The sequence below is a fragment of the Mobula birostris genome, chromosome 4 (genome assembly GCF_030028105.1).
Source record: "Mobula birostris isolate sMobBir1 chromosome 4, sMobBir1.hap1, whole genome shotgun sequence".
NCBI classification, from domain to species: Eukaryota; Metazoa; Chordata; class Chondrichthyes; order Myliobatiformes; family Myliobatidae; genus Mobula; species Mobula birostris.
The window spans coordinates 41,012,329-41,156,507 of NC_092373.1; the positions used below are offsets into that span (position 1 = coordinate 41,012,329).

The 144,179-nt window shown below is 40.7% G+C and overlaps 1 protein-coding gene across 4 annotated transcripts; it reads right to left on the reverse strand.

Annotated features, from left to right (window-relative positions):
- Window positions 1–2,534: 2,534 nt before the first annotated feature.
- On the reverse strand, window positions 2,535–114,797 carry LOC140196291 (endothelin-converting enzyme 2-like). 4 transcript variants are annotated; one of them, XM_072255238.1, is made up of 20 exons: window positions 114,626–114,797; window positions 113,550–113,663; window positions 106,726–106,812; window positions 104,020–104,164; window positions 97,819–98,034; window positions 66,883–67,007; window positions 59,131–59,277; window positions 58,741–58,806; window positions 57,807–57,995; window positions 55,080–55,222; window positions 39,786–39,900; window positions 36,507–36,617; window positions 34,613–34,711; window positions 26,981–27,058; window positions 23,338–23,441; window positions 20,393–20,503; window positions 20,226–20,293; window positions 18,229–18,419; window positions 12,083–12,178; window positions 2,535–8,414 (listed from the first exon to the last, which is right to left on the reverse strand). In XM_072255238.1, the coding sequence occupies exons 1-20, from the start codon at window positions 114,626–114,628 to the stop codon at window positions 8,238–8,240; spliced, it is 2,385 nt and encodes a 794-aa protein (XP_072111339.1). In that variant the 5' UTR covers window positions 114,629–114,797; the 3' UTR covers window positions 2,535–8,237. The 4 variants fall into 4 exon arrangements, with proteins under 4 accessions (XP_072111339.1, XP_072111338.1, XP_072111341.1 ...); XM_072255237.1 differs by having other exon boundaries at window positions 114,518–114,797; XM_072255240.1 differs by lacking the exon at window positions 113,550–113,663 and having other exon boundaries at window positions 114,626–114,796.
- Window positions 114,798–144,179: the final 29,382 nt, after the last annotated feature.

The following is a 144,179-nucleotide window of genomic DNA, read 5'->3' on the forward strand; positions in this document are numbered from 1 at the left end:
AGGAGTTGGAGAGCATGTGAAGTGTCACAGCTGTACGTAGGAAGGGACTGAACCAAGGGGTATAAAATTGAATCAAGGTATGCAGACACAAGATCAATGGGGAAGGAGCAAGCAGAAGCAGTGAGCCAACTCAGATAGTCAGGTCTGTGGATCTTGAGTAAGAGGTAGAAACCAGCAGTACAGGGTAAGGGAACTATGAGTTTGGTGGTAGTGGATGGGAGATCTCCAGAGTTGACGAAGGTGGTGATGGTGCAGGAGATAGTGACCTGATGATCCAGGGTGGGATCCTTTGCAAGGGCTAAGAAAGAGAAGGCATCATGGGTTGGCGCCTGGCCTCGGCAAGGTAGAGATCAATCTGCCACACTACAACAGCACCCCCTTTGCTGTGGTAGACGTGGGTTCAATATAACATTTAAGAGAAGCTTGGATAGATACATGAGAGAGGTCTGGAGAGTTACAGTATGGTCTGGTGCATGTATATGGGACTAGACAGCAGACTAGATAGGACACAAGGCCTGTTTGTTTCCATGTTGTAGTGCCCTATGATTCCACAACTCGGTGACATTCTGAAAAGCAAAGGGAAGGGTGGATGGGAGGAAAATATTGTATACCCATTGGTGGAAATTGTGAAGAATGATCATTAAAATACAGGGAGCAACTCTACCCTTGTCTTGATGGACAGAGGACAACAAAAGAGGACTGAGAGGTTGCTGAGATGTCATCACAGCTTTGCTAACAATGCTGAAGGAGAGGACATGGAAAGATTTCAAGGTATCTGTTTGAAAAGGTTCCTGAGCAAATACGATGGAGACGGGGGCGGGAGAAAGGAGTAGACTCATTACAGGTCCTGATGAAGGGTCTTGGCCCAAAGTGTTGGCTGTTTATTCCTTTCCATCGATGCTGTCTGACTGGCTGAGCTCTTCTAGCATTTTTTACGTGTTGTTCTGGATTTCCAGCACCCGTAGAATCTCTTTGTGTGTCTGTGTAACTGACAAGAGACTGGGTGGGTTATTCAACAGATTATTCTCCACAATTTGCCTTATTCAGAGAGTTGAGCAATAGGGCACATCTTTTTGCTCTTCTCCTCTTTCAGCAGCTCATGGGGATGATTCCCTTCACAACTCCATGGTTCCCGGCAAGCACCCTCCTCATTTTCCCTTGCTACTGCAGATGACGCAACACACATCCTTTCATTTCTTCCCTTCACATCATCCGAGGTCCCAAACAATATTTCCAAGTGAAGCAGTGATTCACTTGCATTCGTTACACTGATTCACTAGTCTCCTCTACATTAGAGGAGAATGCAGATTAGGTAACTGCTTTGTGGATCACCTGTATTAGGTCCCCAAAGGATATGCCCAGCCTGGTTTGGCAGTCACATCTTCCTATTCCGCATTTCACAATTCCTATATAGTTTGCTCACTCTCCATTTGCTCCCATTCATTCATTGATCAGAACACCCTGTTTACAACGTATCCTCATGGTCACCCTGGTTTTACCCTTTCAGAGATATCCCCCCCTTCACCTCCATGCATCTTAAACCTTTTGTTTTCTCTCCTTCCCATTTCAGAAAAGTGTCTTCAATCTGGAATTTAACTGTTTCTCTGCTCACAGATGTGTCCTCACCTGCTGAATATTTCCAGCGTCTTGTGTTTCCATATTACTGTACTTTGTAATTGTTCAAATGTCCACCAGAGGGCTACAGCATCAAACATTCAAATGTATCAAGTTATGGACATACCATTCCTAATGGATTTTAAGCAGCAACAATATTTAGTCCATTAGTTAATATTAACTAATTTTACTGTAAAGTAAGATTCATTCCATTAACTTTTTCAAAACCGAATATTCAAGAAAATGTTTAACTATGCCAGAAAACAAAAATCAAAAATAAATTGCAAGTAACAGAAATCTGACATTTAAAAACAGAAAATGCAGGCAAAAAAAATCTCTGCAAAACAGGCATTATACTAAATTGCAGGAAATGGAATATTTGGGATAAGATCAGGTTGAGTTGTAAATATGGTAGTTAAGAGGGATTACACCTCTTTGTGATACCCAAGAAAACAAAATCATCCTCAGTGAGGCAAAATCAATCCCCAACTGCATGATTAACTCGTATGACCAGATTTTCCATTTCCCCCATCACTTTCTCTGTGTCAAAAAATTACTTCTTCATCTCTTTCCTAGTTCCAACAAAACATCTTCATTTTCAAACATTAACTGTGGTTCTCTTTCAATGGATGCGAACTGACTTACTAAATGTTTTCGGTACTTTTGATTCCATTGTGTCAGAGAATACTTCTAAATTTACTGTCACGAACAGTGGAAGAATATTTTGCCGCAGCAATAACATGTAACGGTAACATATAAAATTTGCTGTTTTGTTTAATGTTATTCATCTTTCTTAAACTCTCTGGAGAAGTACAATATGTCCACGCATCTTCTCCTTTAAGTAGCTTTTAAATGCAGCATTTTAATTTTCCAAGCAGTGTCTCTGGATGGCAAAAATTACTTTTCAATAATCAACACAGTTGTGATATTTAGAGTGCTTTATTAATGTTTACATAAATACTGCTTTAATGACACTCCACATTGTTTTTTTCCACAGAAGTTGAAGCAGTCAACATTTTCTCTTCAAGATAAGGCTTTTCTGACAATATGACATTTTCAAAAGAAACCGGTTGGATTCAAAGAGTAGTTGCCCAAAGAGGTAATGAATTAGTGATTTCAAATGTCTCAGCTATTAGTATAATAGTATCATATAAATATGACATTTTCTAGATCTTCAGCCTCTCCAGAGTTAAATACAAACACCACATTGCCTAAATCAGATACATCTTGATTATGTACTTGGAAAAAAAAAGTGAAAAACTTGGGTATTTGATGCTTACTAATCATGTCACAAACCCTCATAATACCATTCTAATTTTAAGATCAATCAAAAAATGCCTCTTGAAAAGTGTTCACTTTAAAAATTGCTGATCTATTAAATTATTCTGTATTTCTGCTTTGTTAGGTAGAAAAGCAGAATAAGTGAGAGATTACAAAATACTGATATACAGAGGGATCTGGGTGTCCTCATGTAGAAAACACAAGAAAACAGCATGCTGTACAGCAGGTAATCATTAAGGCAAGAATGCAGGCCTTTAATGCAAAAGGGATGGTGTGTAAAATCAGGAAAATCTTGCTACATCTATGCAGGGCTATGAGACCATACTTGGTGTAAAGCTGTGTACAGTTTTGGTATCCTTACTTTAGTTGGGATATACTTGAATTGGTGGTAGTTCAGAATGTTTTCTCAGTTGATTCCTGGAAGGAACAGGCTGGCTGAAGAATAATATTGAGCAGGTTGGGCCCACACTCTTTGGAGTTTAGAAGAATGAGAGCTGATTTTATTTAAACATAAGGTTATGAGGTTATTTAAGAAGGTGTATGCTGAGTGGATGCTTTCTTTCAATGGGTAATCTAGTTTTTAGAAATAAGGGTTATCCATTTTACTTGGGAATATTGAGGAACGTCTTAGAGAGCTGTGGAGACTAAATCATTGAATATATTAACAGACAAGATAGACTGACTTGATCTGTAGAAGCTCAGGGATAATGGGGAACAGGCAAAAAAGTGGAGCTGAAACCAGTATTAGATCAGCCACGTTCTTATGAATGGCAAAGTAGGCTTGTGGCTGAATAGCCTACTTCCACTCCTACTGCTTACATTCTTGGGTTCGGTATTTTTTAATTAGTCAATTACTTTGATATTAGTTGCTCAACTTCAGTCTTTCAACCATAGGATATTTCAAAAGCATCTCAAATGTATCTTAAAACTTGCTTACATGTCCAACAATCATGTTACGCTTTCAAGTAAGATTTGAAGTAAGATTTTGTTTCAAGCAGGGATCTCAAAAAGTGGATATTAAGAAGTGCAGTAGGATACTAGCATTTGAATGAAAATAGAAACATTTATATATACAACTACTGAATCAATCTGCTTTAGATCTAACCTATTTATTGCTTAAAATATTGATGAGTAAAAATAGTCATCTGTAACTATTTTGAATATTTGATTTTTCAGATTGTTAACAATAGGGAGAATAGAAAACTAAACTGAATACAATTTAAGGTGGAAAGTTTAGCCATTAGGGACAAAGTTAAGGCACAATTCCATGAGAATAGGTCACAGTCCATAGGACTTTGACTCAAATATATGTTTGGACAAATAGGACAAGAAAATGGAGGGAGAGACATGCAGAGGAAGAAGGTGGTTGTCACACTGAAAACCAGTCTCAGGTGATACATCTTGGATTGAAAGCTTAAATAGAAAAGACAGGGAGTGTTCAAAGCATCCACATAAACTATTTCTGAGATACCTTCATCCTTGATGGTCTCCTGCAAAAGCCAACTGGTTAAAAAAAAAACTTGAGTTTCCCAATGGTTTGAGAAAGAACTCCAAAAAAAGGAGAAAGAAGATCATCTTTATGATTTTGAAAAAGGTTGAAGGGGCAGGCAGGTGAGGACTTGGCTACATTGTGGTCCTGTTTGAGATCCACTTCAGACTGATACCACCTAATCTCTGTTCAACACCATATTGCTCCAAGGGAATTGCCAAATATCCAGTCCTGCACATAGATTGAATCTCCTTAGTAAAGTACAGGACTTTAGGCATGGATTGATTTGGTCCACCATTTGGATTTGAATTGGATCAACATTATGAGCCAAAACCACTGAAGACTTTGCAGTACCAAATTCAGAACTTGCTATTGCAACTCAGTCATAAAGCCCGCCAATAGCCCATTAGCCTTTCCTTCCTCCTCCAGATGCAGTGTTTAGTTACAAAATTTGATATACAGTAACTTGATTACTGGTTCACTGACTAGCGTACAGCTTTGGTAACTTCCCGTGTTGTGCGCTCAGCACAGCTTCACCCATTGTTTAAATCTTTTCAAATGTTTACCGGATTTGCTGATTTTTCTTGCATGATAAATTCATTTACTTTTTCTTGTTCATCAAAGATCCCTAATATCCAATGGCAGTGAATTGTTTACAAACAATTCATTACTATTGACCTATTGGTGAATTACTGAAAAAGGCTTGAAAAATGTCAAGACATAATTTAATGCAGACACAAGTTGCACTTTGGGTGGACAAACCAGGGCAGGACATACACAGTGGTTGGTTGGGCACTAAGGAGTGCAGTAGAGCATGAGATCCGGAAATACAGATCCATAGTTCCTTGAAAGTGGCGTCACAGGTAGATAAGGTCATACAGAGAGCTTTTGGCACATTGGTCTTTGTAAATCAAAGTATTGAGTACAGGAGTTGGGAGGGTATATTGTAGTTGTATAAGACATTGGTGAGGTGTAATTTGGAGTACTGTGTGCATTTCTGGTCACCTAACTACAGGAAAGATGTCAATTAGGTTGAAAGAAAATTTACAAAAATGTTGCCATGACTTGAGGACCTGAGTTATGGGGAAAAGTTGATAGGTTAGGACTTTATTTCCAGGATGATAGGAAAATGAGGGGAGATCTGATGGAGGCATATAAAATTAAGAGGGGTATAGATAGGGAAAATGCCAGCAGGCTTTATCCACTGAGATTGGGATAAGGGCAAAAGGTAAAATATTTAAGGGGAAAATGAGGGTGATTTTCTTCACTTAGAAGGTGGTGAGGGTGTGAAACAAGCTGCCTACGGAAGTGGTGGATACGGATTCAACTGCAACATTTAAGTTTGGATAAGTACACAGATGGGAGGTTATGGAGGGCTACTGTCCAGGTGCAGGTCAATGGGACTAGGCAGAATAAAAGTTTGGCATGGACTAGGTAAGGCCAAAGGGCCAGTTTCTGTACTGCAGTGCTCTATGATTCTAAATAACCTATGCCCGTGATTACAAAAAGGTAATTTCACAGTGTAGAATTGTTAGATATGTAAAACTGTTATCTACATTCATCTATACCTTCCCCTAAAGAAAAGCACTAACAAGGACATTTTATTGTGAGGGTGCATAAAATTACGTTATCTGTCCTTAGGGCAAAGGAGCCAGGGTTATACAAATTGTGTAATACAATGGAATTTTCTCATCATGACACATCAAAAACCAGAAGGTGAGTTTATATCTTTGTGGAAAGTTTCCAGGAAATGACATTTTCATATAACTAAGAATGGGACAAAATACCAAAAATCACACTGGAAAGTCTTTCCTGTACTATTTTATGGGTTATTTTAAACTGCCTGAGGTGTTGCTCTTTCCACTCTGCACTCTAAAGAGCAAGTGAGTGGGCTGGGGTGGGGACATAGAAGTGTAAGCAGGGATTCTCTTATAAAGGTAGGAGCCTCAGCGGAGTGGTCCTTCAATCTAAAGTTGAACAACATCTGTAGTCAGTATAAACAGGACATCACTCTTAAGAACTTAACGTTCTGATTTTCTGTTGCTCATTCTTGGCCCTCCATCATTCCTTTGACATAAACTGTCAATCACTTTGATGTTATACATCTTTGGTTCTTTAGAAATAAGTATTTAGCAGCAAAATTAACATAAAACATTCATGACATGATGACCAAAGATTAGGCAAGTCATACATGATGAACAATTACGATTTAAATCTCCACAGCCATGGCAGAAGAAAAAGGAGGAACATCAACCTTGTGTGTAAGGGGTAATATCATAGATTAAAGCACAATTCCAGCCAAAATTACTCACAACTCTCCATATTACCATGGTAAAACACATAAAGGCACTGGAATAAGAGTAAGTGCCAACCAACAAGTTATCAGTCCTCGTATAAACTTGAAAGTAGCTCTTACAAGTCACATCTAAGTAGTAATGCACACGATTGGGAATGAATTACAAAAGAACACTTCTTAAATAGCTATCTCCACCCACACCTATTACCACGGTATTCCTTTTCAATAACATCATGTGAACTATCCTAATGATGTCTATAGCAAAGTACTATTTACTTTCTTTGACCCTGCTAGGTCTTGAAAATAAGTTGACTTCTCCAGAAGTTCTAAAGCTTGTGATGAAGTGTTGCATTTAACACTGTAAGAGATAACTGGTGATGCCCATGCACATCGTAAGCTGCGATTGAAGAATAGGTTTACCTAGCAAGGCAAAGTAACAGTAAATATCTCATTGATCTGTAAACTTTTCCACTCCTCTCCTTTCTATAGTTATAGTTAAAATACCAAACACTGTCCATTGCCTTTCTACTCTTCAAAAATCCTTTTCCATAATTGTTAATTTAAACTGAAATTTGCAGGGATTCCTTAGACATTGTTATTTTGGTTGCATTCCCATTTTTAATATATTTTTCAAACAGCATTTAAAAACATGAGGTAATACCTTGCACAGATTGGGCTGACATTTTAGCTGTAACCGAGATTGCCATTTCTTTTTAGCTGTTAAGTCAGTAAAGTACAGTTCTGACTTTGGGCGCTAAATATGCCACAGCTTTACGTTTAAATACAGAATTTTCTTTTCTGCTTTCCCCCCCTCATAATCTGAAATTGAGCATTTGTACAAAGACTTGTGATCCACTACTACAGTTATGCAAATCAGTTGAATGCTTGCACTTTCTTGCTATATTAGCAAGGACAGGTAATGAGAAAAGTAGAATTCAAAACTTAATACTCTGTTAACGTACCAACAGATAAAATACAAACCGCCTGCACGATGCATTAGATGGTTATTCAGTTTCAGGCTGTAATATCAAATTCACAAGGAACAGGTACGATTCATTTTTATCATTCTGGTTTCTGAATGGCATTCCATGATTAGATTAAAACTTGAAAATATTTTAAAATCTATCCCCAAGTGTGCCAAATAAGCTAAAAGTTTCAGTTCAATTAAAAAAGCACAGCTTCAAGGTACCCTGTAATGATATGGACACTATCAATCTGCGTAGGAAATAAGCTTGTATCTACACCCCATACCCTGGATCATGTATTTTTTTTGTAAAATACATCAAATTATTCCAACTTCTTTCCTCAGAAAGCAGCTATAGACTGTTGTTCCATTTAAAAGCTTAGCCTTTGTATCCCATAGGCTAGTGATACACCAAACATGTACTATGTGTTTATAACATTAAGTAATTTTACATTTTAGTTATAAAAGTGCACAATATATTGTATGTCTTCGTTTATTATAATTTCTTCTCAGATCAGTGTTGCACTATACTATTGTTCCAATTTTTTTGTAAATATTATCCAGTGTAAAATTCCATTATTTTGCATTCACAACTACCACACCTCACACTGTTTTCCAGGATTCATTGGGGTTCCCGGGAGACAATTGAAATGTTCAGCAAAGTCTTTGGAATTTGATAATGCTCCAATAACCCGAATTTTTTCTGGGCTGTGTGGATCAGTAATAAGGCCTTCATGTGCACTCTCCGGTGTACGCACTGAACACCACACCTGTGAGATAATAAAATCATATCAATTACCATTAATTTCCTGTAAATGACCAAAATAGTATAAATTCTACCACGCTAAATAAAAGAACTAAATAGAAGATCATTTAAAATAACTAGCAATCCAATTTCATTAAACTGCTTATCACACTGGCAGCCAAATTTTAAAGCTACGGGATCATTGAAGAAGTAATCCTTTGAGCATGTGCTCTTATGCAACATCACCACTGAACAACGCACACAAAATGCTGGAGGAACTCAGCAGGCCAGGCAGCATCTATAGAAAAGAGTACAGTTGACATTCCGGGCCAAAACCCTTCAGCAGGAAGAGGCAACTGTACTCTTTTCCATAGACGCTGCCTGGCCTGCTCCAGCATTTTGTGTGTGTTGCTTGGATTTCCAGCATCTGCTGATTTTCTCATTTATGACCACCAATGATCCATGATTTGATTTCACATATTCCTCCTTGGCCCTTATCCTCTGATACCTCTGGTTGAGAAAAGTCTTAAGAATTTTCCCATAAACAGCAACTTTGTTTTACTCCAAGATTCACTTTCTTTTGTCCCATCTGCACCACTTAACTATTTTATACCTTTAGCAAATATTTGCCTGCATTGCAAAAAACAAAATTTTTGACTATTACCTCTATTCCATTTCAATAACCTGCAGATGAGGGCATTAAGGGCAATGCCTGAATTTACCGTCTATCCTTAAATACCCTTACAATGTGGCAAGGCAATTTCTGAAATGCCTGCAATGTTTCTATGAAATCACTTTCACAATGCAATTGAATAGGAAGTTCTGGTATTTAAATATATAGTACTGTGCAAAAATCTTAGGTACCCTGGATTTTTAATATAAATTTTGTTTTAGATATTTATTTTTTGTCCTCTGCATTAGTGTGTCAGTAGAAAAGAGCAAATTTTAGATTTCCAAACATTAATTTTCCAAAAAGTTAAATGTTAGAGAAACTTTAGTATTTCGTTAAATAACATATACAGTTTAAGATGTCACCAGTGAAGCAAAGCAATGATTTACTGGCAGCAAAAGCAATTATTAATTACTTTATTAATCACACTTTTTCTCACTGCCATCAATGGCCTGTAACTTTCCCTTGAGTCGAGCTTTCGAAATGCCTGTACAACCTGGAGTTTTTCTGGTGCAAACTGAAGTCTCGAAAGTGCAGTATGGTTGCAGTGTGGCACGAGTGGGACGAATCGAGGTGGTGGTAGAGCCCAGGTCCAACAAGGGAGAGGTTCCAGAGGATTGGAGGGTTGCAGATGTTGTTCCTTTATTTAAGAAAGGGAGTAGAGATAGCCCAGGAAATTATAGACCACTGAGTCTTACCTCAGTGTTTAGTAAGTTGATGGAGAAGATCCTGAGAGGCAGGATTTATGAACATTTGGAGAGGTATAATATGATTAGGAATAGTCAGCATGGCTTTGTCAAGGGCAGGTCGTGCCTTACGAGCCTGATTGAATCTTTTGAGGATGTGACTAAACACATTGATGAAGGAAGAGCAGTAGATGTAGTGTATGTGGATTTCAGCAAGGCATTTGATAAGGTACCCCATGCAAGGCTTATTGAGAAAGTAAGGAGGCATGGGACATTGCTTTGTGGATCCAGAACTGGCTTGCCCACAGAAGGCAAAGCATCTTCACTGTACAGAATTTCTCTTTTATGTATAAGAACATAAGAAATAGGAGCAGGAGTAGGCCATCAGGACCATTGAGCCTGCCCAGCCATTCAATAAGATCATGGCTGATCTGTTCATAAACTCAGCTCCATCCACCTGCCTTTTCCCCATAACCTTTAATTCCCTTACTATATAAAAACCTATCTAACTGTTTCTTAAATATATTTAGTGAGGAAGCCTCAACTGCTTCCCTGGGCAGAGAATTCCACAGATTCACCACTCTCTAGGAAACACATTTTCTCATCTCCACCCTAAATCTTCTCCCATAGAAACCATAGAACATTACAGCACAGAAACAGGCCTTTTGGCCCTTCTTAGCTGTACAGAACCATTTTTCTGCCTAGTCCCACTGACCTGCACCTGGACCATATCCCTCCATACACCTCTCATCCATGTACTTGTCCAAGTTTTTCTTAAATGTTAAAAGTGAGCCCACATTTACCACTTCATCTGGCAGCTCATTCCACACTCCCACCACTCTCTGTGTGAAGAATCCCCCCCTAATGTTCCCTTTAAACTATTCCCCCTTCACCCTTAACCCATGTCCTCTGGTTTTTTTCTCCCTAGCCTTAGTGGAAAAAGGCTGAATCTTGAGGCAATGTCCCCTAGTTCTAGTCTCACCTACCAATAGAAACAATTTTCCTACTTCTAACTTATCTATCCCTTTCAAAATTTTGTAAGTTTCTATAAGATCTCCTCTCATTCTTCTGAACTCCAGACAGTATAGTCCCAGGTGACTCAATCTCTCCTCATAGGTTAACCCCTTCATCCCTGGAATCAATCTGGTGAACCTCCTCTGCACTGCCTCCAAAGCCAGTATATTCTTCCTCAAGTATGGAGACCAGAACTGCACACAGCACTCCAGGTGTGGCCTCACCAGTACCCTGTATAGTTGCAGCATGACCTCCCTGTTCTTGAATTCAATCCCTCTAGCAATGAAGGCCAACATTCCGTTTACCTTCTTAATAACCTGTTGTACCTGCAAGCCAACTTCTTGCGATTCATGAACAAGCACTCCCAAATCCCTCTGCAAAACAGCATGCTGCAAACTTTCACCACTTAAATAATAATCCGCTCTTCTATTATTCCTTCCAAAGTGGATGATCTCACATTTACCAAAGTTGTATTCCATCTGCCAGACCTTGGCCCACTCACTTAACCTATCTGTAATCCCTCTGCAGACACTCCACATCCTCCGTACAATTTGCTTTTCCACTCAGTTTAGTGTCATCAGCAAATTTTGCTACACTACACTCAGTCTCCTCTTCCAAATCATCAACGTACATGGTAAACAGCTCCTGGCCCAGCACCGACCCCTGCTGCACCCCACTCACCACTGACAGCCAACCGGAGAAACACTCATTTATACCAACTCTCTGCCTTCTATTGGTTAACCAATCCACTATCCATGCCAATACACTTCCTCCAACTCCATGCATCCGTATCTTATTTATAAGTCTCTTGTGCGGCACCTTATCGAACGCCTTTTGGTGAAGACTCTTACTGAATATACTGAAGACTTTTGCTCAGTACTGTACAAGGGAACATATAGACAGGATTGCTATGTGTTTCCCAGGCACAACGTGTATGACATGGAGGGAAACCTTCAGATGGAGGTGGACACAGTGCTTGTTACTTTTGCCTTTCCATTCCAGGTTTAGAACATCCTACTTGAGTAGCTGAGGTGAGTAACTACAGTGGTGTTAACTTTGGCAATGCCTTTTAGTATCTCACTCCCACGTTACTCACAATAGTAAGTACTCTACAAACACCCTCCTTATCCCAATTCAGACAGCTGACAGAACAACTGCAAACATTATTTGAGGCCAATTTCCGAAGTGACCTCCATTTTCAAAAAATGTTTCAGAAGTTTATATTCAATGTTAACTTTGAAATCAGTCAACCAAAGTCCTTAAAAATAAAGAATAAAACCAGTAATTTTCGTCCAATCTATCTGAATTTTCAGTTTTTCTTACTTGTGCAAATCCTACAAAAAAGAGTTGGTGGTTGTTCAGCCCAAGAGCAGGCAACAGTTTCTCTTCGCCATTCCGTTTCACCCAAGCTTTGTAAGCCTGAAAATTGCATGAAACATGATTAAGGTTGCAGTAAAGTAGGTCAAAATTCACTAAACATATTAAGGTTAATGCCAACTCATCTTCAGGAAAATTTTATTCACCTGCCACTCTCCAGTTCAATTTCCCATTCCCTTTTCCCAAGATTCTTAAATATTTGTTGCATAAATGTTTTATCCACACCTCTAGACATTATTCCCACCAGTCTAGCTTCTAATCAGTTTATATGTTACTAAATCAAGAAAGGAGAGAGAGCAGACAGTGAAGTGTGCCCCGTGGCCATTCCTCTCAGCAACAATATACCCCTTTGGAGGGAATGTCCACAACAGGAACAGTCATGTCAGTGGCACTGTGGCTGGCTCTGAGCAGCAGAGGGCAACGTCACACAGATCAATAATTATAGGAAACTCAATAGTTCAGGGGAATAGACAGGAGATTCTATGGAAGCAGAAGAGCTGCCAGGATAGGGTGTTGTCTCCTGGGTGCCAGGGTTGATGATGCCTCAGACCGGCTGCAGAACATTTTTAAAGGGAAGGTATGCAGCCTGATGTCATGGTGCACATTCATACCAATAACATGGGGAGAAAGGGGGAAAGAGGTCATGCACGGTAAGAATGGGGAGCTAATGAAGAGCCTGAGAAGCAGGACCTTGGAGGTAGTAATTCCTGGTGCCAGTGCCAGTCAGGGTAAGATAGAACAGATGATTGTGGGATCAGGTGTGGATCGGGAGCGGTGACCTCGTTAAGACGTCGGTATCGGCACATCAATGGGAACCACCACCGGACTTGGGGACCACATGGAGGGGTGAATTCCAGGGGCTATTAAGCTGTCGTACAATGCCGGGTCTTTCACCGTTGACCAGATCTGCCTTTGGAGTTGCCAGCTTTTCTGTGTGGGTATGGACTGGTGGGCCAATTGTGGAAATGTGGTGCTCGATTCCATGTTTTATGACTGTAGTGGAGAATGTGGGCTTGGTGAGGTCTGGGAATTCACCCAGTGATCGAGTAAGCTCACATGCAGTGGTGCATGCTCTTGACAGAATCATTGTGACGAACTTACTGAGGGAGCAGGGTAACAACCCAAAATCCTTGAACATCCAAAAGCTGACAGTTCTTCAAATCAACCAGCAGTCCTTGGGCACACAGGAAATCTACACCGAGCAGAAGTCTAGCCACTTTAGCCAGTACAAGGTCCCATGTGCAACATCATCTGCTGAAGCAGAGCGTCACCCATCATGTCCCACAAGTCAGGATCCTGCTGCCGCTGGAGTGAGGGTTTGTCACTCTTTGCCTTCTCATCAATATGCAATGCCGGCTGCACACTCACTTGAGCACCTGTGTTACATAGGAAGCGTCGGCCTGAAAGGGTGTCCATAATGAACAGCAGACCCCCCTGGCAGCTGGAATCCATGGTGTTCACAGACATCTAACATCTAATGTCCCAATGCGCTGGCACTTTCGAAGTTGCAAGGCGGTCAGCACTTCCTAGCATTCGTACCAAAGCTAGCATGGTAAAAACACAGGCCCAGTGTTGTCTGTTTCACAGTATTAGTTAGTAGTGGTAACTTTGTGTGCTTATGTCAGAGGCCTTGATGACCTAGTTTACTGAGGCAGTGAAATGAGGAGTAATTATGCATTGTTGCTGGCTGAATGTAGACCATCAGCCATTTCACAAGCTCTCAATAGTCCTTCACGGGTGCATTAATGAGGGCAATGCGAACTTGAGCAGGCATTTCCTGCATGAAAAGTTCTTTAAATACAAAACAAGGAGTTTCAAAGCGACTGGGTTGGCTGACATGTTCAATAATGCTGGAATCTTCCTGGAGCATCAAGGTCATCAACATAGATTTTTGCAAATAAAACAATGTGAAGCACTTTTTGTTTATGAAAAATGGCAACATTTATTGTACCTCAAAAACTGAACACAAAGTGCAGTAACAGAACTTCGCATAATGCATCATCACATCAGACCAGCCTCTTAAAGTAAACCCCAACTCAATGTCAGTGGCTGTGAACTGTGTACATTTCCACTAATTACATTACCGTACAAGGTTAGATAAACTTGTTTTCTCTGGACGGCAGGAGCTGAGGGGAAACCTGATAGAAGTTTATAAAGTTATGAGAGGCATAAATAGACAGGAAATACCTTTTCCCTCTGATACTAGAGGGTATACATTTAAGGTGAGGGGGGTAAGTTCAAAGGTGATGTGTGGGGCAAGTTGCTTTTGTTTTGTTATACACAGACAGTAGTTGGTGCCTGGAATGCACTGCCAGGGGTCATCTTGGAAGCAAATATTACAGAGGTATTTGAGACTCTCTTAGATAGGCACCTGACAGGGCAGAGAATGGAGGAATTGTGTAGGCAGAAGGGGTTGGTTTAGTTAGGAATTTCATTTGGTTCAGTTCAAATCATGGGCCGGAGAAGCTGTTCCTGTGCTGTATTAAGGTCTATATTAATCTGGAGTCTGACTTCATAGACTGGCAGATGTTGATTTCTCCATTATCATCTTGCCCACTTTAGCTGTGTTGGCATCAGCTGGCCCAGTAGGCTGTATGACACTGATGTCCTTCTGTCTTTGAAACATTCAACTGCAACACTGACTCTGTCAATCAGATTCCCGATGAGCAGATAAAATTCTATGAATTCATTTTTTTTGGATTATGAGGACACTCAGTTCTCGTTTATTGTCATTTAGAAATGCATGCATTAAAAAATGATACAATGTTCCTCCAATATGATATCACAGAAACACCGGACAGACCAAGATGAAAACTAACTAAAACCACATAATTATAACATATAGTTACAACAGTGCAAAGCAATACCGTAATTTGATAAGAGCAGACCATGGGCACGGTAAAAAGAAAGTCTCAAAGTCCCGATAGCCCCAACATCTCACGCAGACGGTAGAAGGGAGAAACTCTCCCTGCCATGAGCCTCCAGCGCCGCAAACTTGCCGATGCAGCATCCTGGAAGCACCCGACCACAGTCCGACTTTGAGTCCGTCCGAAAACTTCGAGCCTCCGACACTGAGCACCATCTCTGCCCAGCGCTTCAACCCTACCCCAGCCGCCGAGCAACAAGCAAAGCTGAGGATTTGGGGCCTTCCCCTCCGGAGATTTCCGATCACACAGTAGCGGCAGCAATGAAACAGGCATTTCAGAAGTTTCACCAGATGTTCCTCCATGCTCTCACATCTGCCTCCATCAAATCAGAATAGTGCACGGCAGCCTACTTGACAAATAATAAATATTCATCACCGGAGAGGCAGCGCGTGCTGCGTCGCGCCATCTTCTCCTCCTCATAAGTCACCACCCTAAATACTTGCAATATTTCTGCTGATATATGGCCAGATACTGCCACCAATTACAATCCTTAATTACATTCTACCAGGATTTCAATACAAGGGCTGTAGATGTACACCTATGATACGTTCTGTTTTTATTACTTTTAAAAGGGGAGCTTCTATCCCTGTGTATTGCCCTTCATGGTTGCTAACCAAGCTATTAAAAATCTGACGGTTCTTCCCCCCGCCTCCACCCAAAGAAAGCAGTACTTCACTATTTTCTGCAGTGAATTCTTTCAGACAAATGTCTGATCTTCCCCTTCAGCCAATGAAGTCTTCTTTCAAAAATAGATGACTTAGGATGGTACTTTATGAAATGGTTTCTGAAACTGATTTAGGTACTGATAACACTGATTGGCTTAGAAGTTCACTATCATACAGCATTTTCCAGTGTTGCGCAACAGAATTTTATCAAGAACTCAGTCAAACACTTAGTGCAGCAGTCCACAGGAAATGGTTTCTGGATCCTCTGTGCAGATCACTGAAATACACTTGGAGGCTACTGAGAAGAACAGACATAAAATGGTATCAAAACATACTCTGACACCTTCTTCAAGATGGCACCAGTGAGCAACGCGACCATCAGCAACTCCTGCAGACAGTTCTCGAAACTACTGCTTTTACTTCTTTCAAATATGATCTCACTACTAAGCTGCGCGCAGTTAGAACCTGTGATTCACATTTTGGTGGCATGTTTTTGTGCTGATTGAGCGATCTTGGCGCTTTGCTGTCTCCAAGGGTGTTCAGTGAGGTTGGGCACGGCTTGAATGCCAGGCGCGAGCCCGTGATCAACTCCACTGCTTCTCTCCCACTGAAGTGTCGGGCAAGGCACTGCCTGCCTCGGTTGACCGGTCTTCCTCTTCCTCTCACTAACTGCTGTTGGATGAAGGTGCAGGAGTCTTGGGTTTCACGTTGCACGGATTGATCAGCGAGGCTGAAGACTCGTTTTGGGGGGCTTTGAGGTTCATGTTGCACATGATCCAAGATTCCATTTACTCTTTTCTTGGTTTTTTTGAGCAGATTCATCAGGGCAATCGATGCGGACTGGGGCGCTTCAGCAAAGAATGGTTCTGTGGCCTGCAGTCAGCTAATGGAGCAGCCCTAAACCGAACAAGACTGAACTCTTGGTCTGCTGTTTGATATTCTATGTGTTGCTCGCTCGATATTTGCCATTTGCACAATTTGCTCTTTTTTCACACGTTAGGTGTTTGATACTTTCTTGAACGGGTTCCATGGTGTTTCATTGTTTTGTGGCTGCCTGCAGGAGGACCAATCTCAGAGCTGTACTCTGTATACATACTTTGACAGTAAATGTACTTTGAATCCTTTTGAATATTGCTTGTACAGAATCCTTCTCCGTATCTTAAGTGTATGAACAGCAACGTTCTCTGCTATAGCCTTTAACTGAGGGACTGAAGCTATCTTCAGCACAAGTTAAAGGAAGTCTAGGGCTCAAACTTCATCATCTCCCAGTTCATCCCCTTTGAAATAGTTTTCTTAGTGTTTGCTCCCCTGCAGACTCTTCCATCCCCTGACCTGCCAACACCATCGGATGAGCTGATCGTATATTTGGCCAGCTCCTCAATTACCTCTCTAGGTGCCCCTTACGTCCAACCTCAATGCAATGCTCTCTCAGGGCATCTTGACCATTAGCCCTTTTTCCACTTGCACCCCTTCAGTTAAAATCCTATACACCCCTCTCCCAGCTGATCTTCCTCAAACCGATTTCTACTGTTGACCCAACTCCCTCAATCCAACATCAGTCTCACTTACTAATCCTCTCTCTCTCCTCACTTGATCCTATCTTTTTCCTCACAGTCTTGTCTACACCATATTCATGCTTCTCTCCCAAGCAGTCGGTTTTAATCCATTTTGCTATATAATCTATATACCACAGTCTACAGTTTGCACATCATTAAGAGTTTAGTCATCTTTACCTTAGTCCACCCACTCAAGATCCAATACAGTCTGTCCCCCCCACCCCCCACACCTCCCAGTTTCACACTGTTGGAAGAAAAGTCTTTGCTTGCACCAAGTTCAAAAGGAACAAGTTCCCCTAACAGCACCATCCGTATCAGCTCTGGCCCACTTTATTTGCCAGCTATCAACACAATTTCAAATACAGGTGTGCGCCTCTTAACGTCCATTCGGACAACGTCCGATCGCATAAACGTTCGTAGTCCTGATCGGAGAACATGATGTAGCGGACGTAACCAATCTTGTGTATCGCGTGTCTCGAGTGTAGTAGCGTTATCTCTCCGTTCAATTTTCTTTCGAAAATATTACCGTAAAGTGCATCATGGCTTCCAAACGCAGGTTATTCGACCTGAAACTCTTCCAGTGGAACACTATGAGGAAGTTGAGAACAGCCATGTGGATAATCCTGATCATCTTTGATAAATTGTGTGTGATATAGGCTAAGAAAGTGTTTACATAAAAGTTTAAAAAGTGAAAAAAGCTAAAAAGGTTAAAATGAAATAAAAATTATAGTGTATGTACGTATTATAGTGTACAGTATACAGTTTTAGTGTAAGTTCTTGGCTATTTAGTCAATACAGGTACACTACAGTACTCCATATAGGTCTGCTAAGTAATAGTGTTCGCGCAACGTCCAAATCACACAACATCCGATTTCACAGGATATATCGTGGACGTTAAGCGACGCACACCTGTATGCCTATATTTAAAGAAAAGATCAACTTACGTGATATGCAGCTTTGAGGCCTCCGCTGTCCGCAATATTTTCACCCAGTGTCTGCTTTCCTTTGATATGTTCTCCATTTACAGTGTACTGGTTGTACTCGTGGATCATACACTCAGTTTTATTCTTAAAAGTTTCAAGTGAAGAATTTTGCCACCATGGTCGTAAATTGCCATCCTTGTCATGTTCTCGACCTGCACAAGGTAATGTTACATAACGCTATATAGCCAATATAACACTGTGGCCCATAATTTCTCTTCATTTATGCAAGTGTAAGGGGTTTGTTCTTTTATGTTACTGCGTAGGCTAATTAAAATGGCTTCTTTGTTATGTTACAATTAAAACGGCTTCTTTGTTATGCTAACTGCTAAGAAAGTTTTCCTACTAGCAGCTTGTTTGGATTATGTTATTGATAAGAGAGTGAACGCACTAATTGGGATAGATGTTATTCTTTCTAGTGTGTCTGTAAGTTATCGTGATGCGCGGGTTTTTGGGCAGAAGGCATGATGGACAGCTGGAGGATGGACAAGGTGCTGTGAACCGGTTAACGGGGTCGTACCCCGAGCAGGAGTCCGAGGTCCAGGGTCTTCGGCGAGGAGAGGAGACGGAGACAGACTCATGTGGAGTGTCTGGTCGACCACCGTGGTTGGTCCCAGGCGTCGGGTCGAGGTGATCAGAGGGGATCGAATGGTGAAGGGAGGATTGTTACTAGAGCTCCAACTGTTTGTGCATGAAGAGATTGAACTTTGATAAGTGTGGCGCCTTTTATTTTCCTTTTATATTTTATCTCTATTAATTATATAGTTCCAGTAATATCTATAAACTGTAAATCATTTAATCGTATCTGGTGTATTGTCTGTTATTTGGGAGGGGTGGGGTACATCACACAGCATCCACACAAACTAATTACCCAGTTTGGCAGGGCTGAAGGCTGCTTCCGCTAGATGACAGTGAGTTGAGCAAGCCTGAGGCTTGCCAGGGGGGCTACACAAGTTAAAAAGACCGACAGAAAACTTGGCAGAATCTGATTGCCAAATTTAGCATCTTCTTTACAATGAGAATTTCTGTCAAAGGAAAACTTCTCCCCGCACACCTATGTGAAACATTACATTCAAAGGTAAAGTTGCTGGGTGTATGGGAGATTTCAGCTGCAGAATTAGACATTCTCCATTTATTGCAGAAGGTTGAGAAGACTTTTGAAACATGTAGATGCTGGCTTGCTGAGGGTCAGAGATTATCAGTTTAAACATTTTGGTAGAATTTACAAGAGGATTATTTATTAATGTGAAGGGCAATTACGACCTCGAATTCACTGCCTCCAAATGCATTGAAAATGAGAATTAATCGGAGCCTTCAAAGATAACTGGTTAGCTACTAGATGGGAAGAATTTGCTAATTTATGAGAAATGAGACTGACAAGATTCCAGGGACTTGATGAATAGCCTCCTTTCATCCCGTAACATTTCTATGGTTCTATGATACAGTATATGTAATTGAACTGAAGTTTGCTTTTAATAATAATAATAATTTCTAATAATAAGTCAGCTTTTGCTCTCCAAGGTTGCTGAGCACTTCCAGAATTTTCTGCTTTTGTTATATTTATAACTATATCCAGTGGTGTCACCATTACATCTCTTACTTCTCAAGGAATAAATACAAATCTCTTCTCAAGCCCAGTTGCAGGTGCACCCCACTATGGTAAATCATACCAGATAGGCCAACTGCAATTGGAATATAATTTCCAACTCAGCAGAAGCTGAGTAATGTTTGATTTTTATTCTGCAAACCTTCCACGAGCCTGGCCTGTCCCATTCCAATAAAGAAAGTAAATTGCTCCAAAACAATAGAGGTCCACTGAGTCAGAGTATCTATCTTAATACTTAAATAATCCCTGTCTTAGTTAGGATGAGCCCTGGTAAGAGATACAAGTTTAGGCCTGCAAAGTTTCAGTGACAGAATTGTGAAGTTGTAATTTTTTGGAATTTCAATCTTTTTTGTACCTTGGTCATCAAAGGCATGTGTTAATTCATGGCCCATTACCATTCCAATGCCACCAAAGTTCAGAGATCTGCAGTCAAATCAAAAAGAAACATCAGAAGTTCAATCTTGGTATAATGGAGATTTAATGAAGATGTCGGCTCACAAAAAAGTCGATGGAAGTACTTACTTTGGATTATTTCTGGCATAGAATGGTGCTTGCAGAATACCGGCAGGAAAGACGATCTCATTTTTTGTTGGCACGTAATATGCATTGACGGTAGGTGGTGTCATGCTCCATCTATACACAAAAGTACAGGATTAGTTGTTCCATCTGTTCGTAATCATGATTTTACAGCATGTAATTAGTCAAGTTTATTGTCATTTAACTATATACATGTATACCATCAAACCAGTTTCTCAGAACCAGGGTGTAAAACACTGTAGTATACATAACACACAATAACTTAGAAACATAGAAAACCTACAGCACAATACAGGCCCTGCTGCCCACAAAGTTGTGCCGAACATGTCCCGACCTTAGAAATTACTAGGCTTACCCATAGCCCTCTATTTTTCTAAGCTCCACGTACCTATCCAAAAGTCTCTTAAAAGACCCTATCGTATCTGCCTCCACCACCGTTGCTGGCAGCCTATTCCACGCACTCACCACTCTCTGCGTAAAAAACTTACCCCTGACATCTCCTCTGTACCTACTCCCCAGCACCTTAAACCTATGTCCTCTTGTGGCAACCATTTCAGCCCTGGGAAAAAGCCTCTGTCTATCCACACCATCAATGCCTCTCATCATCTTCTATCAGGTCACCTTTCATCCTCTGTCGCCCCAAGGAGAAAAGGTTGAGTTCACTTAACCTGTTTTCATAAGGCATGCTCCCCAGTCCAGGCAACATCCTTGTAAATCTCCTCTGCACCCTTTCTATGGTTTCCACATCCTTCCTGTAGTGAGGCAACCAGAACTGAGCACAGTATTGCAAGTGGGGTCTGACCAGGGTCCCATATAGCTGCAACATTACTTCTTGGCTCCTAAATTCAATTCCACGATTGAAGGCCAATACACCGTATGCCTTCTTAACCACAGAGTCAACCTGCGCAGCTGCTTTGAGTTCCTATGGACTCAGACCCCAAGATCCCTCTGATCCTCCACACTGCCAAGAGTCTTACAATACTATATTCTGCCATCATATTTGACCTACCAAAATGAACCACTTCACACTTATCTGGGTTGAACTCCATCTCTCTCTTCTCAACCCAGTTTTGCATCCTATCAATGTCCCGCTGTAACCCCTGACAGCTCTCCACACTATCCACAACACCTCCAACCTTCGTGTCATCAGCGAACTTACTAACCCATCCCTCCATTTCCGCATCCAAGTCATTTATAAAAATCACGTAGAGTAAGGGTCCCAGAACAGATCCCTGAGGCACACCACTGGTCACCGGCCTCCATGCAAAATATGACCCACTACAACCACTCTTTGCCTTCTGTGGGCAAGCCAATTCTAGATCCACAAAGCAATATCCCCTTGGATCCCATGCCTCCTTACTTTCTCAATAAGCCTTGCATGTAGTACCTTATCAAATGCCCTGCTGAAATCCATATACACTACATCTACTGCTCTTCCTTCATCAATATGTTTGGTCACATCCTCAAAAAATTCACTCAGGCTCATAAGGCACGACCTGCCATTGACAAAGTCATGCTGACTATTCCTAATCATATTATACCTCTCCAGATGTTCATAAATTCTGCCTCTCAGGATCTTCTCCAACAACTTACCAACCACTGAAGTAAGACTCACTGGTCTATAATTTCCTGGGCTATCTCTACTCCCTTTCTTGAATAAAGGAACAATATCCGCAACCCTCCAGTCCTCTAGAACCTCTCCCGTCCCCATTGATGATGCAAAGATCATTGCCAGATGCTCAGCCATCTCCTCCCTCACTTCCCACAGTAGCCTGGGGTACATCTCGTCCAGTCCCAGCTTATGAAAGTTAGAATCAAATCTACAGATGGATTATACATAATTAACCAAACTAAAGTGCATCAATTAAATATTGTAAGGTACAGAACAGATTAAATAGTGACACTTCAAATGCGATGCGGCAGGGAGTTCAGAAGCCGAATAGCCTGGGGGAAGAATCAGTTTCTCATCTTGACCGTTCTTGTTTTTATGCTTCAGAGTCTCCTCCTGATGGTAGAAAGTCAAAGAGGATGCTGGATGGATGAGTGGGATCCTTAATAATACTAAGGGCCCTGTATATGCAGCGCTGCTGATAAATGTCCCCGAAGGATGGTGGGGAGACCCTTATGATCCTCTCAATCATTCTCACAGTCCTTTGTAGGGACTTGCCATCTGATGCTTGGCTACTTACATACCAGGTGGAGATGCAGCTTGGCAGGGCACTCAATGGTGCTCCTATAAAATGTGTGTGAGGTGTGTGTGTGTGTAGGAGGGGAGAGGCCCACTTGCCTCATTACCAGAGACTTCCATGGGAAGACCTCATCTATAACTTGTTTCACATACCTCAGAAGTGCCACGATTCCAAGTTCATCAATGGTTTCAAATATTTTTAACATTTTAAGGTGTTTTATAATTACATTTATTTACTTTGTTAAAATATTTTTAAGCATTAAACAATAGATGCATTTTAGGTGCAGAAGGCTAGCTTGTTTTGGAAAAGGCAAATATGGGCATTATGAGTCTGGGCTGTGGCTCTGGTCTCGCATGATCTATCCCATCACCTGAACAGTTTGTTTAATTAAAACTGTGCAAGAAAATCATAAAGTATAGACCTCTACCTTCAATTTTTCCCCATTATATTACAATACAGTATTTTCCCACCGCTGCCTGCAAGGAGTTTGTACGTTCTCCCCATGACCGTGTCGGTTTCCTCTGGGTGCTTCCGATTCCCCCCCCCCCAGTCCAAAGACATACCATTTGGTAGGTTAACTGGTCATTCTAAGTTGTCCTGTGATTAAGCTAGGATTAAATCGGGGGGTTGCTGGGCAGCGCAGCTCAGAGGGCTGGAAGAGCCTATTCTGCTCTGTATCGCAAAAAATAAATAAACAAATAAACAAACAAACAAGGTGAGCAGAAACGTCAGAACACCTACTGGTCTCGGTTAGGTGTTTTCCGAAGCTGGTCTGCCATAATCCTGGCTGAAAAGTTGTAGAAATTCAGCATATTCTGAAAGAATGAATCTTCTGATACTTCGTACTGGTGTAACAATGGAAAGATAGAGATTATTGGAAGATGATCATTGTGTTTAAAAAATCATGTATATTTAAAAAGAACTGAACTTTAATGGTTATTTTCCAATTTGCTCTGACATACATGATCCTGCAAGAAACCTCTGCAGTAACTACTCCTTAGGTATACTGTGTGTTCCCATCCCATCAGCCTAAACTAGGAGAACAATGCAGTTTGCTCTGTTAAATAATTTGGTGACACTACTTTGCCCGATTGTTGGCAGTGGCAGATTCAGTCACTAACAGTGTATGATGTCCTCCCTAGACACTAGAATACTACAGCACAGTACAGGCCCTTCGGCCCTCAATGTTGTGCCAACCCATATATTCCTTTAAAAAAGTACTAAACCCACACTACCCCGTAACCCTCTATTTTTCTTTCATCCATGTGCCTGTCCAAGAGGCTCTTAAATACCCCTAATGTTTTGGCCTCCACCACCATCCTTGGCAAGTCATTCCAGGCACCCACAACCCCTCTGTATAAAAAACTTACCCCTGGTATGTCCCCTAAACTTCACTCCCTTAACTTTGTACATATGCCCTCTGGTGTTTGCTATTCATGCCCTGGGAAACAGGTACTGGCTATCCACCCTATCTATGCCTCTCATAATCTTTTAGACCTCTATCAAGTCCTCCCTCATCCTTCTACGCTCCAAAGAGAAAAGTCCCAGCTCTGCTAAGCTTGCCTCATAAGACTTGTTTTCCAATCCAGGCAACATCCTGGTAAATCTCCTCTGCACCCTCTCCATAGCTTCCACATCCTTCCTATAATGAGGTGACCAGAACTGAACACAATACTCTAAGTGTGGTCTCACCACAGATTTATAGAATTGCAACATGACCTCTCTACTCTTGAACTCAATCCTCCATTAATGAAGCCTAGCATCCCATAGACCTTCTTAGCTATCCTATCAACTTGTGCAGCGACCTTGAGGGATGTATAGATTTGAACCCCAAGGTCCCTCTGTTCATCCACACTCTTAAGTAACTGACCATTAACTCTGTACTCAGCCTTCTGGTTTGTCCTTCTAAAATGCATCACCTCACACTTATCTGGATTGAACTCCATCTGCCACTTTTCTGCCCAACTCTGCATCCTGTCTATATCCTCTTGTAACCTTCGGCAACCTACAGCTTCATCCACAACTCCTCCAATCTTCATGTCATCTGCAAACTTACTCACCCATCCTTCTGCCTCTTCATCCAGGTCATTTATAAAAATCACAAAGAGCAGGGGTCCCAGGACAGATCCTTGTGGCACTCCACTAGGCACTGACCTCCAGGCAGAATACTTTCCCTCCACTACTACCCTCTGCTTTCTTCCTGTAAGCCAAATTTTTATACAAACAGCCAAGGTTCCACTCATCCCATGCCTCATGACTTTCTGGATGAGTCTCTCGTGGGGAACCTTGTCAAATGCCTTGCTAAGATCCATGTAGAGCACATCTACCGCCCTACCCTCATTAATTTCTTCTGTTACCTCTTCAAAAAACCAGTTAGGCTCGTGAGGCACAACCTTCCCTTCACAAAGCCACATTGACTATCCTTGAGTAGACTGTACTTCTCCAAATGCTCGTAGATCCTATCCTTAAGAATCCTTTCCAATAGTTTGCAGACCACCAACGTAAGACTCACCGGTCTACAGTTCCCAGGATTCTCCCTATTACCTTTTTTAAACAAGTGAACTACATTTGCCATTCTCCAATCCTCCGGCACCTCCCCTGCAGCCAAAGAGAATTCAAAGATCATAGCTACTGCTCCAGCGATCTCTTCTCTCACTTCCCACAGCAACCTGGGGTATATCATGTCCGGTCCTGGGGACTTATCAATCTTGATGTTTTTAAGAAGATCCAACACTTCTTCTTCCTTGACCTCCACATTGTCCAGCACACAGGCCTGTTCTATTTCAACCTCACCCTGATCAAGGTCCTTTTCACTTGTGAATACTAAAGCCAAGTATTCATTTAGGACCTCCCCAACCTCCTCTGCCTCCAGGCACATGTTGCCTTCTTTATCCTTTAGCGGCCCCACCTTCACTCTTGTCATCCTTCTGTTCTTCACATACCCATAGAACGCCTTGGGGTTCTCCTTAATCCTACATGCCAAGGCCTTCTCATATCCCCTTCAAGCTCTCCTAAATCCTTTCTTAAGCTCCTTCCTGGCTACCCTATATTTCTCACGATCCCCTCCTGCTTCCTGCTTCTTATATCTAATATATGCTTCCCTCTTCCTCTTGACGAGTTGCCTCATGTGTTTCGTCAGCCACGGTTCCCTTTTCCTACCATTTTTTCCTTGTCTCAGTGGGACAAACCTATCCTGAACCCAGCACAAGTGGTCCCTGAACTTCCTCCACATTACTTCTGTGCTTTCACCCTTGAACATCTGTTTCCAATTTACTCTCGCTAGTTCCTGCCTCATCCCTTCATAGTTAGCCCTTCCCCAGTTAAGCACTTTCCCATTTTGTCTGTTTTGATTCTTTTCCATAGCTATGCTGATGCGAAGGGAGTTGTGGTCACTCTCACCAAAATGCTCCCCCACCAAGAGGTCTGCCACCTGACCAGGTTCATTACCCAGAACTCGATCCAGTATGGCCTCTCCTCTCGATGGCTGGTCCACATACTCTGTCAAGAATCCTTCTTGAACACACCTGACAAATTCAGGCCCATCTATCCCCTTTGCAGTCAGGAGGTGCCAGTCAATATGAAGGAAGTTGAAATCACCCATAACTACAACCCTGTATTTCCTGCACCATTCTAAAATCTGCCTGCTTATCTGCTCCTTGGTGTCCCAAGGGCTACTTGGGGGCCTACAGACTACTCCCAGCACAGTGACTGATCCCTTCCTATTTCTGACTTCCACCCACACCGACTCAGTGGACACTCCCTCTGCAGTGTCCTCCCTTTCTATAGCCGTGATACTATCCCTGACCAGTAATGCTACTCCCCCCCCCACTCTTTTTTATAAGACGGATATCTGTCTCCCTCGGCATTCCAATCAAAGGTGTCATTCTCAAAGAGTGGTTTGAAAAAAAACTCTGATACCAAGGAGAAAGCCATCAAAGTTTAAAATTTGTGCTAATAATTAGCAGCAACACTCATCACTGTCCCCAAAATCAGTCCAGTTATTCTAACTGCACGTGTGTCTAGATCTGGGGTTCCCAACCTTTTCTTTACACTGTGAACCAATACCATTAAGCAAGGAGTCCATGGACCTCAGTTTAGGAACCCCTGCTCTAGATGAAGTATATTATTTAGATGCAGATCCTACACTTGAAACCTTACAAAGGATGTTAAGTCACAACATGAATTTCAACTGTTTTACTCGCCTCAAATGCACATTAGACCTTAGGCTTTCTGGGTCAATAATGCAGAACATGGCTCTTGAAATGCTTAAGTCCTGTATATCAGATTCACTGACTCTTTACTTTTCAGTAACTTTCAGGTTTTAGGTATGAACAGTATGAACTTTTAGGCATGAACAGTAACCATTTAGGTTTTATTTACTTACGCCATCATAAACTTCATCCAGTTCCTTACTATCCAAGATGAAGTCTGGAAAACCAATCATGTCATAAATGGCATCAGCCTACCAGAAAAGGGGAATAAATGCAACATGCATCAGAAGAGAGATTTATATATTATGAAGTAACCATTTAAAAGAAGTTAATCATTGTTCTAAAAGATGAATCTCCATTTGCTGGAACCCCATGGGAACTACAATAAGCAATTAATTCCATTTAATTCTACTTCCCATTCCGACATGTCGGAGCAAGGATTGCTCTACTGCCACAATGAGGTCGCTCTCAGGTTAAAGGAGCAACATGTCATATTCCATTTGGGTAGCCTCCAAACTGATGGCATGAGCATTGAACATTGAGTTCTCTAACTTCCGGTAATTTCTCACCCCTCCCCCTTCTCTCCTTTACCATTCCCCATTCTGGCTTCCCCCTTACCCCTTCTTTTCTGCTCACCCGCTCCCTCTGGTGATCCTCCTTCTTCTCTTTCTCCCATGGTCCACTCTCCTCTCCTATCAGATTTCTTCTTTTTCAGAACTTCAACTTTCCCATCTATCACCTCCCAGCTTCTCATCTTATTCCCCCTTCCTCTCCAGTCCTGATGAAGAGCCTTGGCCTGAAACACCAACTGTTTATAGAACACAGAGAAACCTACAGCACAATACAGGCCCTTCGGCCCACAATGCTGTGCCGAATATGTACTTACTTTAGAAATTACCTAGGGTTACCCAGAGCCCTCTATTTTTCTAAGATCCATGTACCTACCCAGGAGTCTCTTATCCAACCCCTCCACCCTCGTCGGCAGCCCATTCCAGGCATTCACCATTCTCTGCGTAAAAAACTTAACTCTGCCATCTCCTCTGTACCTACTTCCAAGCACCTTAAAACTGTGCCCTCTCATGTTAGCCATTTCAGCCCTGGGAAAAAGGAAGTTTATTCCTCCCCATAGATGCTGCCTGACCTTCCGAGTTCCACCAGCATTTTGTGTTTGTTGCTCTGGATGTGCAGCATCTGCAGAATCTCTTGTGTTCACAATTATTTCCACGATGCCAGTAGGCTGAGTGAGTTACTATAATCCATGGTATTATTACAAGGGGTTAACCACTGAGTATACAAGATGCACACAAGCCATCCTAATTCCTTTGACCAACTAAACAACTGAAGTCCAAAACAAGCATAAATGCTAGACTGGCAGATATTAAAGGACAAATTGCAGCCTGCCGAGCTCTACCTCCAGTAAGTGATGCACATGCAACCAACCCCATAAAGCAGGGCTGTTCTCTCCCCACCCCTGAGCACATTTACAAGGTGTGCTGTTGCAGGAAAGTAACGTCCATCATCAAGGACCCTCACCGCCCAGGTCATGCTGTCTTCTCGTTGCTGCCATCAGGAAGGAGGTACAGGTGCCTCTTGTCCCATGTTACCAGGTTCAGGAACAATTATTACCCCTCAACCATCAGGCTTTTGTGAGAGAGAGGATAAGTACACTCACCCCAACACTGAACTGATTCCATAACCTACGGACTCACACTGAAGGTCTCTACAACTTGTGTTCTCGATATTTATTGCTTATTTATTTATTCTTCATCAGAGGATCACATGTGGAGAGGGTTAGCCACTTTAAATTCCTGTGTTATTTCAGAGGATCTGTCCTGGGCCCAACATGCAGGTGCAATTATGAAAAAAAGCACAGCAGCACCCCTACTTCCTTAGGAATTTGTGAAGATTGTACATGACATCTAAAACTTTGATAAATTTTTATAGATGTGTGGTGAAGTGTTTATTGACTGTTTGCATCACGGCCTGGTATGGAAACACCAATGCCCTTGTATAGAAAAGCCTTCTAAAAGTAGTGAATATGGCCCAGTCCATTATGGGTAAAGCCCTCCCCATCATTGAGCACATCTGCACAAAATGCAGTCGCAGGAAAGCAGCATCGATCATCAAGCACCCACACCACCGAGGCCATGTTCTCCTCTCACTGCTGCCATCAGGAAGGTGGTACAGGAGCCTCAGAACTCATACCACCAGGTTCAGGAAGAGTTATTACCCCTCAACCATCAGGCTTTTGAACCAGAGGGGATAATTTCACTTGCTCCATCACTGAACTGTTCCCACAAAGACTGGACTCACTTTCAAGGACTCTTCATCTCATGTTCTTTTATTGCTTATTTATTTATTATTATTGTTTTTCATTTGCAGTCTGTTGTCTTTTGCACATTGTCCAATCCTGTTGGGTATGATCTTTCAATGATTCTATTGTGTTTCTTGGATTTACTGCGAATATCCACAAGAAAACGAATCTCAATATATGGTGACAAATATGTACTTTGAAAATAAATTTACTTTGAACACTGACGTCACTGCTATAGGGTAATGCAGCACAAAAGCAAGCCATTAAGTGATGGAAAAAAGGAAAATTTTGAAATAAACTAACATTTTTTAAAAAATATAGGCTAGCACATTTTTGCCTTTTTTTGTTTCTCATAAATAAAATTTAAACCCAGTGTTCAATTACTCATGGCTGGAGATGAACACAAAACGAGTTTGTTCATTCTCTTCTCCTCTTTCAGCCCCAATTTAGGAATTGTTTATACTAGCTGAAAAGAGACAGAAAATGCAGATTGCTCACCATTGCAAGATGCTTGGATTGGTTTCTGATGCCCTATTTTCGTGCTACTTGGCCACTTTAGCTTGTCTTACATGTTGCATAGCAACCAAGATCATTAAGTGAAGTATTGCAGGGAAAAAAAAGTATCTTGAACAAATACAAAAAAAAAAACAAGGAATAAAAGGGAAAACAACCATCATCTCTGTTATTTGTTTCCATTGCTGAAAAAGATAGTTAGAAACCTGGGAGATTACCAAATTGAATATAATAATGAATGCTTCCTGATTAATCTGACTCTCCCCTCTATTTGCTCGCCATCAAGCTATGCTGATTTGTTTATATGTGCTAGCAGAGACCTGCTCAAATAGAAAGCTAATTTACAGCGAGGTTTTGGTCTCATTATCCTCAAACATTACTATCAAAGAGTCAAAGTGCAAGATTCCACTTTCACGCTAGAGAAAGCAATTGATTTCAAGATACAAGTTTCAAATTTATTTCTCATGTATATATCAAACCATATTGTGAAATAGATCATTTGTATTAACAACCAACATACCCGAGAGTATGCAGTGGGCAGCCCGCAAGTGTCAGCACACTTGCACTGGCATAGCAAAACCATGACTTTTTAAGATGATGAGCAACTGAACAAAATGAAGAAAATAAGAAAATATGCTGTTCAATGAGAACACTTCCTCCCTAGCTGAATCACAAGACAATTTACAATGACCAATTAACCGACTGACATCTTTGGGATATGGGAGAAAGCACACATGCTCATGAGAGAGATGTCCAAATGGGATCAGAATTGAACTCTGAATTCTGATGCCCCGAGCTCCAATCATGTCATGCTAACCACTATGCTACTGTGCAACTTGCCATTCCAATATTTTTAATTACAATTAAAGATATATACAGATCAGAATTTCCAGGAAGAAATACCTCTTCTTGAAATATTTTGCAGAAATCACATTTGTTTAGCTACTTAACATTTGTGGTCCTGGCAACTATAAGCTTTGCAAATTAACAGCATCAATTATTCACAGCTTGTTACTTACTGGAACAGCTGAAGATTCATTATGAGGTCCAGGTTTTGTTAACTAACACACACACACAGAGTTATGAGGGACACCCAGCTGCAGTTCTTTGAAACTAGAAGGTGAGGTTCAATAGGTACATTTAATGTCCAAGAAATGTATACAATATACATCCTGAAATTAGTTTTTATGACCCTGGATGATCTAGCAGTCAGGACGAACGTACTGGTAGCTATTTAAGGAGGAACAGGATACTGAAATCAATGAAGCATCAGAATGTGTGTGTCTTCTTTGAAGAGCTCAAGAAGGGGAAAGCATATTCCAAACTTTAAGTTCGCCCTTCACTAACACTGAGGATACTTCACATGTCATGCATTCACATGTTCTGCACATTGAAAGAGAGGTCGCCCTTTCCACTTAGGAAGTTTAGGGGTTATCTAAAGAGCACACTGAGTTGCTGATGTCTTAACTGCCTCCTGAATTTGAGAAACCCAACAAGAGCATAAAACTGAATGACCCTATAATCCATTGTTGGCTTTTCCATTTCCAAATTGGATAAGTTATTCAAACGTCTGCAGATGCATCAACCACAACAATGTTCTCAAGCAGTACACAATTGCCCTTAGGCTGCCTAAAATGGTATACACTTAATGTCAGAGTTCAATTGTGGCCTTCATTCCTCATGCAGTACGAGCAGAACCTACCCTATTTACCTATTTGGTGCTGCCTGCCCAACAAAGATTTTCAGAAGGACATTATAATCTGTTAAGTTCCTTTTTTGAGAGTGTGGGGCAAGGCTGAAATCTTGAAAACTATGTCCCTACTATATCCTGCCTCTCTCCTCTTCTTTCTGTAACCTGTCCCTGGAGCTCCACATTCTGCAGTGGTGTTTAAGAGAATACCTTTAGGATTATAGCACCTGGTAAAATGGATGAGGAATATAATTCCCATAAGGGTCCAAAGCTCATTAATTTTTGGTCTTGTGCAACAGTTTTTTTTTGCCCAATATCTCCTTATTTCCATGTATCTGATTCATCTTAAGTCTAAGAGAAATTAGATCTAGTACATCTTAGACATAACATTTATTTTATTATACTGCAAGAACACTGTATAAGATATTCTCCTACCATTGTCACACAAACACATTCAGTTAAAGAACCTCCACAGAGATCACAAGGAAGTTCAGATGATGAATTAGACTTGGGTGCATTATTGACATACATTGTTGTAGCACCAGTACAGGGCAAGACATTAAAAATTACAGATATAAATAAATAGTGCAAAAGATGAATAACAAGGTAGGGTTCATGGGCTGTTCAGAAATCTAATGGCAGAAGGGAAGAAGCTGTTCCTGAAATTTTGAATGTGGGTCCTTCAGCTCTTGTACTTCCTCCCTGATGGTAGTAATAAGAAGAGGGCATATCTGGATGGTGAGGGTCATTAGTGATGGATACCACCTCTTGTTGGATGTCATTCCCATAGCATCTGGCAACCCTTAAGCTCAGCACTGATACGAACAGGGCCTCGGTTCTAATTCTCCTAGATCTAAGTGCTGCCTTCGACACAATTGACAACATTCTCTGAGATCACCTTGAGAACTGAGTTGGCCTCTCTGGTAGTGTGTTTAATTGATTTTGCTCATATACTGTATCTTAGAGAGAATATTTTAGCCTGTCTTGGAGACCATTTTTCTAAGAGATACGATGTACCATTTGGTGCTGCTCAGGGTTCCCTACTTTTCTCCTGACACATGCCCCCCTGAGGAGACATCATTAGAAACTATAAACTTGATTTCCACAGTTATGTAGATCACACACAATTGTACATCTCCATTGAGCGTGATGATGATACCAGCCTATCTAATAAGCAAATTGGTGAGCAATAATTTCCTAAAAATAAATGAAAATAAACTAAAATACTTCTAGTTGGTCCCAAAGCCAAAAGAGATAAACTTCTTGATATATTTGGGAACCCGGCTCCCCTTATAAAATCAGAAGTAACATGCCTCTCTGTTATTCTTGATTCCGATTCAAATTTTAAATTCTACATAAAGAAAGAGCAGCATTTCTATACTTTAGAAATATTGCAAAGGTCTGTTCGCTTCTGTCATGTATTGATGCTGAAAAACTATTTCATGCCTTTATATCGAATAGACTAGATTAGTGCAATGCACTTTTTACTGGCCTTCCAAAGCAATCTATTGATCAACTCATTTAGATGGATGAAAGAGCATTATCACTCCTGTCCTAACAATACTGCATTGGCTTGCTGTATCTTTCAGAATTGATTTTAAAGTTCTCTTGCTTGCTTTTAAAGCTCTCAATGGAGTACTTCACAGAACCACTTTTGTTTTATAGTTCTGCTCAAGCTCTCAAGCCTTCTTCCATCTCTCTCCTAAATTTAAACAATCTCCCTCAAAAGATTATTGGCAGGTCTGCTTTTTTTGAACTACACTCCTAAACTGTGGAACTCAGTACCTAAGACTATAAAGGATGCAGACTCAAATGACACTTTCAAACGCCAGCTCAAACTGTTTATTTAACCTTGCTTCTAACGAACATCTTTTTGTCTTTTATTTTCATGTTTGCACTTTATCCCATTGTAAAGCATTTTGAACTACATCATCTGTATGAAAAGTGTCCAATAATTAAGTTATTATTATTATTATTATTGTAGGGTTCTGAATCGTCAGTCTTGAACACCACAGATCTAGCCCTCAGCAGACTGTGAATTTCCTGGTTCATCCAGGGCTTCTGGTTTGGGAAAATTGTGTATGTTTTCAAAGCATATTCATGGCGTCGGCCATGGCATATCTGAAGATAAATCCTGAATGTGCATGAATACCTGGCCCTGGTGGAGGACTTGTCAAATGGTGCGAGCTGAATCATCTGTAGCTCAAAGGAGATGGTGATAAGCCTTTAGGAAGTCTAAGCCTGCACTGCCTCCTGTTACTATTGATGGCGAGGACCTACAAGTAGCTGGGAGTGCACCTGAATGATAGACTTGAGTGGAGCACCAACGCAGAGGCTGCGTACATGAAGGGCCAGAGTCGCCTTTACTTCCTGAGTAGACTGAGGTCCTCTGGAGTATGCAGGCCTCTCCTTCACATGTTCTACCAGTCTGTTGTCGCCAGTACAATCTTCTATGTGGTGGTGTGCTGGGGCAATGGCATCAACATGGGTGATGCCAAAAGGTTCAGTAAACTGATTAGAAAGGCTGGCTCTGTTATAGGAGTTGAACTGGACACACTGGAGGATGTGGTAGAACAAAGGACCCCATGGAAAATCCTGGCATTCCTGGACAAAGTTTCTCACCCTCTGCATGCCACCTTGGCTGAACAGAGCAGCACTTTTAGTAATAGACTAAGCCAACTGTGCTGCCCCAAAGAGCGCTATACGAGGTCATTCTTACCTCGGTAATTAGGCTTTATAACGAGTCAACCTATAACTGGGGAAGTGACGACCCCCTCCTGTTAGACTGCTTGAAGTAACTTCTTTTTCTTTCTTCCTTCTCTTCTATTATGTGTTTATTTGTGTATCTGTGCACTTGTAATGCTACTGTGACACTGTAATTTCCTTTGGGGCCAATATAGTGTCATCTATTTCTGATCGCGTCCAACATTTTAAAATGGAGCACTCGGACAAAAAAATAAAGAGGGTAATAATACTATACCAATTTTTAAGCTAATAATTTGGGTTTTAGCAACTCTGCTCCACAGAAATGCAAGTAAGAAAAGCTTTAGAGGGAATGTACTTAACTCTGGGCATCATCAGCATGTGGTGCACAGATCCATACACCAAACACTAGTACAAGACCGCAAGAGCAGCTGAACTGTAAAGTTCAATGAGAAAATAACTAAACACCCCCCCCCCCACTTAGATAAAGTTCACGGTGCATTAAAGATTTCTCTGATCTTCAATTACAGTGTTCTGGTCCAATATCAAGAACTTGGAAACATAAACAGCTTAAGATAAATAAACCTTTTCCTCAGCGGCTTGGCGGGTCTCGTCATCCATCCACGTCAGTTTTTCCAGGCCGTCCTTGAACGCCGCTCGTATTTCATTGATCATTTTCTCGGCCTAGGAAGCAAATTCATCTAAGTTATTGAACAAGGTAAACTGCTCCCCTAGTTTAATGCAGTTAACACATAAATTTAAAAAAAAACAGTAGGGCTGTGTGGCTTGAAAGGCCAAAAGGGCTTACCCTGTGCTGTGTCAATAAAATAAGAACAATTTAAAAACCGGAATTAATGTGTAAATAGTGCAGTCATTTGGTTTATTTTAGGAGAGATAACAGAATGTTATTTTTTACTTTAAGTAGAATTGAATTTAAAAGTAGAAAGAGAGTATGGTTCAGTTACATAGAACAGCGGTGAGGCCACATTTGGAATACTATGAACAGTGCTAGTCTCTTTATTGAAGGAACGTATTAACTTATTGGAAACAATTCCGATAAAGTTTACTAGACTAAACCAAGAATGTATAGGCTGACTCATGAGAAAAGGTTGGACATGCCAGGCTTGTACCCAATGGAATTTAGAAGAGTGAGAGGGGATTTGGTTGAAACACAATATCCTGAGGAGCCTTGACAGGATTAAGATGGTGAGAATATTCTCCTGTTGTTGCAGATTCCAGAGCTAGTGCTCAGTGTTTAAAAATAAGAGATCTTTAAGAAAGAAATCAGGCAAAATATTTTTTTCCAATGTCATGAGACTACCTTGAAGGGTTGAGGATGTACAGTATTTAAATATTTTTAAAACAAAGGTAAATACATTCTTAGTAAGTAAAGTTTACCAGGAGTTGATGGAAATGTGCACTGTATATGAGATTACAATCGAAACAGCCATATTCTTACTGAATGGTGGTACAGGCTCACTGGCTAAGTGGTCTACTCCTATTCTCAATTTGTATGTTTGTATGACCACATTTGCATTCAGTTTCCAGTTACTATATGAATTTAATCCAAATTCATAAATTGTGGTTTGCCTACTTCAATCCTAGTAATTCTCCAATTCAATTCAAGATAAGTGCAAGACCTATAACTAAATATTGCATCAAAATGAAATTATGCACAAGAACATACGAAGGACCATTCACCTCATAATTGCTGGAGAATCTCAGCCTATCGATGCAGAACATAAGAAATAGGAGCAGGAGCAGGCTATATGGCCCATCGAGCCTCTTCCGCCATTCAATAAGATTATGGTTGATCTGGCCATGAGCTCATCTCTACCTACCTGCCTTTTCCCCATAAACCTTAATTCCTGACTGCAAAAATCTATCCAACCTTGCCTTAGATATATTTACTGAGGTAGCCTCCACTGCTTCACTGGGCAGAGAATTCCACAGATACACCACTCTTTGGGAAAAACTGTTCCTCCTCATCTCCAGCCTAAATTTACTCCCCCAAATCTTGAGGGTCTGTCCCCTAGTTCTAACCTCACCTATCGTGGAAACAACTTTCCTGCCTCTATCTTGTCTATCCCTTTCATAATTTTATATGTTTCTATAAGATGTCCTCTCATCCTTCTGAATTCCAGCCAGTACCAGGTGACTCAATCTCTCCTCATAGTCAAACCCTGCCCCCCCCAAAAAAAAAACACTTGAGAGCTCATGTTTACGTTGGATTCCCAGGAGTAATTCAAAATAATAAAATAAACATGAATCAGGATTCACAATACAGCAACAATTGTGTTTAATTTTCAGAGAAATTAAATGATATAATTTAAATATTTAATCTATTGAAGCCTGTAAATTGGAAAAAAAAGTGATGTTTTACTTATATGCAGGTTATTAATTCAAAAATATTAATGAGTTTATTTTAGTGGTATCTTTCTTTGCACATTACACATAAATGGAAATGTAAGCAACTTACTATTACTTTGCTGTCTTTGTCAAATGTAAACTTTACAAACAAAGCACCCAAGGCGAATCCAAGAGTATCATCCGTGTTTCCAATGCAGGTCTGCCATCGAGGAGCACAGGACTAAAGAGAACAGTTTTCAGCAAAGTTAGTGTTAGTTCAGTACACTTAATGAATGCTACCTGAAATGTATTGTTAGTTATACAGTCACTGATACCGCATGAAAACAGAATCTATGGCATCAGAGCCCATGCAAACCATCAAGCACCCATTTATCCTAATCCTACACGAAACCCATTTATATTTGCCAAAAAATTTCTATAAATCTCCAGGGTTTTTACCACTTTCCTAGACACAAGACACAATGTTCAGTAGTCAATTAACCAACCAACCTGCATAGCTTAGACCAGAAGACGCAAGGGCAGAATTAGGCCACTTGACCTATTGACCCATTTGATCATGGCTGATTTATTTTCCCTCGCAACCCCATTCCCCAGCCTACTCCTGTAACCTCTGACAGCTTTACTAATATCAAACCTATCAGCATCCACTTTAAATATATCTTGGAGAATAGGAAGGGAACCAGAGCACTTGGAGAATGTGGTCACTGGGAGAATGTGCAAACTCCACACAGCCAGCTCTGGAGATGAGCTTTGAGTCTACATCAACAGAGCCAAGACAGCAGCTCTCTAACTGTGCCACTATGCACTGTAAAATCCAATTCTTTCTAAGCTGTAATGGTACCATTTAAAATAGTTTCATAAACTGATATCCTGTTGATTAAGATTTAAAGATTTGTCTTTCTTTCTGAAAAGAAACAAAATGCATAAAGATGCTAGTGAATCCAAGACAATACTTCACGTCAGTGTTTGTAGGTTCCACCTGCCTATTTTAACACTGTAAAGCTGAAATTCCTGTCCACAAATTTTAACAAATAAATTTCACATGAACTACAACTGTTAACTTACTATAATGATATCACTATTTCAGGAATTTGTGCATCTCTGAGAAGATAAGTCACCAGCAGTGATGTCAAAGTTCAGGTCACAGGAAAGTTTCTCGCAAATTAGCCTCTTAAAGTGCTCTTATACTGAGCATTTGCACATAGAAAGAAACAGCAAGAAATACCAAAACCAGATTTCTAGTGTTAAAAACTCATTTTAAAGCTCATTAATTTAAGTCATCCCATCCTACTGTAAAAAAAAATGTAAAAAAATTTTCACCACAACTATGGGCACTTTCTGCAAATTTTGTATGCAAATCACAGCTAAGCTGAATGAATAATGAAGTGTGGCTTCATGGCCACTGGTTCAAACTTGAAATATGTATTTCTTTCTGCTATTTTACTCTGAGGTCTGAACTATTGTGGCTTACAAATGTTTCTATGTAACAAGCAAGTGACAGATGGTATCGTTATCTGTAACTTCTCAGAGGTTAGATCAAGCATGAAATGCTCCTATTTCTATCTGAAAAATCTGGAAACTCATTAGCCAGCAGTGAAAACAACTTCAGGGAATGTTTTATATGTAAGATCATAAAACACAATAATATGATGTCACTTGCTACCCATTCCCCCAAACAGTTCTAACTGAAAAACTAAATTTATGACAGATTATTTTGAGGTTTTCTGTTTCAGTAATTATTCTAATTAAGAGTTCAACATTTTAGATACAAAAATGTACTGATGTTAAACTTAATAACAGACTGTTTCCCAAAGTAGTTTGGTGGTGGCCAAATACTCCAGTATCCTATGATGCCAAGTTATGCAGTTTTTAGATTCAGAAATATTCCACTATGTTAATAATAATAATCTAGGATGTTTCTGGATGCAGAGATGTTTGTTGAGTATTAATGTACCAGTGTTATATCAAATCTTATAAATGAGCATTTACTAAAACTAGTTATATATTTACTATATGCAAGTGAATCAAAAGGAATTACAATCTTCTTGAAAGTAAAACTAAGTTTTAAATATAGTTCAATGTTAAGGAGATCCACAATCCTTTATAATCAATGAGTTTGACATGCATTGTGGCAAATAAGAGTACAAGGTAACCAAAAGTTATTGTGCTATTGCCTGCAGATGTCAGAATGACTTGGTTAGACTGCTATTTGAACGTCCACAATGAAAAGTTTGCCTGTATGACAGACACAAACCTGGTTGCAACTATTGTTCAGAGTTCAAATGGAATAATTCTGTTATGATCTCCACAGCTGGTGTGAAAGCACCATCCTTTCGTAGATAGGGGGCACAAAACTACTCATGATACACCAAATGCAGTCTGATCAATGTCATACAGAGCCTCAGCATTACATCCTTACTTTTATATTCTCATACTCTTGAAGTGAATGCTAACACTGCATTTGCCTTCCTTACCACTGACTCAACCTGCAAGTTAATCTTTAGGGAATTTTGCACAAGTGTCTTTGCACCTCTGAGTTGTGAATCTAGAAAATAGTCTACACTCGTACTCCTAAGATTTCCCAGTCCTCTTGAACCATTCCAGAATCTAGTGACTCTTGAAAAATCATTAATTATGCCTCCACAAGCTTTTCAGCTACTTTTTCAGAACCGTGGGGAAAAGTCCTTCTCTTCCTGGTGACTTATCAACCTTCAGATCATTCAGCATCCCAAGCACCTTCTCCTTAGTAATAGCATCTACACTCACTTGTGTTCCCTGATGCTCTTGAATGTCTGGCATACTTCGAGTTTTCCACAGCCTCCATACTTCTAGAGACTCAAAACAATTAATGAGTTTGTCCACTATTTCTTTGTCTCCCATTACTCCTTCCCCTGCATCATTTTCCAGTGGTCCGATATCCACTGTCACCTCTCTTTTACTCTTTATATATCTGAAAAAATCTTTTCATATCCTTGTTTATATTATTGGCAATGAAAAGCATCGAAGTCAACATAATACTGATAAGAATGAACAATTACTAAAAATGGAGATAGGGAACTAGTAAGAATGAATGCAATTATGTGCATTGGACTTTTGAAGTTAATAATATGAAGAGAGTTCATTTGTACGTAGTGTGTGTGTATCCTAAGGACAGCCTGTATTTCCAATAAGGCTGATTATACTTGTTGGAACCATCTAAGTGGTCAGGCTAATGAGAATGAATTGTATATTTTTATTCTGAACAAACCAAAATAACAACAGAATAAACTGGATTTATAGAAATTAAGACTAACTGCAAATATAAACATTAATTCTCATATTTAAATTGCTTAAACTCTCATTCTTGTTATCTGCAAAATAATCTATCAACTCAGCTTTGAAATCTCACCTTCTTTGTTCCAAGAAGAGCCTCCATAAATTTCTTATTTGCATTTTCAAACCGCTGATCCAAGTTTCCTGCTGTTTTGTGTACTAAATTCCACATCATGTAATTGTTCAAAATGCTAATTGATTTAAAACAATAAAAAATATTGACTTAGGCTTTACATGCAACGTTTGAAATTACAAACCATATCAACAATATACTTAATGTTGAAATTAATAAAATATTCATTTCAAAGAAATTATTTAACCATTTAATTTCAAATTTACCTTTTAATTAATTTTATAACATCAATATTCAAATGGCTCCTTCACTTGCTGCCATTACATACCTATAGTAATATGTAACATCCTTTGGCAAATTCCCACAAATACATTGTAGTCTCTATGCTATGTACTGAGTGATCTGCTTACTGTAAATCACAAAAGAATCTTTATAATTGAAATTAAAAACAAAATATCCACAATTTCAGACAAGAAATTGGATGCTCATGCAATATATGTTTGGAAAAAAATCAGCTAGAACCATAAGTTTCAATCACACTTTTCCCATAATGTGCTTGACAATATTTTTGAACGGAAATAACAGATCTGACTTGTGAAGGAATGAAACAGTCCGCTGAACAATTGTAGCTTGATTTTACAGTAAATGATGCATGGCAAGTTGCATTAAGTTAAACAATTAACAAGTCCATGCATCTGTTCATTTGTGTAGAATCATCCCAATGTCTAGGAGTTACACAGCGTGCATACAGGTTTTCTGCTTATCAAGTCCACACGAGTTATCAAACACCCATTATTTTACTCTAATCCTACCATTATCCCATATTCTCCGTCAACTCTCACCAGACTCACAGCTCTTTCTTTTTCATTCTTCACTCTAGTAACACTCAGCTGGAAGGGACCATAACGGAAGGCTCAGCCACAGAGTCTGTATGGGTAGAACTCAAAATTAAGGAAGGTGCATTCTGATGGAGTTATATAAGAAACCTCAATGTCCACCAGAACACTGAGGAACAGAACGTTGGAACTAGGCTCACCGCTATAGGAAACACCCTCTCCACATCCACCCTTATCTATGCCTTTCAATATTTGATAGATTTCAACCAGATCTTCCCCCTGCCCATTCTTCTAAACTCCAGCCAGTACAAGTCCAGAACCATCAAACGCTCCTCATACCTAACTCTTTCATTTGTGGAATCATTCCCTGAACCTCCTCTGGACCCTCTCTACAGCCAGCACATCCTTTCTTTGATAAGGGGTCCAAAACTCTCACAATGCTTCTTATGCAGTCTGACCAATGTCTTATAAAGCCGCAGCATTACATCCTTGCCCTTGTATTCTAGTCCTCTCAAAATGAATGCTCACATTGCATTTGTCATCCTTACTAACAATCCAACCTGCAAGTTAATCTTTAGGGAATGCTGCATGAGGACACCCAAGCCCCTTTGCACCTCTGATTTTTAACATTTTCTCCCCGTTAAGAAAATGGATTATTCCTTCTACTAAGTGCATGACCATACACTTCCCTACACTATATTCCATTTGTCACTTCTTTGCCCATTCTCCTAATCTGACAAGTCCTTCTGCAAACTCCCTGCTTCCTCAACTCTACCTGACCTGCCACTTATCTTTGTATCGTCTGCAAACTTGGCCACAAAGCCATCAATTGCGTCATCCAAGTTATTGGCATATAACATTAAAAGTAATGATCTCAAAACCGACTCCTGCAGAAAACTACTAGTCACTGGCAGTCAACCAGAATAGGCCCCCTTTATTCTGAGTCTTTGCCTCCTGCCAGTCAGCCAATTTTCTATCCAGGCTAGTATCTTTCCTGTAATACTATGGGTTCTTATCTTGTTAAGCAGCCTCATGTGCGACACCTTGTCAAGGGCCTTCTGAAAATCTAAGTGTGTAACATCCATTGACTCTCCTTTATCTATCCTGCCTGTTATTTCTTCAAAGAACTCCAACAGATTTGCCAGGCAAGGTTTCCTCTGAGAGAAATATGCTCACTTTCCCTATTTTATCATGGGCCTCCAAGTACTCTGAAACTTCATCCTTTATATCGGACTCCAACACTTTCCCAACCACTGAAGTCAGGCTAACAAGACAATAATTTTCTTTCTTCTGCCTCCCACCCTTCTTAAAGAGTTGAGTGACATTTGCATTTTTCTCCGGAACCATTCCTGAATCTAATGATCCTTGAGAGATCATTACTAATGCCTCCACAATCTATTCAACTACTTCATTCATAACCTTGGGGAGAGTCCTCCTGTTCCTGATAACTTATCTACCTTCAGACCTTTCAGCCTCCCAAGCACCTTCTCTTAGTAATGGCAAGTACACTCACTGCTGGCCCCTGACACGCTCAAATTTCTGGCATTCTGCTAGTGACTTCCACAGTAAAGATTGGCATAATATACTTATTAAATTTGTCCCCCATTACTACCTATACAGTGTAATTTTCCAGCAGTTCAATAACCACTCTTGCCTCTCTTTTACTCCTTATAGATCTGGGAAAAAATTTTGGTATACTCTTTGATAATTTTGGCTAGCTTACTTTCAGGTTTTATCTTTTCCCTGCTTACTGCTTTTTTTTTAATTGGATTCTGTTGGTTTTTAAAAGCTTTCCACTATTTTTTGCTATATTATTTCCCCTGTCTTTTCCTTATATGCTTTCTTCACCTTCCCTTGACAGCTATGGTTCCCTCCCTTTAGAATATGTAATCTTTCACATGTATCTATCTTGTGCCTTCCGAATTGCCCCCAGAAACTCCAGCCATTGCTGCTCTGCTGTAATCCTTGATCGTGTCCTCATCCAGTCAAACTTTGGCCATCTTCCCTCTCGTGCCTCTGTAATTCTTTTTACTCTGCTGTATTACTAATACATCCAATTTTAGCTTCTCTTTCTCAAACTGCAAGGTGAAATCTATCATATTATGATCACTACCTCCTCAGTGTTCCCTTATCTTAAGTTCCCTAAACAAATCTAGTTCATTATATAACACTCAATCAAGAATTGCCTTTTTCCTCGTGGACTTAACCTCATGTTGCTCTAAAAAGCCATTTCATAGGCATTCTACAAGTTCCATCTCCTTGGATCCAGCACCAACCCGATTTTCCCAGTCTACCTGCATCATATCATTGCCCTTATTACATGCCTTTTCTATCTTCTATTGTAATTTGCAGTTCGTATCCTGGCTACTGTTTGGAGGTCTGTATTTAACTCCCATCAGAGTATTTTTACTCTACCCACAAGGATTCTACATCTCCTGATTGTATGTTACCCCTTTCAAAAAGTTATTCCATTTTTTTACTGACAGAGCTGCCCTACTCCCTCTACCATCTGCCTGTCCTTTCATTACAAGGTGCATCCCTGGATGTTAAGCTCCCAACTATGATCTTTCAGTCACGACTCAGTGATGCCAACATTATTCTTACCAATCTCTAACTGCACTACAAAATCATCTCCCATATTCTGTATACTGCATGCATTCAAATATAACAACTTCAGTCCTATATTTATCACCCCTTTCGATTCTGCCCCATTTTACACTTCAATTCATCCCACTGACTGCAATTTTGCCCCAACATCTGCCTGTCCTTCCTCATAGTCTCACTATACATTGCATCTATTTGGCCATCAAATGCCCCATCCTCAGCCCTATCATTCCAACTCCCATAACCCAGCCAAATTTAGTTTAAATCCTCCCCCAACAGCTCTACTAAATCTGCCCACAAAGGATTCTGGTCCCCCTAGGGTTCAGATGTAATCCATCCTTTTTGTACAGGTCATACCTTCCCCATAACAGAACTCAATGATCCTGAAATCTGAAACCCTGCCCGTTGCACCACTTCCTCAGCCACTCATTCACCTGTAATATCATTCTAATGCTGCCCTGACTAACACGTGGCACTGGGGGTAATCCAGAGATTACTATCTTGGAGGTCCTGTTCTTCACTGTCTTCCTTAGGCAGGGGTTTAGATTGTTGGGAATTGACCCAAGATCTTTCCTGTCCTCTCTAGCTGCAGAGGGCTGGCAAGTAGATAACATTGTTCTTTGTTTCAGGAAGGGAAATCATAGGCCATTGAGTCTCATGTCAGTGGTATGGAAGCTATTGAAGAGAATTCTTAGGGATAGAATTTATAAGCATTAGGAAAACTGTGACATAATTAGGGACAGTTGGCACAACTTTGCGCAGGATAGGACATGGCCACTAAATTTATTGAGATTTTCAAGGAGGTTATGAAGGTCACTGATAAAGATGGAGCTGTGGAGGTTACCTACACGGATTTTGGTAAAGCTTTCATCAAGGTGTCTCTTTGTAAGATCATCTGGACGATTAAGATGCATGGAATCCATAGTGACTTGACTGTTCGGAGATAGAATTGGCTTGCCCATAAAAGACAGACAGTAGCGATCAGTGGGTCTTATTCTGGCTGAAGGTTTGGAAATAGTATTGTACGATAAGGATTCATATTGGGTCCTATGCTTTTCATGACATATATCTAAATGATAGATAAAAATATACAGTAGATGGGTGGCTAGTAAAATTGCAGATGACACAAAAGTTGATGATGGTGTGATAGTGTAGAAGATTGCAAAATGATCCAGCAGGATGTTGGTGGAGAAATTGCAGATAGAATTTAATCAGGCCAATTGTGAAGTGTTGCACTTTGGAAAATAAAAGGCAAAAGAGAAAATGCACAGTTAATGCAGGATCTTTACCAGCATGGGATCAGATAGGCAACTATCTTTATACTTATACTCTATACTTTATCTGTGAATATCAGAGCACAAATTTTAGAAGCACATGTACTACTCAAGCTTGGAAAAGAATAATTACGTGGAGATTATGGTCAAGTCAAATATAATAACGTCTTGGTAGAAACAGTTAGTAAGGAGGTATTCATTGTAAATACATAAAACCTTGACAAAAGAATGAATTAAAGTACAACTTGTTTAATATTTTGAAATGTGAATTGCTTCATTTTATGTATTATTAACATTAAATGCCAAGGTCTAAAAAAAGTGAAGAACAGGCATGCCAAACTTTGTTTTGGCACAAAAATCAGGTCAGCTATGTGGCTCAGATCTGTAGAAACTGAGCATCACATCACTTTAATAGGTGCAATTAACACAGCATCCAAAAAATTAATCCATGCTGTGAGGTTGGTGTGAGGTGTCATGCACCAACTCATTTTGTCTCCTTGTACATGTTCACTAAAGCCTGATCTTATATTCATATAGTGAGCCTCGACATACTTGCGGATCTTAGGCTTTGCCTCTTACACTGGCTACTTAACTGTGCTAGAACAGATGAGATTAATCTGTTGGTTGAGAAATCACTCAGCCCTGCCTACTGCATGCTATTCAATAGTACGCAGTGAGGAATGCACACAGCCCTCTACTATATCTTTGCCAAGCTGACAGATCATGTTTAGGAACATCTGTTGCTGCTCCTGACATGCCCTTCCGCACTCGACTGATCTGCCAGCTTGAATGTAAACGTTGAGTCAGAGATATGCCAGGCCACGAGTTCACAGATCAAACTGGTGTGTAGTCCTATTGTTGATGATCCACCGATGCCCATCTCTGAGAAGACAGATCTATTATTATCCTATCCTGTGTGCCTTCCACACAAGGTGAAGCTTCCTCAGTGTAATTTAGGTTCCTACAGAGACTGCATTACACTGACTCATACCAGTGCTGACAAGGTCGGAAATATCTGCCAGATAGTTTGCTGAGAGCCAAGTTGATTAGGTCTATCCTGTGTGTAACTCACTCTCTACCTACTGCAGAACTAGTCTGGCAGTTATGTCACTCAGGACGTGGACAGCTGGCCAATGACTGTACCAACCAAACACTGAAATCCCCAATCTACAGTCCACTCTCTGTTACTTCAGTTACTTCTTTCAAATGCCGCTCAGTATCGATCAGTACTAATTGAAGGGAAGCGTGATTTTAAAGAGAGGATGTAGCCTGTTATTATGAGTCTTTACAAGTCTGGAATAAATTAGGGCTCTCAGAGTGACTCCTTCTCTCTTTGTACTATTACCTCTGCTTGCATATTATAATTGGGCAAGAAGTATAAAGGGAGTACGATGAAAATGTTTGGCACATTATCTGTAAGAAGTAATTTTGTAACTATAATTACATTAGGCTGCTACTTGACCAGGCTGTCTCGAATTAGTCACTAATGCCCCTATACTTGTGAGCAGGACTTTGCCGGGCTGACTGAGCTGAGCACTTTGATGTCTGAATTTGGTGGCAGTATCCTCGCCACGTGGTTTGTCCTTTCTCAGATTCAACAGGGAAGCCTTAATCTGACGAATGGCTTGCTTAGTGAAGTGTCAATCACTGTAGGTCTGCAGCAATACATGGGATTCAGTAAGGATGGCAGTTTTCCTGCCCCAGAAGAGATTTGGCGAAACAGAAGAAAGGGCTTTTTAAAGGTAACAGCTTTAGGAGCAACAGGCACAGTTTGATAATGTGTGGATGAATCAGGAAAAGTTTGGACAGAATACTCTGGACCAACATTTTAAAATCAGCAGCTAATTCAAGAGGCAAATACAATCACTTGAATTGGGTTTTACATATAAATTTAAATCAGGCCTTTAAAATGCTATTAAGACACCAAAACAAATGTAATTTGCCAGGTATGAAATCCAGCCAACTAGTATACTAAAAGAATAAAATCTAACCTCACAAAGTACTGATGATGTGACTTGAACCTGCGTGTAAATGCTCAAGCACTCAGGCCAGCATAATCTGTATTCTATTCTCAGCAGTGTACTGCCAAGGCACTTCTACGTTTTCAGACAGCTTTTGTTATTTTCTCCTGCTCAGTTGCTACCATTAGGTAGGTGCTGTAGATCACAAACACTTCATTTCATAAGAACACAATTGGGCCATTAGGCCCCTCAAGGCTACCATCCAATGGAAATGTACTCTGATCAGTTTTTGTTTGCTCTCCAAAACCCTTGCCCATCCAAAACCATCCATCCCAGCATGAAACTTTTAGTTGAACAAGACTTTATTGTTTTGGAGTTGGAGGAGTTCCTGTGTACAAGCGCTTCCTGACTGAATTTAATTTTCAGCTCATGTCCCCTTGAAACTTTTCTTCATCTATCTTATCAAATTCTATAGATCACTCCTAAACTAGATCAGAGTTGGCTTTTCCCATACCAAACCTTAAAAGGCAGTTAACGTTGATCTCTTTTGAGAGGCTCCAGCTGTAGTGACCCGGGGTGACCAGACGCTTGATAGTATATTACAGAGTACAGTACTGATAAGCATTTGACAAAAGGCCTTCAGTTACAATCGTCAGCTTTCCCAATACCCGATGTAGAATTGTCAGTTTCTTTTAGTTTAACTTTCCTATGCTTGCCTGTATTTTTATATAATCACCTGTAATTGTTTAGTGAATTTTCCAGTAATTATGGTAGTGTTGCTTCTGTACTTTCTAGAAACAGATTCTGAGTTTTCGATAGCAGGTGTCACACCACTTGAATCTGGCTATTTTATAGGTTCATTGTTATCACTGAAGTTTTCTGTTAATTTTAGTTAGAGTATGGATGACCATGACTACTTTTTCCCTGTCTTTTCTTTGTTCTCTCAACACTTCTTCTTTGCTCTTGTAACACTAAATAAAATAGCCATAGGCAATGCACTTTATGCCTCATTCCTGACTGAAGAAGAACCTTTGAATTACAGAAGCATCAGTATCCAACACTGTTGTAATTATTTGTTTGAAGAAAGTAGTTCCCTTCTCATTGCTGAGCCCCAAGTCAATACCTTCCTCCTCCATAATGGAGCCTCAAGGCCAGCTTATCATCATTGAACAGCCTCATGAGCAATCTCTGTCAATACCCCCAAATACCTTTCTACTGCTGAAGGGAGTGCCACTTCTCTTTACAAGATGGTTTATCACTTGAAATAAGCTTCTGGTAGCATGTGAATGTTCTATACCGAAAGAAACTGGGTTTCCTGACTACATCAAACAAACAGATACACTCCAGTAAAATTCTGATGAGCTAGAATAGCATTATGTTATCTTCAGAACAGTAGCTGAGTTTTCCTTGCCTTTTTAAGTCAAGTCTATTGCCATTTAACTATATACATGTATATAACACATATAACTATATAATGTATATAGAAACGAGATAATGGTTCTTTGAACCAGGGTGTAAAGCACAGTATGACAAATAACACACATAACACATGCTAACTTATGAAGGATAAAATCTACAGATGAATCATACATAAATAACAAACTAAAGTGCACTAATATTAAATATCATAAAGGTACAGAACAGATTAACCAGTGACACTTCACATATGATGTGGCTGAAAGTTCCTGCCTGATGGTAAAAAGCCAAAGGATGCTGGATGGATGGGTGGGACCTTTAAAAATACCAAGGGCCCTGTGTCTGCAGCACTCTTGATAAATGTCCCCAAAATCTCCCCAGTATCCATCCAGAGGCAAAGTTACAGACTTTGATCTGTGAAAACTTAAGAATATTTCTGTCTCTGCAACCTTACTTAGCTTGCTTCTATATTCAAAATTATTTACATTAGTAATTTCATAGAACTGCTTGAACCTGCAGCATTAAAAGGTATTTTAGTACTACCAGTCCATGCAATGCTTTATTTGCCAAATTTATCTGCATAGCTCTCCATTTTGCCTCAAATGCCTTCCAATCTTCCCTTTCAAAAGTAATAATATTCACCTCATCTATACCCTGTAATAGAAGTTCCACATTCTCACAACCATCTGTGTAGTTTCTTCTACGTTCACCAACCGATGTCTTGCTAAATCATCATTCATTCATGAAAATACAGAAATTAGAAACAGAACAGCCAATATAATCGCTGTTGATCTGTATGAACATCATATTCTCTACTTTTACTGTTTGATTTTTTTTTGCATTTGAAATGCATCCATTACCTTCTTAAAAATGTGGTAGAAAATTCCACAGGTACAGCACTAAGCCTCAGTCCTAACTTTCTTACTCTGAAACTCAAGGCTAAGATACTAGAAGCCTCAATTTAGATTACCAGCCAGAGAAAACATCCCTCAATCTAGATACTTTCCAGAGATAACATCCCTCCACTTCTGATTTACCTAGTCCCATCAGGACTTTCTATGTTTCAATTAAATCCCTTCTCATTCAAACAAACCCCGCTAACCTAACCTCTTCTCCATCCCAGAAAACAGTCTAGCTTTGGAATATGTATATCCTTTCCAAGGTAAGAAAGACAAAACTACCCACCACACACCAAATTTTGTCTCCCAGGGTCCGGTATAATTTTAACACCCTTGCTCCTGTATTCAAATCCTCTTGCTATGAATACTTCCTCAATTGCAGTAATGAATTGATTTGAATAAACATTTTTCCACTGTACCTCAATACATGTAACAATAATAAACCAATTTACCTGTATTATGTGCCAGCCCCTATCAAGGTAGATAACTTCATACCTATCCACATCGTGCAGCAAGATCAGAATCAGAACCAGAATGCGAAGCTGACTGACTATCATTGACATACCGATGTCAAAAAACTTGTTTTGCAGCAGCAGTACAAAGAAAGACATAAAAATTACTATAATTTACAAAATAAAAGTGCCTAGGTGTTAATATCTCTGAGGACTTTACCTGGACGCAACACATTGATGCAGCTATAAAGGCGGCTATATTTCATTCGGAGTTTGAGGAGATTTGGTTTGTCAACTAAAATACTTGAAAACTTCTACAAATGTATCATGGAGAGAGCATTCCGACTGGCTGTATCACCATCTATATGGTGGGGGGAGGAAAGAGAGATACTGCACAAGATTAAAATAAGGTGCAGAAACGTGTACAATTTGTCAGCTCCATCATGGGTACTAGTCTCTGTCGTATCCAAGGCATCTTCAAGGAGCAGTGCCTTTGGAAGGCAGCGTCCATCATTAAGGATCCCCAGCACCCAGGGCATGCCCCCTTCTCACTGTTACCATCAGGAAGGAGCTACAGGAGCCCGAAGGCACACACTCAGCAATTCAGCAACACTCCTCTGCCATCCGATTTCTAAATGGACTTTGAACCCATGAACATTACCTCACTACTTTTTTATTTTTATTATTTTGCACTGCTTATTTTAACTTCCTTCAGCTGTGGGTGGTAATGGGGACAAGCTCCCACTAACTTTTAGATGCTCCCGATGAAGTGCACCTCAAATAGCCTCTGACAACCAAGTCCAGCAAGGGGCAAAGGTGGGTTATATCACCTGACAACAAATTGTTTCTGGCAGATGGGGCTTGTCAGCCGTGGTTTGCAGCTCATCTAGGAGAAGGAAAACTCTGATCTCAAACCTCCGCTGCTTTGTGCCTTTTCCCACTCATGGGGAAGGCTTCAGGAGTAAAACCCAAGGGAAAAATCCACAGCTGGAGTCTCTAAGTCAGTCCTACGTTGAGTTTAACACTGGCTGGCAACTCCTGCAACGCCGTTGGTATTAAACTGTATCAGTTTTTGCCATTCCTTTGTGTTCTTCAGATGCATGGGGGGGGGGGGGGGGGAGCCTGCTACATGGGCAACAGCTTGCTCTCCATGTCATACTGCCCAGGCTCGTGTATCTAAATAGCTAGGACACAATATCCACGGTCGACACTGACCAACAGAGGCCTCAGACTCACACTCAGACTTTAACTATTTAATAGACATATATAAACTGAATGTAACTCAGCTTTTTTCTCTATGTTTATTTATATGGATTGCATTGTACTGCTGCCATAAAGTTAACAAATCTCATGGCGTATGCCGATAATATTAAATCTGATTCATGCTAAATAATGAGGTAGTGTCCATGGATTTATGGACATTTCAGAAATCTGACAGCAGAGAGGAAGAAGCTGTTCCTAAAGCATTGAATTTGGGGGTTCAGGCTCCAGTAACTGCTCTTTGATGGTAGTGATGAGCAGAAGGCATGTCCAGGGTGGTGCCGATCCTTAACGATGGATACTGTCTTCCTGAGGCACGCCTCTTGAAGAGGTCTTTGATGGTGGGAGGAGGAAGGGGTTGTGCCCATGATAGGAGATGACTAAGTCTACAACTCTTGCAATCCTGTGGATTGCAGCCTCCATGCAACCAGTCCAAATGCTCGTAACCATGTAGAAACTTGTCTTGGGTGATATAACAAATCTCCCAAACTCCTACTGAAGTTGAGCTCATAGCGTGCCATTTTTGTGATTTCATCAATGTGTTGGGCCCAAGGCAGATCCTCTCACAGAGGGAGGAGAAGATGGCGGCGCGACGCAGGGCGCGCGGCCGTTCCGAATGAATATTAATATGTGTAACTAGGGGCCGTGCATCAATCCAGATTTGATGGGGACAGCCGTGAAAGCGCAGAGGAACATCTGGAGTAACTTCTGAAATGCCTGCTTCACTGCCGCTGCTACTGTGCGATCAAGAATCTCCGGAGACGAAGGCCCCAAATCCTCAGCTTTGCCTATTGCCGGGGCCGGGGTCGAAGCACTCGGCAGAGATGGTGCTCGGTGTCGGAGAGCTGGTCAGAGGCTCAGCGTTTTCGGACGGACTCGGAGTCGGACTGTGGTCGGATGCTTCCGGGATGCTGCACCGGCAAGTTGGCGGCGCTGGAGGTTTACCCTCTGTGTGAGATGATGGGACTTTGAGAGACTCTGAGGCTTTTACTGTACCATGGTCTGTTCTATCAAATTACGGTATTGCTTTGCACTGTTGTAACTATATGTTATAATTATGTGGTTTTTGTTAGTTTTTAAGTCAGTCTGTCATGTGTTTTTGTGATATCATTCTGGAAAAACATTTTTATCATTTCTTAATGCATGCATTACTAAATGACAATAAAAGGGGACTGTGTGTTCTCATAATCATAATGTTGACACCCAGAAATTTGAAACTGCTCATCCTTCCTTCTCTGACATACTCTGAACTCTCAATGAGTACTGGTGTGTGTTCTCCTGACATCTCTTGGTCTCACCGATGTGGAGCGTGAGGCTATTGCTGCGACACTACCCAGCCAGCTGATCTATCTCTCTCCTGTTTGTCTCCTCCTCATCATCCAAGATTCTGCCAACAACAGTTGCGTCATTGACAAATTTATAAATGGCATTTGAGCTGTGCAGAGGCACACGGTCATGAGCATAGATAGTGCAGGGGCTGATCATTCATCTTTGAGGTGTGCCTGTGTTGATCATCAGCGAGGAGAAGTTATCACTGATCTGCACTGACTGCGGTCTCCAATAAGGAAGTTGGAGATTCAGTTGCAGAAGGAGATACCAAGCCCAGGTTTTGAAGTTTGTTGATTGGTACCGAGGAGGTGATGGTGTTAAGTGTTGAACTGTAATCCCTTAAAAGAAGTCTGATGTAAGTTTTGCTGTTGTTTTCTATCAAAGCTGAATGAAGAGCATCTGCTATAGACTTGTTCTGGTGGTAGGCAAGTTGCAGCACATCCAGATCCTTGCTTAGGCACAAGTTCATTCCAGTCATGACTAATCTCTGAAAGCACTTCTTCACAATAGATATGAATGATACTGGGCTATTGTAATTGAGGCAGCTTACCCTGATCATCTTGGGCATCAGTAAGATTACTACCCTTTTGAAGCAGATGGAACCTCCAACTGCAGAAGTGAGAGACTGAAAATGTCCCTGAACACTCCAGCCACTTGGCAGGCACAGATTTTCAGAATCTACCAGGTACACTATCCAAGTCCGATGCCTTGCTCTTGAGGGACGTTCTGACATCGGACTCTGAGACACAAATCACAGGGTCGCCAGATACTATGGAGATTTGCACAGGTGTAATGTTATTCTCCCTTTGAAAGCGTGGATAAAAGGTGTTGAGCACATTTGGGGGTGAAGCATCATTGCCATTTAGGTATGCAGTTAGGTTTCACCTTGAAGGAGACAATAGCACAGCATGGAGGTGTAACAATGATCAAGTGGGTTGGCTCCTCTGGTTCCACAGGTGACATTTTAGTGGTGGAATATCAGAAACCCCTTCAAGTTTGATTTGATGTAGATATACGTGAGAGCACAGAGGAACATCTGGAAAATTTCTGAAATGCCTGCTTCGCTGCCGCTGCTACTGTGTGGTAACCGGAATCTCCGGAGCTGAAGGCCTCGAAATCCTCGGCTTTGCGTGTTTCAGCAGCCAGGGAGAGGTCGAAAGCGCTCCGCAGAGGATGGCGCTCGGGAGGCTGTATCGGAGAGGCTGGTCAGAGGCTCGAAGTTTTCAGACGGATGGACTCAGCGTTGGCTGTGGTCGGCTGCTTCCAAGGTATCAGCAAGTTGATGGTGCCTGGAGGTTTGTGGCAGAGAGTTTCTCCCTTTTGCCGCCAGCTAACGGGGACCCGGAAGTCAATCGACGCGGGACTTTGAAACTTTTTTTTTACTGTGCCCATGGTCTGTTCTTCATCAAATTATGGTATTGTTTTGCACTGCTGTAATTATATGTATAACTATGTGGTTCTGTCAGTGTTAGTCTTTGGTCTGTCCTGTTTTCTGTGATATCACTCCGGAGAAACATTGTATCATTTCTTAATGCATGTATGCATTTCTAAATGACAATAAAAGAGGACTGAGTGTTCTCATAATCTAAGTTAGTCTGTTGAAGTCACCAGTAATTATCAGGATGGCATTAGAATGCATTGTCTTGTGACTGATCATGGTACTCAGCTCCTCCAGTGCCAACTTAACCTTTGCCAGCATGTAATGTACACTGCTATCAGGATAATGGCAGAGAATTCCCTCAAGAGATATAATAGAGGGCACTTCCCAGATGTCCTAGATCAGAAACCGATTCTGATTCTGGGAGCAGAGCCACCGGGTCTGTGTACCACGATGAATTAATCAAGAGGCAAATGTCACCAGCTGAAGCATCGTGTGCAGAATGCTGATGGTGAGCCATGTCTCCGTAAAGCAGAGTACACAACAGTCCCTGATATCTCTCTGATACTGCAGTCGTTCTGAGGTCGTCAATTTTATTTTCCAGAGAGTGTGAATGTGTGACTGTGTGAGTGTGAATGAGAGAGAGGGCGGAGGAGTGTGAGTGAGAGAGAGGGAGTGAGGTTGAGGGTGAGAGTGAGAGAGCGAGAGAGAGAGCAAGAGCGAGTGAGACAGACAGCGAGAGTGTGAGAGGTTTTACCTGCAGTCCTCCCAAGTTGCCATGTTTTCTGATACAATCGAAACTTCCCTGAAGTTCCAGCTGCTGCACTAGCTCCCTGGGCGGTTTGGCAATTGCAAAGATCTGTAGTTCATTAAGTGGCTTGAAACAATGTTACTTACTGGCAGTGTGCACAGTGCATATTTCTGCTCTATTAGTTTTGTATGGGAGTATTTGTTGGGAGTTACAAACAAAACATCACTCATCTCTGAAGCCATTTTTTGTTAAACCCACCTGGTCAATAGCTGACACCCATGCACCAATCCCACAAGATACTGGTTGCCTCTTCAAAAAAAAAAAATCCTACTTTTTCTTATTCGTTAAGCAATTTTTAATCCATACATCAAACCCAATAACATGCACTTTAATTTTGCCTACAAGACTTATACAGACTTTGTCAGAAGCTTTCTGAAAATCCAAGCACACCATATCTACTGGTTCTCTCTTAACTACAGGTCATGTCTTCAAAATAAACTCCAGACATTTTTCAAACAAAATTTCCGTTTCAGGAGTCCACACTGATTTTGCCTAATCCTGTTGTTAACTGAACAATGCCCGTGTTCTCACATCCTTTACAAGCCCCTCCAGCACATACTGATTGGTAGCAAGCCAGCCAGTCTGTTGTTTCAAGGTTTTTGTTTTTCCTTCCTTTTATGAATAATGCTTGAACTTTTGCCAATCTTCTCTCTGCAGGAATTATTTCATAATCGAGAATTCAGGAAAATGATAACTACACATCCACTATTTTCCTGGTTATCTTCTTCACAGCTCTGTGATACAAATTATCAGTCCCTATGGTCTTATAAGGTTTTTGGGCCCCCCGGGACTTCCCATTTTCCACATTTAAAAAAAATCACAGTTACAGCGATGCATTATCTTTAAGAACTATATTAAATTATTCTGTTTTAAGCCTGGTCTGTTTATTCTTTCCCATTATGCTTAAGTTTGAAATCTGGTACGTTCCTTGAAAATCTTTTTTTGCGCTGAGTCCAATAACTCAATACCTTTCCTTTCCATGGCAACCAAGTGTAGCTAGCCAATTCATACATGTGGTCCAATTTAACAGAATTAAACAAAGTTCTATAATCAGCAAGCAGCTTTTATCTGTATTACCTCTTGTTGGTATTATTAATAAGGTCAGACATCAACTGCAGATATTCCTTGGCGTAGACAACTACAGGTTCTGTGTCATTCAGTTCCTGAGGTGCCAATGCAAATGATAAATAGTCCAACCAATCGATGACAGGCGCTAAATTCTGAGAACAAAATACAAATAAGTCTACATTTGAACATTTGTAACCATTTTAAATAATTGTTATCCTTTCTAATAAAATTGAAGTTAATTTTAAGAAATTAACTTATTGCCAATGATAACCAAGTTAAAAATACTGATAATAGCTCTTGAAACCATTATTTATACTTTTAACTTCATATTTTATTTTATTAATGTATTGATGAATAAATTATGCTCAATTATCTAAAACTGAACGACTTTGTTTTGATGTCTGGAGACAACCAGAATACCAATTGTATCATTGAATTTTCATTTGTAGGCGACAAGCCGCCTTGTGTCAGCAACTCAGCAAGAAGAATGACCCTCTTCCTCAGAAATACCGGATACTATTGGCATGCACTGAGTACGACAACCCGATGTTGACTGGCACTGCTATTGTGTTTCAATTGCTCATCTACATAACTACATGCTAATCTACATTGTTCTTCTTTTCAGGTTCATAAAACCATACGACATATGAGCATAATCAGGCTATTCAGCCCATCTAGTCTGCTCTGCCACTTTATCACAGCTGATCAATTTCCATTTCAACCCCATTCTTCTGCCTTCTCCCCTCAGCTTTTCATGTTCTGACAAATCAAGAATCTATTGACCTGTCTTAAATACCCCCAATGATCTGGCCTCCACTGCTGCATGTAGTAAAAAAAAATTCCACAGATTCACCACTCTCTGACTAAAGAAATCCCTCCTCATCATTCTAAATGGACTTCCCTCTATTCTGAGGCTGTGCCCTCTGGTCCTAGACTTCTCCTCCATAGGAAACATCCTCACTGCATCCACTCTATCTGGGCCTTTCAACATTCAATAGATTTCAATGAGATCCCTCCGCACCCCACCCCCATTCCTCTGAAGTGCAGTGAGTAAAGGCCCCGAGTCATCAATTGCTCCTCATACAATAAGCTTTTCATTGCCAGAACAATTCCCCTGAACGTCCTCTGCACACCCTCCAATGTCAGTATATCCTTTCTTAAATAAGGGGACCAAAACTGCTCACAACACTTAAGTGAGGCCTCACCAGTGCCTTATAAACCTCAACATTACATCTTTGCTTTCATATTCTAGTCTTCTCGAAATGAATGCTAACACTGTATTTGCCTTCCTCACCACCAACTCAACCTACAAATTAACTTTTAGTGAATCCTACATGAAGACTCCAAAGTCTCTTTTGCGCCTCGAACTTTTAATCATTCTCCCCATTTAGAAAATAATCTGTTTTTATTCCTTCTACCAAGGTGCATGAGCATACACTTCCCCACACTGTATTCTATTTGCCACTTCTTTGCCCATTCTCCTGAACTGTCCAAGTCCTTCCCAGCTTCTTCAACACGACCTGCCACTCCACCTATCTTCATAATAAGATGAATTCTCAGAGGAAGGAAATCATGAAGGCACTGCAGCAACACTCTGTCATGCTCTTTCGAGCACTTAGTATTTGATATGATGAGAGGTCTGGACTAAAGGGATTCAAGAAGAAAAGATGGAGGTGGTGAAGAAGGGTCAGGAAAGAGTTAACAGGAGGTTTACCTCATGGGATGCATAATTGGTAATTGATTTATTATGTGCTGGAGATCCATACTTTTGTGAATCAACCTATGATTTCTATTATTTTAATAGGCCAGGGCTACTGAGGATTATTTTATAATGGAGCTTCCATCAGCATTGGTAAATCTACTATTAACTGCTGGCTAGTGTGCCCATAAATAAACACTCTCATCATCCACCATTGAACATACTGTCATCTCAATCAATTCTGCATTTCATCCCAGTCTTATATGAACATTTGGAGGAAGGGGCTGAAATTTAGAGCACTGTTGTATTTTTAGAACACTTCAATATCTTGGGGGAACTTCCAGTTAAAGGGGATCTTGAAGCATGGATGGGCACGGGTAAAGTGAGTCTTGTGTGATTTTGTAAAGCTAGACCCAAAATATCTTCCACATCAGGTGATTTGCAATGCCTATGTAGAAGGGAAAGACACCAATCATATACGGGCAATACCAGCAGAAGATCACCTGGACAAAATGCCTGATGACAGCATTTTATGAAGATAAAAATGGGAGCAATACGAGTGTCATTGTGTCCTTATTAAACCTAGAATGAAAACGAATTACAATTAATTGAAAATGATGTTGTTGTTGACTCCAATACATCTTGCCAGTTTGCAGTCAACATCTAAGACAATATCACATTCTGAATCTCCGGAAGCTGAGAAAGCACCTTAAAGCAAAGGACGACCTCAGTTTGGACCTGTTAGTAGATGCTTTATAACAGAAGTATAATTAAAGATCATGTCCACGGGCAGTAGTAGTGTGGAGGTACCTTTCATTATGAGTAACTACATCATTAGTTTAATACAATTAAAATGAAGCCTCACAGAAATGATTAGTATTCTGCATCACATCGGAAAGATTTTAGAATCATCTTTCAAATATAAAACTTTCAAGGTTCAATTTGAAGCAATTACCCCTCAGATTTCAAACTGGTTGCAGATGGGCACAGTAACATAAAATAGGTGGCTCAATCCAAAAGTACTGCCTTTGGTGTACCTGTAAATCTGCAATGGTCATCCTGTGGTATATTTTCTCTTCATCCCTACGTTCATCCTGGGAACCTGTGATATTTGCAATAATAGTTTCAAATTCCAATATTTGCTGCATCTGAGTGCATGTTGAATTGTACTCCCCTCCCAGAAGCACACACAGTTCAACCATATAGTTGAGATAGGCAGTCAGTACCTACAAAATAAAAAATAGAACATTGTTAGGGGAACCACAACATAGCACAACACAGAATGCAGCGTTAAAACAAGCCCTTTGGCCCCACTCTCTATACTGACCAAGATGGCCACCTAAGCTAGTCTGAGGTGGTGAGAAGTGAAAAGACAACATCAATACCTCCACATTTAGGTAATAATCTGGTTAATCCCTTGGAGCTTTATTTGCTCATTTGCCTGTAGTGTATTGCACGTGCAGTGGAAACCCTCTTAAGATGTGTATATTTGATGTAGTATAAGTGAGAGGCTTGCTGCAAGCAAGTTTACCATTACAATACGCTAGGGTTAGATCCATGACCATTGGCCGGATAAGCCGTCAAGAGAGATGCCTTGATATGGACATAAGCAGCTACTATACAAACCTCTGGTCAATTCAAAGGACAGAAGGAAAAAAAAATAATTTACCAGAATGAGTGTAATTGAATCTAGTGTTGGTGGGACCTTCCACAACATCAAAGGAAATGTCCTCCCCACTATGATCACATCTACAAGGAGCACTGCCACAAGATAGCAGCATCCATCATCAAGGACCCCACTATCTTGGCCATGCTGTCTTCTCACTGCTGCCATCAGGGAGGGAGTACAGGAGCCTCAGGTCCTACACCACCAGGTTCAGGAACCATCAGGCACCTAAACCTATTAAGAATTGTTAATAATGAAAAATTATAAAAATGACTCTCCAAATTAAATTTAAAATGAAGCATCACCTTTTCATTTGCCGTTTTATTTAGATAATAATCTCGAGATGGAAGAATCAAGCTTGGCTGATCAATCTGAAAGGCAAAAATTACAAAAAAAGTTCACTTTGATGGTTAAAATAAATCTTTATTGAGCTGTAAATAAAATCCAAAAAACATTAACTAAAGAAAAGATTACAACTTAATGTTATTGTCTTTCGCTTAGTAATCCATTGCATCCCTTCATATCTCCATTTCCTGAATTGGTAACCTATTCTAGGAAGTGGTTTTAAGGTATCACTTTGTCATAGTTCAGTGAGTGAACTTATATGACATGCTTTGCATGTACATTTAAATAAAACTTCACAAATCTTGCATATTTTATCATTTTGAATTGCTTCAAAGACAAGAAACAGATACCTCGATGATATTGCTGTTGGAACTTTTAGAGTCTGTACCAACATCAATTGTGAAGAATGGACTTGTCCTGTATGTCCCAGAAACTATTTTTAGCACTTCAAGAAAGTTGTCTTTATCCCAAGGACCTGTGATACTCCAGCCTCCTGTCTGCATTACAAACAAAAATAAATATGATTAGCAGTAATTCTGTTTCTTTTCATTGCTTTAACTTAATTTTACATATTTTCTACCGACAGGCTAGAGTAAAATGTAGACATTTTTGAAAAATGTTGATCGTTCAGTCATTATGCACTCCAGTAGTTTCTTTACAGAAAATGATTCATTAGTTTCCCACTGGGAGAAGGGCCAACAAAAGGAACATCCTTGCATACTGAACTGAATTTAATGGAATGACAGTCACTAAACACCAGACATCCCAGCCTGCAAAAACTCATTTCAGGGAGGTAGCACCATCAATCTGCGGGAGACTTCTGGGAGAGGTGGGACGTCTGCAATAGAGTAGCTTCTTAGCAGCTGGCCAGCTAGTTTAAATAACGTTAGCTATGCTAATGAACAAATGACACCTGTTAAACTCACCTCAACATGTCTTTTACAGTCTTAACCCACTATGGGCAATAGAAAATTCACTGTTGCAAACAGTGCAGCGAGCAACAGTGTCATTATTTTGACCCCTATTAGGCAGGGGTACACTTTAGTGTGGTCTGGGGTGACGTACGTTTTATTTTTTTTTGGAACACTCTGCAATGGCGCTCTCTCTCGCACGCACGCTCTCTCTCTCATGGTTGCTCTTGCGCTCTCTCTTGCTTTTCTCTCACTCGCTCTCAAAAAAATTGATTTCCGTGATATTGTACATAATTTGTGGGCATCAGGGAGCCACTATTAATATGCGGGAGACTCCCGGAAGTTCCGGGAGAGGTGGGATGTCTGAAACACTTCAGTAAAATTCTAAAATACCAAGATGACCTCCTGCAGGTAATTGTATTTTGTATAAAAGTGCTTTGTTTATAAATGTTACAATTTTATATTATAAAACAATGCTTTGTCTACAGTCAGCATGCAATCACGTTCACTTACAATATTTATGCAATGTCAACACGTCATAGTTTTTCAGCCCCAGACCTTCCATCAGCAATAATTTTGAGAGGTTATTACACAGATTCACTACTTCAGTGTCCAGTGCAGCAAAGACCCTAAACTGTAGCCTTTCCTTGTTTTTGCAATGGCTGTACCAAGCTTCAGTGAAACTATATCGGCACCTGCGTATGCGGCAGTCAGCAGCATTCTGTTGTACACATCCCCTTGCACTGGAAGACCAAGCCTCAAGTAGAACAAAGTGCATATTTTACTGAAATAATAATCACCTAGCAGTGGTAAATGTGTGTCTCAGTATGCATCTCTGAACAGCCTGTAGAACATGGATAAAGTACAAGATGAACCTTGACAAAGACAATGTCATCACTTGGTATAGACACAGTCCAGAAGATGGACGACATTCTCACCAAGATGATAGCTATCTCAAAGACAGTGTGCACAAGGATTGTGACTCTAGCTGTATACAGAAGATTTAATGGAGAGTTCCTTTCACATGACCAGGCAAACAAAAGTCCTGGCATTCACTTGAAAGTTCTATTGATAAAGCGTTCTCTCAAATGACTGGGGAACCATCTGACATGAATCATGTTCTTCTTTTTCCATTGGGCTTCAAGGATTTCCCGTAAGGTGGTATAGTGGACAATGCAGAAGTTTATCAAAATGTATAGTGGGATCTTGTTCAGCTAAGTAAGTGGGCGGAGGAGTGGCAAATGGAGTTTCATTCACACAAATGTAAGGTATTGCACTTAGGCAAATCAAACCCAGGAGGACTTGCCCTTGGGAGTGTTACAGAACAGAGGGCCCTTGTACTACAAACACATGCTTCACTGAGAGTAGAGTCATTGGTACACAGAGTGGTGAAGGCAGCTTTTGGCATGCTCACCATCATAAATAAATCAGGGCATTGATTACAAACCTTGGGAGGTCTTAGTGCAGTTGTACAAGGTGCTGCTAAGGCCATTGTGTTTGGTTTAGGTTGTCCTGCTACAGGAAAGATACTATTAAACTGGAAAGTGTGCAAAAAAAAAAAGATTTACAAGGATGTTAATAGGATCTGAGTGATTGAGTTATATTGAGTGGCTGGACAAGCTAGGACTATTCACTAGAGCATAAGAGACTGAGAGGTGATCTGAGAGAAATGTATAAAATCAAGAAGGACATTGTTGGCATAAATATCAATTTCTCTAATTTCTGGTCATTTTCCCCCCTCGTCTTTCCCTCTTCTTCAATTCCCCACTCTGACCCCCTCCCCCCCAAGTCTCTTCTCCTCATCTACCCATCACCTCCCCATCCTCTTCCCTTTCCCTCATGGTTGACTGTCCTCTTCAATCAGATTCCCTCGTCTCCATCCCTTTACTTTTTTTTAAACCTATCACCTCCCCCAATTCTTACTTCATCCCCAATCCTCCACCCTTCTTGCTTTACCTATCACCTAGCTTGTACTCCTTCACCCCCCCCCCCACACACTTACTCTGGCTTCTTCCCCTTTCCTATCCAGTCCCAATGAAGGGTCTTGACCCAAATCATCGACTGTTTATTCCTTTTCCTCGATGCTGCCTGACCTGCTGAGTTTTTCCAGCATTCTGGTGTTGCTCTGGATCTCCAGCATCTGCAGAATTTTGTGTTTCTGGATACAGAGCACTCCTTGTGCAACCAATCCTGCAATTCAAATTCATTTGATGCCCTAATTCTTGTAAACACGTTATAAGAACTAGCAATAATTAAACCTAAAAGGACCGTGGAGGAAGCTGAGAGAAATTTACATGCAGTTGGGTACAACCGTGGGAATCCCAGTGAGCTGCAAAAAAAAAAGCACTGTTGCTCCTTCTGGCCCAAAATGGCTTTTCCCCAAGACTGCCTAGTTCCCAGAGAACCCAAGTTCAAACATGCTCAAAGAATACATCAAAGACTTCCAGGATCACTAACACTTAAAATGCCAGCCCGCACCACCTCAGCAAGTCAGCTGCTTGCCCTTAGTCGTACCTCAATAAATTCCAGAAAATGATGGCCTACTGCCAGCTTCTGTGTTTTTTTAGAATGCAGCTTTCTACCCACTCTCAACCCTACACATCTTCTCCGACACCCTTTTATGTAAGAAATTACTATTAAACAGTCAAACTAGCCAGCTTGCACTGGCTACAGGCAACAGACTGATTAACTGTTTTCAGGCAGCAAGCAGACACCACATTCACAAGGGCCACAGTCTATGCGCAGGTCTCAAGCACAGCTATTAATCAAAACCACCATACCAAACCATCTTTGACTTGTTTCAGATAACAAGAAGCATCTGTTCAGGAACAAGTGGAGACAAGGCAGACAAAAAGACATCAATGTACTGTGATACTTCAAATGACATGAACAAATTGGCTTGTTATTTCTGACATTCTGGATATTCTTGGGGAAGTTATTTAGATTTGCCAAAGACTACAGAATTTACAAATTAAAAGCTTGGCTGCTTAAGTAATTAATACTTCTGTTATCCCACACAAAGGAAAACTGATATATTAATATCTACCGTTGGGGTAAAAAAACAATCTGAGCCTTACAACAACAATCTATAGCAATAATCTTACGCCAGGGCTTCAGAGGAGTGAGACGTCATTGAGAAGCCTGCGGACCTCTACTGCCGTGCCCTCTTGTTCTGGAAGTACTGTATATGACTGGCTAGCTTCTCAATCTGATAACAGTCGACACTTAATTTTGAAAGATCAATCAATATCCACATCTACCTAGTTAAGCCCCTCAAGGATTTTGTATTTATCAATTAGATAACCCATTGTTCTTTTAAATTCCCTAGAGGCTCAATATGATTAATCTCTTTCCGTAGGACTCTCGCCCTTATTCCGGGGATCAATCTGGTGAATCTTCATTGTACTGCAAGTATATCCTTCCCCATGCCAGTTAATCAGACATGTACACTATATTCTGTGTTTGCTCTCACCAGAGCTCTATTTCCTTTCAACAGAATGCTCTTCTACTTGTACTCAAACCCTGTTAAAGCAAAGATGAGTACAGTCAGAACGTGGGTTGCTTATTGAGCACCTTCATGTCATACCAGCTAGGACTGCCTGTTGGCCAACCATTTTAATTTCACTTCCCACCAATGTGGCAACCTCTACTGCAAAGTTTTGGCCAGATACAGATTAGAGGAACAGCACTCATATTCCACCTCGGTAAATCTCCAACCTGACAGCAAAACATCGATTTCTCTGACTTCCAGTGACTATTCCCCCTGCATTCCCCCCCCCCCCACTATTTCCTTCTTATTCCCCTCTTATCCCACAGCCTCCCATCACCCCACCTCTTTCTCCTCTCCCAACATCCCAGATCTGCCCATCAACCATACATTCCCATGGGTCGTCCCTCCTCATCCCCTTCCCTTTATTTCATAGACCACTATCCTTTCTCCAATCAAATTCCATCTTCTTCAGTCTTTCAGACACTTCCACCTATCAGCTTACAGCTTCTCACATCCTTGTCACGCGCGAGTTTCCCACCTGTGTATCAAACTCCCCCCACCTTAACCCACCTTTTTAATCCCTCTTTCTTTCCAGTGCTGATGAAGGGTTTCAACCTGAAAGGTCCAGTGTATAAGAGAGTATTAGCTATCAGGCAAAGTTGGATAAACTTACTGGAGTTTGGACAAACTCACTGAGATGACCTTTTAGAGGTATATAACATTGACGTGCAAAGATTGGGTTCAACGTCAGAGTCATTTTCCAATGGTAGGGAAGTCTAAAACCAGGGGATAGACTTAAGCTGAGAGAGGAGAAATTTAAAGGAAATCAGAAAAACAATTCTTTCACACAGAGGTGGTAGAGGCAGGCACAAATGTAACATTTAAAAGTCATTTGGACAGGCACCTGGATAGGAAAAGGAAAAGATTAGGGGAATATCATGTGGATAAATGTGAAGTTATTCATTGCAGTGGCACTAACAGGAAGGCTGATCATTACCTATAGGACAATAGATCGACGTCTCTGCCTATTCCACGAGTCCTGGGTGTCCTTCTGCAGTCAGTACTATAGTTAAGCATGCAGGAGAAGCAGGAAATTAAAAAGGCAATGGAATGCTCTGGCTTCATCGCAGGAGAACTGGAGGATAAGAGTAGGGACGTCTTACTGCAATTGTACGAGACCTTAGTGAGATCGTATTGTGTGTATTGTTGGACTCCTCACCATGAAACACAGGGAATTTCTGGGATGGCAGGACTGATCTTGAAGAGAGTTCATGTCAACATAATTCTAATAGCATTGGATGGATTGGAAGCAGAAAGGATGTTCCTGATGATGGAGGAATCCAGAGGAGGGGTCAAAGAAAAGGGTTAAGTATTTAAGACTGAGATGGGAAGAAATTTGTTCTAGAGAATGCGTCCCTGCCACAAAAGGCAGCTGAAGCCAAATTATTAAATAGTTTCAAGGAGGAATTAATATTTCTTCTTTGAGCACCGGATATACATAGATGAACCACCATAATCACATTGAAAGGTGCAGCGAGCTTTAAGGGCCAAATGGCCGAATCCTGCTTCTATTTTCTATGTTTGTATGTTTTCTTTGCTTCCATAAGTGAACAATAAACTCACAAAATAATCGAAATACGCGTGCTTTTGATCTGCCAAGGTCCAACACACAGCCACGTAATTCACCGGTAGAGGCAAAAGAATAGTTAATATGCTCTGCCCATGACTGCAAAAGACTGCAGAGTTGTGGACAATGCTCGGCACCTCATGAAAACCAGTCTCCCCCCACCCCATGGACTTTTTGCTGCCTCAGTAAAGTAGTCAGCATAATCAAAGACACTACCCACCCCTGAAATTCTTTCTTCTCCACTCTCCCAAAAGCATGCTTCCCCAGGTTCAAGGACAACTTCCATCCCACTGTTGTAAGACAATTAAATGGTTCCCTAGTACAGTAAGATAGACTCTCAACCTCACAATCTACTTCATTATGATCTTCCTGCAGTTCACTTTCTCAACTGTAGCATTTTTATAATTATTGTTTTAACTTGTACTACTCAATGCACTCTGTAATGATTTGATCTGTATCAACAGTACGCAATACAAACTTTTCCCTGTACCTCATTACTGTGACAATAATAAACCAATCCTACTATCAGGAAAATTCCTCTTCAACTTCCTTAGGCTTCTCAACAACCCTAGATCATATAAGTTCCCACTTATATCAGTATGCCTACTACAAGCTTAACTGATCTTTTCTCTTGCATTAGACAATATCAATATTTTGTGCTAGAATGGAAACGATTGGGCATTTTCCCACATTAACTATTATTAGCTATTTTTATATAATTCCCACATTAGCTATTATTGTATTTCTATCCCAGCAGAAATTGAAATATTACCATATGCTAGCAACAGACTGCAGAAACTTGTAACCACCTCAATAAATTCACTGTTCTTTGCAACAAAATTGCCTGGATACAACATAATATACTTCTATCCTTATACAAATTATAATCATAATGACTTAATTTAATTTTGATTTAGATCCTAACTGACCAAAATTAACTGCATGCAGTGGGGACGGGAGATTGCAAAACACTGCGATACAAACTTTTACTGCACACATCTGAAGAAAATGATCATCCTATGTTAACTCTTTACCCTAAGTAACGATATAAACATGCAACATTAATCAAACCAATCCTCATCTTGTTAGCACTCAGCATATAGTTCGTGGATAGCTTGTATGCTGTCACCTTAATTTGAAAGTAGTATTTCAACAAGAATCATATCCAGATTTCACATGTGGAAAAATTGTGTAAGCCCTGAAATTCAACAGCATAAAATAGTGAAAGATAAATTTTGCTTCATATTTCAAAGCTATTAGTTATGAATGTTTCTACCATCTTTAAACAACATCAAAATGAATCAAAGTCTTCAACAGTATACATTAAAATTTTAAGTTGAAAAGAGTTTTGTCAAGTACCTTAGCTCCATCTCAACAAGCAGAATTTCCTAGTGGCCAACTATTTCAATTCCCATCCTCATTCTTGTTCTGACATGTCACAATAAAGCCACTCTCAGGTTGGAGAAGCAATACCTTATATTCCATCCAGGTAGCCTCCACCCTGACAGAACATTGATTTTTCCAACTTCCAATAATTTTTCCCCTTTCACTTCACTCTTCTTCATTTTACCACTCTGATCTCTTCTCCTCACCTGCCTATCACCTCACTCTGCTGACTCTCCTCGTTCTCTTTCTCCCATGATCCACTCGCCTCTCCTATCAGATTTGTTCTTCTCCAGTCCTTTTCCACCTAACGCCTCCCAGCTTCTAGTTCATCCCCCTGCCCTCTCCCACCACCTGGTTTCATCAATCTCCTTCCAGCTTCTCCTCCTCACCCTCCACCCACCTTCATATTTTGGGATCTTCACCTTTCCCTTCCAATCTTGAAGGATGGTTTTGGCCTGAAACGTCAACTGTTAATTCATTTCCACAGAGCTGCCCGACCTGATGAGTTTCTCCAGCATGTTCTGTGTGTTATTCTGGAACAGGGGTTCCCAACCTTTTTTATGCCATGGACCAATACCATTAAGCGAGGGTGCATGGACCTCAGGCTGGGAACAGCTCTAGAGTAAAGTATTCTTACAAGTGAAACAATAACTTAATAATCTTTTTAATAGTCCCAAGCAAAACTTACCCTATTAATAAGGTCAATCAAAGGCTGAGCTCCAAGGTCTTCGATTGTTTGCTCATTCAGGCAGGAGAGATAATATCGCTGGGATTTTCGCTCTGCCTCACTGCTTGAGTTAAGAGTGGTGTTTTCTGTGTGAAAAAATAAAAGTAACTGTGACAAGCTTAAGTTATGGGTGCATGATAAGTAAGAATGCATGTTACTCTCACCAGCAATAAAGTTCTTGGGGAAAAAAAAACAAACACAAACCTTAAAAAAAGTTTACAGTAAGTTTTCATGAACATGTAATTATCTAACAGAAGATAATCCAGCCATTTTGGTAATATTCCTCAAAACTGATTTCATTACCAAACAGTTAACAGATATTAAGACAGACATTGATCGACTTCTTTTTAGGTTTGTTAGGATATCTGTTATGTACCCACTATAAAATAAATCAATTATATACCACAGTCACAACACTGCAAAGCACATTATAATCAATGAAGTACTTTTTGAAGAACTTCACTGCTGCAATGTTGAAATGGCAATCCCTTTGAGCACAGCATTGCAAACAACAACATCATAATGAGCAAATAATCTACATTTCAGTGTTTTTGATTGAGGGATAAACACCAACCAGGAAATTGCATGGCACAGGCCATATGTGGAGAAATAAAGGAGAAAATACAACAACAGTCCAAGTACTTCAGTATGAATAACCTAGATAACCTAGATGTAAACCTCATTACTAATCGTGTGCCCATTATGTGTGTGTTGTAGCAGGAAGACCAGTAGAGTCGCAGCATACTTTGGAGAACAGAGCTGCAATGGCTTCCTTTAAGTATATAGTCCAATACGCTTTGCCAATAGCATTTGACTATCAAAATCACTTGTTGCACGTTAAATAAAGGAATTTTCTTTTAGCCATACTGCATGCACTGCAAAAATGTTTTTCATGGACAGGAGTAGCACCGCAATCTCGTTGTCTTGAGCAAATATTATTATATTAATTACTATTCCATTCTAAAATATACTGTAGGCAAATTACACCACCTCTAAAAACAAGGAGTCCATTAAGAAGCAGCATATGCTCCACAAGTAAAAGTGACCTAAAATGTTCCTTGTTTTACAAGCAATTCACAGCAGGAAGGAGATAAAGGGTTGGCAAATAGGATGCAATGTACCATCCCCTATAACCCTTCCAATACCTTTGCAACATCTGTGACTAACAAAGGATACCATCCCACTACTGTTTAAACAATCTACAACTACAGGTTTCCCCCGCCATCCGAAGGTAGAGCGTTCCTATGAAACGGTTCGTAAGCCGAAATGTCGTAAAGCGAAGAAGCAATTACCATTTATTTATATGGGAAAATTTTGTGAGCGTTCGCAGACCCAAAAATAACCTACCAAATCATGCCAAATAACACATAAAACCTAAAATAACAGTAACATATAGTAAAAGCAGGGATGATATGATAAATACACAGCCGACATAAAGTAGAAATACTTTTCCACAACCATTGCCGGCACTGTTCTCCGTAGCGAAAATCTCATGCAAGCGCTCTCGGCAGAAAGCTCACGCAAGCACTGTTGGCAGAAACGCTCTCTCCAGTAACCTTTAAGCTATGAAGCTGCCAAATCATACCAAGTAACACGTAAAAATACACAGCCAATATAAAATAGAAATAATGTATGTACAGCGTTGTATCACTTACCAGAATCGGGACAGCGCCGAGCACACTGATGATGGTGTGTTAGGCTGAGTCATTGCAGGTTGGGGTGGTGCAGTGGCCCCCACCCTCCAGGCTGCCGACCGATACATTGCTGCGAAGCATGCAGGGGTCCAGCGGTAGTCGGGACGCACTGAGCACATCTTTAAGAAAAAAGCCGAAATAAACATGCTAATTAATTAGGTGCCGTCCGACACGTAATTGTCAGCCCAGATCAGAGGTGATTGCCGACTGCACCTAATTAATTAGCATGTTTACTTTGGCTTTTTTCTTAAAGATGTGCTGTGTGCCTCCCGGCTACCGCTGCATTCTCCGCGAATCGGTATCTGTCCGTGGCCTGGGGGTTGGGGTGGTGGGACACTGGGGTGTCATCTCATCGTCGTCTGTTTCCATTAGAGCAGGCAGCTCATCTTCTCCTATGACTGCCCACCTCGACGTCGAAGGTCGAGGTTCGTCATCTGCTGTGGCTGATGTGGAAGGCTTGACTGCTGAGCCTCGCGCAGTTTTCTACAATACAGTTCTTTGTAAGCACTCAAACCATCCTGCAAATATTCCCTAAACCTACGTACCCTTTCAAAATTAAAGTCATACTTTATCATTGTGGCGAAAATCTCATGCAGTTGCTTCGCGTTCATTTCACTAATGAGTTCGATTTCGATTGTTATCCTTTCCTCTTGCAATTGCATCAGCTCTTCATCTATCAGTTCTTGGTCATAGGTTGCCAAAACCTCTTCAACATCATCTTCGTCAGCTTCCACAAGCCAAACTCATGTTTGTCCTTACTTCGTTCACCACGATCAAAACACTTAATTATGTCTAGTTTTACACTAAGTATAACACCCTTACGAGCTCTTTTAGGCTTTTCCGATACCTTAGAACTTATCTTGCTAACGGCTGCTCAATGCAACGTGTTTAAACAATGCCGTTCCGAATCCGGGGGAGAGCAGCTGCTTGGGGCGTGCGCTGCCTTTTATCGCATGCTGATTTTATTCGTAACAGTGAAGACACCTTCTGTTAGCGAAAACAGGGTACTAATGTAGGTCTTTCGTAACAGTGAGGTTTCGTAAAGCGAACCTTCAAAAAGCGGGGGAAACCTGTACTGTCAAAAAAGTGGGTACAGGAATGTATGCTTTCCTAAGACTACTCTCAATTCCCAAGTAGCAGCAAAGAGAAACTGGCATTGTCAACATCCTTTTAGTGTTTGGTTCAACTATGTTCCAGGGCACAGCTCTTGGAAAGGAACATAGAGGAAAGTGTATTTAAATTTCAGAAATTGTCAAGATGCCTGGATCATATGAGGATACGGTTGTTCCATAACACATTTTAAGACCAGAGTTAGCAGAACAGGTGTCATGGTACAAGCTGAAATCCAGGCATGGAAAGACACACAACCCTCCTGCAGAACAAGATAACAAACTGAAATGTTTTCACATTCTTTCTCTCACTCTCCTTTTTCTCCCTCTGAATATACCTCTTGCCCATCCCCTGGGTCCCCCCCCCTTGTCTTTCTTCCCGTACCTCCTGTCCCATGATCCTCTCGTATCCCCTTTTGCCAATCACCTGTCCAGCTCCTGGCTCTATCCCTCCCCCTCCTGTCTTCTCCTATCATTTTGGATCTCCCCCTCCCCCTCCAACTTTCAAATCCCTTACTCACTCTTCCTTCAGTTAGTCCTGACGAAGGGTCTCGGCCTGAAACGTCGACTGCACCTCTTCCTACAGATGCTGCTTGGCCTGCTGCGTTCACCAGCAACTTTGATGTGTGTTGCTTGAATTTCCAGCATCTGCAGAATTCCTGTTGTTTGCCAACAAACTGAAATGACTGAGTTCCTGGGGAGGTGCTAGTAGAAACTCAGCAGTCACCACAAGCAGGAAATTAAGCTGCTACCCTTTGAGCCATACGGACTTTCCAGCCCAGGTTAAGATCATGTGGCCTATGTTGATTCTCTGTACAGGGATCTATTCAATCCTATTTCTGCACCATCTCCATAGCCATGGAAGTTCATTGCTGCCATTCTCCCCATCCAGACCATTACCAAGTGCTGCATAAAAACCCTTTCCCAATTTCCCTTCTGCTGTCAGTGTTGCTGTCTCAGCATTCCAGAAAATCACAATTAATCTTGACCCTGGTGCTACCTTTGTGGGCATTATATGTTCTTCCTGTGATCACACCGATTTTCTCCCTGATACACAAGAAATAGGAGCAGGAGTAGGTCATCTAGCCCATCGAGCCTGCTCCACCATTCAATAAGATCATGGCTGATCGGACCATGGACTCATCTCCACCTACCTACCTTTTCCCCATAACCCTTAATTCCCCAACTATGCAAAAATCTATCCAACTTTGTCTTAAATATATTTATTGAGGTAGCCTCCACTGCTTCATTGGGCAAAGAATTCCACAGATTCACCACTCTCTGGGAAAAGCAGTTCTTCCTCATCTCCATCTTAAAGCTACTCCCCCGAATCTTGAAGCCTCGCCCTTAGTTCTAGTCTCACCTATCAGTGGAAAAAACTTTCCTGCCTCTATTTTATCTATCCCTTTCATAATTTTATATGCTTCTACAGGATCTCCTCTTATCCTTCTCAATTCCAGCGAGTATAGTCCCAGGCAACTCAATCTCTCCTCACAGTCTAACCCCCTTATCGCTGGGATCAACCTGGTGAATCTCCTCTGCACCGTCTCTAAAGCCAGTATATCCTTCCTCAGGTAAGGAGACCAGAACTGCACGCAGTACTCCTGGTGCAGCCTCACCAGTACTCTGTACAGTTGCAGCATAACCTCCCTTAAATTCAATCCCTCTAGCAACGAAGGCCAACATTCCATTTGCCTTCTTGATAGCCTGCTGCACCTGCAAACCAACCTTTTGGGATTCATCCACAAGCACTCCCAAGTCCTTCTGCATGCTGCAATCTTTTACCATTTAAATTTTAATCTGATCTTCTGTTTTTCCCTCCAAAGCCGATGACCTCGCATTTACCAACATTGTATTCCATCTGCCAGACCCTTGCCCACTCACTTAACATATCTATATTTCTCTGCAGATTCTTCATATCCTCTGCACAATTTGCTTTTCCACTCAATTTAGTGTCATCAGCAAATTTAGATATACTACACTCAGTCCCCTCTTCCAAATCGTTTATGTATATCGTAAGCAGATGAGGGCCCAGCACTGACCCCTGTGGCACACCACTCACCACTGATTGCCAAACAGAGAAACATCCATGTATCCCATGATGCTCCAGTTTCCTCTGACCAAAATATACGAACAAGTTATGGGATACTGTAATTATTCCTCAGTACAGATATGTGGCAAAATAATCACAAGACCATAAGACATTGGAGCAGAATTAGACCACTTGCCCCATCGAAGCTTCTACACCATTCCATCATGGTTGATCTATTATCCCTCTAAACCTCATTCTCCTGCCTTCTCCCTGTAACCTTTGACACCTTGATTAACCAAGAAACTATCAACTGTTGCTTTAAATATGACTTGGCCTCCACAATTGTCCGTGGCAATGAATTCCAGATTCACCAGCCTCCAGCTAAAGAAATTCCTCTAAATGACGTAAATCTAATACTGTGCATTAGCCAGGTAACACCATCTCTACTGTAAAATATGAAGGAGGTAGCATTAAAGGGATGCTTTTCAATAGCAGGGACTAGAAATCTGGTCAGGGTTGCTGGGAACATGAATTTTGCTAAATGCAGAGAGATCCCGGTTAAAAACAAAAACAACGAAGGAAGCTTGTCCTTCAGCAGGACGATGACCCAAAGCACACTGTCAGAGCAGTCAAGAAGTGGCTTCAAAATAAGAAAATTGATGTTCTTGAGTGGCCCAGTCAGCCATTCTTTACACCCATGACTGTGCACCAACTCTATCATCAGATCTGCAGAAGATACCACAGTGACTGGATTAATTACAAATAACAAATAAACAGCATACACAGAAAAGAGGTCCACATTGTCTGAATGGTGCAATAACCATAGCCTTTCACTCAACATAAAAAAAACAAAGAAATGATTATTGACTTCAGGAAATCAAGAAGGTATGAACAAGCTCCACTGCTCATAAACGCTGAAGCAGTAGAGACAGTCTTCAGTTTCAAGTTCCTGAAAGTGAACATCACAGAGCAGCTCTCTTGGATCACCAACATCTCCTTGATAGTAGGGAAGGCTCAGGAGTTTAAAGAATGCAAACCTGCGCCAAAACCTACTGGTAAAACTTTATCAATGTGTAACTGAGAGCATTCTGACCTACTGCGTGACAGTATGGTCCACTAGATCCAACAAGCTCAACGAGTGGTCAGAACATCACTGGGTCACAACTGCCAGATATGGAAGCATTTCATAACTCACAATGTCTATGGTTTTCTTGCAAAATCGCGATGGACTCAGCCCACCTCAGTAATCACCTGTTCAATCTCCTACCATCCAGCAAGGGGTACAGAAACACTTCTGTATGAACATCCAGACTGAAGAACAGCTTTTTCCCCAGGAATATCGTGCAACTGAATAATGCTACCTGCACCCACCACCACCCATAGTCCATAGGTACTATGGACAACCTCTAAGTGCAATACATAGGCATCGCTCTTGATGCTATTTCATATTTAATCATTGTATTTAATAACATGGGCATGTGCAACACTTTGATGCGGCAGCCACTGCTTCTTTTAATTTTAAGAGTTGTTTGTTTCTAATTTAGATGTCATTCTAAATAGCTCAGACATTATTCAACACTTAGTCACTGTGTGTTTAGTAATTGAATTGTCAGTATGCTGCTTTGGACTGAATGGACTAGCACTGCAATCTCAGCAATGACAATAAAGCACTTACTAACTGTTATGTTTTGTAACTAAGAAATATTGAACTAATTCATAGGAAGACACTGGAGTCCGAAATGCGGGTCTAACTTTGCGTTTACTTTAAGCAAAGCACGTAAATATCACATGGTAGCTTAACGTATGTTATTCATGTATTTATACATATAATCTGTAATGAATTATTTACAAACATTTGTAAATGAACAAGAGGCTTAATCAACACATTTTATATATATATATATATATATATATATATATATATACACACACACACACACAAGATTACTCAAATATTATTGAAATATTAGATACACAACACTAACTATAGAGTCCTGATCTTTGAGCAATTTTGCGAGGAAGAATGGGCACATCTTGCTCCATCACATTGTGCAAAGCTAACAGAGACTTACGCAAAAAGACCACTGGCTGTAATAGCTGTGAGAGGCAGTTCAACAAGTACTGAGCTAAGGGGATGAATACTTTAGAAGTGCTGAGACTTCAGGTTTTGAATTTTTAGTTTTCCATGCTTTACAAATTTCCTTGATTTTTTTTAGGGTCTACAGTGGGGGGGGTGGGGGGAGAGCACGTGTTCCACAAGTAAAAATTCTCAAGTTAAATTGATCAAAATTCCTGGTTGTAATACTTAGTTATGTCATCAAAGAGCTGGGGGCTGAACACCTTTTCAAGGCACTGTATTGCCACTTGACATTTTCTTTAAAAAATCAAGCCTTACTAACTTATCCTCTATGAGTAACAAACAGGGCAGGAACAGGTGTCAACGTATTTGTTAATGACCACCAAGAATATGCTGAAGCTAACATCACAATAGCAGCAGTATATACAAATTACAACACCCTTAGTATGTTGAACAGCTTTAATACCCAAGCAAGTAAAACTTTGTAAAAGATCATTACGAAGGAATATCAAAAGAATTTGTAAAAAAAAGCATTCCTCACAATTCTGAAAACACTGAAAAATGCACTTCAGTTGTCGGTCTGGTTTCCTTACCATCCCCCCTCCCCAGCCCCAGGGCAAAAAGGCAGAGATTACAGTCCAAAGGGATCTTTACAGGTTCATTTTTAAGAAAAAAAGACGAGATAGAGACTTGTTTCTGTGTCGTAGATAGGCTCCAAGACCTCAAGACACTTTTTAGAAGAGTGTGGAGATCTTCCTGCCTTCTACTGTACATTCATCTCAATCAAAGCACAGAAAAGTAATGTATCTTGCTATACAAAGTTCCACTGCACAGAAACCGCTCAAAGCCCTCAAAGCACTGGGATCTTGTACACACTACTGAATGAGCACTGAATACATGATCATATTTGGAACATCATCTAGAGTGTGGCAAACTGCTAACAACGACAATAAATAAAAGACACTGCTGCTCAGAAAGTTTGCACCTATACATGCACAACAGAACCTACTTTTAGAGAGGTTAATCACTGGAAGAATGTTCTAAAATCATAGAAAATTATTTGATTAAATTGCTCACATATATTCACAACTGAAAATGTTTTAAACCAGGAGGGCATAAACTTGAATATTAAGTTTCTGGCATTATCCAACATCTCAACACAGCTACTTGGAAAATGGACTGAACTGCAGGTCCTTTTCTGTATGAAATGTATATTTACATAGTTCTGTGCATGTTTTGAAGTGTAAATTCAACATCCTATTGAAGTCTCATAGTCAGGAAATTGACAGAGTCATTTTCAAGCAGAATGCAGCCTACCACAATTATAACTTCTACAATATTTACAAATGTGATGTGCACAACTGAATTTACTCAATAATAACATAAACTGTTGCATAAAAAGCAATGTATGACCTACATTTTTCACTCGTTCAACAATGCTTAGAGGCCATCCAGTGTCATGTCTGGGAATGTGGACTTATATGAGTAAAAAAACCAATTTTATTTTAAAGATATATTCTTGGTGGCCACTCTGTTAAATACTTCCTGTACCTAATAAAGTGGCCACTGAGTGTATATTTGTTGTCTTCTGCTGCTGTAGCCCATCCACTTCAAGGTTCAATGTGTTGTGGGTTCAGAGATGCTCTTCTTCACATCATTGTTTAAATCACGATTAATGAGTCAATGTCACCTTCCTGTCAGCTTGAACCAATCAGCCCATTCTCCTCTGATCTCTCTCATTAACAAGGCATTTTTGTGCACTGACAGAATTGCAGCTCACTGGATGTTTTTCACACAATTCTCCATTAAATCTAGAGACTGTTGTGCGTGAAAATCCCAGGAGATCAGCAGTTTCTGAGATACTCAAACCACCCTCTCTGGCACCAACAATAATTCCACAGGCAAAGTCACTTAGATCACATTTCTTCCCCATTCTGATATTTTGTCAGAACAATAACTAAACCTCTTGACAATGTCTACATGCTTTTATGCATTGAGTTGCTGCCACGATTGGTTAATTAGGTATCTGCATTAACAAATGGGTGTGGAGTTCAAGTACATATATGTCACCACATACAACCCTGAGATTCATATTCTTCTGGGCATACTCAATAAACCATAACAGAATAATAACCATAACAGAAGGACCACACCAACTTGGACATTCACCCAGCAGTGTGCAAATGCAAAAAAGAAAGAATAAAATAAATAATATCAAGAACATGAGATGAAGAGTCCTTGAAAGCAAGTCCATAGCAAGCATGAACAAATTAGGATATAAACACCTACAATGGTTGTTACATAGGCTTATATACAACATTTTGGAACAGTGGAAATGGTCCAGAAGGGTTATATGGAAACTATTATTACCATTTTTCTTAACAACTAATACCATTACTTAGCCTAATAGGTTAGATTTACCACAGTACATAATTATCTATTTAAGTGTTTATTTTCCTTTTATATCATCTCAATGTGTACTTAAGAATGTATAAATAATTGTAGTTTTATACATATAAAAAAATGGAAAAGGTTATATTTGTGAAAAAAGTACATGATATTTGTGAATTCCTTATCCAAATAAAAATAAAATTAAAAAAAAAGAAAGCAAGTCCATTGGTTGTGAGAACATTTCAAAGATGGAGCAAGTGAAGTTGCGTGTAATTAACCCCTTTGGTTCAAAAGCCTGACGGTTGAGGGGTGGTAACATCCTGAACCTGGTAGTGTGGGTCCCAAGGGTCCTGTACCCTCCTGATAGCAGCAGCAAGGAGAGCATGTCCTGGGTTATGGGGGTCCTTGGTGATGGTTGCTACTTTCCTGCAGTAACATTTCATGTTGATGTGCTCAATGGTGGAGAGGGCTTTATCTGTGATGGACTGAGCTGTATCCTTTACTTTTTGTAGGATTTTCCATTCAAGGGCATTGGTACTTCCATACCAGGCTGTGATGCAATCAGTCAACATACTCTCTTATAACACACCTACAGAAATATATCAAAGTTTTAGATGCCATGTTGAACCTTTGCAAACTCCAAAAGAAGTAAAAGTGCTGCTGTGCTTTCTTCGTAATTGCACTTATGTGCTGGGCCTTAAGACAGGTCTTCTGAAATAAAACACCGAGGAGTTTAAAGCTGCTAACCCTCTCCACCTCTGGCTCATGAGCCTCAAGTTTTCTTCTCCTGAAGTTAATAATCAGCTCCTTGGTCTTGCTGACATTGAGTAACAGGTTGTTGTTACAGCAGTACTCAACCAGATTTTCAATGTCCCTCCCGTATGCTGATCCATCACCACCTTTGACTCGACGTACAACAAACTTGAATGTGACATTGGAGCTGAGCTTAGCCACACAGTCATAAGTGTAAAGCAAGTAGAGCAGGGGGCTAAGCACACAGCCTGCACCTGTGTTGGAGACTGTGGAGATGTCATTGCCAATCTGAACTGACTGGAGTCTGCAAGTGAGGAAACTGAGGATCCAATTGCACAAGGGAGTATTGAGGCCAAGGTCTCTGAGTTTATTGATTAGTCCTCAGGGAAAGACGGTATTGAACGCTGAGCTGTAGTTGATAAAAAGAATCCTGATGAATGGATCTTTGCTGTCCAGGTGTTCCGGTGTTGAGTGAAAAGCCAATGAAATGGCATCAGTTGTGGACCTGTTGTGCCAGTAGGCAAATTGGAGAGGATCAAAGCCATTTCTCCAGCAGGAGGTAATATATTTCATTACCAACCTGTCAAAACACTTTATCACTGTGGATGTAAGTACTACAGGACGATAGTCATTGAGGCATGTTTCCACATTATTCTCTTAGGCACTGGTATAATAAAAGCTTGCTTGAAGTGGGTGGGTACCTCAGGCTGCTGAAGCAAGAGGTTAAGGATATCAATGAACACTCCAGCCAGTTGATCAGCATAGGTCTGTAGTACTTGGCCAGTTACTTTCCAAGAGTTCCTTCTCCTGAAGGCTGCTTGCACATCTGCCTCAGGCACTAAAATCACAGAATCATCGGGGGCTGCGGGAGTTCGTGATGGCTCCTCCACGTTTTGACAGTCAAAGCGGGAATACAGGGCATTGAGCTCATCTGGAAGTGAAGCCCTGTTGTCATCTATATCACTTGATTTCACTTTATAAGAGGTGATAGCATTCAAGCCCTGCCACAACTGCTGAGCATCCTTCGTTGATTCAAGTTTAGACCAGAATTGCCACTTGGCATGCGAGAAAGCTTGCCAGATATCATACCTGGATCTCTTGAAACGTTCTTGGTCACTAGGCTTGAATGCCTCTGATCTGGGTCTCAGAAGATCTTGGATCTCATGGTTCAATCAGGGCTTCTGGTTGGGGAAGACTGAATGATTTTCTGGGGACACACTCATCTACAACTGTTTCAATAAAGTCCCTTACAACCATGGTGTATTCATTCAGACCTACAGATGAGTCCTTGAACATGTCCCAATCCACAGAACAATCCGATAGATGATCCTTTACCTCCTGTAAGCCTCCTCTTTATTGTCCTAATTTCTGGAGCTTTGCTCTTTAGCCTCTGCCTATATGCAGGTAGGAAAAGTACAGCCAAGTGATCTGATTTACTGAATTGCGGTCTGGGTATGGTACGGTAGGTATTCATTATCTGAGAGTAACTGGGGTTGCAGGTTATATGGTGATGGTAATTAGACAAGGATTTTTTTCCAAATAAGCCTGGTTGAAGTCTGCGACTATGATTTGAAATACTTCGGGATGGACTGTTTCTTGTTTGGAGACAGCATCATGCAGCATCTCAAGCACTTGATTATAGTCGGCCACTGGTGATATGTAAACTGCAGTTATGATTGTGGAGGAGAAATGCCTTGGTAAATAGAACGGATGGCATTTGACCATTAGGTGTTCAAGGTTGGGGGAACACGAGTTTGACAAAACTACCACATTGGAGCACCACTGAGAGTTTATAATGAAACTCACATCTCCACCTTTTGCCTTTTCCGAATTAGCAGTTCAGTCCATTTGGTAAATCAAAAAGCCTTCAGGTCCAAACACTGTAACTGGCATGCTGGAAGAAAGCCATGTCTCACTCAAATATAGAACAATCTCTCATTTCTTTCCGATTCAGCAATCTTGCCCTCAGGTCCTCAATTTTGTTCTCCAGTGACTGCACATTTACTAACAAGATGCTGGGTAGAGAGGAGCTCTTCACTCAGCTTTTCAGCCTGGCTTGGAGTCCCCCCCTTCTTGCCTCCCTCTCAGCTATGGCGATGAACTTTTGTCTGCTTCCAGGTGCTGTACCTGCTTGGTCCAACAATTCCTTCAGAAAATTGTGAACTCTGTGAGATCATTAAGTTGATTTAGAAGTACATTGCTTAAAGGGAAATTATGTGCTGCAGATTGCAGCAAGAATAATTCAAAATGAGCTATATTTAGAAGTATTCTACGTAGCCCGCAGAACATCAAAGTGGTTCACCACCATCATCTTGCAGCATCATGCATACATATTTACATACAAACATATGGTACATATTATATATATCACACACACATTTACACTATATATACATATACACACTCCAGTGTGTAAACTAATGGAGTTCAATGAGATAAAGCAATGGTGCTCATTTACATTTAAAGAGTTGAAAAAAAAATCAATTAATTTTATTAAAATAGTGATTCCATGCCAAGACATACAGCTGTGTTTCGAGCAGATGATACAAGGGCAAGTAGGTGTGATAAATGTGAGGGTTGGGAATCCAGAAGGTGGCATTGGAGGACCCTCAACTCTTGCACTTCTCTGAAAGTTATGAAATCCTTATCTCCTGTGTAAATGAAAGCAAGGAAAATAAGCATTGTCTGCCTGAAGAAATCCTCTTCATTTGCATGTTGAATGACCTTTCTACTTTGAGATTGTGACCCATATTTCTGGACTACTTAGCTAGCAGGAATATTCTCTTCCCATTTACTCTGCCAGGCTCTCTAATAATCCAATACATTTCAATGATATCAGAAAGATTAGCTTCATTTGTCACATGTACATTGAAACACAGCAAAGTGCATCACTTGTGTCAACAACCAGGTCAGTCCGAGGACGCGCTAGGAGCAGCCTGCAAGTGTTGCCATGCTTCCCACAACAATATAGCATATCCACAATGGACTAGACCTCACTAACTCTTATGGCTTTGGAATGGGGGGGGGGGGGCGAATGCAGGAGAACATACAATGGTCAGAGACAATGGTGGGAAAAAAACTCCCATCGCTGGTGCTGTAAAGCATTATGATGGCCGCTACACTACTTACTGGGCCACCCAACCCTCATTCTTTTGAACTCTAGAGAATGGAGGAGGTTAATGCCTCCTCCTATTCATATGTTAAGACTTTTTGCTTCATGTCCTTAACTTAAGGGCATTTTTAACCTTGTGCTCAAATTTTCAGCCTATAAAGGCCAACAGAGCCAACTTCCTGCAATTCCTCAACAATTACACTGCTAAATTAAATCTGCACACTAAGCCGCCATTCTCTTCAATTCTTAGAAATTTAATCTAATTTACCTATTTAAATTAATTGAATTAGCCAGTCTTTTCTAAAGTTTCAATATTTTTATTGTGATTGGTATTGACTTAACTATTTGACTGCTTTTGATTAAATATCAGATTCATAAATATTTAAAATTTTAAGACTTGATTTTTTAACTAACCTCACATAGGTTGTTAAAACTGTGCATAGATTTTACTCTTTCATATGAGGCAGTATTTCTGTGTGCATCCAGTTAATGATTAGTCAGTACAAGATAGAACTACCTAATAATATCGGGTACGATAGGCTCCTTGCCTGAAGATTGTAGAGTCAGTGAATGCATGGGTAACCATTTGTAATTCTTGGCTGGAAGACCCTTTGTTCTGAGGTATGCCTCAGTGACCAGGTTTGAACCACTGACTTTCAGGAAGTTGCTGTTTAAAGATCTGTTTTGGCTCTCTGCAGACCCAAGGACTATTTCATCTATGCCGGAATTCCAGGATGCTGTATATTTAATCATTTTAATTTGCAAGTCATCTGTAAATCAAATATGTACAGTTTACATCAGGTAATCAAAAGCCTTCAACATGGTTTCTGCTGGGAATATCCCATGCACAATGCTCTCTTCCTTTGCAACAGATTTCATATTTTTAAAAATACAGGTATTTCTGCATCAACCACTCTTTGTGACTGCATGCTACAGATAAAGAACGGCTTCCAAACACTACTTTTCCAAGAACTGCTGCCAGCTTTAGATTGATGGAAAGGAGGATATACACTCATAGGCCACTTTATTAGGTACACCTGCTCATTGATGCAAATATCTAATCAGGCAATCATGTGGCAACAACTCTTAGGCAAAAAAGCACACAGACATGGTCAAGAGGTTCCATTACTGTTCAGACCAAACATCAGAATGGGGACAAAATGTGATCTAAGTGACTTTGACCGCGGAATGATTGTTGGTTCCAGACGGGCGGTTTGTGTATCTTAGAAACTTCTGATTTCCTGGGATTTTCATGTACAACAGTCCCTAGAGTTTACAGAGAATGGTGCCAAAAACAAGAAACATCCAGTGAGCAGCAGTTCTGTGGGTGAAAATACTTTGTTAATGAGAGGTCAGAGGAGAATGGCCAGACTGGTTCTAGCTGACAGGAAGGAGACAGTAACTCAGATAACCACATGTTACAACAGTGGTGCGCAGAACAGCCTTGAAGTGGATGGGCTATGGCAGCAAAAAAATACAAATAAAACAGAGTGGCCACTTTGTTAGGTACAGGATGTATATGAAATGCTAACAACCACAAGTCAAATCAGTAATCTGACCTTTCAAATATCAATTAGAATAGTATTAAATTTCTAAATATGAAATCCCATTAGTTTGCCTGTTCCTTTGTATGTTTTGGCATTCATTGCAGTTAAAATAATTGCTCATATTTAGAGCTCCTTAGTTTGATGCGGTGTCAGATTCAACCTCTAATCCATGATTTTTCTGAAAACAGTGGAAATTAAAATATACCCTCATACTCAGATGCCATTTCTTTTTATGAGATGCAAAAGTTTTCTGTTTGTTTTCAGTTAAGGCCTGATCAGAACTAGTTAGGAATTTGCCTTAGAATACCATTTGCAGTAGGCTCATTGCCTTGGGAAAACAGGTGATCCAATCATCAGACTAAATTCATGTCTTAACAAAATCTCAGACACCTTGGCATCCGTTAAAACAACAATCTTTTTTTTAAAGGCACAAATCAATCCTTTGAAATGTGTAAACTCACAGAAATTATTAGTTCAATTGGGTTACAGTGAATTCTGTTACTTTCTATCTACACAACATTTATAATTAGGAAGTATTAGATTCATATTACCTTACAGCACAGAAACAGGCCTTTTGACCCTTCTTGGCTATGCCAAACCATTTTTCTGCCTAGGCCCAGTGACCTGCACCTGGACCACATCCTTCCATACACCTCTCATCCATGCAGCTGTCCAAGTTTTTTTAAATGTTAAAAGTTATCACTTCATCTGGCAGCTCATTCCACACTCCCACCGCTCTCTGTGTGAAGAAGCCCCCACCCCATGTTCCCTTTAAACTTTTCCCCCTTCACCCTTAACCCATGTCCTCAGGTTTTTTTTCTCCCCTAGCCTCAGTGGAAAAAGCCTGCTTGCATTCACTCTATCTATACCCATCATAATTTTATATACCTCTATCAAATCTCCTCTCATTCTCCTACGCTCCAGGGAATAAAGTCCTAACCTAGGGGTCCCCAACCTTTTTTGCACCGCGGACCGGTTTAATATTGACAATATTCTTGCGGACCGGCTGAACCGGGGGGGGGGGGTTTGTTCAAGTAGGGTGAAAATCACCTCAACATGTCTTTCAGTTAGGGTTGCCAACTTTCTCACTCCCAAATAAGGGACAAAAGTAGCAGTCAAATCCCAGGACACTTGTGTTTACCCCAGGAAAGTCTACCATGACCATGAAGCCTTGTGCAGGCACCTGTGTGCGCATGCATGACGTGCGGAAATTTGACGTACGCCTGCGCGTACATGCTGATTTTTCTCCACAAATCAGTTTTGGCTTAATCTTCCCGACTATACTGTACATACATTATTTCTTCTTTATATAGGCTGTGTATTTATCATATCATTCCTGCTTTTACTATATGTTAGTGTTATTTGGTCTGGGAACACTCAAAAATTTTTCCTGTATAAATTAATGGTAATTGCTTCTTTGCTTTACGCCATTTCGGCATGAAAGGTTTCATAGGAATGCTCTACCTTAGCGGGGCAAATATAGGACACGGGCAGTCCCGTATGGGAGAAACCAATTTAGCCCAATACGGGACAGTTGGTAACCCTATGTTTAAGTTCAACAGTGCATGACAGGGAATGAGGAAAGGTGCAGCTGACTCATATCATTTCCTCGCGGCCTGGTAGCACATGCTTTGCGGCCCAGTACCGGTCCGCGGCCAGTGACTGGGGACCGCTGTCCTAACCTATTCAACCTTTCTCTGTAACTCAGTTTCTCAAGTCCCGGCAACATCCTTGTAAACCTCTGCACTCTTTCAACCTTATTAATATCCTTCCTGTAATTTGGTGACCAAAACTGAACACAATACTCCAAATTCGGCCTCACCAATGTCTTATAGAACCTCACCAAAACATTCCAACTCTTATACTCAATACTTTGATTTATAAAGGCCAATGTACCAAAAGCTCTCTTTATGACCCTATCTACCTGTAACGCCACTTTTAGGGAATGTTGTATCTGTGTTCCCAGATCCCTCTGTTCTACTGCACTCCTCACTGCCCTACCATTTACCTTGTATGTTCTACCTTGGTTTGTCCTTCCAAAGTGCAAAACCTCACACTTGTCTGTATTAAACTCCATCTGCCATTTTTCAGCCCATTTTTCCAGCTGGTCCACATCCCTCTGCAAGCTTTGAAAACATTCCGAACTGTCCACTACACCTGCAATCTTTGTATCATCAGCAAATTTGCTGATCCAACTTTCCACATTATCATCCAGATCATTGATATAGATGACAGATAACAGTGGACCCAGCACTGATCCCTGTGGCACACGACTAGTCACAGGCCTCCACTCAGAGAAGCAACCCTCCACTACCACTCTCTGGCTTCTTGCATTGAGCCAATGTCTAATCCAATTTACTACCTTTCCACGTATTCCTAACGACTGAATCTTCCTAACTAACCTTCCATGGGGGATCTCGACAACACCCACTGCCTTCCCTTCATCCACTTTCCTGGTAACCTCCTTGAAAATCTCTAATAGATTTGTTAAACATGACCTACCATGCACAAAGCCATGCTGACTCTCCCTAATAAGTCCCTGTTTATCCAAATACTTGTAGATCCTATCTCTTAGTACTCCTTCCAATAATTTACCTACTACCGACGTAAAATTTACTGGCCTATAATTTCCCGAATTACTTTTTGAGCTTTTTTTTAAACAATGGAACAACATGAGCTATCCTCCAATCCTCCGGCACCTCACCCTTAGATACTGACATTTTAAATATATCTACCAGGCCCCCTGCAATTTCAACACTAGTCTCCTTCAAGATCCGAGGGAATACCCTGTCAGGTCCTGGGGATTTATCGACTCTGAATTGCCCCAAGATAGCAAGCACCTCCTCCTCTTTAATCTGTATAGGTTCCATGACCTCACTATTTGTTTGCCTTATTTCCATTGACTCCATGCCAGCTTCCTTAGTAAATACAGACGCAAAAAAACCATTTAAGATTTCCCCCATTTCTTTTGGTTCCATACATAGCCAACCACTCTGATCTTCAAGAGGACCAATTTTATACCTTACGATCCTTTTGCTCTTAATATACCTGTAGAAGCTCTTTGGATTATCCTTCACCTTGACTGCCAAAGCAACTTCATGTCTTCTTTTAGCCCTCTGGATTTCTTCCTTAAGTTTTTTTTTGTTGCACTTTTTATACCCCTCAAGCACCTTATTTGCTCCGTTTCCTATACATGTTATACATCTCTTTTATTTGCTCCATTTCCTATACATTTTATGCATCTCTCTCTTCTTCTTTATCAGAGTTCCAATATGCCTTGAGAACCAAGGTTCCTTATTCTCATTCACTTTGCCTTTAATCCTGACAGGAACATACAAACTCTGCACTCTCAAAATTTCTCCCTTGAAGGCACTTACCAATCACATCCTTGCCAGAGAACAACCTGTCCCAATCCACGCTTTTTAGATCCTTTCTCATTTCTTCAAATTTGGCCTTCTTCCAGTTTAGAACCTCAACTCGAGGACCAGATCTATCTTTATCCATGATCAAGTTGAAAATAATGGTGTTATGATCACTGGAACCAAAGTGTTCCCCTATACACATTTCCATTACCTGTCCTAACTCATTTCCTAATAGGAAATCTAATATTGCATCCTCTCTAGTTGCTACCTCTATATATTGATTTAGAAAACTTTCCTGAACACATTTTACAAAATCTAACCCATCTAGACCTTTAACAGTATAGGAGTTCCAATCAATATGTGGAAAATTAAAATCCCCTACTATCACAACTTCATGTTTCCTGCAGTTGTCTGCTATCTCCCCGCAGATTTGCTCCTCCAATTCTCACTGACTATTGGGTGGTCTATAATACAACCCCATTAATGTGGTCATATCTTTCTTGTTTCTCAGCTCCACCCATATGGCCTCGGTAGACAAGCCCACTAATCTGTCCTGCCTGAGCACTGCTGTAACATTTTCCCTGACTAGCAATGCCACCTACCCCACCCCCCCGCCCAACCCTTCATTCCTCTGCCTCTATCACACTTGAAACATCGGAACCCTGGAACATTAAGCTGCCAGTCCTGCCCCTCCTGCAGCCAAGTTTCACTAATGGCTATAATATCATAATTCCATGTGTCAATCCACGCCCTCAGCTCATCAGCCTTCCCCACAATACTCCTTGCATTGAAATAGACACACCTCAGAAGATTATTACCACCACACACAACCCTTCTATTTGTGACTTTGCATGAACTTCTAACATCATTTATTTTCATCCCCGCTCAGCTATCTGCTCTGGCACTCTGGTTCCCATCCCCCTGTAAATCTAGTTTAAACCCTCCCCAATAGCAGTGACAAACCTCCCTGCAAGGATATTGGTCCCCTCGTAGTTCAGGTGTAACCCATCTCTCTTGTACAGGTCCCACCTGCCCCAGAAGAAGTCCCAATGATCCTGAAATCTGAAACCCTGCCCCCTACACCAGTTCCTCAGCCACGTGTTCATCCACCATCTGTCACGTGGCACAGGTAGCAATCCTGAGATTACCACCCTCGAGGTCCTGCTTTTTAACTTCATACCAAGCTCTCTATACTCACTCTCCAGGACCTCCTCACTCTTTCTTCCTACCTCATTGGTACCAATGTGTGACAGTGATGGTAAGAATTGGAGGAGATGGCAGTTGAATGCGTGGCTGAGGAGTTGGTGCATGGAGCAGGGTTTTAGATTTTTAGATCACTGGAATCTCTTCTGGGGAAGGTGGGACCTGTACAGATTGAATGGGTTGCACCTGAACTCGAGGGGGAGCAATATCCTTGCAGGTAGGTTTGCTAGCATAGTTCAGGAGGGTTTAAACTAATTTGCGAGGGGGATGGGACCCAGAGCGATAGAGCAGTGAAAGAAGTGCATGGAGTAAAGCCAGATCTAACATACAGAGAGGCTTTGAGGAAAGAGGAGCAGAATAAACGGTGTAACGACAGTAAGGTAGAAGGGCTGAAATGTGTGTACCTCAATGCAAGAAGCATCAGGAACAAAGGTGATGAACTGAGAGCTTGGATACATACATGGAATTATGATGTAGTGGCCATTACAGGGACTTGGCTGGCACCAGGGCAGGAATGGATTCTCAATATTCCTGGATTTCAGTGCTTTAAAAGGGATAGAGAGGGCGGAAAAAGGGGAAGAGGGGTGGCATTACTGGTCAGGGATACTATTACAGCTACAGAAAGGGTGGGTAATGTAGCAGGATCCTCTTTTGAGTCAGTATGGGTGGAAGTCAGGAACAGGAAGGGAGCAGTTACTCTACTGGGGGTATTCTATAGGCCCCCTGGTAGCAGCAGAGATACAGAGGAGCAAATTGGGAGGCAGATTTTGGAAAGGTGCAAAAATAACAGGGTTGTTATCATGGGTGACTTTAACTTCCCTAATATTGATTGGCAGCTGATTAGTTCCAAGGGTTTAGATGGGGCAGAGTTTGTTAAGTGTGTCCAGGACGGATTCCTGTCACAATATGTGGACAGGCCGATCAGGGGGAATGCCATACTAGATCTAGTACTAGGTAAGGAACCGGGTGAGGTCACAGATCTCTCAGTGGGTGAGCATCTGGGGGACAGTGACCACTGCTCCCTGGCCTTTATAATTATCATGGAAAAGGATAGAATCAAAGAGGACAGGAAAATTTTTAATTGGGGAAAGGCAAATTATGAGGCTATAAGGCTAGAACTTGCGGGTGTGAATTGGGATGATGTTTTTGCTGGGAAATGTACTATGGACATGTGGTCGATGTTTAGAGATCTCTTGTGGGATGTAAGGGATAAATTTGTCCCGGTGAAGAAGATAAAGAATGGTAGGGTGAAGGAACCATGGGTGACAAGTGAGGTGGAAAATCTAGTCAGGTGGAAGAAGGCAGCATACATGAGGTTTAGGAAGCAGGGATCAGATGGGTCTATTGAGGAATATAGGGAAGCAAGAAAAGAGCTTAAGAAGGGGCTGAGAAGAGCAAGAAGGGGGCATGAGAAGGCCTTGGCGAGTAGGGTAAAGGAAAACCCCAAGGCATTCTTCAATTACATGAAGAAAAAAAGGATGACAGGAGTGAAGGTAGGACCGATTAGAGATAAAGGTGGGAAGATGTGCCTGGAGGCTGTGGAAGTGAACGAGGTCCTCAATGAATACTTCTCTTTGGTATTCACCAATGAGAGGGAACTTGATGATGGTGAGGACAATATGAGTGAGGTTGATGTTCTGGAGCATATTGATATTAAGGGAGAGAAGGTGTTGGAGTTGTTAAAATACATTAGGACAGATAAGTCCCCGGGGCCTGACAGAATATTCCCCAGGCTGCTCCACCAGGCGAGAGAAAAGATTGCTGAGCCTCTGGCTGGGATCTTTATGTCCTCATTGTCCACGGGAATGGTACCGGAGGATTGGAGGGAGGTGAATGTTGTTCCCTTGTTCAAAAAAGGTAGTAGGGATAGTCCGGGTAATTATAGACCAGTGAGCCTTACGTCTGTGGTGAGAAAGCTGTTGGAAAAGATTCTTAGAGATAGGATCTATAGGCATTTAGAGAATCATGGTCTGATCAGGGACAGCATGGCTTTGTGAAGGGCAGATCGTGTCTAACAAGCCTGATAGAGTTCTTTGAGGAGGTGACCAGGCATATAGATGAGGGTAGTGCAGTGGGTGTGATCTATATGGATTTTAGTAAGGCATTTGACAAGGTTCCACACGGTAGGCTTATTCAGAAAGTTAGAAGGCATGGGATCCAGGGAAGTTTGGCCAGGTGGATTCAGAATTGGCTTGCCTGCAGAAGGCAGAGGGTGGTGGTGGAGGGAGTATATTCAGATTGGAGGATTGTGACTAGTGGTGTCCCACAAGGATCTGTTCTGGGACCTCTACTTTTCGTGATTTTTATTAACGACCTGGATGTGGGGGTACAAAGGTGGGTTGGCAAGTTTGCAGACGACACAAAGGCTGGTGGTGTTGTAGATAGTGTAGAGGATTGTCAAAGATTGCAGAGAGACATTGATAGGATGCAGAAGTGGGCTGAGAAGTGGCAGATGGAGTTCAACCCAGAGAAGTGTGAGGTGGTACACTTTGGAAGGACAAACTCCAAGGCAAAGTACAAAGTAAATGGCAGGATACTTGGTAGTGTGGAGGAGCAGAGGGATCTCGGGGTACATGTCCACAGATCCCTGAAAGTTGCCTCACAGGTGGATAGGGTAGTTAAGAAAGCTTATGGGGTGTTAGTTTTCGTAAGTCGAGGGATAGAGTTTAAGAGTCACGATGTAATGATGCAGCTCTATAAAACTCTGGTTAGGCCACACTTGGAGTACTGTGTCCAGTTCTGGTCACCTCACTATAGGAAGGATGTGGAAGCATTGGAAAGGGTACAGAGGAGATTTACCAGGATGCTGCCTGGTTTAGAAAGTATGCATTATGATCAGAGATTAAGGGAGCTAGGGCTTTACTCTTTGGAGAGAAGGAGGAATAGATAGAGTGGATAGCCAGTGCCTCTTCCCCAGGGCACCACTGCTCAATACAAGAGGACATGGCTTTAGGGTAAGGGGTGGGAAGTCCAAGGGGGATATTAGAGGAAGGTTTTTTACTCAGAGAGTGGTTGGTGCGTGGAATGCACTGCCTGAGTCAGTGGTGGAGGCAGATACACTAGTGAAGTTTAAGAGACTACTAGACAGGTATATGGAGGAATCTAAGGTGGGGGCTTATATGGGAGGCAGGGTTTGAGGATCGGCACAACATTGTGGGCCGAAGGGCCTGTACTGTGCTGTACTATTCTATGTTCTATGTTCTATGTTCTATGACATCAGGCTGATCACCCTTCCACTTCAGAATGCTGTGCACGCGGTCAGAGACATCCTTGACCATGATACTTTGGGGAGAAATCATAATTTTCTTACTGGCGGTAGAATTAAAGGAAAGAAATTCTGTAAGCTGTCCCTGAGGTTGAGGAAACCACACTGAACATTGTAAAATATGTGGGTATTTACAGGATAGAATAATTTTTTTACAAAACATCAGAAAGACAAGAGCAATGAATAGGTGGATGACTGGAGTCTAATTTTAAAGCAACAAGAAGCAAACTTAATAATATGTAAGCATCCCATTCCAATGATCAAAAAACACGAAATCACATTATTTTGTTCACTACAATCTTTCTTTTGGTTTACATTCTTTTAATTTGCAGCAAATAGCCGAAGTTTCTTTTAAGTGGCCATTTATGACAAAGCAAGTACAGCAGCCAGAGAGCCATGCCAGCACTACGACAAGGAGCAGTCAAAATGCTCTCCAGACCTAGCTGTGGTCTCCATCGAGGTCACGGCTCAGATTTCGTGTTTCTTCTGGTTCGTAGGGAAGGTTTTGGGGACAGAAAGGGGAGTTTGGGTCAGGTTGGGGTTTAGGGACAGGAATGTTGAAGGGGGTGGTGTTTAGAGGTCAGGCTGAAGTCTCGACCTCTGCTCCATGCTTGAGGGCCAGGGATGTGGTTGTGGAATTAAGGATATTGGGCTGGCAGACCAGTGGGGACAAGGGCTGGTGACAGCCCCTCCTCTGGGTCGGCTAGTCGTCCACCCATTCTGAGATCAGACCGGAAGAATGAGGTCCTGTGACCTCCCCCCCCCCCGCCCCCTTGTATGCACATTAGCAGGCTCAGAGGTCAAGGCCTGGAGCTCAGAGTCCTCATTCATTGTTGACACCGGCAAATCCTGGGTGATACTGAAAATCGAAGCCCAAAGGTCAATAGAAAGTCCAGATGTGAAAGCCAATTAGCTGGAGCCCTGGTTTTACAAGTCTGAGAGTCCTCTGGAAAAGTCCAAAGTCCAATGTCTATGAGTCCACTGGAAAATGGAGGCCAAAGTCAGCCTGCCCTGTGGTTGGAGGACTGCCAGTGTGTGCATACATGTGGGTGAGAGGGAGGAATGGGGCTTGTTTTGCTGCTGCTGCTGCATGTATCATTCTGTGATAGCGGTGGGCATGCTATGCTGGTGCCAAAGCTGAAATATATGGCAAAACTTGCTGACTGCTCCCCAGCACATCCTTAGGTTGTGTTGGTTGTTAATGCAAAGGACATTTCCCTGCATGTTTGAATGTACATGTGGCAAGTTATTCTGAATCTAAAATGAAAGAATCATTTACTTTCAATCTCAAGCAGAATTATAAAAATCAATGAAATGGAAAGCAACATGACAAATCGGTCTCCCCTTTGCACGATTTAAAATGTAAAAGAAAGTTCACCTACAACTTCGTTAAAACAGTAAGTAGATTTGGTATGAGTTTTCACTTTGCTCAAGAACACACTGACACAAGTTTACAGCACACCATGCTTAACTAATCTGAGTAAAATCACTGATAAATTCAATTAATCATTTCCTTTTCCATGGAATGCAATAAACATTCTTTCGCTATCACATTATGTGTGCAAGTAAACAATAGAAACTTCAAATGGAAGGACAAAGGCATTTTTTCCAAAACATGAACAGACGTACTAAGGTTGTTAGGTGTGATTCAGGGGGCATGTATTTTATTGCATTCATTATCATAGAGATGATCTACTGCAGCTTCAAAACATTTATTAAGAAAATATATATCAACAAAATATAATATATTAAGGAAATATTAAACAGTGGCAAAAACATTTGTGGAGTATGATGATAGTTTCATGAACCAGGTTCTGGAGAGTACAAATTTTACTTGAATACAGTAATCATTTCTGCAACTGCATATTTAAGCCTGCTTGATAGAAATATGAAATGCAAACTTCTATTATGAGGAAGCATGGAAAAAAAACCAGTATTTTTCATTTGTTTATCTTGCAGCAGCCATGCAAAAGATCATGTTTTTCATGGAAAGTTTGTATCTTGGAAGCTTGATTTACTGACGTCCAAACTTCACAGCTGCCAAGAGATGATCTGCAGCCATAACACAATTGCCAGAGAAAACTTGAGAGAAAAAAATCCCATATTCAACATCCACTCTCCAATTCCTTTTGGCAAAAGCTGATACAATGTGGTCAAATCAGAATCCTGATTTTTACACCACTCATTTTCTTTTTATACTGAAGTCACAACAACACTTTGAACAAGTTTTTTTTAATTTAAATTAACTATTGAAATCTAATTTCCTCAAGCTTGAATCCAAAATACAAAACCAAAAAGCAAAGATTTTAACATATTCCAGATCACACTGTAGCTGGAAGTAGTGTCAGTTAGTGAGATGTTTTTATCTGAAATGTTAAATAGTTGTACAATTAAGCATTGTAGGAGTAAGCCCATTGGGCCCTTTCAGCCATGCCATCTCACCAACCACCAACAAACCTGATTAATTCTAACCTAATCAGGGGACAATTTACAATGACTAATTAACCTACCCTGTACATGGGGGGAAACCGGAGTGCCCGCGGAAAACCCATGTATTCCAGAGGGAAAACCCAGAGACTCCTTACAGAACAGTGCCAGAATTGAACTCTGAACTCCAGAACGCCCCGCACGTACCACTACACTACCGTAGTGTTGTATGGGTGCTCACCGGATCGTCATTTACTAAGATGGCAGAGCTTTAAATTAATGTAACTATAAAGGTTATAACTACAAATACCATCTTAAGTTACACTTCCCTATGTCAAGCCTTGCTTGTACTAATCATTGTATTTTCATCGTGGGCAAAATGAGTTTATTTAAATGAAAACACTGATCCTATTCACCAAGGCAAAATAAAAGTCAGTAGAAATGAAGTAACGCACAAAAAATGCTGGAGGAACTCAGCAGGCCAGGCAGCATCTATGGGAAAATATACAGTCAACGTTTCAGGCCAAGACCCTTCAGCAGGACTGGAGAAAAAAGGCCTGCTGAGTTCCTCCAGCACTTTTTGTGTGTTGCTTGGACTTCCAGCATCTGCAAATTCTCTCTTAGTACACTCTACCCTCTATACACACACGCACAAATGTGTGGCTACCACAGTCCTAATGCCATAGAGAAATTTGCCAAGAACACTACTGCTAATAGACAGGTGCTAGTGGGTGATAACTCAGCTTATTGGAGAAAGATTGGACACCTGGAGCTACGGTAACCAGCTCTCACTCAACATCAGTAAAACTGAAGAGATGACTGTTGACTTCAGGAAGTGTAGGGAGGGATAACATCTGCCTGTCTACATTTGGGATGGAGCAGTGGTGGGTGAAATGAGAAAGTTACCTTTTTCACCTTCCTCGGTGTTAATATTTGACTTGCCTGGACACAGCGCAGATGCAATCACAAGGATGGTATTTCTGCATATTTACTTTATTAGGTGTGCCAGCATTGTTACTTTATCAGGTGGCTTAGCTTGTGACTAAACACCAACAAACTTCTGCATACACACTGTTGAAAATATTCTGACTGATTGTATCAAGATCTAGTAAGGCAATTCGAGTGTGCAGGAACAGCAGTCAGCTCTCAGTACAGAAGGTGTTCAGTACATTCCTCTCCACCTTTGGTAGTATCTACAGGAGGTGATGCCTCATGATAGCAACAACTATTATAGGTCCCCACAATCCAAGCTATGCTGTGTCCTCGCAGCTACCATCGGTCAGGCAGCGGAGAGGCCTGACATGCCATACCACAAGGTTCAAGAGGAGTTACTTTCCTTCAACCATTCAGTTCCTGAACCAACCTCAAATTATTACTTTTCAAGCGACTCTGTGACTTCTTTGATCACTCTGCACTAAACTGGACTTCAGTTTACTTTTGTTCTAACTGTGTTCCTGCAATTGTGTTCTTTCTGCTTAAAAAAAAAGCAGGTGATTTATGGCTTTCTTATGAATGCAATTTGTGCAATGCTCCATGCCTATGGTGCTGCTGCAAATAAGTTTTACAAGCCACCTGAGGTTGTACTTGTGTATATGATTATAAACTTTGACTACGTGACAGGCTTTAGCAAGGAACAAACAGCAACCATGACCCAATCATGACTAACGGTCAAATCTAATTCATTTTAATGACCAAACAGGCAGAATATAATTGAATCTGTGTCAAAAATGACAATGTAACAACAAGCTCCTTTCTTTTGCAGACTAATGCTCATTTAACGGGACCAGATCAATTTCCTGCCATTCACAAGCTAATTTAAAAAACTAGCTCAGAATTTAGCCCTTGATTTCTCATCTCAAATGGATGATTTCAAAAGAAGAGCCAACTAGAATTGTTTTTTGCTTAAATCTTTCTGATACTTAAGTGCGTAAAGCCGCCTTTAAAATGTAGGCCATTCTACATAAAGCCATCCTATGAAGTTCATTGATTTATATGGTGGATTTAATTTTATTCTGACTAATGCTGAAGAAAACAAGTTATTGCAAACATTATTGAAAATCAGATTAATCATAGTAAAAAAAAATGAGCAGGTTAGACGTGTAATGGGGTTGCTTTACTGAGACAAATGATGTACTTGTAGGTTGTGGCTCCCCGTGTGCTTTAAACGTTACGTTAGTTATTAACAAATGCAGCAGGGGCTTGGCAGAATTGGTCATAAAGTAATTTAAAACTGCAAAACATCTAACTGGAATGACTTGAGGATAGAGGAGCAAAAACATCTAGATTGTTTACTTCTTGCCATGTGGTGGAAGGAATGGAGGCTGCCATTTTGTGAGTGTGTTCTTGCAGTCACCATTACGGGAACGGTTTTATGAAATCGTTCTTGCTCAGGGATGGCTTGATCAGAGCAACTGAAAGAGGACATAATGAAGTTCCTATCGATAATCAGCTCAGCCAGAGATTATTTCCAAATACTAAGTTGTTTATGAACTGTTTATTTAATTAGGTAGAAATTGCACATTAGTGGAAAGAACAGCCTGTGACTTTAAGTAACCTGAACCCAGCGATTGACTGACCTGGTTTAACCTGGCCTGACTAGGGAACAACAAAGAAAGTAACATGAGCACAAATCCAGGGAAAGAACAATTAAGTAACATTACTTGTAGCCTCGGGCCAGATCTAGCAGACAGAGGCTAGACATAGGCTGGCCAACTAACCAACAAAATTGAAACAATAGTTCAGTATGATAAAGGGAATAATAGAGCATTTTGAATGTAGACATAGCAGAAACTCTGGAGACCAACCACAGAAGTAGGTGACTCAACAGAGATTCTATCAGGGTCAAAAGCAATGCCTGACTAGAGTAAACTCCTGTTCCTGGGCTCTACTTTTTCTATTCTTTGACTCATCAGTGAGGGTCAGAGAAACTTACTGAGTGTGCACACAGATATTTAGTATTGTACTTATTTTAAACTGAAAAAATATACAGGTAATTGTCAGTTAATATAGATTCTCTTTGTGCCTAACCAATTATTGTTGTTGAGAGTGAATACCTACAAAAGTGAGTGGAACTGGACTCTGCCACTGCAGATTTGTTGAATTTAAAGTAGGTAAAACATTTAGGGACCTGGATCTATATGGTATGATCCAGTTCAATCATTCTTTGAGATATGACTCACGCAACTATAGGAAACAGTGAAGTTACTGAGTCCATAAGCACACAGTTATTAACATAGTTAACTGAAGACTCCTGATCAAACACTGGAAGTTCCAGTACACAAGTACTATTAAGCATTGAAGAGCAACTCGCATACCACAAATTGATTAGCATCCAATCACAGCTAAGCAGGGATAGTTCAAGACTGATTCAAGAAATTGTAAAGAATTAAAAGCAAATATGAAATTGTAGCTTTATAGAAAGTGGGCATTAGTACCCATCTCTAACTTTCCTTGACAAGGTGATGTGTGGCTACCTTCTTGAACTGTTTCAATCAATTAAGTGCTCCCTCAGACATGTTAAGCTGGAAGCTTCAGGATATAAACACTGCAGTAAAGGAGGAATAGCAATGTTTCCAAGTCGGCTTGTGGCGCGACTGGGAGAAGAACCTGAAGGTGGGAGCTTTTCCATACATCCTCTAGTTTTTCAGGGTATGAGATTGCAGAGTTAGGAGGTGCTCTCAAAGAAGACAAATGATGCAGCAGTGATTTTTCTTTCCAGTAAGCTGACTCAGAAATACTTTATTTGTAGTGCTACCTACAATCTTCCAAACTCAAATCAGATTGGAAGAAATGCCAAGTTGGTATTAATCCAGTCACCAAATCCAGATAACTTTATCACAAGTTTGTTGAAGAGATATAAACTAGTTCTCCATTTCAACTAGACAAGGAACTTTCCCAGCAAAATTCAGTTTAGATTTCTGACAATCTAAAACTGGTTGAGGTTAATTCTTGAAAAATGACATGATCTTCCAAGTGAATGCAGCACTGATCACATCTTATCCCCTTACTGGCTCTAGAAATAGTTCAGTATTTACCTTAGAAACATTCCTCAATTATTTCAAAGATCTTAACAGCACCTTTTTCTCCACATCCTTCTCAACCACCACATCAACTCATTTAAGACTCCTCCTCCCCCTTTCAGTGGATGAATAACAGACAAATATTAGCCTCAACTTGTTTACAACTGAATTAGCAAAAGCATGAAAATCACTGGCATATCTACTGCTACTGAATCTGCCCTTCTATCAGCTGGACAGATAAAGCTTTTGTGTTGAAAATATTCTTATGCCTGAGAGCCTTGGGGATGATAACTCTTTGCACAACAAATATCAGCCACTCCAACTTGGCAGGGATTGCTTGTCATAAGGACAACTTCTTTTGCAATTAAATTATTCCACTGTAACTACACAATGTTGAAGTAGTTATTACTCTTGTTTAGATTAACACATGAAACAAATCAATGATGTTCATACTATTAGGAGTTAAGAATGCCCTTTTGAAGATATAAACACAGTTGCCAGAACATAGCTTGTGAAAAGACTTCATTTGCACACGGAATATTTTACCATATACAATCGATTCCAGTTAATTCGGAAACATTGGGACCAGTACACTTTGGCCTAGTTAGCCAAAATTTCATGGAAAAAGTTAAGGTACAAAAAAGACAAACTACCATTTAACTGAGTAACAAATTATATATTTAAATGAAATACAGAACAAGTTAAAACACTACCAATACTACTACAGAACTACAAAACTGTGTATTAGTTCCCAATAACTATTGACGGAGAAATTCATCCAGTGCATGCTGCTGTGTTCTTTTGATTGACTGTAAATGAACAAAATCAAAAGATACTTAAATGCAAATAGTGAATTATCTTCATACAATACTTTCCAAGTATCCTCCAAAGCTTCACTTTCATCTTAACATTCAAGATTATTGTTGACACCTTCAAATTCTTCATAGTTCCTAAACTGTAGTAAATTCATTTCATTTTCACTCCCTGCTGTTTCTGGCATCTCTAAGCTTGAATGCTTGAAACCCCAGTGAGCAAAACAGTTCCAAAATGTCGTACTGCTTATTTCTCGCCAACTATCAGTAACAAAAGCCTCTGCTTTTTGAACACAAACATACGCAACTGAGGCTATTTAGTTGCTCTAAGCATGGTGTTAGGTTTAACACCACACTAGTGCACGTGACTAACGCAAATTAGAAACTGTCCAGTGGCAGTCTCCTGTCCCAGATAAACGAAGGGAAGCCCAGCTAATTTTGTAAGTTTTTCTTCGGTAAAATTTGTCCCAAGTAAGTGGCTGCCCCAACGAACTGATGGCCCAAGTAACAGGAATCTACTGTATTCATAATCCCGCTATTGTCTCCTCTTCATTACGTAATATTTAATTAAAATCAGTTACAGAAAACTTCAAATGACAAAGTTCACAATTTCTGAATTGTCCATATTAAATGACACTAAACCATAGTATGAACTTCTGATTCACATGGGAGAGCTAACAATAACTGGTTCATTTATGTGCTATTTTTTTTTATTTAGCATAAAAACTGTACTTCTAGAACTAACATTATAATCAGTTGAGTTCCATCATTTACTAATTAATAAAAGAAGCACTGAAATTAATCTAGGAAACTGATGGGACTGTCACAATGATTTATAAAAATACATGCTTTGTAGTTAGTACTGCAGAACATAATGATACCAACAAGTAGCCTTCTTTTTTTTAAAATCATAGAAAAATAAACACAAATGCTGTTAAATGATAAAAAATAACACCATAGATGAGAAAGTAACAAAAGGGCAACAAAAATCATATGCTAACATATCAGTGTGTCATAAGCATACAGACCAACAAATTGTTCAAATATGCATGATGTCAAAATAAGATTAGTAGTTTTTTTTTTAAACTGTTTACCTAATAAATGCTTCATGACGGCCTGGTTCTGGTCCCACAGGCTATTAAACGTATTCCAGCGTGACCTTCCGTCTGGCAATGGGTTTTTCTTTATCCATCCACCACAGGCATATTGATAAAAGTCATGACAAGGGTCCACTGTGCGGTCCAGTGATTCTGTTATTTTAGCAGCCACAGTAATGCACGTTTCAGTCAGACAATATTTATGCGAAGGATCTGCAAATAAAAGGATGACATTTTCATCATACAAATTCATAAATCAATACTTACAAACCAAAGCTAATTTTTGAGTCACCTTGCTCTTTTTCCTGAGGCGTGGTTAAACAAAACTGAAATATTGCAACGTGATCCTTATGCACGGCATCATTCAACTAAACCAATTAACTGAGAGAAGGACAAAATGAAGACTGATCAATCATAATGAAATAAAAGTACAATAAGGACTTGTGTTTATTTTATACTTTTCATAACCTCAGAATGCCTGAAGCAGCAAAAATTAGGTTTTGAATAGTAGTTGCTATGGTGATACTTGAAATACAGCAGCCAATGCGAATTGCAAACTCCCACAAAGGACAAAGTGATACTTAACAGATAATCCAGCTATTTTGTTTGTGATGTTGAGCAATCGATCTATGTTGGTCAACACATCAGAATGACTCCCCTGCTCACACTCAAAATAATTCAATAGGATCATTTGCATCCATCTTCAAGCACAGACTAGACACTATCTCATTCAGAGGATTGTCTCAGTGCTGGATGCAGCATCAGCCTTAATTCTGTTTCCAAGTCTCTGGAACAGGCTTTGAGCATACAACCTCCTGAATCAATGGCAAGTACTTTGAAGCCATGATTGACATTCAATAGCAAAAGAGCAAAGATGAGAAAACAAAATTTGAAAGTTGAGGTGAAATTTGTATTAATAACATATATTTTAACATTAATTTGTAGTATAATGTTCAATTACAATAAATGTCAAGTTTGTGAAATGTTCATTTTTGATCCACCTTTCTAAATTGCAAAATTAATAAAAACTTAAATTTTGCAATAAGCACTTAACTTTTAAGCACTCAGGCAAGACAAAAATTAACCATGAATCAAAGTATTTCAAATAACTAAATTGTTTTAGAACTAAAGTAGTGACTCATTTTTAATGGTGTTGTTTACAGGAATAAAGAATGTGAGAAGGCTCTCCAACACTGCTTTGATTCGTGGATTAATGAATCAATTATGAATGGGTCATAGCCCATTTCTTTCATCCATATGCCCATCTAAGAATCTCTTAAATAGCCCTAATTATCAGCCTATACCACCACCTCCGTATTCCCCCACCCCGCCAGTGTGTTCCACATACCTACCATTCTCTGTGTGAAGAAATATCGACCTCTGACATCCCCCTACACTTTCGGTCAATCACGTTGAAACTATGCCCACTTGGATTAGCCAATTCCGCCCTGGGATAAAGGGTACCGTCCGTCCACTCTATCTATACCTCTAATCTTATACACCTCCATTAAGTCACCTGTCATCCTCTATGCTCCAAAGATAAATGCCCTAGCTCACTCATCATTTCATCAAATCCAAGCAGCAACCTGGTAAATCTCCTCTGCGCCCTCTCTAAAGCTTCCACATCCTTCCTATAATAGGCAACTAGAACTGGACACCATACTCAATATGGTCCACCTGGTTTTATAGAGCTGCAACATTACCTTGTGGCTCTTGAACTCAGTCCCCTAACTAGCTAGGAAATAGTGGGTGAAGTCTATCTTGATGGTGCTCATCAGCCCACATTTAAGGCTAACGTCCTGGAGAAAAGACATCCAAGTCATTGCAGATTCCATGAGAGTAGAAGCTGTATGGGAGAAAAGATTACAGGTAGACAAACCAAGTGCCCTAACATGCTTACCGCTCAACCAGATTTAGGCAAGCTCGTCTTCTGTCACTCAGAAGATGATTATAAGCTGGCACCTTCCATCAAAGATGAACTTTTCCTTTGAATCCTGAATAAAGTCAAACAGTTGGGTAGCTTCCCTTCCTTTTCACTCACCACAACAACTCCTACCAAACAACAGAAAGCAGGCCCTCAAATGACTCATGTCCCTCAGTCATACATTGAGAAGGTAACAAGAAATGAAAGATCATTCGATGGAGAGACTCTTTCCAACATAGGAAACTGGTATTTGACCAGATTTGGTGTTTACCACCTCCAGGGGCATGCACATATACTAATTGTCTTTGATTCGTATGCACAGTTAAAAGGTACATCACTGAACAATGTACTCTTGCAGGATCCAGACCTTTCTGACAGTCTGCTTGGCGTCCTCATGTGCTTCAGAAGTGAGTCTGTCGCTGTGATGGTAGAGATTGAGCACATGTTCTACAGCTTCCTAGTGTTATGTTTTGTAACATCAAAGCAATAAACTAATTAAAAAGAAGTGAGTCCGAAATGTGACTCTAACTTAACGTTTACTTTAAACGAGGCATGCACCTATCATGTGGTAGTGTGATGATTATATAATTCATGTATTGATACATATAACCCCTAATGAATTATTTAAACGAAGAATGCTTAATCAAACTATATTACAAGATTACTCAAATATTACTGAAATAGTAAATACACAATTCCTCTCTGCTTAGCTATAAACTCCAACTCAATAGAAAATGCATCTCAACTATATACACAGTATACTATATAATAAAACTACCATATACAGACATCCACAGCATAGTCAATTTTAAATTGTCCCATTCGGGACTAAAGATTTATTCCCTGTGGACACTTTCTTACTCTTGTGGACTAACATCTTTCCTGCCAAGGGGAATCACTCTGCTTGGCCAGTGAGACTTCTGGCCGTAAAACAGTCTCAGGCTCTAGGGCCTCCTACGTGGTGGTTGTGGTGTCTGACTCTGGGACTGCAGCAAGTGGGAACCACCTTCCTTCTTCCTTTTTCTTCTTCTAGTTTGTGCATCATGATCTTGGGAAGGTGCACTTAGTTTACTGGAGTATTCGCTCATAAATCCTTTGATTGTTCCCTTTATAATCTGATCTCTCCTCTTGGTTACTTCATCCACATCATCTGACAAATCCTTTTTTTCGTATCTCTACTGACTCCTTCCTTTTTGGTCTTCCAATCTTCCAGCTGAGCTTTGGTCTTTGTATCTACTTTCAGAAGCAGCTGTATGTCCCCACTTGACGTTCACGCAATAACCTTAATACACGCCGAGTAGATTCTGGTTTATAACTACTCACAAAAGCCAAATGCTTGCAACTTCCCTGAAACTCCTTGAGCTCTATTCTGGCTTAAAACAAAGCCACACTTTGCAAGTAACTGCCTGATTAACAAATCAGAAGCTTCTCAGATATGTTGCCTACAAAAACTGTTGTAGTTGGAACACTGCTTTCGACACTTTCACGATTCCTCTGAGCAGCATTGTCCTTCCTTGGTCCAATCAGAGTTTGGCACCAACACCTGTTTGCCCTCTGTTGGGCAATGGTTCATGGTATTCGGCATAAAGACAGATGTGGCATCATCCAGTACTTTTTTAAATTCACTTTCAGTTGATGAGACCTGCGCTCCAATCACAAAAAAAAGTGGGCTCTCCCTGTAGCCACCCATTTCAATTCCCTTTTCCATTCCCATTCCAACATGTCAGTCCATGGCCTCCTCAACTGCCATGATGAGGCCACACTCAGGTTGGAGGAGTAACACTTAATATTCCATCTGGGTAGCCTCCAAACTGATGGCATGAACATAGATTTCTTGAACTTACACAAATTGCCCCACCCCCTCATCATTCCCCATTCCTGTTTCCATCTCTCAACTTATCTCCTTACCTGCCCATCACCTCCCTCTGGTGCTCCTCTCCCTTCCCTTTCTTTCATGGTCTTCCATCCTCTCCTATCAGATTCCTCCTTCTCCAGCCTTTTATCTCTTTCACCATCAGCTTCCCAGCTCTTTTCTTCACCACTCCTCCCCTACCAGTTTCACCTATCACCTGCCACCTTGTACTTCTTCCTCCACTCCCCACAACTTCTTACTGACTTCTCCCCTTCCTTTCCAGTCATGAAGAAGGGTCTCAGCCCAAAATGTCAACTGTTTATTCTTTACGTAGATGCTGCCTGGCCTGCTGAGTTCCTCCAGCATTACGTGTTACACAAGAGTGTGTATGTGTATATATGGGGGAAGTATATAAATCTTGTGGCTTTATGACCACCAACTGGACAAGTTTCTGGAGTACTGCATGAGAGTTCATACATTTGGTAGCTGTCCCTCACCAGCTGTAGCAATCCATGGCCTTAAGAGTACAGCTATCAAGGGAGAGAAAGAATTTGGGACTAAAGCACAGAGATATGTTGGAAGGCATTTCTGTGTTGCTGATGATCTTAAATCACTTTCTAGTGCAGAAGAAGCAGTCAGCATGCTGAAAACAGCACAGGCATGTTGGCAAAGCCTAATCTCAGGCTGGACAAAAATCACATCCAACAGTGCTGAGATCATGCAAAGTTTCCCATTTGAAGATCCAGCCAAACCTCAACAGAATCTTGATCTGATACTAAAAGACCCTTTATGTGTTGTGACGTACCATAGACTATCAACAGCCTATTTGACTCTCTTGGATTTTCTGCTCCAGTCAGCATCCTGGGTTGCTTCATGTTAAGAGGGTTGACCTCAGACACCTGTGGATGGCAGTCCCATCTCCAAAGAGAAACATGAGCAGTGGTGTTCTTCACATCAGGATCTTAAAATTCCAAGAACCTACACAACAATTCCATTATCTACAACCCAAAAGAAAGAGACCTGCGTCTTCTGTGACGTGTCAACTAAAACTATGGCTGCTGTTGTATACCTGAAGGTCACAGACTCTGCTGGATATAGTGAAGTTGGATTCGTCCTGGGCAAGGCAAAGCTTGTTCCCAAACCAGATCTCACCATACCAAGACTTGAACTCAGTGTTGCTTTTCCAGCAGTTGAGATGGCAAAGATGATAACCAAAGAGCTGGACACGGAACTAAGTGATATCAAGTTCTTTACCATCAGCAAGGTTGTTATTGATCATATATTTAATGAAAACAAGGAGATTCTTTGTTTATGTGTTTAATAAGATCCAATGTATCAGGCAATCAACTCAGAAGAGCAAATGGAACTATGCTCCTATGCTCCCAGCGGACCATGCCACAAGAGGGCTCCAAGCTTACCAGCGCTCCCTCCCTTCATGGTTAACTGGCCCAGCATTTCTTGTTGATCATTAACAGGAACACAATTTGCAAGCAACTTTCAATCTGGCTGATCCTGAGGCAGATGTAGAAATACGTCAAGTGTCGACCAACATCACTCGCTTATCACCGCTCTAACTTGGCAGTGCATGCTTTCAGCATTTTGTCATACTGGAAGGTGCTTACCAGAGCAATTGCCCAGCTCTCATGGTATTGCTCATTCCTTTACAGGAATAGCCAATGGCAGCCTTTGCAATGGTTGGCACATTTGTAAGCAAACTTGCAAGGCAGAGCAACTGAATTGGGCAAAGGTTAGAATCTTTCTTGTTTATTCAAAGACAGGCTTTACGCAGAGGAAGTGCAGTTCATTACAAAGCAGGAACTTCCTAAGCAAAGTTCCCTTAGTGAATTAACTTTAAAAGGCTACTGCAAGTCAGAGGACATATAAAGAACACTCACTTCAGAGGTAACTTGCTGAATCGTCATTCTGGGCGCACTTAATGTCACCTCTCTGCTCACTAGACATTACCACAAGCAAGTATCCCCTTGAGGTCAGCATTTTCAAAGAATGATTAAAGGCCAGTCTCTGAAACTACCATTCTTTTGCCAAAAACTGAAATAATCATCTGACTTTTAGTTTCCATAGTTAAGTTTGACATCCTATGGATGCCAGGCAGGGAATGTTCTGGCCCCTACAGGCTCAGTTCATTTTGTAAGAACATCATTTCTTGTACATAAGTTGTTTTTTTTTTCTAAATACCTTTTCCTGCACAGGTTAACTTTGATTTGACTTGAAGCATGATGAAATGACATCTCCATCCACTCTTTATTTGCCCTTGAAAGAACAGTATCTTTTCACAAGTAAGGAAAGTAAGAAATCTCATTAAAAACCCTGAAGAAAGCTTCTGCTGGGTGATTTTTGGTAAGTTGTTTAACTCACTGAGTAACTGTGTACATACACACTGTGAGGGCAGAAGGTATCTTACCTTGGTTATTGTTTATCACCAGAGTGATTATACAACCAGCCAGGGCCATAACCACAACAAAGAGAACAACTGACAAGGTCAGTTCCAGCTGCGTTCTTCTTCCAATTGGACCCAAAGAAAGTGATTTACCTTTTCTAAATCCAACCTATTAAAAAAAAACGCAGACAAACAGTTATCTTCATTTCGGCACAAATGAAGATTCATCACATTAACTACCATCAAAATTAAAAGCTAATCATTTTACCAAAGGCTACATTTGTGGTAAGGAAATCAATGTGTATCACTATGCAGTATCAATGAAATACAAAGCAGAGAGGGAAAAAAAATCATAACACAAAGATATCTTTAACTGAATTTGTCTATTGTGGAAGCAGCTACATAAAAACTCTGATTTCTTTTAAGAAACTACAACACGTAAGATCTTTTATCCAAAGCATCAGGGACTTCAGTTATGAGCATAGCCTTGAGATACTAGGGCTGCTTTCTTTGGAATAGCAGAGTTTGAGAGCCAATCTGCTAATATATTTGAAATTGTGCACTGTATCGACAGAGTAGCTAGAGAAAAATAGTCTTCATTGACAAAAGGTTCAAGAATTAGCAGACGTATTCTGAAGGAGATTGGTGAAAGGACCTAAGGCAACACAAGGAAGCAGTGGAGATGTACTCAATTAGAGCATTCATTTTGGAACTAGGCAAGCACCCGTGATGACAGTGGAGAGAATGCACGGGATTGGGACTAACTAGATTGTTGGAGTTCTAGAGCTACACAGCACAGAAACAGGCCCCTCGGCTAAACTCATCCATGTCAACTAAGTGAGCTGGATGTATTTGCCTGTGTTTGGCCCATCTCACTCATCAGATACAATTTTTCTTGAACCACAGGTCACAGGTTCAAAATAAGGGAAGGCCATTCAGAGAGTATTCCTAGACTTCATGCTCTTTTCCTCACCGAAGGAGCACTAAATGTTTGGAGTTCTCAACCCAAGAGATTTGCACAGGCTGAGCTATTCTTGATTATTCAAGTACAAAAATCAAGAGAGTTTGGGATGTTGAGAGAATCAAGATCAGTTCAAGAATATTGCAGTGAAATTAAAAGGTTACCCATAATACTCTTGAATTGTGGAGCAGGTGTAAGGGACATTGACCCAACTTTCAGATCTATTTATTACATGTTGTGGTATCATCATCATAGAATCCAAACTCTTAAGAAAATGCCTGTCAACAGCTTTTTGAAACCAAAATCTTGAGACATTATTGCAACCACTCAATTCACTAATCATGCCAGGGATAGCATAGCGGTTAGCACAACGCTTTACAGTACCAGCGACCCAGGTTCAATTCCCACCATTGCCTGCAAAGAATTTGTACATTTTCCCCATGACCACGTGGGTTTCCTCTCACAGTCCAAAGACATACTAGTCGGTAGGTTAATTGGTCATTGTAAGTTGTCCTGTGATTAGGTTAGGATTAAATTGGGGAATTGCTGAGTGACACAACTTGAAAGGCTGGAAGGGCCTATTCCACACTGTATGTCAATAATATATATACTGTTGTTTTGTTACATTCTGTTTACGTCAAGACAATGCCATAACTTCAGAAATATTCTTGCATTGACTTGGTACAAATTAGCTTCCTTCCATGTTTCAGAAGTAAAACAATTGAATGAATGTGCAAAACTAGCCAATAGATTTCAATCTAGAAAAAAGCAAGGCATAGTAGTTTTCTAAGTGATAAAAAGCTGAAAGCAGTAACAGTCTAAAGAGACCTGCATGATCATTAAACAATAATGCATTTTTTCAGAAAATAATTTTGTCAAATTAATGACATGCAACCCTTTATAACCAAAGCCTCAGAACAAGGATGGAATCTCTGTTATGTAAAGCCCTGTTCAGTCCACAAGCAGGGTGTACCATTCTGGGGGGCCACACCTCTGAGAGGGATTTACTTGCTAGAAGAGTGCAACATAGATTCATTCAAATGATAGAGTAGAGTCATAGAGCACTACAGCACAGTAACAGGCTCTTCAGCCCATCTAGTATGTGCCAAACCATTAATCTGTCTAGTCCTGTCGACCTGCATCTGGCCATAGCCCTCCATATTCCTCCTATCCCTGTACCTATTCAAATTTTTCTTAAATACTGAGATCAAACTTCCACTGGTGGCTCATTCCACACTCTCACCACCCTCTGAGTGAAAAAATTCCCGCTCATGTTCCCCTTAAACATTTCATCAATTCTAAATTCACAGTGAGAAGGGTAACCTGGATATAGTCCCCAACAGGAAACTGATATATTTCAGCTCAAATACAGAGAAATATATTGTCAGTAATTTGTCCAAATTTAGAACACTATGAAAATAGCTCATGTGAAGTAGAGAAAAAAATACATCCTTATTGGTTTGTCAGATTAAGGTTTGTCCTGTTTTCTTGACTGAAATACAATTGCACGCAATGGAATTCCATTATATATCAAAGAAGAAACTGTTCATGCTCAATAGCAAACAAATTAAGGCAATGTGACTGTTCATGATTACGCCACAGCAAAAGCAGTACTTTTTGTGTATATTGTTGTTGCAAAAACTGGAACAGTATTATCATAACACAACTTCCTAAACTTTCAACATGCATACAAGAAAGGAAATGAACACTAACCTAATAAAACAATGTTTAAGTGAAATAACATTTTAATTCCAGTCTATTCTACAAACCTCAATGCTTTCTGGTGAGGCATTTCCGTCTGCAACAGCATCTGTGACATCATCCTCCTCTAAAGTTGCACGCTTATAGTTTGACATCTGTGAGATTAAGGATAAAAAAAAAACATTCTTTTAAATAAATGTGATCTCGCACAGAAAACAACATATTAAGCTGAAGGCACTACACTTAAAGGACGCATCTCAAGTGGATACAGTGTTTGGAACTATGAATAACAGCATGAGTTAAAGAGCTGTTATTTATCTAAGGAAATAAAAAGTTAAAAGTTGAACAAGTGTTTATGGGTTCTTTTGGGTTTCTTTGCTTTGTGGCTGCCTGTTAGGAGATGAAATTCAAGGTTGCATAATGTAGACACACTATGATAATAAATGTACTTTGAACTGTAAATGATAATCTATTGTGTGAAAAGTTTTTGGGAATACTGATGGCCCAGAAAGGGTTGGCATCAGTATTCAGAATCAGATTTATTATCACGGTCATGAAATTACTTGTTTTGCAGCAGCAGGACATCGCAAAGACATAAATTACCACAATTACAAACAAACTGCAAAAAAAAGGAGTAACAAGGTAGTGTTCCTGAATTCATAGAACATTCAGAAATCGAACAGCAAAGAGGAAGCTATTTTTTGACATCACCTCTCTTTTGTGTAGCTTATTGCACAAGTCCACTGCAAATTAGTTTGAATTTGATGTATCTGAACAGAGCTAATGGCCAGCAGAAAAGCTAACTGCACACTCTACTATGTCTCTCATTTTATGCCAAGAAGTCAAGATTGTTTAACATCATTTCCAGTATACAAGTGTAAAGGAACGCAAAAATAATTGTTACTCCAGATCTGATGTAGCACATCTTCATCAAGTTACCTCTCACCCTCCTTTGCTCCAAACAGACCAGCCCCAGCTTGCTCCATGTTTCCTCAGAAGATACATTCTCTAATTCAGGCAGCATCCTGGTAAATCTCCTCTGCAGCCTCTCTAAAGCTTGCATTTTTTTTAAATTTAATGAAGCAATCAGATTTGGTACTGGCATTGATTTATTATTGTCAGATGTACCACAATACAGTGATAAGCTTCTTTTGCATACTGTTTACACAGATCAAATCACTATGCAGTGCACTGAGGCATTTCAAAGCAAAACAATATCAATGCAGAATAAAGTGCAACGGCTGCAGACAAAGTGTAGTGCATGTCAACAATAAAGTAAAAGAAATGAATGGTAGATTGTGTGCTCAAGAGTCCATCTTAACATACTGAGGAACTGTTCAATGATCTTATAACAGTGGGGTAGAAGCTGTTCTTGACCTCAGAATTTAGAGGGATGAGGGGGGATCTGATTGAAACATACAAGGTTATTAAGGGATTGGACACGCTACAGGCAGGAAACATGTTCCCGATGTTGGGGGAGTCCAGAACCAGAGGCCACAGTTTAAGAATAAGGGGTAGGTCATTTAGAACAGAGTTGAGGAAATCTTTTTCACACAGAGAGTTGTGGATCTGTGGAATGCTCTGCCTCACAGGGCAGTGGAGGCCAATTCTCTGCATGTTTTCAAGAAAGAGTTAGGTAGAGCTCTTAAAGATGGTGGAGTCAAGGGATACGGGGAGAAGGCAGGAACGGGGTACTGATTGTGGATGCTCAGCCATGATCACAGTGAATGGCGGTGCTGGCTCAAAGGGCCGAATGGCCTATTCCTGCACCTATTGTCTATTAGGGATACATGCTTTCACCTTTCAGGCCTTTGCATCTTCTGTTCAACAGAAGAGGGAAGAGACTACGCTGACTGCTTTACTGAGGTATTGAGAAGTATAGAGAGTCCATAGAGGGGAGGCTAGTTTCCATGATATGCTGAGCTGTGTCCACAACTCTCTGCAGTTTCTTGTTGTCACATGAAAAGCAGGTGTCGTAACAAGTTGTTATGCATCCAGGAAGGATGCTTTCACAAGATATTGATAAAAATTGGTATGGATCATCAGGGGCATGCTAATTTTTTTAGCCTCCTGAGCAACTACAGGCACTGATGAGCTTTCTTTGCCATGGCAACTATGTGGTTGGGCAAGGATGAGCTTTCAGTGATGTTCACTCCTAAGAATTTGAAGCTTTCAACCTCAACCCCTTCCTGAAGTCAAGGACTGGTTCTTTTGTTTTGCTGACAGTGATGCAAAGGTTGTTGTCACAACACAATGCTATTAAGCACTCTTTCTCTCTTCTGTGCTCCACCTTATCATTATCGGAGATACAGCCCATTACAACAGTATCATCTATAAACGTATCAATGCAGTTAAAGTAGAAATTGGCCACAGTCATGAGTGTACAGGGAGTACAGAAGAGAGCTGAGGATAGCAACTTGTGGAGGAACTGAACATTAATTCTCAACATGTTGTCTAACCGAAGTTTTATAGAACTGCAACATTAACTCACAGCTCTTGAACTCAATCCTCCAATTAATGAAGGCTAACACACCACACACCTTCTTAACTACCCTACCAACTTGGCCTGCAACTCTGAGGGATCTATGGACTTGGATTCTAAGTTCCCTGTTCCTCCACTCTGCTAAGAATTCTACCATTAACCTTCTACTCCACATTCAAGTTTGACCTTCTAAAGTGTACCACCTCACAATTTTCCAAACTGAACTCCATCTGCCACTTCTCAGCCGAGCTCTACAAAATATCAATGTCTCATTATAACCTACGACAACCTTATACACCATCCACAACACCACTAAACTCTGTGTCATCTGCAAACTTACTAACCCACTCTTACACTTCCTCATCCAAGTCATTTATGAAAAAATATCACAAAGAGCAGGGATCTCAGAACAGATCCCTGTGGAACACCAGCTGTCACCAACCTCTAGGCAGAACATGCTCCATCCTGTCTTCTTTGGGCAACCCAATTCCAAATCCACGCAGCGAAGTTTCCCTGAATTTCATGCCTCCTGACAGTCTGGTTGAGCTGACTATGGGAAGCCTTGTCAAATAGCTTAATAAAAATCCATCTGCACTACATCCACCATTCTATCTTTATCAATTTGTTTTGTCGCCTCCTTAAAAAAGGCTCATGAGGCACAACCTGCCCCTCACAAAGCCATTGCTGACTATTCTTCTCCAAATGCTCATAAATCCTGCCCTTATGAAATCCACTCCATTAGTTTACCACCACTGTTGTTTACAATTCCCAGAAGAATCCCTTTCTTGAACAATATTTACCATCCTCCAGTCTTCTGGTACTACTCCTGTGGCCAGTGAGCATGATAAAGAGCACCACCAAAGGCACAGTAATCTCTTCCCTTGGGTCCCATAATAAACTGGAGTACATCCTTTTGCTACTTAGGAAGCTGGGTGACATCAGATGGCAGATGTGACTTGGGCATCAAGTGATGAATAGGGATGGCAAAAGACACTTTTACGAGAATGAAGAGTATACTGACCAATACTAAACTAGGCATGACAACCCGCCTCAGAGTACTGAAATGTTACTTTTATCCAGTTATGTTATATGGCTCAGAATGCTGGACAATAGCTAGTAACATGAGGAAACAAACTGAAGCAGCAGAGATGTGGTTTTTGAGGAAGTTGCAAAGAATATCATGGACGAAACCAATATCTAACGAGGATGTCATGAACAGAACAAACACAAAAAGAGAAATAATGTACAAGATCATGAAACGGCAACGTAACTTCATTGGACATGTGATTAGGAAAGAGGAGTTAGAATGCATGGTAATTATGGGAAAGATTGAAGGGAAGAAAGCAAGAGGAAGACAAAGACAAATGATGATGGAGACAGCAGCCAGACAACTGGAAATGAATACCAATGAATTGATCCACTTGACCCGAAACAGGAGTGTGTGGGCCATGGCAGTCAAAGCTCAAACTGGGCACAGCACCTGGTGGTGATGATGATGATGATGATGATGATAACCTGTCCAGCACCAGGGACTTATCTATCAGTCTTGCCGAAGGGTCTCGGCCTGAAACGTCGACTGTAATTTTTCCATAGATGCTGCCTGGACTGCTGAATTCCTCCAGCATTTTGTGTGCGTTGCTTGGATTTTCAACATCTGTAGATTTTCTGTCCAAAAGTTTTTCCAAAAGCTCCAGCACATCATCTTTCCTAACCTTGAGATATTCCAGCACTTTAGCCTGTTCTACACTGACTTCATAGTGATCAAAGTCCCTCTGCCTGGTGAGCACTGAAGTACCGTTTGTATTTATTGAAGTATACAGCCCTTGACAAACGCCTTACCAATATCCACTGTCTAACACTGCCTCCTTCTTAATCTCAGCACATTAGCCTGTCCTACACTGACCTTACCTTTATCAAGGTCCCTCTCACAGTAAACACTGATGTGAAAAATCAATATGGAACTCCCTTACCTTCTCCACCTCTGGATCATGTTTCCACTTTTATCCTTGAGTGGTCATATCCTCACTCCAGTCATCCTCCTGTTCTTCACATACATATGGAATGGGGTTTTTTTCTTAATCCCGCTCACCAAGGCTTTCTCATGACCCCTTCTAAATCCCCTAAATCCATTATTAAGCTCCTCATCTACCATAAAAATCTCAAGAGACCTGTCTGATTTTGGCTTCCTAAGCCACAAGTACACTTCCTTCTTTATCTTGTCTAAATGTTTCATCTCTCTTGGCAGCCATGGTTTCTTCGCCCTAGCATCCTCTTACCTGACAAACCTATACAGAACCCCATGCAAGTGGCCCCTGTACAGCCTCCACATTTCTGATGTGCATTTCCTTTAGAGCAGCTGTCCTCAATTTGTCCTCCCAAACACCTGCCTAATTCCACCATAATCCTCCTCCAATTAAATACTTTCCCATATCATCTGTTCCTATGCTAAAGGTCAGGGAGATATGGTCTCCGCATCTGAAATGCTCTCCCACCAAGAGATCTGTCATCTGTCTGGGTTCATTATTCACAATTACCTCTCCTATAGTTGGCCTGAAAGCACATTCTGTCAGGAACCCTTCCTAAATACATCTAGCAAATTCTGCTTTATCTAAAACTTTTGATTAAGAAGCTATTTGGGCAGTTACATAGACAGGAAATGTTTATAGGGACATAGACCAAACATAAGCAAATGGGACTAGCGCAGGTGCTCAGCATGAACAATTTGAGCCAGAGGGCATATTCCTGTGCTGTATAACTGACTCTAAACTGTACTACACAGTTCCAGCCTGTGTTCCTCTCTGTCGCATTCATCTTCCTCTAACTTACATCTTCTCTATTCAGATGAATTGCAATTAATAAGCCTTCACCATCCTCTTGCAGATGACACCACCACCATTTGCATTATTCAGCCTCTTGGTCTCCAACACCCCCTACCTCTTCTCTGCAATTTAATACAGGCTTTTCCTAGTTCTGATTAAAAGTCATTGATCCAAGGGTACTCATTTCTCTCTACACCGATGCTGCCTGAATTAAGTATTTTCAGCAAATCATAAACGCAAGATATTCCGCAGATGCTGGAAATCCACAGCAACACACACCAAATGCTGAGGGAACTCCTGTTAGGCAGCATCTATGGAAATGAATAAACAGTCGATGTTTCAGGCTGAGACCCTCCATCAAGATATCCTTTCCATTGTGTGTAGGTTTGGTCATCTAAATAAAACTGAAAAAGTACACAGAAAATTTACAAGGACGTTGCTGGGACTGAAGAACCTGAGTTGTAGGAAAAGATTGACTAAGTTACAACTTTATTCCCTAGAATGCAGAAGATTGAGGGAAGATTTGATAGAGGTGTACAATATTATGAAGGGTATAGACAGAGTAAATGCAAACAGGCTTTTTCCACTGAGGTTACAACTAAAGGTCATGGGTTAAGGGTGAAAGGTGATATGTTTGAGGGGAACTTCTTCACTCAGAGGGTGGTGAGTGTGTGGACTGAGCTACCAGCGCAAGTGGGGGATGTGATTTTGATTTCAATGTTTAAGAGAAATTTGGATAGGAACAGAGATGAGAGGGGTACGGATCTGGGTGCAGGTCAATGAAACAAAGCAGTTTAGATGGGTGTGTGTATGTGTGTGTGTATGTGTGTGTGTGTGTGTGTGTGTGTGTATATATGTGTGTGTGTGTATATATATGTGTGTGTGTATGTGTGTGTGTGTGTGTGTGTGTGTGTGTGTGTGTATATGTGTGTGTGTGTGTGTGTGTGTGTGTGTATATATGTGTGTTACTAAGTACTTGCAGCATTGTCTTGCTTTTATTTGTGATTTTCATCTGCAGTTTTATTTCGCTGTTTGATTTTGCCAGAAGATGTATGCTAATTTATGAGTTTTCAAGAGATAAAAATGTTCTTCTTGAAGTTTATTACAATTTGTTTAAGGCAGGCCTTAACAAGCCAAACTTATAAGGTTCCTACCCATTTCCAATTTCAATCCATTTTCAAAAATAGATGTTATTTGGTAGAATTTATTACTTCCAGGTTCATCTGGACATTGTACTTAGAAATCTAGACCAGCTGGGTTACTGTGAGATCCTTTCTTCGGAAAGGAATTAACTTTTCAGAAAGGTTTTTGCTAAATATAATAAATTTCTTAACTTCTATCATGCTGATGCAAGATCAATTCATTTCTGAACAAAAATGCTTAAGCCTGGCGCCTAACTAAATTATCTCAAAAGTCTCCCAACGAAATGTAAATGGTGATTTATAACAGAATGCCTTGTTTTAAATTTTGAAGTAGCAAGAATATCAACAGCAGGGGGTTAGGAAGCCTGGGATATCAACGAGCGATAGATATTTCTGCGCAATGTAACACTAGTTAAGTTACGGAAATTCAAACAATAAGTCTGTATTACCATAAGCGGCTCCACAAAACTTCGTTCTGAAGACGGCTGCATCCGGAATGGTGCCAAAGCACGATACGGGATTGACAGTGCACAGCTGCGGATCAGCTTGTGCCCGTCGTCTTCCTGGTCACCATCAGGAAATTAAAGCAATGTGTGAATTCTGACAATTAATTTAGTTAGAGGGAGCTACTGTTGCGCGCAGCCCCACCTCGCGTTTTCCCACATGAAAGCAAGTCCATTTGTATTTGTGGGAGAAAGAAATGCTGGTAACCACTTACTAATACAAGAAGCGGATCACACGCCTACAGACACTGACTGCATTCCGCAAACATCACTCCTGCCGCCGCAGACTTACAAAGAAAGAGAGGTGGTGGTGGGAAGCAGCCGATCTCATTCCAACACCCCCTCCTCTCCCTCTCCACCTCTCAGCTGTAAAAGGTGGGCGCCTGTGCCGAAAGCCCGGTACGGGGACAAACACTTGGCCAGCCGCCCACCGCTCGACACCACTTCGGGAAAGTTCTTCAACGGAAATGTTGGGAGCTCACTGCGGCTGCAGAAAATATCGCACTACCCGCTTGCCATTGTTCCCTCCGGGCCGAATCGTCAAGCGGGCTGAAACCATTAAAGCGGAAAGGCGGTGTATGCTACACAAGCAATAATAAGTACTCCCCGGCTGACGATAATACGAAGGACAATAAGTAAGTGCCAAGCCCATAATATGGGTACGATAAAAAGAATTAAACAATTTGCCTGCCACCGAGTTCGTCTTTGGGCTCCCAGAAAATCACGAGAGTTCACTGACTCTCTACCTATCGCTGAGATGCCAATAGAAATCAGTGCAACAATTTTCTTCTGCTTGTTATGTAGTAAATACACCAAAGAATAAACAGGAGAAAAATGCTGATGTCCAGAATTTTTAAATTCGACGCTTATATTAACGATATATACCAAAGTTTATGAGATCGATAGACCCTCACCATGTAACTGTTTTTCGTGATCTCAATTCAATTGTGACAACAAATTAGCAGCAAATGTCGGGGAGTGAATGTTGCAGGCATCAGGCAGAATGTGACTGCTCCACTCACCATCTCGATCCGTGCCTGTGGACTCCGAGTGCAGCAAATGCAGCAATTCCACACTCGCACCAGCTACAAAGACCCGAAGCGGAAGTCAGAAATTCCTCGCTCCCAGCTATTGAGGGTCAAGAGAGGGTCTGGGTTTGGTTCGGCCCAATGACTTCGTTGATTTCGTGTAAGCAACGGGGCGGGGAGGGCGGGGGGAGAAGGAAGAGAGAAAAAAATTCTTCCTTTTCCCGCTCTTATCCAATGGACTGAGAGGTGGCGCACAAACCTCGCTAGCACACCGCAAGCTTGGCCTTAAAGGGAGATTGCACTCGAGGAAGCGGAAGGTAATGCGAGGTGTTGCGCTCACTGGAGAGATACGTAGGTCAGAAATCGATAAAGACTGCTCGGAGCGTGTACTTTTGTCTTGCACATAAAATAAGCAAAGAGTGAAATTTAAACTAAACATTCCAAGAACTTGCTCAATTGAGTTTTTTAATCTGGTGATCAGATCAATCTTTTACCATATCACACTCTGTTCAGTATATCTTTTCATGTAAATGTCTATTTTTAAAGCATTAAAGCTTTTATTAACACAATAAAATGCATCTTATTACAAATATAGATCCATTGACACGACCAATCAATTTCCAGATAACCTATCTGTTGTGTGCCAGTGTCAGAGAGCATGGGTATAAAACACAGGCTTTGTTCAGCAAAACGTTGACTGGGTTTTCGATCGTTCGACAGGGAAAATACTGGAGAGGAATACAGACCATACATGTCACATGGACTACATACTTGGTAAGGATGTGTATAATCTCCAGCTCAGTTCCATGATACCGTTCTCAGTTCAGTTCTAGAATATTGTGCCTAATTTCCTATTCTGTTCGACGATCCTACTGAACCATACAACTCCCCGTTCAATTCTAAGATATTGTACACAATTCCCTACCTAGTTCAAAAATACTATTTTCAGTTCAGTTTAGTGCACTACATTCAATTTTCAATTCAGTTCAATGGTGCAGTACAGTACCCAAATCCCAGTTCAGTTACACAGAAAGTAGAACAGTGAAACACAGGAACAGCCTTTCCAGATCACAATGTTGTTTTGAACTAATTAAACTAGTCATTAACTGACCTAATCCCTTCTGCCTACACAATGTCCATTCTCCATGTATTCATGTGCCTCAGAGCCTCTACCTCCATCTGTGGCAGCACATTCAAGGCACTCACAACTCTGTGTGAAAAACTTGTCCTGCACATCTCCTTTGAACTCACCCTTCTCAACTTACATTGAACATATTTTCTATCATATTTATTACACTATAACCAATTATGTATTCAATTAAATTAAACTGCATCCAATGCAGTTCATATGAGAAGAGATAAGCAGTGAAAAGGAAAGCTGAGGAAGATTTCTGCAATTATAAACTGGGTCTTCTATGGATTGGAATTGGTTCAAGTTTACCGTAATTGTCTTTCAGCTATACACGATAACAGCCAAATGAAACAGCATTCCTCTGTCAGCAACATGCAAAACTGCAACACAGCACATACAATTACAACAGCAGAAAAACATAGTTAAAAATATTAAATAAAAATAATACAGCCCAAGTCCATGAGCGACATGGCTTGTCAATTGATAGTACATGGATGATTTTGGAGCCATGTTTCAGCAAGAACAGCCCGCAGTAATTTCTCATCTCGTGCAAGTGCAGCCACAGACAACTATGATTGAGCTTCTCTTCTCGGGATTGAACACTAGAGGTCAGCACCAATGGGAGGTGCCAGACAAATATGATCGAGTTTCTCTTCTCAGGATTAAACACTAGAGGTCAGCACCAATGGGAGGCGCCAGACAAATATGATCGAGTTTCTCTTCTCAGGATTAAACACTAGAAGTCAGCACCAATGGGAGGCACCAGCCAAATATGATCGAGCTTCTCTTCTCGGGATTGAACACTAGAGTCTGCACCAATGGGAGGCGCCAGCCCCCAACACAGTGTGGAATCCAGTGACACACAGCCAGCTCCAGTGTCTCCTTTCCTGGCAGCCACAACAGATGGCCCCAAGGCATGAGAGCCTGGTCCATGCCACAACCAAGGCCACGCAGCTCACACGCCATTGGTCTTCCCAATGAACTAGTGATTTGGGCCCACAACCGAGGCCACACACCATCAGTCTCAACAATGAACCAGTGAATTGGGCTTGCAGTATTTTACATTACCAATATCCAACAGGGACTTGCAATCACAATAAAAACATCCAAGCCAATTATTTTCACCACTTGTTGGATCGTGCACCACCTCCTACGCCTTCTCCCCTGAGTGGCTGAAGCAGGCTGTGCAACGAGTCCAGCTCCATCGCTATCAAGCAACTTGCAGTGGGGTAGAGCTGCCACCCTTGATGTTTTCAATATCCAACAGTGCCTTGCGATCAGAAAAAAGGCACAAAAGAATGAATAATTACACCGCTGGATGGACCTAGAAAAGCTGCTGCGCCCAAGCATGTCACCATCTTACCGGATTCAACATTTCGGATTCTGATGAAGGGTCTCAGCCCAAAGTGTCGACTGTTTATTCCCTCCATAGATGGTGCCTAACTTGCTGAGTTCCTTCAGCATTTTGTGAATGTTGCTTAAGATTTCCAGTACAGGTCCACAATTCCTTATCTGAAATCCTTGGAGCCAGTTGCATTTTGGCATTCAGAATTTTTCGGATTTCAGACCCCCCACCCCCAGATGCCAAAAAACACATATGCTCAAGTCCCTTATTTAACCTGTCTCAGTACAGTGGACTTTAGGACCCGGCGGCGCACCAACCCTATGCACATCCTCCCGTATACTTTAAATCACCTCTAGATTACTTATAATACCTAATGACTAATGTAAATGCTATGTAAATAATTGTTATACTGTATTGTTTAGGGAATAATGACAAGAAGAAATTTTATTTCCAACAAAAGCATTCAATAAAACATAAAAATATACAGCTTCAAACAAACCAAATCAAACACATGGTAAATGACTTATTGGAATAAATGTAGAATGTCACTGTCACTGTCACTGTCACTATAAAACTTAAGTAGCTTGTCTTTCTGTTTATTTAAATCATACACAGTGGTAGTTCCAACACTTTTCCTCAGTAAGACACCGCACAGACACACCACGATCAAGCTTCTGCAATAACTCCACTTTCTGCATTATTGAGAGAGGAGATTCCTTCTCTTTTTCTCATTGTAACCCATAGGGGTACCTGCAGCTCTTTTTGACATTTTCACAGTGAAATTAAACACAAAATCAACAGTGAACACAAAATATCAGCGAACAGCACGTGTAACCAGTACAAGCGCTGAGCCACAACTGACATCTGGCGGCCTCTGCTAGTGCTGCCATGTCACACCTGAGTGATGTCAGCTGTCAGCAAAAAAAACTTCAGTTTTCAGAGCTTTTCGGATTTCAGAATTTCGGATAAAGGAATATGCACCTGTATCTGCAGAATCTTTTGTTTATAAATTGGATTTTCATTATTTTTCTGCCCCACAGAATCTAATAAGGATGATTATTTTCAGATACATTCAGGAATTTTGTGTATTTGCACATGAAATTTAATTTGACCTCCCATTGAGGGGCTATTTACAATGTAAATGCTTACATAATAAGACCAGAAAACACTGGAAATACATAATATGTCAAGCAACTTCTATGGATAAAGAAACAGAGTTAATGTTTCAGACTGATAATCTTTATCAATGAAAATACTTTGACCTGAAATGTTAACTCGATTCTTTGCTCGATCGCCTAATCTGCAGGGCATTTCCATTGTTTCTTGTTTTTATTTCAGATTTCCAGCATTTGTCTTTTTTTTTGCTCTTTGTTTATTCTATACAGGTTTCCCCCGCCATCGGAAGGTACAGCGTTCCTATGAAACGGTTCGTAAGCCAGAATGTCGTAAAGCGAAGAAGCAATTACCATTTATTTATATGGGAAAAATTTGTGTGCGTTCACAGACCCAAAAATAACCTACCAAATCATGCCAAATAACACATAAAACCTAAAATAACAGTATCATATAGTAAAAGCAGGAATGATATGATAAATACACAGTTTATATAAAGTAGAAATACTTTCCCACAATCATTGCCTGAACTGTTCTCCATAGCGAAAACCTCACGCAAGTGCCATTGGCAGAAAATCTCACGCAAGCGCTGTTGGCAAAAACACGGTACAAGCACTCTCCAGTAACCTTTAAGCTATGAAGCTGCCAAATCATACCAAATAACACGTAAAAATACACAGCCGATATAAAGTAGAAATAATGTATGTACAGTGTAGTATCACTTACCGGAATTGGGAGAGCACGGAGCACACTGATGATGGTGTGTTAGACTGAGTCGTCGGAGTTTGGGTAGTGCAGTGGCCCCCACCCTCCGGGCAGCGAACTGATACTGATCCGTGAAGCATGCAGCGGTAGCCAGGAGGCACACAGCACATCTTTAAGAAAAAAGCCGAAATAAACATGCTAATTAATTAGGTGCCACCCGGCACATAATTATCAGCCCAGATCAGTGCCAATTGCCAATTGCATCGCCTCTGATCTGGGCTGACAATTACGCGTTGAGCGGCACCTAATTAATTAGCATGTTTATTTCGGCTTTTTTCTTAAAGATGTGCTGTGTGTTTCCCGGCTACTGCTGCATTCTCCGCGAATCGGTATCGGTTCACTGCCTGGGGGTTGGGGTGGTGGGACACTGGGGTGTCATCTCGTCGTCTGTTTCCATTAGAGCAGGCAGCTCATCTTCTCCTATGAATGCCCGCCTCGATGTCAAAGATTGAGGTTCATCGTCTGCTGTGGCTGATGTGGAAGGCTTGCTTGACTGCCGAGCCTCGTGCATTTTTCTATCATACAGTTCTTTGTAAGCGCTCAAACCATCCTGCAAATATCCCCTAAACCGATGTACCCTTTCAAAATTAAAGTCGTACTTTATCATTACTCATTCGGTTTCGATTGCTATCCTTTCCTCTTCCAATTGCATCAGCTCTTCATCTATCAGTTCCTGGTCATGGGATGCCAAAACCTCTTCAACATCATCTTCGTCAGCTTCCACAAGCCAAACTCACTCAGTCCTTACTTCGTTCACCACAATCAAAACGCTTAATTATGTCTAGTTTTACGCTAAGTGTAACACCCTTACGAGCTCTTTCAGGCTTTTCCAATACCTTAGAACTCATCTTGCAAATGGCTGCTCACAGGCATGTGTTTAAGCAATGCCGGCTAGAATGCCGATCCGAATCTGGGGGAGAGTGGCTGCTCAGGGCGCACGCTGCCTTTTATCGCGCGCTGCCTTTTTTCGTAACAGTGAAAACATCTTCTGTTAGCGAAAACAGGGTACTAATGTAGGTCTTTCGTACCAGTGAGGTTTCGTAAAGCGAACGTTCAAAAAGCGGGGGACACCTGTAATATTGTTAATAATTACTTCATAGCTGCCCCGCACCACATGTAAAAACTGGAGTTGGAAATATATTGCCATTCATTCTTTGATGGTGAGACTAAATCCAGGAAAATCCAACCATTAGCATTGTGGAGTTCGTTTATTAGAAGGACTATGGCAATTCAAGAAGGTAACTCATCACCATATTTTCAAGGGCAATTAAATATGAGCAATACAACAAAATACTTTGTGGTCCCTGGTTGAGACTTCATTTGATAGGCCACACAAGTCAAAAGAGTGGTAAAGAGGCAATATTGCATGCTTGCCTTTATTAATTAAGGCACTAAGTTTAAGACTCAGGAAGTCAAGTTGCAGCTTTATAAAACTCTGGTTAGGCTACATTGAGAGTATGGCTTCAGGTCTGGTCCCTCCATTATAGAATAAATGTGGAGGCTTTGGAAAGAGTGCAGGAGGAATTTACCAGGATGCTACCTACTTAGATGGCATTTACTATAAGGAGAGGTTAGACAAACCGTGTATTTCTGGAGCAGGGGAGGGTGTGGAGTGACCTGAAAGAGTTTATAACTCTGAGAGGCTTTGATAGACGCCAGCATCTTTTATCCAGGATCTAAATCTCTAATACTAGAGTGCATGCATTTATAGTGAGACAGGGAAAGTTCAAATGTTTTTTTAAGAAAGAGAGTGTTTTGTGCCTGGAATGCACTGCCAAGGGTGGTGGTAGAGGCAGATATGATAAAGGTGTTTAAATGGCTCTTAGATAGCTACATGACTTTGCAGAGAATGGAGACGTAGGGACCACATGCTAGCAGAAGGAATTATTTAATCAGACATCATTAGCTTAATTAGTTTGACACAACAAATGAGCCAAAGGACCTGTTCCTGTTCCGCACTGGTTTATATTTTTAATTTTAGAAATAATACAGTACCCCATATGGAAGCTTCAGCATCCTTCTGTAGAAGAAAATAATTGGATTATATATTTTAAAAGTGTTGGTTATAAATATATTGCAAAATATCTTGTCATTTTTCAGCTTCAGTAATGGTTTAAATCTGCACCAGCTCCATTTTGAAGGTACTGACCTTGATATTTTACTCACACTGTTCTTTAGGTGCAGAACAAACTTTTATTTAGCTGTGTCTAATGTTTTTGATATTGGTCTGATGCCATTTTGAATTGGGTGTGTTTCAATTGTCCCAGGATGTAAACAGATGGTGTGGAAAGTGGGATTGTACAACTTGGCCACATTGTTTTCCATTCAATTATAGTCACACAATCACGCATAAGGGCTTCTTTTCCCTTGAGCACACCACTAACTCCCGTTTCCCATGGATACAGCCTTGGTTACCATTCTGTTTCACATGTACATACTGCCTCTTGGATACATTGTCCATAAACACAATTCTGATCTCTCTCTCTCTCTCTCTCTCTCTCTCTTGCTCTCTCCCACACACACACACACTCACTCACTCTCCCCACACACACGCACTCACTCACTCTCCCCTGGACTACATTGTCAATAAATTGTCAGACTATTTGTCTGGCAAAGCACCAGATGAGCAGAAATGTCATTGTTTTGCATGCTTTTTATAAATACAGTTTAAATCATTAGAGATCGTTCGAGATTGTCAAAAATATCCAGAGAGGTAGACCTAATGTGGTCTGTTACAGCTAACAGATTATGGCATTCAGCTGGAAAAAACACACATTCTAGGGATGCCTTGGGATTTGCTGATAAGTTGAACCAACAAATGAAAGAAAAGGAAGATATCAAACATTAATGATATTTGCTCTGTGCCTCTGTTAAAACTTAATTTATATCTTGAGCTAAAGATGACGGAAACCCCTTTGAGTTTGTTAATAGAATGAATACTTTGTGAAAATTTTCAACTGGTAATCAGATAGACTGACTCAGATACCCACAGCTGAACCCATCTGATTTACTCTCTAATTTGCAGTGGCCTCATCTATTTTTTTCTGTTAGAAATGTATCCACTTGTAGCATAACATAGACATAAATCCACCTCTCAAGAGATCTCCAAGTTAAGACATGCAATGACTGTCTTCATTTAGATAGCTGCAGGATCTCTGTAGCAGCATTTGCAAAAACATATACTGAAGAGGAGACACTGAGGCAACAGAAAGCACTTGCAGAGCTGTTAATCCCATCAAGCCGAATGACATGAGAGAGAAATCAGAGGAGAATGGAGCAGTAAAGTGTTTCAAAGACTGCTGTTAATCAAGAAAGACAAGGAGGTGTTGTATGCCTTTTGATGTCATTATTGACTTTGATTGGGGCTGGCTTAGTATTGTGTAAAGGAGCAGGAGCCCTTTTGGAGGGGTTCAAATATTGCTATTAAGATGTACAGAAAGTTTTTCAACTAGTGTACTTGTTTGTCACCCTACCCACTTCCTCTAAATTCCATTCCCATAATCACAGTAAAGCACGGCTTACAATCTACAAGGAATAGTGAGGCAGCTTTTTGGGAGCCCTAGTTCAATGCCAAACACAAGAGATTCCGCAGATGCCGGAAATCCAGACAGACACACAGAAAATGCTGGAGGAGCTCAGCAGTTCAAGCAGCATTAATGGAAATGACTAAACAGTCAAGGTTTCGGGCCAAGACCCTTCATCAGGGCTGGAAAGGAAGGGGTAAGATACCGGAATAAAAAAATGGGGGAGGGGAAGGAGGACAAGCTAGTAATGTGGTATGTGAAACTAGCTGGGTGGTGGAGTGGGGACAAAGTAAGAAGCCGTAAGGTGGTAGATGAAAAAGGCAAGGGCTAGAGAAGAAAGAATCTGATAGGACAGGAGAGTGGACCAAGGAAGAAAGAGGAGAAGGAAATGATGAGCAGATGTGGAGAAGTGATAAGAGTCCAGAATGGGGAATAAAAGAAGAGGTAAAGGGGAGAGGGAGAAAAAAGTTACCAGAAGAAGAAATTGATGTTCCTGCATCAGGTTGGAGGCTACCTAGACAGAATATGAGGCGTTGCACCTCCATCCCGAGAATGGCCTCATCATGGCCAAAGAGGAGGCCCTGGACCTCTGCACTACTACAGATTGCCAGGTATGATGTGTGGTCATCACTGAATCGTGGTTGAAGGATGGTTGTAGTTGGGAGCTGAATGTCCAAGGTTACGCACTGTATTGGAGGGATAGGAAGATAGGCAGAGGGAGAGGCATGGCTCTACTGCTAAAGAATGGCATCAAATCAGTAGAAAGATGTGACATAGGATCAGAAGATGTTGAGTCCTTGTGGGTTGAGTTAAGAAACTGCAAAGGTAAAAGGACCCTGATGGCAGTTATATACAGGCCTCCCAAAAGTGGCTGGGAGATGAACCACAGATTACAACAGGAAATAGAAAAGGTGTGTCGAAAGAGTAATGTTATGAACGTCATGGGAGATTTTAACATGCAGGTCAATTGGGAAAATCAGATTGGTACTGGATCTCAAGTAAGTGAGTTTGTTGAATGCCAAAGAGATGGCTTTTTAGAGCAGATTGTCGCTGAGCCTACTAGGGGATCAGCTATATTGGATTGGGTGTTATGTAATGAACCGGAGGCAATTAGGGAGCTTAAGGTAAAAGAACCCTTAGGAACCAGTGATCACAATATGATTGAGTCCAACTTGAAATTTGAGAGGGAGAAAGTAAAGTCTGACATAGCAGTATTTCAGTGGAGTAAAGGAAATTACAGGGGTATGAGAGAAGAGTTGGCCAAAGTAAATTGGAAGGAGCTGCTGGCAGGGATGTCAGCAGAGGAGCAATGGCATGCATTTTTGGGAAAAATGAGGAAGGTGCAGGACATGTGTATTCCAAAAATGAAGAAATACTCAAATGGAAAAATAGTACAACCATGGCTGACAAGGAAAGTCAAAGCTAATGTAAAAACAAAAGAGAGGGCATACAACAAAGCAAAGATTAGTGGGAAGATAGAGGTTTGGGAAGTTTTTAAAAACCTACAGAGAGCAACTAAAAGAATCATTAGAAGGGAAAAGATGAAATATGAAAGCAAGCTAGCAAATAATATCGAAGTGGATAGTAAAAGCCTTTTCAAGTATGTAAAAAAAAGAGATGAGAGTGGATATAGGACAACCAGAAAATGAGGCAGGAGAAATAATAACGAAGGACAAGGAGATGGCAGATGAACTAAAAGAGTATCTTGCATCAGTCTTCACTGTGGAAGACACTAGCAGTGTGCCAGATGTTGTAGTGTGTGAAGGAAGAGAAGTGGGTGCAGTTACTATTACAAGAGAGAAGGTGCTCAAAAAGCTGAAAGACCTAAAAGTATATAAGTCATCCAGACCAGATGAACTGTGTTAGAGATTGTGGCGGCATTGGAAATGATAATTCAACAATCATTGGACTCTGGCATGGTGCCAGAGGACTGGAAAATCGCAGATGTCACTCCACTCTTTAAGAAAGGAGGAAGGCAACAGAAAGAAAATTGTAGACCTGGTAGCCTGACTTCAGTGGCTGGGTAAATGTGAAAGTCAATTGTTAAGGATGAGGTGATGGAGTACTTGGGGACACAGGACAAGACAGGACAAAGTCAACATGGCTTCCTTAAGGGAAAATCCTGCCTGACAAACCTGTTAGAATTCTTTGAGGAGATTACAAGTAGGATAGATAAAGGGGATGCAGTGGATGTTGTAGAAGGCCTTCAATAAGGTGCCATACAGAAGGCTGCATACCAAGTTAAGAGCCCATGGTAATACAGGAAAGTTACTAATATGGTTAGAGCATTTGCTGATTGGTAGGAGGCAGGGAGTGGAAATAAAAGGATCCTTTTCTGGTTGGTTGCAAGTGATTAGTGGTGTTCCGCTGGGTCAGTTTTGGGACCACTTCTTTTTATGCTGTATATAATGATTTAGATTAGATGATGAAATAGATGAGGTTTTTTTGTGAAGTTTACAGATGATACAAAGATTGGTGGAGTGGCAGGTAGTATTGAGGAAACAAGTAGGATGCAGAAGGACTTGGACAGATTAGGAGAATGGGCAAGAAAGTGGCAAATGAAATATAATGTTGGAAAATGCATGGTCATGCACTTGGTAGTAGAAATAAATGTGCAGATTATTTTCTAAATGGGGAGAAAATCCAAAAATCTGAGATGCAAAGAGACTTGGGAGCCCTTGTGCAGAACACCCTAAAGGTCAACTTGCAGGCTGAGTCAGTGGTGAGGAAGGCAAATGCCATGTTAGCCTTCATTTCAAGAGGTCTAGAAAACAAGAGCAGGGATGTGATGCTGAGGCTTTATAAGGCACTGGTGAGGCCTCACCTTGAGTATTGCGTATAGTTTTGTGCTCCTCATCTTTGAAGAGATGTGCTGGCATTGGAGAGGGTCCAGAGGAGATTCACAAGGATGATTCCAGGAATGAAAGGGTTATCATACAAGGAACATTTGATGGCACTGGGTCTGTACTCGCTGGAATATAGAAGGATGAGGGGGGGGATCTCATTGAAACCTTTAGAATGATGAAAGGCCTAGACCAGAGTAGGTATTGAAAGGATGTTTCCCATGGTGGGAGAGTCTGGGACAAGAGGACCCAGCCTCAGGACAGATGGACGTCCATTCAAAACAGAAATGTAGAGAAATCTCTTTAGCCAGAGGGTGGTGAATTTATGAAATTTGTTGCCATGTGCAGCTGTGGAGGCCAGGTCATTGGGTGTATTTAAGGCAGAGATTGATAGGTACTGGATTTGACATGGCATCAAAGGTTACGGGGTGAAGGCCGGGAAATGGGGCTGAGGAGGAGGGGATAAAAGGATCTGCCATGATTGAATGGCGGACCAAACTCAATAGGCCAAATGGCCTAATTCTGCTCTTATGTCTTACGGACCGACATGTCAGAATGGGGATAGGAATTAAAGTGGTTGGCCACTGGGAAATACCACTTTTTGCGTATGGAGCAGAAGTGCTTGAGGAGGTGATCCCCCAACTAATTAAAGTACAATACTACTTTCTTAAGCTGCCCATTATTTCATTCAACAACTCAATCAAGTTAGTTGGATATGATTTATTTCTGACAAATCCATGTCAGCTAACATTTACTAAGTCTTCTCATTCCAAATTGGTATTCTCCACAATTTGGCTCAAAAATAATCTTGCAAGAAAATGCTGTTACAATTTGATGTTCCTAGACAGAGGGATAGGTTGCCACACATCAGCAGTCAGTTGGCTAAAAACTATTAAACCAACAAGAAGATCTGTATAGATAGACAATGGAGCAGATGGCTACTTGGATAATTTTACAATATTTGTAATAGGAAAGACAATTGTTTGTAATTGGTTAATTATTGTTACATGCACCAAGATACAGTGAAAATGATTTTGTTTGCATGCATTCAGAAAGGTCATTTCATACAGGTAGATAGGGTAGTTAAGAAAGTTTATGGGGTGTTAGCTTTCATAAGTCGAGGGATAGAGTTTAAGAGTCGCGATGTAATGATGCAGCTCTATAAAACTCTAGTTAGGCCACACTTGGAGTATTGTGTCTAGTTCTGTCGCCTCACTATAGGAAGGATGTGGAAGCATTGGAAAGGTACAGAGGAGATTTACCAGAAAGCTGCCCGGTTTAGAGAGTATGCATTATGATCAGAGATTAAGGGAGCTAGGGCTTTACTCTTTGGAGAGAAGGAGGATGAGAGGAGACATGATAGAGCTGTACAAGATAATGAGAGGAATAGATAAGAGTGGATAGCCAGCGCCTCTTCCCCAGGGCACCACTGCTCAATACAAGAGGACATGGCTTTAAGGTAAGGGGTGGGAAGTTCAAGGGGGATATTAGAGGAAGGTTTTTTACTCAGAGAGTGGTTGGTGCGTGGAATGCACTGCCTGAGTCAGTGGTGGAGGCAGATACATTCATGAAGTTTAAGAGACTACTAGACAGGTATATGGAGGAATTTAAGGTGGGGGATTATATGGGAGGCAGGGTTTGAGGGTCAGCACAACTTTGTGGGCCGAAGGGCCTGTAATGTGCTGTACTGTTCTATGTTCTATACATGGTCTAGATAGATTAGAAATGAAGAGGATGGTTCCTTATAGTGGGATAGTCTAAGACCAGAGGACACAGCTTCAGAATAGAAGGACATTCCTTTAGAACAGAGATGAGGAGGAATTTCTTTAGCCAGGGGGTGGTGAATCTGTGGAATTCATTGCCTCAGATGGCTGTGGAGGACAAGTCGGTGGGTATATTTAAAGCAAAAGTTGATATGTTCTTGATTAGTCAGGGCATCAAAGGTTACAGGTGAAAAGCGGGAGAATGGGGTTGGGAGGGATTAAGACTTAGCCATCAGGGAATGGCAGAGCAGACTCAGAGGGCTAAACAGCCTATTTCTGATCCAATGCCTTATAAGTATATTGAGGTAGTACAAAAAGGCAAAAAAAAACAGAATGCAGAATATAGTGTTAGTATATTTGTCTACCTGCTGAGAAATACAGTGCAAGTAGATAAATCAAGTACAAGGCCCATGACGAGGTCGATTTTCCAAAACAGTTGGTGCAATAAAATGATTTAATGGACTATTTATAATCTAATGTTTTGATCATAATGTTCCAAAAGTTTACCAAGTAAAATACATTTTAGGAATATACTTAGCTAGTTCTAAACTTTTAATGTGCTAACAATAAGGAATAAATTTAAAGGTGTTCCTAAAATCCGAATGTACAATTAAGATCATGCCAATGAATCCTTAGACATACTGAACCCTCATACATGCTGAGTACTGAATTCAACCTGGTGACAACAGTATTGCTACAATTCCTTACAAAGAATAGAGGAAAAATAAGTCATCTTGAGTTACCTAATATCAATACATTTTGTTCAATATAGTAGTCTTTCTGGAATAAGTGCTGAAACACTAGAATATCCAACCTGCAGTTACTCCTGTGACTGCTTCCAGTTTTCATCAAGTATAACTGTGTTGGCTGGATTAGCATAGTCAGTTACAGAATCCTGGACTGCGAACCCCTCAACTACTCACCTATCATTGAAGATAGTTCCGTATCTCACCAGTGGGGGCTGGAATCTCTGAGCCATTGTAGCAGCCACTGGTTTCTGCTATTGGTGATGCAGGCTTTACCAAAATACCCCAGTGCAATAGGACTGCTTAATTTCAGAAAACCTCCAGTTGAATACAACTCTGGGTAATGAACAGGGTCAATGGCTTAGTCTGAAACTAGGGAATGGTGAACTATTGAAGGAAGCAAAGACAAGCCCTGGTGTACTGAAAATCATAATGGAAAACTTAATAATAAATATCTTACCTTGCAAATAAATCCTAAAAAGGAATTTATTTGCAAGGTAAGATAAGTGCTTCCTGCTGTTTCTTTCTGATTTTAATAACCCAATCACTTCCAAAGGTAGAAGGGGTTGCTTTTTGCTATCACTGAACTGGAGATGTTCTCCAAGTAATTATGCTGTAAAGGACCTAGGTATCTATCTAGTTGTAGCATCTTTCCAAAGGGGGGTGTAGAGCTGAAATTCAGATTTTGGTTTTAGTCCACTAAACAGACAAGCAATTCAAACACTATCTTCACTTGATAAAAGCTACTTTGCGACTTCATCAGATCCAGCAAATAGACGAAATTCAGACATGGAGGGTCCTTTGTCACTGCCTTATGGTTCTGTCCGTTTCAGTGGAGACAAAATTAGGTGGGGTACTTACATGGATCATCTCACAAAATCCACTATAACCCATGTACTGTACAAATAATAAAAATGAGTTAGTTGCAAGTCTCTGTACAGCACATTTTATTTCTGTGGTGAAACGAGAGTAAGACTAGTAAGGATGCGATAGAGAGGACTGTGAAGAGGCAGAGAGGTTTGGACATGGGGACTGGAGAGCTGGCTGATCAGAGAGCAGTATCCAGGTCGCCAGGTCATTCAGGATAATCGTTTGGTACATGACAGAACTTGGGAATCTGGAGGCTTCAAGCTGAGTGGGGTCCCAGGAAGGGATGGGTACCCTGGCTCTGTCACTGACTCGTGGGATGGGGAGGGCAGATACTGCATAGAGGCAGCTAGAGTTTGAGAAACTTGCTACTTAATGTATTTACATCATGCAGACAGATGTGAATGAGCTCCTTGTAACTAGCAAAATGTTTATTTAATCAAGAAATGATCAAGACATATTTTAGGCTAATTACTAATCTGAGATATGTGCAGATGATGAATAATTTTGAATGCAGTGCAGACCAATTGGGTATCACACACAGCCTCAGGCCTTTCTACATCTACCCACAACACAACCCTTAACAATAGCTAACTCTCAGGCGTAGTGAAGACACACTGCACCAATACCCACCTCACTGCTTATAATACTGATGCAGAAAATATCAAATGTAGTTTTATTTTACTAGTAACCATTGAAACATAGAAAATCTACAGCACATTACAGGCCCTTCGGCCCACAATGTTCTGCCAACCATGTAATCTACTCTAGAAACTGCCTAGAATTTCCCTAGCGCACAGCCCTCTGTTTTTCTAAACTCCATGTAACTAGCTAAGAGTTCTTAAAAGACCCTATTGTATCCGCCTCCATCATCATTGCTGGCAGTGCATTCCACGCACTCACCACTCTCTGTGTGAAAAACTTACTTTTGACATCCCCCTTGTACCTCCTTCCAAGCACCTTAGAACTGTGCCCCCTCGTGTTAGCCATTTCAGCCCTGGGAACAAGCCTCTGACTATCCACACCATCAAAGCCTCTCATCATCTTGTGAACCTCTATCGGGTCATCTCTCATCCTCCGTCACTTCAAGGAGAAAAGGCCCAAGTTCACTCAACTTATTCTCACAAGGCATGCTCTCCAATCCAGGCAACATCCTTGTAAATCTCTTCTGCACTCTTCCCTATAGAAGCCACATCCTTCTTGTAATGAGGTGACCAGAACTGAACACAGTATTCCAAGTGGGGTCTGACCAAGGTCTTATATAGCTGTAACATTACCTCACGGCTCTTGAACTCATTCCCACGGTTGATGAATGCCAACACACCATACGCCTTCTTAACAACACTGTCAACCTGCACAGCAGCTTTGAGTGTCCTATGGATATGGACCCCAAGATCATGCTGTTCCTCCACACTGCCAAGAGTCATACCATTAATATAATATTCTGAGTTGAATATTATATTGAGTTGCCCTTGTTTGTAGTTGTAGAATTAATTGAGCAATAACCGTTTGCAGGGATTTTTAATCTAGTAGAGAATACACAAATATGACATGTTTCATAATATTATACAAGGTAACACGTTGCAGTAATCAAATTCACCAATGTTTTACAATGTTCCCCTGTTTCCAGTATTGTAGCCAAATAAAATAAATAAATTGGCATTTTGTTTAACAACACACACAAAATGCTGGACCTACTCAGCAAGTCAGGTAGCATCTATTAGGGGAATAAACAGTCAAAGTTTCGGGCCCAGACACTTCATCAGGACTAGAAAAGGGTCAGAAGCCAGAATAAGGCTTTTTCCACTTTCATTAACTGTAAAGAAATGTAGCTGTCAGACTTGTGAGATTGGCAAAAAATATATATTTTGAGAGGGGTGTGTGTGCTTTTATCACAGGTATCATCGGTACACTTGCAAGGTTTAAAAACATGACTTCACATTTCAAACCAATTACAACAGCAAGGCAGGGCAATTGTCAGTGAGAGGGGATGGCAAGTTCAACAGAGTTGGCAAGGGTTTGCTAGGCAGTACACATTGTATTAAATAAGCGTAAGTAAAAATCCAGACATTCCAGCCCACGGTGAACTTTACTGAATCTTTTTAGGTCTGTCAACTGCAAATTCATTGCAAAATGCATTACTTCCTGGAAATTGCCTTACATGGGTGGGGTGCAGGTGTCATCAAAGGAGAGACACTATTTGAAGTGAGTATTTAGTTGCCATGTCATATAATAAATTGCAAATATAATTAATTTATGAAAAACTACAAGGATTGGCTGCATTGGCTGCTTAATGTAACCTGTAGTTTTGCCTACAATGTATAGAGTTCACTGCTCAGCCAGCATTTTATCTCACGTTGTAGTCCAGCTTATTTTCATATACAGCATCTACCTCCTTCAGCGTATTTTCTACTCTTGCTAATTATCTAAGTTTATCATTTGACTTAATGCTGTTATGACTGTTATCAAAGTCACCAGAGAGACACCGAAGCAAGCAATCTAGAAGTCTTTATTCATCACAACAAGCAGGCATGCTTCTGGAGACCCTCTCAGTAGAGTCTCACAAACCCAGAAGTACATCACATTTTTATACCCTTAAGGTCAAAGGTCATTCAACACAGTTTCAAAAGCTATAATGACATAGTTCACTTCAATATTTTTGGGTTGACAACTCTTCCTTTGAATTACATAACAATGGTGGGAGATAACTCTGAATGTTTATAACACCTTTGACGCAAAATAATTCACACAAATGATCTAAAATCTTCTTAAGACAGAGAGCCAGTCACCCAAAATTAATGTTGTTAGGGTCATCTTTGAGTACACAAATATCCTGAGGTTAGGGCCATCTTTGAGTACACAAATAACTATAGATTGCCCATACCTGTGACCAAGCTTGATACGCTAAGTGACATCAGTCTGGTCTGCCAACATGAACTCAGGTCACAATGGTGCAAATTACTTAGCCCATGTTGCCTACTTTGATGCAGGCCTATTGACAGAACCACACTGTCTTAATGTTTGGCTGATGCTTATACAAATCTCTCACGGACACCATTTTGCAAAACACATCTCTTTGTCTGTGAACCAGCCTGTTTATTCTTGTTTGAATTAATATCTGCTGTATTCACATAACTCCAGAATACTCCCAAACTGATGCTAAGGGAAGAATGAGTGTCACATTATATATAGCAAGAAATTATTAAGATTTCATTAATCAAGAACACATTCTGGTGTGTGTTTTTTTTTTGTTTAGGGAAGCAAATGCATTATTTTACTACAATAAGAATCAAAAGACCTGGGCTCTGACCCAGGGTCAAGAGCTCAAAACCCCTAAGGCGACAAGGAAATTATATTTCAGTGAATACAAGCTGAAATGAAGAACTAGAGAAACAGTAACCAAGATGTTATGGCAGGGTTTCTCAGCTGGGGTCCCACGAGAGTTCGCTAAGAGATCATGATTTGAATAAAAACATTGTTTTTGTATCGCACTCGCAGTAGTGGTCAGTGACCAAGCAGCCCCATTAGCAACCTCATTAGAGATCTCTCAGCCCAATATGGAAGTATGCAGTAGGACCGTGTTTACTTGGTTTTATATATGTTTTATATTTTATTAACCCCTGTGTTTTACAGACATGTCTGATGGTGCAATGTGGCGATTTTTGAAGAGGAGGTGTGAAATGGAAGAGGAGGATTCTAGGCCGAGACCTACAAACAATTCTGATAAGGTTAATGGTGAAGAATTACAATCTTCTGAGTCATTTTACTGCACTAGTGCAACAACAGACACCAAAAAAGTCCATCTTTACAATGAAAGCTAGTTTTCTCTGAATCTTCTGCTCAGCCTAAGAACTTGTCTTTGAGAGAAGAGGAAGAATGTTGTGAAGTGCAGTCTGGTCGTGGCACTCAAGATGAGATTTGCTGACCTGCCCTTGGGCAAGTTCTGGATTTCTGTGAAAGAAGAGTATCCTGCCATTCATAGGAAAGCAGATAACATTTTGCTGCAGTTTTCAACTTCTTACGTGTGTGAGCTAGCTTTTTCTTGTATCAAGAGCAAGGATAGAAATCATCTCATTTCCATTGAAGGTGAAATCTGTGTGTGCTTATCTTGAGTTTGACCCACAATTGAGTATTTGTGCATTAAAAAGCAAGCACATGTTTCACATGCTAGGCCTATATTTGAGCCTGATCATGTCGGTTAGTAAGAAAATGCTTTTTCAACATCTTGTGTAAAATTGTATCTTGGGCTATATTTTTATTCACATTTCTTTGGCTTATGGTTTTCAGTAACATTACTATTCAGCATTGTCAATAAATTTTCATGTTGTAAGTAGCATTAATTAAAATCAATTTACAACCTTTATTTAAATAAAATCTACCAAGCCTACCTTTAGAAAATTTAAATCCCATTTTGACTTCAGCCAGTTATTTTCAGAAATTTGTTATGTTGGCCTTATGAGTTTTAAAAATTTATGAAAGGGAAAGAGAGAGAATAATATTAAGAAAGGTAAGCTAAGCTTAACAAACTTTGTTTTCCAAAGAAAGTTTGACTAAAATTCATTCTCTACTCAAAGGAGCATTGACAATTATTTTTGGATTATTATATCTACAACTTACTGATCACGCTAACGTAACGTGAGCTGTAGATATGATAATTGTTACGCAGGGGTTCTCCAAGACCTGAAACTTATTTCAAGGATTCCTCAGGGCAAAAAAGGTTGAGAAAGGCTGTGTTATAGAGTAAACTTAAGGAAAGAAATCTTTTGGCCTTACAATGTCCAGCATATTTATGTCCCTTTGAAAGAGATATTTTACCCCACCTCTTCTCACTACTACCATGAGATTCAGGAACAGTTATTACCCTTCAACTGTTAGGCTCCTGAAACAGAGTGGATAACTTCACTCACCTCAATACTGAGCTGATTCTACCACCTACATACTCTCTATCAAGCACTCTCTAACTCATGGTCTCAGTGTATATAATTTGTACAATTTGTCTTCTTTTGCACATTGGTTGTTTGTCAGTCTTTATTCATGTACAGTCTTCCAAAAACTCTACTTCTTTATTTTTCTGTAAATGCCAGCAATAAAATGAATTTCAAAATAGTATATGGCGACATATATGTACTTTGATAATAAATTTACTTTGACTTTGTCTTGTTAGCTGGCATCAGACACGATGACAGACTCTCCACTTCTCCCTCTCCCTCATCAGTGTGTTCAGTTCATCTAAATTAGCCGCGCCGCTGTCTTCTAGGAGCGTAGTCTTGGGAGGGAGCCCAGGGTTCATCCTCCCATGCTTGGGCTCCCATATGATGACTAGGCTGGCAGGTAGCTCGGAGTGGCGTAGACGGTGCCCCAATAGTTGCGGTCTTCTCACCTCGATTTTAGTGACGAGCATCGGTAGGTCCTGACGCCAGCCCCCTAGGCCTGAGTCAACGTAGTAGTAGTTGTCTTGTTAAGACCCCTCATGTTCTTCTATGTTTCAATCAAGTACCTCTCTCCCCTGACCTCAATGAATACAATCCTAATTTGTGCAAACCTTCCACTAAGACATTTAGTTCATTATCTTTCATTGTCCTTCATCGAGCAGCCTGTAGACACTTTTAAACTGGAACAAAAATCTTCACAAGGAAATGCAGCATTACAGAAGGTAACTTAATTCGCAAAAAAATTATGCAGGGTATATCAGTATATCATTGAAAATGTATTTGTACAGCAAGTTAGGTGGGAATACGTTTAAAAATGTACGGGGTAAACTTTACATTGTTCAAGCATAAGTTGGTGTTGTTCACTGATTCTAACAACTAGCTGGCTTTCACTGCAATAATGCTTGGCTCATAACATGCAAGTTCATAGAATGCCGACAGTCATTCGGCAGATCGGTAATTGATATGGATATCAGAAATTACCTGTACAAGTAGATGCACATTCCTGTTTACAAAGCTCTGGATTAAATTAGTGACAAACATTTTGAAGAGCCTAAATTTCCTTCTGGTGACTGAGTTATATTTTGTCCTCCTGCTTTCTTTTTGTCATCTTCTGTATGTAATGATATGCATTAGAGAAATGCCAGAATGATTGTTTACACGCGAAGGGTCTTCTCACTGCTATTCACTAGGCAGCACATGTTTACTAAATAATGTCAGTTTGCCTTTGTCAGAGGATTCACCATCCTTTGTGGCTATTATTGTTGATTGTTGCCTCGGGCCAAATTCTATGGAAGTCAAATCAGATGTGAATGACATTGTTTCATATGTGACTTTGTGTCTCATGAGCACTGGAAAAGGTGAAGGATGCTTCAAAGCACAAATAAATCAGCAAATAATTCATGCATTTATGAAGAAACATGAATGTGTAACATTATTAGTGTTTATAAGAAAATATTGGTGATTTTGTAGACTTTTATTGAAGGTTTGATGAGATTACTGGAAATGGTATTCAAAATACACTATCCCATAATCAGCCTTTTCCAGTGATTCTGAGTGACTGAAGAAGCTTAGAGATGATACAATCAAACTAAGTTATCTTTCTAGTTGCTGCAATGCTCGTGAAAATTTGGAAACTATTTAATTCATTAGATTTTACACACCATTTGTATATTTAACTGTCACAGATTTGTATTGGACTCCATAAAGTCTCAGGTCATCTCTTGCAGAAGTCCTCATCTATGCCCATCACCTCTGGGCTTGACTATTCCAAAGTTCTCTTGGCAAGTTCCCTTCTTCCAACCTCCCTCTTGGGCAGACCTTGAGGCTCGACAAAAATGTTCCCATTCCAGTTCTGTGGGATGTCAAGGTCAGTGATGAAACCAATATGGGACTTACAAATTTTGCCAGAGATGGGGCATGGGACAACATAGTTTCAGAAGTGGTGTACTCCTGCTATTTCCTCAGAGCTTCTGCATAATCCTGACACACAGACTTTAAGCTTTCAGTGTCATGCTAAATGATCATTTACTGTTTTGAGTGATCCAGTGCCTGAAATATTGCCTATTTCTAAGAATCATTCTGAACATCCTTATAGCCTTTTCTCTCTCCATTATGTAATTTGTTTCCATACAGAGAATAGAGCATCCATTCCAGGAGTGTGGTATGGGCATGCAAGAAATGTGGTTTGCCCAATCAAATCAAAAGTGCCATTAGGACCTTAATTCCATGATGTTGACCTAGAAGAAAATGCTAATGGATCCTTTAGTCTCTCAGTCAATTTGAAGGATTTTACAAACACAACTTTGGTGAATCCCTCCAGTGTTTTTTTTTTAGCTACCTGCTGTAGGTAGTCCAAGTCTCCGAAGCAGATGAAAGGCAGGGGTCATTGTTGTACCATAGGCCAGGCATTTTGTAACAGGTTTGAGGTCTTCATCTTCAAACACCCTTTTCATCAGATATTCATTGGTTTTGTCACACAATGAAGATATTGATGAATTTCATCATCAATATCTGCCTTTAATGCTGAGAGGCGCGTGAGTGTGAGATGTGATCCACATTTTAGAAGGTTTTGTTGTGGACTTCTATTGTTGGAGAACAATATAAATTGATTTTAAAGTAAGTCACCTGTAACCATCCTTCTGCTGTGAGTCTCTTAAGGGGTAATTAATTTGTCCTCTTGTTCACTAGATCTTAGATGCCTCATTAACTTTGTAGAATAACTGCTTAAACTTCCAGTAACAAACATACCAAAAAAAATTGAAATTGAGGTCAGAATAAAATATGGAGCAAAACATCGTGCTCCAGAAAAACCGAGCCTATTATTAATATGACCATTTACAATAATCCTAATAATAAGTGTACATTGTAGCTTTCCTCCAAGCAAGCCACACCATACAAGAGTAAAACCGGTTAATCTCTGCTTGAAGAGCTTCAGACTGCAAGTCTCTGAACACAAGACATTTTGCAGGGATATCCCAAATTTTCCAGCACATAATCAAATACTCCATAGGAATCTAGTGTCCTGAATTTGTTGACTTAGTTCTGCTATTCATTATCAATATAACATTTTATACAACAGTAATATCACTTTCCATTGAGTAGCTGATATCTACATTCAAAACTTAAGGGAAGGGCTTCCAATAATGTATCAATTTTCGAAGATAAACCCCACTGCACTTCCTGTTCCCCAAAACCACCAGCGGTATCAAAATCACTGCCAGAGTCATAATGTTAATCAACTACTGTGTTTCAAATTCCAATGAATAGGTTTTCTGAATGTTTCTTGTTGAGAGGGAAGAAAACAGAGCATATGGAAAAAAAAGCTAAATTTACTTTCTGGTGTAATGATTGTGGTGAAAAATCCAACTGGTAACTAACTTGGGGTGTAGGGGGATCTGCCAATTTTGCAACTCTTAGTCTATATATGACCTCAGCTTGATTCTTAACTGCTCTCTGAAGTGTAGAGTAAGCAACTTGCATATATCAAAATTGTATTATAAAATCCAAGCAGGACAAAACAGAACAGTGAATGTAACTCAACCCAAGTACCAGAATCAACAGTGGTAATAAAGCACTCAGTCTTTGCAAAATAGTCTTCCAGAATTATGTTTCATTCAACACGAGGGATGTCATTCAGGCCATTGGACAATAATGTCTGAAATTATACACAAACTCACACCTTTCATCCACAGGGCAGTGGTATTCATTTGGTAGCAATCCTCAACATGATCAATAATTGTCTTTTTCTTCTTTCCTACCTTCTACTATAATGTGGATACCGTTGCAGTCTGTTTGGTAGAAGCCGTTTCAGAATCTAATTTTGAAAGATGACACTCTACTAATTTGCTCTTCCCCTTGTTGCTTATCCACACAAACGATTCTGCATCATGATTTTTCCAAGCTAAAATCTTTCTTCCTTAAAGACATTAGTCCATGATACTTAACAATTTCACACCATGTCATTGTTAAGCTGTGACCATCTTTAACAAGTGAGAGCCTAACCATGTTTCCTCTACAGTAATGGCAATACTAAATGTTGAATCCCCCACCATTAACATCCTGGAAACTAGCATTGATCAGAAAGATAACTGCTCCAGCCACAAATAACACGATTAGATAAACTGGTCAAAGGCTGGGGGTTGAGCCTTGCCTCCTAATTCCCAAAGCCTTTTAATAACTGAAACAATAATGCTCTCCATTTACCCAAATGGGTTTCCATTCAATAGCATTCAAGAAATACAGCATCATCTTGTCCAGTACATTCTCTGCTCCTCCACTTCTTATGCACAGTTGCAGCCTATATCGACAATATTAATATAATTAACAGAACACTATTAGAATAGATAAAACCATACTGGAATGAATACTTGGGAAATATTTTTCCTTGTTTGCTATCATATATTTAGCACAAGTGCATTTGCCATGTCATTCAGGGAATTCCTCCAAATTGTATAAATATAACAAACAGCTTCTTCATCTATCTCATGGATTGTTATTTAAGAGTCAATGATTTCTTTGACACCAAGTGCTCATTACAATTTTAAAAAGGAATTACAAAATTAAGATATCAATTTTGCCTCATATAAGGAAGTATTTTTTAAAAAAACCTGATTCTGGTTTTGAGAATTCTCCTCTAAACCCTCTCCACCTCTCTAGCTATTGCTTTCTGATTTAAAGCACTGCATTAAATTTCTTGCCAACTACATCACCATCAATCGTAATATTCCCCTATTTGACATTCCCTTTTTTTCATGTTTAATGATACTACCATGAAGCACTGCAGACACCGTTGACTCAATAAAATAGCTATATGAATTGACGTTTTTTGTATTATTGTTGCTGGATTTATGTACTTTATTTCCAAGCTAATCATATATCCTACCTCATGTCTAACGATATTCAGAATAGAGCTCCATTCTCTCTAAATTTATTTAATTCACAATAGGAGTGAAAATTTTTGTATTAATATTAATCAAACACACTTCCTCTGACAAATTTGCATCTTTGTCACGTATTCACATAAACCCTGACGCATTTGTGTATTGAAGTACCAGTGGCAGTATTTTGCTTATAAGAGAATATTATATTAATTCATTTTTCCAAGTCAGTAAGATAATAAAACATTTTTTAAATTTATGTATAGGCATGGTTACAAACAACTCTGTCCCAAGACCAGCTACAAAAGGAGGACGGTTGGCACAGATCTAGCAACCCCATCCCGTAAAAACTCAGAGCTACGGAAATGCCAACAGAAGCTCCTGACCTCATCCCTCGAAGGGGAAGGATCTTTGAAGATGGGCTGCACCTAGCAAAAACCTGAAAGACTGACCCAGGACAGAGGACTCTGGCAAGGTGCTATCAGCAGCCTGTGCCCCAGTAGGGGTGACAGGCTTAAGTAAGTATGGTGCAAATGTTAAGACATTTATTAAGAATATTTATTTATGTAATGCATCAGGCTCATTCAGAAATTACAATATGCTATTTCTCCAAGTTTTCATTGATACATGATTTCCTAAACCATGTCTTTTTCTTACAAAAAGTTATTAATTATTTACTATTCAAGATAATTTCATTGAAGAAAAAATAAATCAAAGCATTGAAAGTACAGAGAATTAAATTATGAGTTGCAAAATGTTCATAAGTTGAAAAGGGGTCGTTTCGAAATCCTTAAACCTGCGCAATTACTCCAGCCATTTAATTACTATTTAGGTGTTATAGTCCTAGACAAAAAGCAATCAGATCATATTAGTACAAGATATGGCTAATATGTCTTCATTTTATAGTAACCGTTCTGAGATTCTAAATAGCAATAAAATGGCAGCCCTGGAAATGGTAACCTGTTACACGAACTACCAGCATTTGTAACTTGTGAATCTACCTTCACTTTACATCAAGTTCCTTCTATCCCGTAGTACAAATCTGGTCATGAACGAGGGAGCAGAGACCTTCATTAACGTTAACCAAAATAAATGCAACGTTAAGGTGATTGGTATGGTACACGTGAACTCATCCTGGAGCCCATTAACCCCAGACCTTGTGTTATATACAGACGTGTATTCGTGTAATTAAGATGCTTATTAATTATCAGCTTGACTAATAGTTGTATTGAATTGTGTCAAACTAAATTGATAACAGACTTCGTTATTTTTATATAGCATCGAGAATGATCCGTTTTACGTAGGATTGCAAAAATATGCGATCCAGCAAAATGAATATAGTTATAATTTCAAAAAACTTATCGTTTGTTCAAACATTACAACAATGTCCCCTATGGTTTGTGAAAAGAAAAAAAACATTAACAATGAATTTATAAGGACCCTCTTCATGCCCAAAGCATAAACAACGTATCAACCCGTACTAACTGTACTTTTCCATTAAATCTCGTTAGCATTTTTGTACAATAAAACTGCTTTCGCATTTATGGGAGTCGTAATTATTTAAATAGTGCTAACAATGAATGTTTAAGATAAAGAGCTAAAATACTTATTAGAAGCACAAGAAGCTGGAATTCTTTATTTCTGAGGATATTTTCATAAGTGAATTGCTCTTTCATATGCATGATCACATAATGGCTATAGCCCGCGTCGTTCACTTTATCTATCGCATCACATTTTATGTGCTATAAAGCCGTGGTGGAACTTACGTTATCGTTGAGATTTTGTAGCGCAACGTTCATTCTGGAAATATATCTTGATCTATCAAGCCGCAAGCATTTCAGCGACATAAACAAGGATCGCCGACATGGTTTATCGTACAATTGCTCCCGATGAGAAGTGGTCCTGGATCTATTATATATACAAAAGCAAAGATATATAAAAAATAACGGCGACGTGATGGTGAGTGAGAATTGGGGTGCAAAGATTGAGGATGGCCGCGCCTTGGAGGCCCAGCAGTCTGCTGAGCTTCTCTTCCAATCACATATTGCGCACTGGTTACTATGACAAGAAATCTGTTATGGCTGGGAAAGAGTCGGCAACATCAGGTGGGCAAAAAAAAAGCACTTGCGATTTAATCGATACTTTCTGGTCATGATTTATTCAAATAAAAACGCAACACTGTTTTACACTTCATTAATAGCCGCGAACGCTGGCAGCTAAATTCAGATGATGTATTGACCCGTCAATGGAAGTGATCAGAAGTCTATCGCCAATTGAGTTTATGACCCTTGAGTTAATTTAGATCGGACAAGGGCGAAGCCAGCGCTTGTATTAGGAACTGACCAGTGTACTATTTTTTGCTATTCATTTGGCAAATCAGAAAGTCCAATCTCACTCTGAAAAAAAATCTGCAACTTTCCTGTTGAACCTAGAGTAATGAAATGGAACCCGCCCTATGTCTTGCCTCAGCATCGCCATCATACCTGACAAACAGTGGGCATTTTTCATTTACTAAACACATATCAAATTCCAGCTTTAATGCTTTAAAACTATTTCGAGTAAGTGAAGGATGCTCAGCTTTAACAACATGAACCATATGCCAGCAATAAATTTGCTGATGATACAACTATTGTTGGCAGAATCTCAGATTCTACCATGGCTAGAACATTGCCCAACTTCACGCAGTATGTGAGCTGATCAACCAGAGGGGAGAGGACTCTGGATTTGATGTATGCTAATGTTAAGGATGCATACAGCTCCTCTCCCCTCCCCCCATTGGGAAGGTCAGATCACAACCTGGTGCATCTAAAGCCCTGCTACGTGCCTCTGGTGAAGAGTAAACCTGCAACCTCGAGGACAGTGAGAAAATGGTCAGAGGAGGCTTATGAGGTGCTCCAGGGTTGTTTTGAGGTGACAGACTGGCAGGCACTCTGTGAGCCACATGGAGAGGATATTGATGGGCTCACAGAGTGCATCACTGGTTACATCAACTTCTGTGTGGACTGCAATGTTCCGACAAGAACTGTCCTTTGTTATTCAAATAACAAGCCATGGGTAACAAAGGACATTAAGGACATCCTGAATGCTAAAAAGAGGGTGTTTGGAGATGGAAATAGGGAGGAGCTGAGGGCAATACAGAGTGACCTGAAAGCCAGGATCAGGGAGGCTAAAGACAGGTATAGGAGGAAGCTTGAGTGGAAACTCCAGCAGAACAACATGAGAGAGGTCTGCAGTGGGATGAGGACCATCACTGGGTTCCGGCAAACTAGCAACAGAGCAGCTGAAGGCAGTGTGAACAGGGCCAACGAACTTAACCTGTTCTTTAACAGATTCGACATTGTGGCCCCTGTCCATCTCCCACATGATTCATCTGTTGTTGGCCCCCAACCAACACATATTCCACTCTCCCCTCCTATCCCTCCTCACAGTCCCCCACCCTGCTCTCATGACTATACCCCTTCCCCACACGAAACCACCATGGTAGGCTTCACAGCTGAACAGGTGAGAAGACAGTTGAAACATCTCAACCCAAGCAAGGCTGCAGGCCCGGATGGTGTCAGTACCAGGGTGCTCGAAGCCTGTGCCCCTCAGCTATGTGGAGTACTTCGCCATGTCTTCAACCTGAGCCTGAGTCTCCAGAGGGTTCTCATGCTGTGGAAGACGTCCTGCCTCATGTCTGTGCTGAAGACGCCGCGCCCCAGCGGCCTCAATGACTACAGATCGATGGCATTGACCTCCCACATCATGAAGACCCTGGAGAGACTTGTTCCGGAGCTGCTTTGGCCTATGGTTAGGCCACACTTAGATCCCCCCAGTTCGCCTACCAGCCCCGCCTAGGAGTTGACGATGCCATCGTCTACCTGCTGAACCGTTTCTACGCCCACCTGGACAAGCCAGTGAGCACTGTGAGGGGCATGTTTTTTGACTTCTCCAGTGCATTCAACACCATCTGCCCTGCTCTGCTGGGGGAGAAGCTGACAGTGATGCAGGTGGATGCTTTCCTGGTGTCATGAATTCTTGATTACCTAACTGGCAGACCACAGTACATGTGCTTGCAACACTGTGTGTCCAACAGAGTGATCAGCAGCACTGGGGCTCCACAGGGGACTGTCTTGTCTCCCTTTCTCTTCACCATTTACAGCTCGGACTTCAACTACTGCACAGAGTCTTATCATCTTCAGAAGTTTTCTGATGACTCTGCCATAGTTGGATGCATCAGCAAGGGAGATGAGACAGAGTACAGGGCTACGGTAGGAGACTTTGTCACATGGTGTGAGCAGAATTATCTGCAGCTTAATGTGAAAAAGACGAAGGAGCTGGTGGTAGACCTGAGGAGAGCTAAGGCACCAGTGACCCCTGTTTCCATCCAGGGGGTCAGTGTGGACATGGTGCAGGATTACAAATACCTGGGGATACGAATTGACAATAAACTGGACTGGTCAAAGAACACTGAGGCTATCTACAAGAAGGGTCAGAGCCGTCTCTATTTCCTGAGGAGACTGAGGTCCTTTAACATCTGTCGGGCGATGCTGAGGATGTTCTACGAGTCTATGGTGGCCAGTGCTATCATGTTTGCTGTTGTGTGCTAGCAGACACCAACAGAATCAACAAACTCATTCGTAAGGCTAGTGATGTTGTGGGGATGGAACTGGACTCTCTGATGGTGGTGTCTGAAAAGAGGATGCTGTCCAAGTTGCATGCCATCTTGGACAATGTCTCCCATCCACTACATAATGGACTTGTTGGGCACAGGAGTACACTCAGCCAGAGACTCATTCCACTGAGATGCAACACTGAGCGTCATAGGAAATTATTCCTGCCTGTGGCCATCAAACTTTACAACTCCTCCCTTGTAGGGTCGGACACCCTGAGCCAATAGGCTGGTCCTGGACTTATTTCCTGGCATAATTTACATATTACTATTTAACTATTTATGGTTTATTACTATTTAATTATTTATGGTGTAACTGTAACGAAAACCAATTTCCCTCGGGATCAATAAAGTATGACTATGACTATGAGATGGTGACGAAAGGGTGCACAGGAGTGAGATATACCAACTAATTCAGTGGTGTCATAATAACAACCTTGCACTCAATGTCAGTAAGACCAAAGAGCAGATTGTGGATTCAGAAAGGGTAAGACAATCCTTAAAAAGGGATCAGAAGTAAAGAGAGTGAGTAGTTTCAGTTCCTGGGTGTCAATATCTTTGAGGATCTAACCTGGTCCCAACATATCGATGCAGCTATAAAGAAGGCAAGACAGCAGCTATATCTCATCAGGAGTTTGAGAAGATTTAGATTATCACTGAAAACACTCAAAAATTTCTACAGCTGTATGGTGGAGAACATTCTGACTGGCTTCATCACTGTCTGGTATGGGGGAGGGGCTACTACACAGGATTGTCGTAGAAACATAGAAACATAGAAAATAGGTGCAGGAGTAGGCCATTCAGCCCTTCGAGCCTGCACCGCCATTCAGTACGATCATGGCTGATCATCCAACTCAGAACCCTGTAACTGCCTTCTCTCCATACCCCGTGATCCCTTTAGCCACAAGGGCCATATCTAACTCCCTCTTAAATATAGCTAATGAACTAGCCTCAACTGTTTCCCGTGGCAGAGAATTCCACAGATTCACCA

What these genes read in the sequence shown, in the direction of transcription:
- LOC140196291 (XM_072255238.1), bottom strand. An exon ending in CCAACAGCAATATCATCGAG is followed by an intron (nt 58,807 to 59,130) that starts GTATCTGTTTCT and finishes TTTGCCTTTCAG; the next exon opens with ATTGATCAGCCAAGCTTGAT. An exon ending in ACAAAGACAGCAAAGTAATA is followed by an intron (nt 34,712 to 36,506) that starts GTAAGTTGCTTA and finishes TTTGCTTCCTAG; the next exon opens with GCCGAGAAAATGATCAATGA.